This window comes from Plectropomus leopardus, chromosome 8 (assembly GCF_008729295.1).
Source record: "Plectropomus leopardus isolate mb chromosome 8, YSFRI_Pleo_2.0, whole genome shotgun sequence".
NCBI lineage: Eukaryota > Metazoa > Chordata > Actinopteri > Perciformes > Serranidae > Plectropomus > Plectropomus leopardus.
Window position 1 is genome coordinate 34,125,547 of NC_056470.1, and position 144,179 is coordinate 34,269,725.

Here is a 144,179-nt window from a genome sequence, read left to right on the forward strand (position 1 = left end):
GTGGGGGGGGGGGGGGGCGGGCTTTATGACCTATACTCCAGCCAGACACCAGGGGGCGATCCAGATTGAAAAATTAATATTTGGGGAAGCATGTTGTCCATCTTTATATACATGAGAGAGCAATTTGAAGAATTCAAATTTTGAACACTTTAAAACAGCCAATCAGGATGCAGCCATAAGCGACCAGCGGTGCAGTGTGCTCGTGGCTGCAGACCAGTTCACCTCAATTTACGTCCACCCGGCCACGTCGTTAGCTTGAATCTATCCTTTTTCTTTTTCTTTTCTTTTTTTTTTTCCAAAAAAGCACCAAATAATTTTCTGTCATATTTTACAGATTAAGCTGAATATGACTCATTCACATGAATAATATTATTTTTACTTAGAAATTCCCCTGAAAACATTTTTTTCATTAGTTTCACTTCAACATTTCCTGAATTTACACGTAAATTGTCACACCCTCCCGTCAAAGGTATCCCAGCATGCTTTGTATAGCGAATCAGTCGCTTCCAATACACAATAAATGGGAGCAAATGTCTTTCATAGTTGCGTATAGTGTGCATGCACCGTTTGTCTTTAATTAACTCCTCATCTGCAGTGATGCGTCAGTTTCCCAAACAGTGAATAAGTTTGTTGGGTTTGAAAAGCTCATTCCTCATCAGATTTTTGTCTGAACTCTAAACTCAGGCGTGCAGGCGCCGAACGGTTTGTTTCTGTCTGTGATGAGCAGCTGATGTGACGCTGGCCCCTCAGATCAAAGCCGGATCCAACAGTTTTTCAGTTTTCGATGGAGTCGATTTCAGGAAAAGTTTTAGTCCCAACAACCCGACTCAGATGGATTCAACCGAGCAGACGTTCATTTTACCTCCCTCCCAAACGGCTGACTGTCAAACTTTGTCGCCGCAGCTGCTGCCATTCTGAAAACCTTGAACCTCCAAAATGTGTTTTTAAGAAATGAAGGAAATCCATCAGATCAACAGCCATACAGTCTCTACGTTTCTCAGAGTTAGTGTAAAATGGGTTTAAAATGGTTAAATGTGGGTTTTTATCTGTACTTGAAGGATGATAACGAGCGACACAACTTTATTGATAGACTTTATTATCACTGGACTGTGTTTCTTAAACTGCAGCTTGGAGCCCAAAAATAAGTTTAAAAAGCTGTTTTTTGTTTTGTTTTTTGCTCACAGTCGTTCTCAGGAGGTTTGATTTGTGTAAAAAAAAAAGTTCTTTTATTGTTTAGTTTCCTTTGCTTGAAAAATAAGAGCACTTTGAGATTTTCTGCAAACAGTGAAGATGCTCTTATCGCTCCTCCTCCTCAGTTTGATCCTCGATACCGTCGAGCTGAAAACTCTCCGCGGGACAAACTGCATCTTTGAAACAGCATCTAGGGATAATTCATTTTACCAAACACAACTGAGCAACTGAGATCGTCCCAAAAGGAAACAAAACAAAAAGTGCCCGAGGTGAATTCCTGATCAGGCTGTAGCAAAGCACTGCTTCACTGATTTTAGAGTTTTTGAAGTGATAATCAAGCAGAGGAGCCGGGTGGGTGGGCGCGCGGGTCAGCCGTCAACCTCAAAGACAAAAACATGCTCAAGGTTTTCTGCGAGTATTTCTGAGCCCAGGTCAGTTTACGTCAAAGCCAGACAGCTGCAGAACAGCACCACAAAAAAACTGTACAAAAACAAAAAAAAAAGGCAAATGACAATCTTTAGAAAGGTGTAATTTGCTCACTGTTTGAATTCATTCCTTCTGTCCGTCTGTATCCAGTGAGACAAACCGGGAGACAAATCTGAGTGTTTTAGGCGTAATCAGAGCGTCCGTTCTCCAAAAACTCCTCCTCCTGTCGTCGTTGACGTCTCCACGACACATTTCTATTTTTTAGTATTACACGATTATTATTATTATTATTATTATTCTCAATGTTCAAATCCTTCTTAATATTATTATTTTATAGATATATTTTGTAGTGCAAGTAAAGTGGTCTTTTTTGGAGAAGATATTTTGTACAATATTTCAACAGCTTCACTCTGTTTGCCTAAACTGCACATTCCAAACGCGGATGTCACCCGACACGGGACGCGGCCGGCATCACGACTCACATTTCTCACGCCGTCTGCTTCTTCAGCTGTAAAAAGTCCACCGCGAATCCAAACAGCTTCAATGAAGATAAAACGATTCAAGCTGCGTTTTGACCTTTGCTGTCCAGCAGCTGAGCGTAAATTCCTTCAGAGGTTACGTTTACGCAGACGTGGTTTCAAAACTGCGGCATCGTTCGACTAAAACAAAAAAAAGGATTCAGTCCTTGAAAGCTTGAAAAAGTTCAGAGAAACTCACAGACGTGGAGCCGAGAACAGAGCACGTCGCCTTTCATTAAATTAAAGTGATTTACAGCGTTCAGTTTGGAGACAAAATAAAGTCCTTAAATTAGTCCTCTTTTTTAAAAATGGAAAACCTTGAAATTAAGTTAATGTTGCTCAGAATTACCTCAACTTTTTGTAGATCTTTGACCCCAAAAAAAGGAAATTATTTACATTTCAGCCATTTTTAAGAGGCCGATTTGTTTGTTTAAAGAGAATAAAATCAATCTTGAACTACTGTAACTGATTTCCCCCAACAAAAGAAATGTCTGATTAGACTCTAAAAAATGTCACTTTTTAAATTTTCCCCCTTTATATGTATTCATTTAACTGTTTAATTGTTTTTAGTTTCTTTAGCCCCCGGGTCACACTGTCTGCATGAGCAGCGTGTGACGGCTACCTCGCAGAACTGCTGCGGCTCACCTGTGCGCCGCCGCCGCCGCTGCTGCGTTTGTAACTTATCTATATATATATAACTTATCTATATTGTCCATAATCAAAAGTCAATCCTCTGTTCATTCATGGAGGCCTGCAGCCACCGCGCTGTCAACAACACGGTCAGGTTATTATTTCAAAATAAAGAGCCTTTTGTTATAACTACCAACGGGAGTCTGTTGATAGTAACTTCGTCAGAGGGATTTTATTTTGAAAAAAAAACCAGAAAATTTATATTTTCATGTAAGATAAAGACACGGGAGCCAAAAAATCCCAAAAAAGTTTGGTAATGCGCATGCGCTGAGACCCAGGCATACGTTTCTTCTTCCTCGTAATGTGATTTATTTATTTATTTTTTTTAAGTACCTAATCCCTCAATTTTATGTTCGTTTAACGTAGGTTTTTGACACATTAAAAGATGCTGGCTGTGAGGAAAGAAATCAGACCTTGAAAAAAAACCAGATGTACGTTTTTTCCGTTCCTCAGGTCATTACAGGAATTAACATTTTGGTAAATTTCCACTTTTTTTTTTTTTTTGGATCTTCTCACATTATATCTTTACAAGTTAATAAATTTACCAGAATGTCAAATTATTCCTTTAAAACCTCTTAAATTTCATCAGATGTAACCCGTGACACGACCTCAGCGTCCTCTGTGGTGGCTTCGTGTTTTTAAAGTTTCAGATCACATATCGCCGAGTTTCAGACTGATTCTCATCCTGCGGTTTATGAAATCCATCCGGAGGAACCAAAAACTGCTTCAGGGAAGCTTCGGATGAGCTGTGATGCCGGTCGGGTCCCTAAAATGATCACACACACACACTCCTTTAGCCGGATGCTCAGATGTAAAGCTCAACACACACATTATTTAAAACAAAGGTGAAAAAGTAATGGACCTTTTTTATTTTTCTATCGGGGTGTACAGCTACTGTCAGAATCAAAAAAATGGCTTTTTTAATTCATTATTTTATTTCTGTTCTTTTTGGTGCTTTAGATTTTCTTTTCCGTCTCCGTCCTTCGCCTGACTTTGTACCGGACTCTTGATTGTCTTGATTTCCTCCGCCGGGCTTTGTACCTGAACAGTAATACCAATGTGAAACCTGTATTCTCCTCATGATTTGACTCAGTGGAAGTGTGATGTTTACATGTACAGATTTTTGCGATTCTTTCTGGTTTTGTTTTGGGTTTTTTTCCATCTCTCTATCCTCCCTCCCTCTCTCTTCTTCTCTCTCTTTTCCCTCCTCATCCCCTGTTTTCGGTTCACCTGACTCCTTCCTTACACACTGAAGGGAAATGGGACTGCATCTAAACACAATTATCACCATTTCACACGTATGCCTATCGCGCGAGGGGACACGTTGATATTTTGGATTTCAGCCGTCACTTTTCTTCACCAGATTCCCTCTTTTTGTTTTTTGTCTTTTTTTAGGAAATGCCTTGTTAGCATCTGTGCTAAAGGTGCACCTGTGTTTTACTGAAGGATGCTCGCGGCTAGTTTGTGATGATCAGGATTCGATTTTGTGCTTTTGGTGAAGAAACGTCACAGCTGGAATTAAAAAAAAAAGCGTCCCCGGACGAAACCGATTGTTTGGGAAAGGGGGGGAGTCGAGCTGTGTGTTTGATTGGCTCAAAGGGGCTGACCTTTGACCTCTCGGCTAACTCCGCAGCACACAAAATCACAGTGGGGCCACAACGACCTCCGCTGGTGTGACCACGACCCGGCGGAGATGATTCCTCAGTGAATGATAAGCCATGACGACCCTGCGTGTCGGGTCTCTTAGTCTATTAGTATATTTAGCAAAACTTTAAACTGCAGAAGACAAAACTCAACCTCAGGAAGAAAAAAAGGACATCACTTTTGTAAAAACACGTCTAACTGAAGGCCCATTTCCCTCTCTCTTTGATACCATATAAATTATATCAAAAATTCTTTTTATATTTATTGTGTTTATTATTATATATAACAGTGGATACCTTTTTTTCCAGTACCTGTGGCTAAATATTTTGATTCTTTAGAAAAGTGTTGATAATATATGTGAAGCAACTAAAACGATCGAGGAAAAAAAAAAAAGAAGAAATCTAGGTTGTTTTTTGTTTGTTTTTTTTTGTTTGTTGACTTCGTTGGAGCGGTACGGGCGCGTTTGTTTTAGCCCAACGACGAGAACATATCACTCTGGTCCATGACAAAGAAACCAATGATCGAAAAACTGAGCTTTCTTTTGTGTGATGTCACTGCTAAGGCTGAAATGTTTCTGGACTTAAAAAAAAAGAGTTGTGACCATTTAGTTTTGTTTTTTTGTTTTCTCCCGAGCTGTACGTCACAAAGCTAAATATACTAATAAAACGGTGTGCTATCTATCAAACAGAGCAGCGCTTTCTCTTTTAGACTCCACGATCACGGTGCACTGATCCCATCTGACACCATAATGAGTGAAAAGTACTCATTTTAAAGTACCACTGTAAATAATTTCACTGTAAAATGACAGTAAAGAGCTGCCAGCACAGATGTCAGCAACATACTGTAATTTTACGGTATTCATACTGTGAAATGACTCTCCCAGCTAGCATTTTTTGGCTGTAGAAAGGAAATGTCCCGCAAAATTAAAAAAAAAAAAAAAAAAGTAAAAGTTGAGGTGAATATGACCTGAAAATTACCTGGGGGGTCAGTAGGTAAAAAAGAAGGAGAAAAAAATGTCCAGAAAATATAAATGTTACAATTATATACTTGAAATTTTGGTACACTATTTTTTTCTGTTCTTTTTTTTTTGTATTTTTGTATTTTTTAAGGTGTTTTTTTTGGGGGGGGGGGCTTATTTTCATGGAATTTTCCTGTAACTTTTAAATTTATTTCCTCCTCAATTTTTGGCCATTTCCTGACATGTAAAATTTCAAAATTATTTTGTTTTAATTTCCAGAAATTATTTGTGCAATTAATAGCAAAATTCAAACAGAATGGAAAAAATTATGCATCCCATTGCTTCCCATTGGCGACATAGCTAGTAAACGGTCTAATTATCAGGAGGTTCATACAAAACTTTAAAGCTTTCTAATTCCCTTTTTTAAAACCATTTTATTGCAGTATCTTATGAAATTTAGCCAGTAAATCTTCTTCTTTGATACAGTCTTTGTCCATTCGACTCCTCTGATGTAACTGTAGTTTATAGAGACAACGTGTATGCTGAGAGCCAAACTTAAAGCTGCTGTTCACACTGAGAGATTAAGATTAGAGCTCAAACTGAAAAGTTTTCATGTTGGATTTGAACCAGTTTTAGTCTTTAAACTTCGCTGCTGCCTGAAGACGGTAAAGAGACGACTGTTCGGCTGCCTGGTTACTGTAGAAAAAGGGACATTTTAAACTAAAGTTAAGGCTGTATTCTTTTTTATTATTAAAATCAACAAAGTCCATAAAGAAAAGACCAAAACCAACAATGTGTTAGTCCGTCTCTCGATACTTTCTGACCTCCAGTCCCTAAAATCTCAGCTCATTCTGACGATCAGCTCGCAGAGCGTTTCAGTGCCCACACTGCTGTACTCTTCAGGACACGTTTAGACAAGAAAGAAAATCTGTGTTTCTATGATAACACTGTTAGTGATCATCATGCACACGGATCCACGAAAACAACCGTAAATGTTGCAGTGTGCGCGCCAGGCCAGTATAATTGGCGGTGTAACTTTGTACTGATGCGCCGTAGAAGAAGACCACGCTGATGTGCAAAGATTCGCACAATGACACTTTATCGGCGACAGAAAAGGTGGCGTTTTCAAAAGATTACATGGTTTTAAAAGTTTGCGTTTTCAGGCCCCCAAAACACTGTTGTTGTGTGAATGAAAGAAACGAAAGTTTAACGTTTCATGCAAGAAGCGTTGCCGTGTAAACGGCCCCTTAGTGCGACAGAAAAAGGTCCGGTATGTTAAATGCAGAATGCAGAAATACCAAGTTGTCCTAATGCATCAGGTCACTTTTTACAGTGTGTAAAGCAGCACGCTTACCGGCTGTTCTGACCCCAAAAAATCACATAAACTGCCTTTTGTTTCTGCCTCTAAGTGATTTTGCTTTTTGATAAATAGAAAATGAAAATCAAACCAATTTTTAAATTTCGCTTAACCCTTTTGACCATCAGAAAAAAAAACGCCTTGTATTTCAATTTTAATTTTTGCATTTTAAAACAAGAATCGTGTAATAAAGTCGTTGTTTGTTTTTTTTATCTTTAAAACGGAAAATCCAATGTACAAAAAAGATACACAGACCCTGACCCACAATCCTCTGCACAAAAAAAGTCACATAAACCGCTCATTGGCTGCATTTATAATTTTAATAAAATCACTTAACTTCAAATTTTGAGCTACAGACTGCAACATTTATTTATCATCACATTCTCATCCCGACTGGTCAAATGCTGCCTCTTTGTCTGTGGACTTTCCCGTCTTCATGTGACGAGCGAGGTGGCCGCCTGCGTTCTTTGACGTCCTCGGATGGCGATTAGATTAGATCAGATTACGGTTGTTAAATGCATGTTTTCATACTTCAGTTTCCACAGAATATGTACAGTTTCTGCTCGTTAGACGCAAACAGGCTTTTTCGGTAAAACGCTTTGTATTTAAGGTTATTTTCTTGTGCAACAAAAGGGGTGCAGGGCGTTTGCAGTCTCTCTATGGACCTCATTACCAAACCGCATCAGAAATGCCTCCGCTCTGTCTGCATTAAAACGCCCTCAAAACCCAAATCTTCAGACTCCATTTTCCCCGCAGTCTTTAAAGGGCTCATAGAGCTCCTCACTGTGGTTTTTTTAATCAAACAAACAGGAGGAAATATTGTTGGGACTATTTTCAGCTGCAGATTAATCCACATTTAATGCTCTAATAAGTATTTGTGGCGGCAGGATTGTGTATGTAGGAGTGAAAATAAACTACAGTGTGAAGGATCATGTGACGCTGTGGCTCACTGATGTGTTTTTAACATCAGAGGGAGAAGAAACATCAAGCTCTGATTCAAACACAATGTTAGGAGATTTATTCATTGTTGGTTTTGGTCTTTTTATCCAGTTTTCACTGTAAGAAGTCGTTATCTTTCTTAAACAGCTCCCACTTCGTCTTTGTTTGTTTTTCTCTGATGAACATTTTATTTCTTTGTTCAGTTCAGAGCGACACAAATTCTTAACAATATTTTACTGAAATTTCAAGTGTTGTCAAACATGTTCATAATGTACAGATATAGTATATCTCTCACACATCCCTACAGAAAAAAGGAAATAAATGAGCAATGGCAGTAACAATTATGACTATAATAATAATATTATATATTAACTGAAAATCATAAATAATTAATTAGATTCAAAAATAATAATGATAAACAAATAAATTTTAAAAATTTTAAAAAATAATGAGATATAAAATAAAAGACTGAATAGCATAGTAATATAACAAATATCAAAATAATAAAAAAATAAGATTAAACAAAATAAAATAAAATGAAGTAATAATAATGCAACAGATATAAAATAAAATAAAATGAACAATTGCAGTAATAATAATAATAACAGATTATTTATTAACTAAAATACATAAGTAATTAGATTAAAAATGATAAACAAACAAATAAATAACAAAATAAAAAAATAAATACAAATTATCAAAGTAACAAAATAAAATTAAACAAAATAAATCAAATGAAGTCAAATAAAATGCAACAAATATAAAATGAACTGCAGTAACAAGAATAAGAAGAATAATAACAGATTGTATATATTAACTAAAATACATAAATAATTAGATTAAAAAATAATTGATGAAAAATACAATAAATAACAAAATAAAATTAGATTAAATAAAATGAAGTAAAATAAAATGCAACAAATATAAAATAAAGTAAAAACAAAAGGATCAATACTTTTATGTAATCCATATAACATTTCTTTGTCAGTCAGTGATATGTGTTTAATTGGCCATGAAGGACATAAATAAGTCTCAAAAACAAGCAAGCTCTCACTGTTTACCTTTAACAGTTTAGAATAACACATATTAAACAGACCCTCGACTCCCTCCTCAGAGTCAGTAACACCTTCACTGGGTTTTCGGACCGTTAACGTCACAGAGAGCCGATCAAACCAAAGCCTCCAAACGATGATGACTCGTTTAAAGAGGGAGGAACTTATCAGTGAAATGACCTGCTGAGCTCATCAGTTGGGCTGAAAACCTGCTGACAGCACGCGTCTGCAAAATTATCTGTGATTGTCTGAAACTAGTCACTTCATGTTAAATGATGCAGCTTATAATTAAATCTCAGGTTTGTTGAATCAGATTATTTGGAGCTGCAGCATCACCTAAAATTCATTATTCAGGTCTGATGATGCTTTTTGCAGAAACTTTTCGTGATTCAGATCTTATTTGTGGCTTCATCCGCAGGCTTTGCTACTTTGTGTTGAAGTGCTGTAAATTATTTGTATCCTGTGCACTTTTCTGCGGTAATGATGCAGAACTGATGCAGGATGAAAAGCACAAAGAGAGCAGCGCTACAAAGGCTGCAGTCATTAGACTCCACCGTCTATAAATAAAAAGCCAGAGGAGGACGAGATTAAAATATTTCATCAGTGTGGAGACTCTACAGCACCTCACTCTCTCTGTGAGAGACTTTATTGATTCTGATCATACAGATTTATTAACAGATGTCACATTTATTAGTTTAGACTATAAAATGTAAAAATAAATAAATACATTTAAAAAAAAAAAAAAAACTCCAAAAGTACTGCACTAAACTTCTCCCAGGGCCTGAGCTGTTGATTTCAGATACCTTTTTTTTGTTTGACCAACAGTACAGAACCCAGAAATGCTCAAATTACAGTTACAAAAAAGTTTTGAAAGACAAAACACACAAAAAAATCTCTGAAAAAGAATTAAAAGAAAAGAAAAATTCTCCAATTTTTTTTAAGAAAGCATGCCTCCAAACCCATCAGCCCACAGGTTTTAAAGGCGGGTTTCTTCAAAAATCTGCAGTAAAACAATATAAACCACTTTAAATTGGATGCCCCTTCTCTAAACCAAAAAAACATAAGCCCCCTCCCCCTGCTTTAAGAATTTTATTTGACATGCGTCCCCCTTTTTGCCCCCTCAGGCGAAGCCCTGATGTCCTCAACTCCTACAAACTGTATTCATTAGGACATTTTAGTCTGTGAGGTAGTTAATATTTTTTATTTTTTGACAAAACAAACGTATACAAAACATCAGATAAAACATACAGAAATGGTTGAAAAAACGTTAAAAAAAAGTATATCTGAAAAATTCAAGTACAAAATCAGTATACGAATGATAAAAATGAAGCAGACAAATAAACAGACAAGAAAATACATTGTTAAATAAATAAATAAAAAGCAAGAACCATGGACATAAAAATACACAGTGCATTTAATTCAAAAGCTTGACATTTTTATTATTATTAATTTATCTGACTGAAGGAGAGCTTTCAGTTTCAGGAGAAAATATTCAAATTTAGGAGCTTCTGTTTGTGAATGAAAAAATGCAGCATTGAAAATAAACTAAAATAAAAATTCATTAATTATGGTAGTTGATAATAAATCAATGTGGAGACTAAAGCATGACGTGTTTTCATGAATAAATAATAAAAAACAGAATAAATTACAGGAGGCTGATGGAGATTATTGTTTCGCAAACATACATTGTTTACTCAAACATAACGACCTTCAGGAAAACTGTCGGGGAGCCAAAACACACACACACACACACACACACACACACACACACAACACACACACACACACACACACACACACACACACACACACACACACACACACACAGTAGTCCCTTTCTCCCCCTCAGTACGCAGGTGTATGAGCAGCAGGACGCGTGCGGAGCGCCAAACCCAAACTTTTTCACGCGCCGTGCACCGCCTCACCTTCACCTGCCCGCTTCCTTCTCGCGGATTAACACCTGAGCATCAACCCGCTGCTGCAGTTTCCCCGTTTTTCACCAGATTACGATGGATTAACATTTTCTCCGGAGCTATGCTCGCATTCTCGGTTCATCCTGGGTCGAGCCACCGAGTCCTCGCAGGGAACCGACCCGACTTGGACGTCCTCCATTCCCGTTTCCGCATTCCCGCAGCCGCCGTGCGCACTGCAGCCGCGGAGCTCAGATCCATGATCTCAACAGAAAAAACCGGTTCCTCCGGCTAATCTACCCAACTATTGCTGGCGTTGCATTATGTTTGGAGCCGGGGGAAGAGAGGGAACCCGGAGGACTGAACGGCTGCTCACTGCGGGCTGCGAGAGGACGATCTCAGCGGACTGAGAGACCCCGATCCGCGTCTTATTGATCGGTGTAACGATCAAACCTGGAATAACCCCGCCGCCGCTCCTTCATGTCCCGGGATGGAGAGTTGCTGTCGCTCCTGTATGCCGTGTTTAAGCCGGCTCTGGGACTGCATTTGGCCGGACTTCCGCTACCCAAACGTCCCCAACAACAACCATGTCATCGCCAACCCTGGCGCGCAGGCGGCGGAGAGATCCGCACCGTGTCCGGAGACATCCGCGTCCCGTCGCCCAAGAAGCGGCCGGTGCAGCTTTACGCGGCGCTCTTCGACTTCGAGGCCCGCAGCGACGACGAGCTGACGGTGAAGGAGGGGGACAAGCTGTCGGTGATCGAGAAGCGGGGCGAGTACGTGCTGGCCAAGAAGCTGACCGGGTCTCTGGAGTCCGGACTGATCCCTGCAAACTACGTGGCTCTGCTGCAGGACGAGTTCGCCAAACATAAGTGAGTCCCCCCAAAAAACATCCTCTGCTGTTTGTCCTTTTTCTTTATTCCCAAAAGTGTCAGCTGATCTCATGCTGTTTAATCTGCTGTCTCACCTGCTGAGAGTCACTGAGCCAAAAACAATCTACTAAAACCCCAAAATGTTAACTAAAGACAGGGACAGGGGGACATTTAAGGGGACGCAAGGTTTAACAATAAGTGAAAATCATCAGAAATCCTGACAAATCATCAACCAACTATAAAAATGCAATTAAATCCGTCAAAACTCAGAATAAAAAGCTCATAAAGTAATAATTAAGATGTAGATTAAAGATGCAAATAGGTGTGAGTCAGAGCACACACAAAAATAATATTAAACACAATGATTATAATACTAAAAGTAGACTTTTAAAAGAGGATAAGTATGTATTGAAATAGATAAATGACCTTACAACACAATAAAAAAAAGATAAATAGACCAATAAAACATGATAATGTGTAAAACCTGATACCTGAAGATAAAATAACCAGTGAAAGTGATGATGGATGGATGGATGGATGGATGGATGGATGGATGCAGTCAGCCGGACAAAGGGACAGAAGGTTTACCTGTAAATGAACATAAATCTTGTTTTTTTTAAACTGAGAAATGGCAAGCCGGCCGAGATTTGACCTCTCGGCTGTTTCTGGTGTTGACACCAAAACATCATAATGAGCTGCTTCAAAACCTCCAAACAGGCCACACGAACCTCGCCGTCTGATGTCAACAAATATTTTAACAAAAAAGACAAGACAGCATTGAACACAAAAGCATGTTTTATTATAACACCAGCCTGGTGAAAATAAATGCAGGGAATTTTTCAGTCGTATGTGATGAGAGATTCTTTAAGTAGTTGATAAAAGTTTGCCATATTTTATGGAAAAAATGTATCTTTTTCCTTCGTAAGTAGGTTAACGACTCCAGAGGTACGCAACTATTCGCTTCTGAGAGCCACAATCCAACAGACAATAGGAGATATCGCTGGATTCATTTTTATTCATTTCTCTCAAAATGAATAAAAATACCTATGACAATCTCCAAAAGACCAAGCTGACACATTCAAATAGCTTGTTTTTGTCCGACCAAGAGTCCCAAACCCAAAAAATAGAAAGAAAACCAAAACTGACTTAAATTCTTAATTAATTATCGAAACTCAATTCGGGGCCCACTGGCATCCTCGCAGCATCCAAAGCAAAGCTGAACCCAGATTTTTTTTTTAGATAAAACAACCTCCGCTGCTGCCATTGAACCCGACTGGAGCTAAAAGTAGTCGAGAGGCTGCAGCTGCAGGTCCTCCATTATTCATCCAGCCTGCGGGGAATCATCATGTTTCAGCTCGGCTCGGCCTCTAAGGTCGACTTCTCTGTCTGCGTCCGTGCTGCTGATCCACCACCGACTCCTCGTGTCCCGCCGTCCTCAAACGCAACCGCAGACAAAAACAGACTGTATAATAACAAGCTTCATCCTTTGTTTCAGTGAGCAACATCAGAGAAACAGTTTGAGGTCAAAAGCCTAAAAATTAAGACAAACGTGCTTTTTTTATCAACCTAAAAAAAGTCAAAGCGCCCACTTCACGCTGAGTTATTTCTGCTGTTTATTATCTCAAACATCACTATAAAACTCCTGCGAAGGGAAACGCTTCAGTTCACAGGCACAGCTATACACTGAGAGCTTTTTCTTATATTTTATTCTCTGCTTGTTTATTAATAAAGGAAAACTAAATAATAGAAACTCCTGTCTGTAGAATGCAATACAGTGCAACAGCAGCACAAACCGCAATCAACACTTCTCCAAAACTGAATAATACATTTTATTTTAATGACTGTCAGATACCGTAAATTCTGACTTCTTTCTAAAAGAAAAGTGAAAGTAAATTTTTTTTCTTGATGGGAGGAGCAGATTTAGTGTCCCACAAAATAAAGAAACAATAAACAAGCGCATCCTTATTTATATAACACATTTCATTTTACATGGAAACACATCTTTTCAAAGTGATTCAAGATTTTGTACTTTAACCCTTTGATGCCTGAGCAAATTGGCTTGATTTATTTCAAAAACATGGAAAGAGGCCGACCAGGAACTTGACAAAAAATTTACAAAAAAAAAGCAAAAAAATAAATAAATAAATAAAAAACCAAACCAAAACAAAACAAAAAACTAGAAAATGACCTTTAGAAAGTGCTAAAAACTTGTAATATAATTAAATATATAATTAATTCTGAAGTCTGGCGTTAAAAGGTTAAAGGAAATATACTCAAGAATGATTTTCGTGGTCTCGGAGGCTCTCACTGTGTTTTTGTTACAGATTTTAACAGTTTAAAAGAAGGTTTAAGTACTCACTTTAAGGTCAAGGTCTTTTCTGCTGTGATGCAGCTCTATGAAATTACACAAATATTAATGTGATGCTCAATAATAAGTTTAATATGACCTACACTAATGGATCCTTAGTAACTTAAATTTTTTTAATTGATTGATTGATTGATTTATTATATTTTTTAAGGCTACAAAAATGGTTGTTTTCATTATCAGACAATGTGGTGAAAAACTCCCAATTAGACAGATAAATATTTATCTTCAAACATTTAAAATAAACAAATAAGCAAGCAAACAAACAAACAAAGATTAAAACATAATAAATAGCATGTTTTGTCAGAACAAAAGTCCAAAAGTCAAAAATATAAAAAAAAATCAGTGATGTAAAACAGAAAAAAAGGCATCAAATGTTTGTTATTTTTTGAATAAAAATTTCTACAGTAAAATTATGTTTCCTAAAACATCCCCGCAGAAACGTCTGGAGCAGGTACTTGTTGAGTTCTTCGTTGTTTTATCGGCTGTTTTCGTTTTTTTATCTAAAACGTTTCACTTCAGTTCAGTATTTCCAGTGTCTGTGAGATCTGAGCTGTTTCTTGAGCAGCAGCGTGTCGTTACTGTGAGTGAAACTTGAGCGTCACGCTGAGCGGCCACGCCCTCCCTGATAAGTGAAAGTAAACAAAGGTCAGTTTCTGTATCTGAGCAAACAGGCAGCTCTCAGCAGCACTGTGACTCCTTCACACCTCATCTCTTCAGGAGTTCAACAAGTCCACTTTTATATTTAAACTTTGGACTTATGAGTGTGTATCAGTGGAGGAAGAATTCAGATTCTTTACATAAGTAAAAGTACTGTAAAGAAATACTCTGGTTCAAGTTTAATACCTGCATTTACAGTTTTACTTGAGTAAAAGTATTATCAGGGAAGTAAAACTATTGAGTGCATAAGAAATCCCCCCCGTGAGTGTAAATACTGTGTCATATCTATTGATATATATGAAGGAATTATCAGCTTATTGGCCCGGCCGATTATTGGGGCCAATATTTGTTATATTGCAGATTATCTGTATCGGCACTGTATCTTAATGATCGCTGATTAAATTAATCAATTAAAAAGTGTGAAAAAAACATGTCAGAAAAATATCTTTAGGAAGATTTTTTTTTAATTAATTAATTAATTTATTTTATTAAAAATTTCACTTGACTGTATAAAACTTGCTGTATATTATGGTGATTGTTTTAGTTTTTATTAAATTTTTGCTAAAGGCATTTAAACAAAGTTTCGTGTTGGAGTTTGTTATATTATAAATATTGGCAGAAATATTTTTATTCTAAATGCATATCGGTTCCCAATATTGGATTTTGTTTCCTGAACAACTAATAATCGGTATCGGCCCTGAAAAAACAATACAGACGACCCCTAATATACAGTCATACAGTTTAGCATTAAATTAGTCTTACTTATGCATAAATGTTAAAGTAGCCCTTTATTCTTGTAGCCAATAAATTATTGAATTATTTCATATTTTTGCTGCAACTGATAATTATTTTTTTTGTGATAGTTTAATCTGATGATTATTTTCTTGATCAATTCATTTGTTTGATTTGTAATGTAGGAAAAAAGTGATCATAATTAGGGACATCTTTAAATGTCTTGGGTCCAATCAGAGTGAAAAATCAGTTTTGGTCCCTAAAGCTAAGTTCCCTTCTTCAGGTAAACTGTACAGGGGATAGATTTTTATATATCTGTCTATTGTTATTAAGGCTCAAAGTTTCTCATAATTTAGGGTGTGGTCACTAAATGACGTGCTTTTTGCTAGGCGTCACCACAGCCGAAAGCCTCATTCCCACTGCACAAAAAACTAATGCTAATGCTAACACCTGGCTTTTTAATGCAATGACAATACATACGATCGTCATCCACACACCAAATGACTCTCACCTCTGGCTCCGATCGGCATTAATGAGAACACCACAGCTCCTTACCCAAAGAGATGCAAAGACGCATCGTCACTAACAACCGTCTGTCTCCTCCGAAGCAGCATGAAAACATCTTATGAAGAGACATATGGGAGAAAGTTTTAATGCTGCCGTCTACTGTTTGCCTGTTCTCCGGCCTGTCCTTGGTGTCACATAGACACACAAAACAACCCACATCACACAGAAAGCTTGTCTGCTGCAGAGTCATGTACACAGCTCTGCTTTACTGGCAAAACCGAAATAAACAGTAGATAAAAGGCAAATTAAAGGATAACAGCACAAAATATATATGAGATAAATATGTTAAAAATATGTAAAAATAATAAAATGATATATCTAGTAAAATGGTAAAATAGATTAAATGTATTGATAGATAGTCAAATAGATAAATAAATAGGTAAAGTTCAGTTAGATTTCACTGTCTGTTGCTGCCCAGTGATATGGTGCGATATTTCTCAGCCTTCACGTCTTGTACAATAATCGAGGCTTCAACACTGGAGTCTACAAAACAATTTAAAAAGTCACCATGACTACGTCCATTATTTTACACACTCAGACACGCTATATAAACATCGGGAAAAGTTGTGTGGGTTTTGGACTGAATGCAGCAGACCACGAGAGGATCCCCACCAGTGGCATGTGCCAAGCGGCAAATCAGATCAGAGGGGAGAAATGAAACCGAAAGTGCTGGACAAAGACAGAGGAGGAGAGCCGGCATCAGGGCGAGGCTGACCCGACTTGGACCGAAAGCTTCTCCTCTACCAAGCCTTCTTCTGGCTAATGTCCGGTCTCAGGAGAATAAAGTGGATGAGTTGTGATTGAGGCTCACTCAGCAACGGGAGATCAGAGACTGCTCTGCGCACATCTTCACAGAGACATGGTTAACCCCTAACATCACAGATCAAGCTGCTGAACTGGATGGACGGACCTTGTTCAGAGCCGACAGGACACAACACTCCAATTCAAAAATGCACTGCAGGAATTGAATGATGCTGCAGCAGCAACATGCCGAAGGAACTGGATGGAATCCTCATAGTAGCTTCTGATTTTAATCAAGTCAACCTTAAACTCCAAAGATGTCGCGGGATCAAGGACAAAAACAAATTTATTTTTTAAACTTGGTTTAAAAAATGACCAATAAATCTACCTTCTGTCTTCTTCTTCCAAATGTCAAAATTGTTCAGTTTATTGTCATTGAAATGCAGAAAAGCAGCAAATTTGAGAAACTGAAATCAGGAAATGCTGTAACACCCACAAACGTAATACAAATCTGCAGCTTTTAATTTCATAGCCCCACAAACTTATTAGCAGTTAACTACTATAAATGTAATACAAAATATGCTGCAAATGTCCAAAAAAAACATCTGTGGACATAGTATAGAAGTCTCTCCAGGACGTCATATAAATATCCTTTCTGGATATAGTATAGGACTTCATATACATGTCTTTTATAGACATAGTATAGATGATTTTTCTATACGACATATACATGTCTTTTCTAGACATTTACAGGTAATTTCGGATTATGTTTGTAGTAGGCAACTGCTTTTATGTTTTTGGGAAATTTTTTACGTTTGTGGAAAATTGATTACATTTGTTGGATTATTACATTAAAAGCTGCAGATTTGAATTACCTTTGTGGGCTCTTATTATGTTTGCGGGTTCAGTTTTTGCATGAAAAATGACTTGTACAATTATTCAATTATCAAAACAGTTGATGTAGTTTTGTTTATAACTAGCTAAAACTACTTGACCAATAGATAAATAAATAAATTTTATATACTGTTGGGTAGTTTCATATTTTACTGTGCATCATATTTTCAAAATTCTGTTTGTAAAATATAAATTTGTTGAGTGACTACAGCTGTCAGATTTAAAAATTGATAACTCAAATTTTGTTTACATAGCACCTTTCAAACAAATCAGATACATACAACACAGGAGATATGCAAAAATTTATATTTTACAATAAAATTATGATAGTAAGACACTACATAAAAAACAGACTAAAAAGATGGATTTTTACTTTACATTTAAAAGTATTTCCAGTATTTCCAGCTCCTAAATGACATTAAATTAAAGTATGAAGTAGCATGAATTGGAGATACTCAAGTAGATACAAATACTATAAACGAGTACTTTTGTGTATTTTGGTTAAAAGCTCGTATCGAGTCCACGGTGGACTCCAGGTTTTGGTTGAACTTGTTGCTGCTGCTGATCTAACTGACCGAACCAGAAACTGTGTTTCTGTAAACTTTTTCACTCTGTCAGGCTGCAGTGTGCAGAATGTGATCTGTGTGTGTGTGTGTGTGTGTGTGTGTGTGTGTGTGTGTGTGTGTGTGTGTGTGTGTGTTTATCTACACACATGATTGGCTTTTGTGTGTGCGGGCTTCTGCATGTCATGTTAACACATTCTTCTTCTCTTTGTTCTCACGTCCGTCACTCACTCATTCATTCATTCATTCATTCATTTGCTTCCTCTCTTGTTACTCTGTTTTCATTCATCATGATTGTGTTTGTCTGAAATTGTCTGCTCATCCCTCAATTGTCTTCCTCCTCTGTGCCGTCTGTCTGTGTGTCTCCTCTGTCCTCTGTCCTCTGTCCTCTGTGTCAGGTGGTACTACGGGAACATAAACCGTGTGAAAGCTGAGAAGCTGCTGCTGGCTCCCCAAAACAAAGATGGCTCCTTCCTGGTTCGCATCAGTGAAAGCCACAGTGACGAGTACACAATCTCCGGTAAGTGGCTGCATCTATTTAGGGATGACAAGTTTCATCTCAATTTTGATTTTTTGTTGACCACTGTAGGAACCATGAATTAATTCAGAAAGGGGAGAATTTTGTAATATTGATATTGATCTGAGATGGTTTATATTTTGGTATTGTCACTTTTTTGTTAGTTTTTGGGATATTATTATTTATTAGTTTCATGATTACGGTTATTGGGGTGTTTGGGTCTTTTGGATATAAGTGGTGACATTAATAATCTGTATGAGTACCTGCTGTTGACCTGTGTCAGTTGGATAAAAGAGAGGGGGAAGAGGGTTGCCAAATTTTTGTCAACCACACTTTCCTTGAGATTTCTGTGATGAATTTGGACTTTTTTGGATCAGCAAATCATTTGTTGGTGTGTCAGACAATAGACCGGGCCCAGTCTCTTCCTCTCAGTGGCTTTTAGTTTGTTTCCTGTAGTTGCTACAACAATGATATGTTATTTGCTGAAATTTTCTCGTACTTTTTACAAATTTCTCGCTAAAATCTTGGGTCATTTCTTCTTAAGCTGCTCATTGCCTTATTCCCATGTTCGTAAAAGGTTTCAAAAGGTTTCAAACAGTTAAAAAGAACTGTGTTTTCACTTTGGAGGCATAGATCATTTTTTTCAATGGCTAAACAGATGGAAATATTTTAAAATTTATGGTGAGGCAGGTGCAGAACGGTGTTTACCCTGAAGAGAGGATAAAAATCTTTTTATGTGCAACTGTCTCAGTTCAGTTGGCAGGACAAGGATAAACGCCTGAGGGCAAAATTCAATTCGGATTCGAGGCTGATTTGCATGTGTTTCCTTAAGTCGCAGCTTTGAGCTCTCGGTCACCGTATCATGTTTCAGTGGATCCGGATGTCACTTGCCGCATTTCCTCTTCACCTCCTCTCTATTTCTCTCCATCCATCCTGTCCTCCATCCATCACCTCCTCCTGCCTCCACCGCCCTTCTGTCTCGAGGTCTCCAGCCGCTGTCAGCCTTAATCTCACTGCCTTCGATCTTCTCTCTCTGCTCCGCTATGGAGGGCAGGAGGTGACACAACGAGCCCTCGAGTGTTGGAGGATGGCGATGGCAAAAACAGCTGATTGCAGTTTTAAACTCGTACTACTTGGTATAATTAGAAATAATTCATCTCTGTTTGATTTTTGGATTTGTAGCTGGTTATCTGTGTCACAGATTGTGACCCCACAGTAAACTAACTTGCTGTCGTAGTCGAGTATTGCACACATAGGTAAGGATTTGAATGCATATGTTAACGAGAAACTGCAGATAAATAAACTGCTGCCACTGGGGGGATTTCCATTAACCCTCGAAGTGCGCTAATTGAAATTGTGAACACAAAATACGACATTAGGGAAATGCACAATGCCAACATTTTTTTCTTGCATATGGAGTTCCTTTGTTACATCGATGAGATTGATTTTCTCTTCAAACTCACAAAAAAGCATATAAGAGTATTGAAAAAATGTGGAACTATTCATTTCGTAAATTGGGAAGTTTTGGCTTGAACACAGCTGCAGAATAAGCTATCGGCTGTTCTGCATTTCTCTGTTGCTTTCTGAAATTAAAGTAGAGCTTGAAAACAGAAGAACTCAATTATTAAAGTGTTAGCTGGAGCGTTTTGTACACAGGAGAGTTTCCTCTTCCGTCGTAGTAACCTACATTTGGAAGCTCGTTGTCGTCATCAAACTACACTTTTATGAATGAGCCCACAGCCAGTTCACTAATGGACCCCGTGAGAGTTGTGACATTAAAGCTGCTGTTATTGCTCTCTCTCGCTCTCTGCATCGCCTCCAGCTCATTTCTCTCTCTGCTACTATGCAAGTCACTTTGTCCCTTCTCTCTCTTTTCATCCTCTGGTTTCACTATCTTCTACGTCGGCATCTTTTCGTCTCCATCCCGCTGTCCACTTCCTTCCTCTAGATCGTCCTCCATCTCTCTCCCTCCCCCTACTTCAAGGTCCTTTAGGTCCCAGGGGGGAAAATGCTGCAGCTAGATGTTCAATTTTCACTGTGCTGGTGCTCCTGAAATATGCATCATCAGTACTCTGCGTGCATACGTGCCTGAGAGTGAAGGCAGCACAGACCACATCATTAATTACTCTGTTTCATGGCACAATTACACACAATCCCCTCTGATTAACTGTCTTTCATATAAACAGGCTCATCTTCATGTTCTTTGAGCTTTTAGTTTATATTTTTTGTGAGGAACACACTGACATTGTCCCTGTTTGTGTTCAGTGTTTCTGCATGTTAGTGCATTTGCATTTTTGCAGTCTGCACCTGTTTTTTAACTTCCAAATTTGGCCACATTTCTGTGATATTCAGAGGAATACTTTACACCCCAAATTACCATTTGTTTATCAATTACTCACCCAGTGTTACATTAAATTCATGAATTTTAATGATTTTGAAGTCATAGGGGTTTGTGTTTAACAAGAGCAAAACTGTCAAAACATCACTTTACAAACTTTTACACAACTTGTGCAGAATAATCCAAGTATCATTATCCAGTTCAAGCGGCAACCTCCAAGGTTCACAAATCAGGCCAATGCAACATCTTTCTGCAATAATGCATTTCAAATTAATGTATGTAAGACAAAAACGTCAAAAAGACAAGATTAAGAAACTGAATGCAAAGGTATACCGTTTATCTGCACAACTTTTCATTAACAATTAGCCTGCAGGGATTTTATGCCATTTTTAAAAGCCACCGTGTTTGAAATTTGAACAATTTATAACTTTTGCACGCCCACTAGTCACAGCTAAACAGGCCCAACTCGACCACGCCACAAACCTGACCTGATGACGCAGAGATAAATACTCTGAATGCAACACATAGGCTGCACCAAGACTGGTATTTAATATCATTAACGCGTGTCTGAGTATGTTGCTCTCTTTCAAAATGCGGGGATGTGGTGGTGTTTATTTTATTTATTTTGACTGTCCTGTTTTTAATGAGAGAATGATGCAAATTTGAATTTCAACATTTACGTTTTGGTCTAATTTTACTTTGGTAGTTTATTTTACTTTTAAAGTGAACACACTAATAAGCAAAGACAGCAAATGTAATAATGAAGAAAAGAAAACATCAGCAAGAAACCCACCCAACCCATCCTGGACATCTGAGGGAGCTAAAACATTGTCATGTACTTGATGTAGGAGTTAATATGTTAAATTAAGACGTGCACCTCCTTACACAAGTCATTGTAATTTCAATGCAAACGCGAGATCCATTTTTGGATAATGACAAAGACTGAAATTAAATGTTACGGATTTAATGTTGAAATGATCAAATTTGAACATAGAAGGACTCTATTAATGAGTCTGCTTATTCAGCGTGATGATGCCAATCTCTTTCTCTGACAGCCCGGAGTGAGGGGAAGGTGTACCACTTCAGGATCCAGCGCTCATCCATCGGGGCCTACTTTGTCTCAGATAAGATCTCCTTCGCTACGCTGGGAGAGCTGATCTCCTACTACCAGAAGAACCCTCGCAGCCTGGGAGTGCCACTGGAGGAGCCCTGCGCTCAGCAGGTAGGACTCGAAGAGATACACACACGAAAAAGTTAAATTGCAGACTACTATGTGACATGTTAAACTACAATACAGTATACTGTGAGCTACTGTACTATCACTGCTGTACCATGTTATGCTGTACTATAATGAGCTATGATACGACTTAGTTAATGATCATAGTTTACTGTATCACAGTGCACTGTGTAATAAATGAAATCATAGTACATTATATAATATGATGAAAACATCATAATATAGTACGTCATCAAAAATTAAGAAAAAATGTCACAATATGTTGCCAAAAATGACAAAATAAGTAATCATATAGTATTTTGTCATAAATGACAAAAAACAGCATAGTCTAGTATCTTGTTAATAAAAAAGAGGGGTCAAATTTCGACTTTTTTCGACATACTATACTATTGCCTTTCTCGCCATTTTTTGGGACATGCTAAATTCTGAGGTTTTTGGCCTTTCTTGGACTTTATTTCCACTTTGTATACTATAACACGGGTCTATAAGCTATTCTAAGTGGTTTTCAGCCATTTTTAGGAGGGGTCAAATTTTGACTTTTTTCGACTATTGCTTTTCTCGCCATTTTTTGGGACATGCTAAATTCTGAGGTTTTTGGCCTTTTCTCGCCATTTTTTGGGACATGCTAAATTCTGAGGTTTTTGGCCTTTCTTGGACTTTATTTCCACTTTGTATACTATAACACGTCTCTATAAGGTATTCTAAGTGGTTTTCAGCCATTTTTAGGAGGGGTCAAATTTTGACTTTTTTCGACATACTATACTATTGCCTTTCTCGACATTTTTTTTCGACATGCTAAATTATGGGGGTTTTGGCCTTTTTTCACCTTTATTCCCACTTTGTATACTATAACACATTTCTATAAGTCGTTCTAAGTCGTTTTCAGCAATTTCTAGGAGGGGTCAAATTTTGACTTTTTTCGACATACTATACTATTGCCTTTCTCGCCATTTTTTGGGACATGCTAAATTATGAGGTTTTTGGCCTTTCTTGGACTTTATTTCCACTTTGTATACTATAACACGTCTCTATAAGCTATTCTAAGTGGTTTTCAGCCATTTTTAGGAGGGGTCAAATTTTGACTTTTTTCGACATACTATACTATTGCCTTTCTCGCCATTTTTTTCGACATGCTAAATTATGAGGTTTTTGGCCTTTCTTGGACTTTATTTCCACTTTGTATACTATAACACGTGTCTATAAGGTATTCTAAGTGGTTTTCAGCCATTTTTAGGAGGGGTCAAATTTTGACTTTTTTCCACATACTATACTATTGCCTTTCTCGCCATTTTTTTCGACATGCTAAATTACGAGGTTTTTGGCCTTTCTTGGACTTTATTTCCACTTTGTATAATATAACACGTCTCTATAAGTTATTCCAAGTCGTTTTTAGCCATTTTAGGAGGGGTCAAATTTTGACTTTTTTCGACATACTATACTATTGCCTTTCTCGCCATTTTTTTCCACATGCTAAATTATGAGGTTTTTTTTCCTTTCTTGGACTTTATTTCCACTTTGTATATTATAACACGTGTCTATAAGGTATTCTAAGTGGTTTTCAGCCATTTTTAGGAGGGGTCAAATTTCGACTTTTTTCGACATACTATACTATTGCCTTTCTTGCCATTTTTTTCAACATGCTAAATTATGAGGTGTTTTTCCTTTCTTGGACTTTATTTCCACTTTGTATACTATAACACGTGTCTATAAGGTATTCTAAGTCGTTTTCAGCCATTTTTAGGAGGGGTCAAATTTTGACTTTTTTCGACATACTATACTATTGCCTTTCTCGCCATTTTTTTCGACATGCTAAATTATGAGGTTTTTGGTATTTCTTGTACTTTATTTCCACTTTGTATACTATAACACGTGTCTATAAGGTATTCTAAGTCGTTTTCAGCCATTTTTAGGAGGGGTCAAATTTTGACTTTTTTCGACATACTATACTATTGCCTTTCTCGCCATTTTTTTCGACATGCTAAATTATGAGGTTTTTGGCCTTTCTTGGACTTTATTTCCACTTTGTATACTATAACACGTCTCTATAAGCTATTCTAAGTGGTTTTCAGCCATTTTTAGGAGGGGTCAAATTTTGACTTTTTTCGACATACTATACTATTGCCTTTCTCGCCATTTTTTTCGACATGCTAAATTATGAGGTTTTTGGCCTTTCTTGGACTTTATTTCCACTTTGTATACTATAACACGTCTCTATAAGCTATTCTAAGTGGTTTTCAGCCATTTTTAGGAGGGGTCAAATTTTGACTTTTTTCGACATACTATACTATTGCCTTTCTCGCCATTTTTTTCGACATGCTAAATTATGAGGTTTTTGGCCTTTCTTGGACTTTATTTCCACTTTGTATACTATAACACGTCTCTATAAGCTATTCTAAGTGGTTTTCAGCCATTTTTAGGAGGGGTCAAATTTTGACTTTTTTCGACATACTATACTATTGCCTTTCTCGCCATTTTTTTCGACATGCTAAATTATGAGGTTTTTGGCCTTTCTTGGACTTTATTTCCACTTTGTATACTATAACACGTCTCTATAAGCTATTCTAAGTGGTTTTCAGCCATTTTTAGGAGGGGTCAAATTTTGACTTTTTTCGACATACTATACTATTGCCTTTCTCGCCATTTTTTTCGACATGCTAAATTATGAGGTTTTTGGCCTTTCTTGGACTTTATTTCCACTTTGTATACTATAACACGTGTCTATAAGGTATTCTAAGTGGTTTTCAGCCATTTTTAGGAGGGGTCAAATTTTGACTTTTTTCGACATACTATACTATTGCCTTTCTCGCCATTTTTTTCGACATGCTAAATTATGAGGTTTTTGGCCTTTCTTGGACTTTATTTCCACTTTGTATACTATAACACGTCTCTATAAGGTATTCTAAGTCGTTTTTAGCCATTTTTAGGAGGGGTCAAATTTTGACTTTTTTCGACATACTATACTATTGCCTTTCTCGCCATTTTTTTCGACATGCTAAATTATGAGGTTTTTGGCCTTTCTTGGACTTTATTTCCACTTTGTATACTATAACACGTCTCTATAAGCTATTCTAAGTGGTTTTCAGCCATTTTTAGGAGGGGTCAAATTTTGACTTTTTTCGACATACTATACTATTGCCTTTCTCGCCATTTTTTTCGACATGCTAAATTATGAGGTTTTTGGCCTTTCTTGGACTTTATTTCCACTTTGTATACTATAACACGTCTCTATAAGCTATTCTAAGTGGTTTTCAGCCATTTTTAGGAGGGGTCAAATTTTGACTTTTTTCGACATACTATACTATTGCCTTTCTCGCCATTTTTTTCGACATGCTAAATTATGAGGTTTTTGGCCTTTCTTGGACTTTATTTCCACTTTGTATACTATAACACGTCTCTATAAGCTATTCTAAGTGGTTTTCAGCCATTTTTAGGAGGGGTCAAATTTTGACTTTTTTCGACATACTATACTATTGCCTTTCTCGCCATTTTTTTCGACATGCTAAATTATGAGGTTTTTGGCCTTTCTTGGACTTTATTTCCACTTTGTATACTATAACACGTCTCTATAAGGTATTCTAAGTCGTTTTTAGCCATTTTTAGGAGGGGTCAAATTTTGACTTTTTTCGACATACTATACTATTGCCTTTCTCGCCATTTTTTTCGACATGCTAAATTATGAGGTTTTTGGCCTTTCTTGGACTTTATTTCCACTTTGTATACTATAACACGTCTCTATAAGCTATTCTAAGTGGTTTTCAGCCATTTTTAGGAGGGGTCAAATTTTGACTTTTTTCGACATACTATACTATTGCCTTTCTCGCCATTTTTTTCGACATGCTAAATTATGAGGTTTTTGGCCTTTCTTGGACTTTATTTCCACTTTGTATACTATAACACGTCTCTATAAGCTATTCTAAGTGGTTTTCAGCCATTTTTAGGAGGGGTCAAATTTTGACTTTTTTCGACATACTATACTATTGCCTTTCTCGCCATTTTTTTCGACATGCTAAATTATGAGGTTTTTGGCCTTTCTTGGACTTTATTTCCACTTTGTATACTATAACACGTCTCTATAAGCTATTCTAAGTGGTTTTCAGCCATTTTTAGGAGGGGTCAAATTTTGACTTTTTTCGACATACTATACTATTGCCTTTCTCGCCATTTTTTTCGACATGCTAAATTATGAGGTTTTTGGCCTTTCTTGGACTTTATTTCCACTTTGTATACTATAACACGTCTCTATAAGCTATTCTAAGTGGTTTTCAGCCATTTTTAGGAGGGGTCAAATTTTGACTTTTTTCGACATACTATACTATTGCCTTTCTCGCCATTTTTTTCGACATGCTAAATTATGAGGTTTTTGGCCTTTCTTGGACTTTATTTCCACTTTGTATACTATAACACGTCTCTATAAGCTATTCTAAGTGGTTTTCAGCCATTTTTAGGAGGGGTCAAATTTTGACTTTTTTCGACATACTATACTATTGCCTTTCTCGCCATTTTTTTCGACATGCTAAATTATGAGGTTTTTGGCCTTTCTTGGACTTTATTTCCACTTTGTATACTATAACACGTCTCTATAAGCTATTCTAAGTGGTTTTCAGCCATTTTTAGGAGGGGTCAAATTTTGACTTTTTTCGACATACTATACTATTGCCTTTCTCGCCATTTTTTTCGACATGCTAAATTATGAGGTTTTTGGCCTTTCTTGGACTTTATTTCCACTTTGTATACTATAACACGTCTCTATAAGCTATTCTAAGTGGTTTTCAGCCATTTTTAGGAGGGGTCAAATTTTGACTTTTTTCGACATACTATACTATTGCCTTTCTCGCCATTTTTTTCGACATGCTAAATTATGAGGTTTTTGGCCTTTCTTGGACTTTATTTCCACTTTGTATACTATAACACGTCTCTATAAGCTATTCTAAGTGGTTTTCAGCCATTTTTAGGAGGGGTCAAATTTTGACTTTTTTCGACATACTATACTATTGCCTTTCTCGCCATTTTTTTCGACATGCTAAATTATGAGGTTTTTGGCCTTTCTTGGACTTTATTTCCACTTTGTATACTATAACACGTCTCTATAAGCTATTCTAAGTGGTTTTCAGCCATTTTTAGGAGGGGTCAAATTTTGACTTTTTTCGACATACTATACTATTGCCTTTCTCGCCATTTTTTTCGACATGCTAAATTATGAGGTTTTTGGCCTTTCTTGGACTTTATTTCCACTTTGTATACTATAACACGTCTCTATAAGGTATTCTAAGTCGTTTTTAGCCATTTTTAGGAGGGGTCAAATTTTGACTTTTTTCGACATACTATACTATTGCCTTTCTCGCCATTTTTTTCGACATGCTAAATTATGAGGTTTTTGGCCTTTCTTGGACTTTATTTCCACTTTGTATACTATAACACGTCTCTATAAGGTATTCTAAGTCGTTTTTAGCCATTTTTAGGAGGGGTCAAATTTTGACTTTTTTCGACATACTATACTATTGCCTTTCTCGCCATTTTTTTCGACATGCTAAATTATGAGGTTTTTGGCCTTTCTTGGACTTTATTTCCACTTTGTATACTATAACACGTCTCTATAAGGTATTCTAAGTCGTTTTTAGCCATTTTTAGGAGGGGTCAAATTTTGACTTTTTTCGACATACTATACTATTGCCTTTCTCGCCATTTTTTTCGACATGCTAAATTATGAGGTTTTTGGCCTTTCTTGGACTTTATTTCCACTTTGTATACTATAACACGTCTCTATAAGGTATTCTAAGTCGTTTTTAGCCATTTTTAGGAGGGGTCAAATTTTGACTTTTTTCGACATACTATACTATTGCCTTTCTCGCCATTTTTTTCGACATGCTAAATTATGAGGTTTTTGGCCTTTCTTGGACTTTATTTCCACTTTGTATACTATAACACGTCTCTATAAGGTATTCTAAGTCGTTTTTAGCCATTTTTAGGAGGGGTCAAATTTTGACTTTTTTCGACATACTATACTATTGCCTTTCTCGCCATTTTTTTCGACATGCTAAATTATGAGGTTTTTGGCCTTTCTTGGACTTTATTTCCACTTTGTATACTATAACACGTCTCTATAAGGTATTCTAAGTCGTTTTTAGCCATTTTTAGGAGGGGTCAAATTTTGACTTTTTTCGACATACTATACTATTGCCTTTCTCGCCATTTTTTTCGACATGCTAAATTATGAGGTTTTTGGCCTTTCTTGGACTTTATTTCCACTTTGTATACTATAACACGTCTCTATAAGGTATTCTAAGTCGTTTTTAGCCATTTTTAGGAGGGGTCAAATTTTGACTTTTTTCGACATACTATACTATTGCCTTTCTCGCCATTTTTTTCGACATGCTAAATTATGAGGTTTTTGGCCTTTCTTGGACTTTATTTCCACTTTGTATACTATAACACGTCTCTATAAGGTATTCTAAGTCGTTTTTAGCCATTTTTAGGAGGGGTCAAATTTTGACTTTTTTCGACATACTATACTATTGCCTTTCTCGCCATTTTTTTCGACATGCTAAATTATGAGGTTTTTGGCCTTTCTTGGACTTTATTTCCACTTTGTATACTATAACACGTCTCTATAAGGTATTCTAAGTCGTTTTTAGCCATTTTTAGGAGGGGTCAAATTTTGACTTTTTTCGACATACTATACTATTGCCTTTCTCGCCATTTTTTTCGACATGCTAAATTATGAGGTTTTTGGCCTTTCTTGGACTTTATTTCCACTTTGTATACTATAACACGTCTCTATAAGGTATTCTAAGTCGTTTTTAGCCATTTTTAGGAGGGGTCAAATTTTGACTTTTTTCGACATACTATACTATTGCCTTTCTCGCCATTTTTTTCGACATGCTAAATTATGAGGTTTTTGGCCTTTCTTGGACTTTATTTCCACTTTGTATACTATAACACGTCTCTATAAGGTATTCTAAGTCGTTTTTAGCCATTTTTAGGAGGGGTCAAATTTTGACTTTTTTCGACATACTATACTATTGCCTTTCTCGCCATTTTTTTCGACATGCTAAATTATGAGGTTTTTGGCCTTTCTTGGACTTTATTTCCACTTTGTATACTATAACACGTCTCTATAAGGTATTCTAAGTCGTTTTTAGCCATTTTTAGGAGGGGTCAAATTTTGACTTTTTTCGACATACTATACTATTGCCTTTCTCGCCATTTTTTTCGACATGCTAAATTATGAGGTTTTTGGCCTTTCTTGGACTTTATTTCCACTTTGTATACTATAACACGTCTCTATAAGGTATTCTAAGTCGTTTTTAGCCATTTTTAGGAGGGGTCAAATTTTGACTTTTTTCGACATACTATACTATTGCCTTTCTCGCCATTTTTTTCGACATGCTAAATTATGAGGTTTTTGGCCTTTCTTGGACTTTATTTCCACTTTGTATACTATAACACGTCTCTATAAGGTATTCTAAGTCGTTTTTAGCCATTTTTAGGAGGGGTCAAATTTTGACTTTTTTCGACATACTATACTATTGCCTTTCTCGCCATTTTTTTCGACATGCTAAATTATGAGGTTTTTGGCCTTTCTTGGACTTTATTTCCACTTTGTATACTATAACACGTCTCTATAAGGTATTCTAAGTCGTTTTTAGCCATTTTTAGGAGGGGTCAAATTTTGACTTTTTTCGACATACTATACTATTGCCTTTCTCGCCATTTTTTTCGACATGCTAAATTATGAGGTTTTTGGCCTTTCTTGGACTTTATTTCCACTTTGTATACTATAACACGTCTCTATAAGGTATTCTAAGTCGTTTTTAGCCATTTTTAGGAGGGGTCAAATTTTGACTTTTTTCGACATACTATACTATTGCCTTTCTCGCCATTTTTTTCGACATGCTAAATTATGAGGTTTTTGGCCTTTCTTGGACTTTATTTCCACTTTGTATACTATAACACGTCTCTATAAGGTATTCTAAGTCGTTTTTAGCCATTTTTAGGAGGGGTCAAATTTTGACTTTTTTCGACATACTATACTATTGCCTTTCTCGCCATTTTTTTCGACATGCTAAATTATGAGGTTTTTGGCCTTTCTTGGACTTTATTTCCACTTTGTATACTATAACACGTCTCTATAAGGTATTCTAAGTCGTTTTTAGCCATTTTTAGGAGGGGTCAAATTTTGACTTTTTTCGACATACTATACTATTGCCTTTCTCGCCATTTTTTTCGACATGCTAAATTATGAGGTTTTTGGCCTTTCTTGGACTTTATTTCCACTTTGTATACTATAACACGTCTCTATAAGGTATTCTAAGTCGTTTTTAGCCATTTTTAGGAGGGGTCAAATTTTGACTTTTTTCGACATACTATACTATTGCCTTTCTCGCCATTTTTTTCGACATGCTAAATTATGAGGTTTTTGGCCTTTCTTGGACTTTATTTCCACTTTGTATACTATAACACGTCTCTATAAGGTATTCTAAGTCGTTTTTAGCCATTTTTAGGAGGGGTCAAATTTTGACTTTTTTCGACATACTATACTATTGCCTTTCTCGCCATTTTTTTCGACATGCTAAATTATGAGGTTTTTGGCCTTTCTTGGACTTTATTTCCACTTTGTATACTATAACACGTCTCTATAAGGTATTCTAAGTCGTTTTTAGCCATTTTTAGGAGGGGTCAAATTTTGACTTTTTTCGACATACTATACTATTGCCTTTCTCGCCATTTTTTTCGACATGCTAAATTATGAGGTTTTTGGCCTTTCTTGGACTTTATTTCCACTTTGTATACTATAACACGTCTCTATAAGGTATTCTAAGTCGTTTTTAGCCATTTTTAGGAGGGGTCAAATTTTGACTTTTTTCGACATACTATACTATTGCCTTTCTCGCCATTTTTTTCGACATGCTAAATTATGAGGTTTTTGGCCTTTCTTGGACTTTATTTCCACTTTGTATACTATAACACGTCTCTATAAGGTATTCTAAGTCGTTTTTAGCCATTTTTAGGAGGGGTCAAATTTTGACTTTTTTCGACATACTATACTATTGCCTTTCTCGCCATTTTTTTCGACATGCTAAATTATGAGGTTTTTGGCCTTTCTTGGACTTTATTTCCACTTTGTATACTATAACACGTCTCTATAAGGTATTCTAAGTCGTTTTTAGCCATTTTTAGGAGGGGTCAAATTTTGACTTTTTTCGACATACTATACTATTGCCTTTCTCGCCATTTTTTTCGACATGCTAAATTATGAGGTTTTTGGCCTTTCTTGGACTTTATTTCCACTTTGTATACTATAACACGTCTCTATAAGGTATTCTAAGTCGTTTTTAGCCATTTTTAGGAGGGGTCAAATTTTGACTTTTTTCGACATACTATACTATTGCCTTTCTCGCCATTTTTTTCGACATGCTAAATTATGAGGTTTTTGGCCTTTCTTGGACTTTATTTCCACTTTGTATACTATAACACGTCTCTATAAGGTATTCTAAGTCGTTTTTAGCCATTTTTAGGAGGGGTCAAATTTTGACTTTTTTCGACATACTATACTATTGCCTTTCTCGCCATTTTTTTCGACATGCTAAATTATGAGGTTTTTGGCCTTTCTTGGACTTTATTTCCACTTTGTATACTATAACACGTCTCTATAAGGTATTCTAAGTCGTTTTTAGCCATTTTTAGGAGGGGTCAAATTTTGACTTTTTTCGACATACTATACTATTGCCTTTCTCGCCATTTTTTTCGACATGCTAAATTATGAGGTTTTTGGCCTTTCTTGGACTTTATTTCCACTTTGTATACTATAACACGTCTCTATAAGGTATTCTAAGTCGTTTTTAGCCATTTTTAGGAGGGGTCAAATTTTGACTTTTTTCGACATACTATACTATTGCCTTTCTCGCCATTTTTTTCGACATGCTAAATTATGAGGTTTTTGGCCTTTCTTGGACTTTATTTCCACTTTGTATACTATAACACGTCTCTATAAGGTATTCTAAGTCGTTTTTAGCCATTTTTAGGAGGGGTCAAATTTTGACTTTTTTCGACATACTATACTATTGCCTTTCTCGCCATTTTTTTCGACATGCTAAATTATGAGGTTTTTGGCCTTTCTTGGACTTTATTTCCACTTTGTATACTATAACACGTCTCTATAAGGTATTCTAAGTCGTTTTTAGCCATTTTTAGGAGGGGTCAAATTTTGACTTTTTTCGACATACTATACTATTGCCTTTCTCGCCATTTTTTTCGACATGCTAAATTATGAGGTTTTTGGCCTTTCTTGGACTTTATTTCCACTTTGTATACTATAACACGTCTCTATAAGGTATTCTAAGTCGTTTTTAGCCATTTTTAGGAGGGGTCAAATTTTGACTTTTTTCGACATACTATACTATTGCCTTTCTCGCCATTTTTTTCGACATGCTAAATTATGAGGTTTTTGGCCTTTCTTGGACTTTATTTCCACTTTGTATACTATAACACGTCTCTATAAGGTATTCTAAGTCGTTTTTAGCCATTTTTAGGAGGGGTCAAATTTTGACTTTTTTCGACATACTATACTATTGCCTTTCTCGCCATTTTTTTCGACATGCTAAATTATGAGGTTTTTGGCCTTTCTTGGACTTTATTTCCACTTTGTATACTATAACACGTCTCTATAAGGTATTCTAAGTCGTTTTTAGCCATTTTTAGGAGGGGTCAAATTTTGACTTTTTTCGACATACTATACTATTGCCTTTCTCGCCATTTTTTTCGACATGCTAAATTATGAGGTTTTTGGCCTTTCTTGGACTTTATTTCCACTTTGTATACTATAACACGTCTCTATAAGGTATTCTAAGTCGTTTTTAGCCATTTTTAGGAGGGGTCAAATTTTGACTTTTTTCGACATACTATACTATTGCCTTTCTCGCCATTTTTTTCGACATGCTAAATTATGAGGTTTTTGGCCTTTCTTGGACTTTATTTCCACTTTGTATACTATAACACGTCTCTATAAGGTATTCTAAGTCGTTTTTAGCCATTTTTAGGAGGGGTCAAATTTTGACTTTTTTCGACATACTATACTATTGCCTTTCTCGCCATTTTTTTCGACATGCTAAATTATGAGGTTTTTGGCCTTTCTTGGACTTTATTTCCACTTTGTATACTATAACACGTCTCTATAAGGTATTCTAAGTCGTTTTTAGCCATTTTTAGGAGGGGTCAAATTTTGACTTTTTTCGACATACTATACTATTGCCTTTCTCGCCATTTTTTTCGACATGCTAAATTATGAGGTTTTTGGCCTTTCTTGGACTTTATTTCCACTTTGTATACTATAACACGTCTCTATAAGGTATTCTAAGTCGTTTTTAGCCATTTTTAGGAGGGGTCAAATTTTGACTTTTTTCGACATACTATACTATTGCCTTTCTCGCCATTTTTTTCGACATGCTAAATTATGAGGTTTTTGGCCTTTCTTGGACTTTATTTCCACTTTGTATACTATAACACGTCTCTATAAGGTATTCTAAGTCGTTTTTAGCCATTTTTAGGAGGGGTCAAATTTTGACTTTTTTCGACATACTATACTATTGCCTTTCTCGCCATTTTTTTCGACATGCTAAATTATGAGGTTTTTGGCCTTTCTTGGACTTTATTTCCACTTTGTATACTATAACACGTCTCTATAAGGTATTCTAAGTCGTTTTTAGCCATTTTTAGGAGGGGTCAAATTTTGACTTTTTTCGACATACTATACTATTGCCTTTCTCGCCATTTTTTTCGACATGCTAAATTATGAGGTTTTTGGCCTTTCTTGGACTTTATTTCCACTTTGTATACTATAACACGTCTCTATAAGGTATTCTAAGTCGTTTTTAGCCATTTTTAGGAGGGGTCAAATTTTGACTTTTTTCGACATACTATACTATTGCCTTTCTCGCCATTTTTTTCGACATGCTAAATTATGAGGTTTTTGGCCTTTCTTGGACTTTATTTCCACTTTGTATACTATAACACGTCTCTATAAGGTATTCTAAGTCGTTTTTAGCCATTTTTAGGAGGGGTCAAATTTTGACTTTTTTCGACATACTATACTATTGCCTTTCTCGCCATTTTTTTCGACATGCTAAATTATGAGGTTTTTGGCCTTTCTTGGACTTTATTTCCACTTTGTATACTATAACACGTCTCTATAAGGTATTCTAAGTCGTTTTTAGCCATTTTTAGGAGGGGTCAAATTTTGACTTTTTTCGACATACTATACTATTGCCTTTCTCGCCATTTTTTTCGACATGCTAAATTATGAGGTTTTTGGCCTTTCTTGGACTTTATTTCCACTTTGTATACTATAACACGTCTCTATAAGGTATTCTAAGTCGTTTTTAGCCATTTTTAGGAGGGGTCAAATTTTGACTTTTTTCGACATACTATACTATTGCCTTTCTCGCCATTTTTTTCGACATGCTAAATTATGAGGTTTTTGGCCTTTCTTGGACTTTATTTCCACTTTGTATACTATAACACGTCTCTATAAGGTATTCTAAGTCGTTTTTAGCCATTTTTAGGAGGGGTCAAATTTTGACTTTTTTCGACATACTATACTATTGCCTTTCTCGCCATTTTTTTCGACATGCTAAATTATGAGGTTTTTGGCCTTTCTTGGACTTTATTTCCACTTTGTATACTATAACACGTCTCTATAAGGTATTCTAAGTCGTTTTTAGCCATTTTTAGGAGGGGTCAAATTTTGACTTTTTTCGACATACTATACTATTGCCTTTCTCGCCATTTTTTTCGACATGCTAAATTATGAGGTTTTTGGCCTTTCTTGGACTTTATTTCCACTTTGTATACTATAACACGTCTCTATAAGGTATTCTAAGTCGTTTTTAGCCATTTTTAGGAGGGGTCAAATTTTGACTTTTTTCGACATACTATACTATTGCCTTTCTCGCCATTTTTTTCGACATGCTAAATTATGAGGTTTTTGGCCTTTCTTGGACTTTATTTCCACTTTGTATACTATAACACGTCTCTATAAGGTATTCTAAGTCGTTTTTAGCCATTTTTAGGAGGGGTCAAATTTTGACTTTTTTCGACATACTATACTATTGCCTTTCTCGCCATTTTTTTCGACATGCTAAATTATGAGGTTTTTGGCCTTTCTTGGACTTTATTTCCACTTTGTATACTATAACACGTCTCTATAAGGTATTCTAAGTCGTTTTTAGCCATTTTTAGGAGGGGTCAAATTTTGACTTTTTTCGACATACTATACTATTGCCTTTCTCGCCATTTTTTTCGACATGCTAAATTATGAGGTTTTTGGCCTTTCTTGGACTTTATTTCCACTTTGTATACTATAACACGTCTCTATAAGGTATTCTAAGTCGTTTTTAGCCATTTTTAGGAGGGGTCAAATTTTGACTTTTTTCGACATACTATACTATTGCCTTTCTCGCCATTTTTTTCGACATGCTAAATTATGAGGTTTTTGGCCTTTCTTGGACTTTATTTCCACTTTGTATACTATAACACGTCTCTATAAGGTATTCTAAGTCGTTTTTAGCCATTTTTAGGAGGGGTCAAATTTTGACTTTTTTCGACATACTATACTATTGCCTTTCTCGCCATTTTTTTCGACATGCTAAATTATGAGGTTTTTGGCCTTTCTTGGACTTTATTTCCACTTTGTATACTATAACACGTCTCTATAAGGTATTCTAAGTCGTTTTTAGCCATTTTTAGGAGGGGTCAAATTTTGACTTTTTTCGACATACTATACTATTGCCTTTCTCGCCATTTTTTTCGACATGCTAAATTATGAGGTTTTTGGCCTTTCTTGGACTTTATTTCCACTTTGTATACTATAACACGTCTCTATAAGGTATTCTAAGTCGTTTTTAGCCATTTTTAGGAGGGGTCAAATTTTGACTTTTTTCGACATACTATACTATTGCCTTTCTCGCCATTTTTTTCGACATGCTAAATTATGAGGTTTTTGGCCTTTCTTGGACTTTATTTCCACTTTGTATACTATAACACGTCTCTATAAGGTATTCTAAGTCGTTTTTAGCCATTTTTAGGAGGGGTCAAATTTTGACTTTTTTCGACATACTATACTATTGCCTTTCTCGCCATTTTTTTCGACATGCTAAATTATGAGGTTTTTGGCCTTTCTTGGACTTTATTTCCACTTTGTATACTATAACACGTCTCTATAAGGTATTCTAAGTCGTTTTTAGCCATTTTTAGGAGGGGTCAAATTTTGACTTTTTTCGACATACTATACTATTGCCTTTCTCGCCATTTTTTTCGACATGCTAAATTATGAGGTTTTTGGCCTTTCTTGGACTTTATTTCCACTTTGTATACTATAACACGTCTCTATAAGGTATTCTAAGTCGTTTTTAGCCATTTTTAGGAGGGGTCAAATTTTGACTTTTTTCGACATACTATACTATTGCCTTTCTCGCCATTTTTTTCGACATGCTAAATTATGAGGTTTTTGGCCTTTCTTGGACTTTATTTCCACTTTGTATACTATAACACGTCTCTATAAGGTATTCTAAGTCGTTTTTAGCCATTTTTAGGAGGGGTCAAATTTTGACTTTTTTCGACATACTATACTATTGCCTTTCTCGCCATTTTTTTCGACATGCTAAATTATGAGGTTTTTGGCCTTTCTTGGACTTTATTTCCACTTTGTATACTATAACACGTCTCTATAAGGTATTCTAAGTCGTTTTTAGCCATTTTTAGGAGGGGTCAAATTTTGACTTTTTTCGACATACTATACTATTGCCTTTCTCGCCATTTTTTTCGACATGCTAAATTATGAGGTTTTTGGCCTTTCTTGGACTTTATTTCCACTTTGTATACTATAACACGTCTCTATAAGGTATTCTAAGTCGTTTTTAGCCATTTTTAGGAGGGGTCAAATTTTGACTTTTTTCGACATACTATACTATTGCCTTTCTCGCCATTTTTTTCGACATGCTAAATTATGAGGTTTTTGGCCTTTCTTGGACTTTATTTCCACTTTGTATACTATAACACGTCTCTATAAGGTATTCTAAGTCGTTTTTAGCCATTTTTAGGAGGGGTCAAATTTTGACTTTTTTCGACATACTATACTATTGCCTTTCTCGCCATTTTTTTCGACATGCTAAATTATGAGGTTTTTGGCCTTTCTTGGACTTTATTTCCACTTTGTATACTATAACACGTCTCTATAAGGTATTCTAAGTCGTTTTTAGCCATTTTTAGGAGGGGTCAAATTTTGACTTTTTTCGACATACTATACTATTGCCTTTCTCGCCATTTTTTTCGACATGCTAAATTATGAGGTTTTTGGCCTTTCTTGGACTTTATTTCCACTTTGTATACTATAACACGTCTCTATAAGGTATTCTAAGTCGTTTTTAGCCATTTTTAGGAGGGGTCAAATTTTGACTTTTTTCGACATACTATACTATTGCCTTTCTCGCCATTTTTTTCGACATGCTAAATTATGAGGTTTTTGGCCTTTCTTGGACTTTATTTCCACTTTGTATACTATAACACGTCTCTATAAGGTATTCTAAGTCGTTTTTAGCCATTTTTAGGAGGGGTCAAATTTTGACTTTTTTCGACATACTATACTATTGCCTTTCTCGCCATTTTTTTCGACATGCTAAATTATGAGGTTTTTGGCCTTTCTTGGACTTTATTTCCACTTTGTATACTATAACACGTCTCTATAAGGTATTCTAAGTCGTTTTTAGCCATTTTTAGGAGGGGTCAAATTTTGACTTTTTTCGACATACTATACTATTGCCTTTCTCGCCATTTTTTTCGACATGCTAAATTATGAGGTTTTTGGCCTTTCTTGGACTTTATTTCCACTTTGTATACTATAACACGTCTCTATAAGGTATTCTAAGTCGTTTTTAGCCATTTTTAGGAGGGGTCAAATTTTGACTTTTTTCGACATACTATACTATTGCCTTTCTCGCCATTTTTTTCGACATGCTAAATTATGAGGTTTTTGGCCTTTCTTGGACTTTATTTCCACTTTGTATACTATAACACGTCTCTATAAGGTATTCTAAGTCGTTTTTAGCCATTTTTAGGAGGGGTCAAATTTTGACTTTTTTCGACATACTATACTATTGCCTTTCTCGCCATTTTTTTCGACATGCTAAATTATGAGGTTTTTGGCCTTTCTTGGACTTTATTTCCACTTTGTATACTATAACACGTCTCTATAAGGTATTCTAAGTCGTTTTTAGCCATTTTTAGGAGGGGTCAAATTTTGACTTTTTTCGACATACTATACTATTGCCTTTCTCGCCATTTTTTTCGACATGCTAAATTATGAGGTTTTTGGCCTTTCTTGGACTTTATTTCCACTTTGTATACTATAACACGTCTCTATAAGGTATTCTAAGTCGTTTTTAGCCATTTTTAGGAGGGGTCAAATTTTGACTTTTTTCGACATACTATACTATTGCCTTTCTCGCCATTTTTTTCGACATGCTAAATTATGAGGTTTTTGGCCTTTCTTGGACTTTATTTCCACTTTGTATACTATAACACGTCTCTATAAGGTATTCTAAGTCGTTTTTAGCCATTTTTAGGAGGGGTCAAATTTTGACTTTTTTCGACATACTATACTATTGCCTTTCTCGCCATTTTTTTCGACATGCTAAATTATGAGGTTTTTGGCCTTTCTTGGACTTTATTTCCACTTTGTATACTATAACACGTCTCTATAAGGTATTCTAAGTCGTTTTTAGCCATTTTTAGGAGGGGTCAAATTTTGACTTTTTTCGACATACTATACTATTGCCTTTCTCGCCATTTTTTTCGACATGCTAAATTATGAGGTTTTTGGCCTTTCTTGGACTTTATTTCCACTTTGTATACTATAACACGTCTGTTTAAGCTATTCTAAGTGGTTTTCAGCCATTTTTAGGAGGGGTCAAATTTTGACTTTTTTCGACATACTATACTATTGCCTTACTCACATGTCGAAGGTGTTCAGCCTAAAACCGAAACAAAATACTTTGAGCATTTGAATTTTGAACGACAATGATTCAAAAGCTAAATCTTCCAACATCCTTCATGCAGGTGACACACAGTGATCAACGGCTGCAAAAATTGCCGATTCCAATATTCCTGGACTACTATTGCCTTTCTCGCCATTTTTTTTCACATGCTAAATTATGAGGTTTTTGGTTTTCTTGGACCTTTATTTCCACTTTGTATACTATAACACGTCGTGTCTATAAGGTATTCTAAGTCGTTTTCAGCCATTTTTAGGAGGGGTCAAATTTTGACTTTTTTCGACATACTATACTATTGCCTTTCTCGCCATTTTTTTCCCACATGCTAAATTATGAGGTTTTTTTTCCTTTCTTGGACTTTATTTCCACTTTGTATACTATAACACGTCTGTTTAAGCTATTCTAAGTGGTTTTCAGCCATTTTTAGGAGGGGTCAAATTTTGACTTTTTTCGACATACTATACTATTGCCTTTCTCGCCATTTTTTTCGACATGCTAAATTATGAGGTTTTTGGTTTTCTTGACCTTTATTTCCACTTTGTATACTATAACACGTGTCTATAAGGTATTCTAAGTCGTTTTTAGCCATTTTTAGGAGGGGTCAAATTTTGACTTTTTTCGACATACTATACTATTGCCTTTCTCGTCATTTTTTTCGACATGCTAAATTATGAGTTTTTTTTCCTTTCTTGGACTTTATTTCCACTTTGTATACTATAACACGTGTCTATAAGGTATTCTAAGTCGTTTTTAGCCATTTTTAGGAGGGGTCAAATTTTGACTTTTTTCGACATACTATACTATTGCCTTTCTCGCCATTTTTTTTCACATGCTAAATTATGAGGTTTTTGGCCTTTCTTGGACTTTATTTCCACTTTGTATACTATAACACGTCTGTTTATAAGCTATTCTAAGTGGTTTTCAGCCATTTTTAGGAGGGGTCAAATTTGACTTTTTTCGACATACTATACTATTGCCTTTCTCGCCTTTTTTTGGACATGCTAAATTATGAGGTTTTTGGACTTTCTTGGACTTTATTTCCACTTTGTATACTATAACACGTCTGTTATAAGCTATTCTAAGTGGTTTTCAGCCATTTTTAGGAGGGGTCAAATTTTGACTTTTTTCGACATACTATACTATTGCCTTTCTCGCCTTTTTTTGGGACATGCTAAATTATGAGGTTTTTGGACTTTCTTGGACTTTATTTCCACTTTGTATATTATAACACGTCTGTATAAGCTTATTCTAAGTCGTTTTTTTAGCCATTTTTAAGAGGGGTCAAATTTCGACTTTTTTCGACATACTATACTATTGCCTTTCTCGCCATTTTTTTCAACATGCTAAATTATGAGTTTTTTTTCCTTTCTTGGACTTTATTTCCACTTTGTATACTATAACTCATCTCTATAAGCTATTCTAAGTGGTTTTCAGCCATTTTTAGGAGGGGTCAAATTTGACTTTTTTCGACATACTATACTATTGCCTTTCTCGCCATTTTTTTCCACATGCTAAATTATGAGGTTTTTGGTATTTCTTGGACTTTATTTCCACTTTGTATACTATAACACGTCTGTTTCAGCTATTCTAAGTCGTTTTCAGCCATTTTTAGGAGGGGTCAAATTTTGACTTTTTTCGACATACTATACTATTGCCTTTCTCGCCATTTTTTTCCACATGCTAAATTATGAGGTTTTTTTTTTTCTTGGACTTTATTTCCACTTTGTATACTATAACACGTCTCTATAAGGTATTCTAAGTCGTTTTTAGCCATTTTTAGGAGGGTCAAATTTGACTTTTTTCGACATACTATACTATTGCCTTTCTCGCCATTTTTTTCCACATGCTAAATTATGAGGTTTTTTTTCCTTTCTTGGACTTTATTTCCACTTTGTATACTATAACACGTCTGTTTAAGCTATTCTAAGTGGTTTTCAGCCATTTTTAGGAGGGGTCAAATTTCGACTTTTTTCGACATACTATACTATTGCCTTTCTCGCCATTTTTTTCGACATGCTAAATTATGAGGTTTTTGGCCTTTTTTTGGACTTTATTTCCACTTTGTATACTATAACACGTGTCTATAAGGTATTCTAAGTCGTTTTTAGCCATTTTTAGGAGGGGTCAAATTTTGACTTTTTTCGACATACTATACTATTGCCTTTCTCGCCATTTTTTTCGACATGCTAAATTATGAGTTTTTTTTTCCTTTCTTGGACTTTATTTCCACTTTGTATACTATAACACGTGTCTATAAGGTTTTCTAAGTCGTTTTTAGCCATTTTTAGGAGGGGTCAAATTTTGACTTTTTTCGACATACTATACTATTGCCTTTTCTCGCCATTTTTTTCCACATGCTAAATTATGAGGTTTTTGGCCTTTCTTGGACTTTATTTCCACTTTGTATACTATAAACACGTCTCTATAAGCTATTCTAAGTGTTTTCAGCCATTTTTAGGAGGGGTCAAATTTTGACTTTTTTCGACATACTATACTATTGCCTTTCTCGCCTTTTTTTTGGACATGCTAAATTATGAGGTTTTTGGCCTTTCTTGGACTTTATTTCCACTTTGTATACTATAACACGTCTGTTTAAGCTATTCTAAGTGGTTTTCAGCCATTTTTAGGAGGGGTCAAATTTTGACTTTTTTCGACATACTATACTATTGCCTTTCTCGCCTTTTTTTTTTTTTTTGGCCTTCTTTGGACATGCTAAATTATGAGGTTTTTGGACTTTCTTGGACTTTATTTCCACTTTGTATATTTTAACACGTCTGTATAAGTTATTCTAAGTCGTTTTTAGATTTTTAAGAGGGGTCAAATTTTGACTTTTTTCGACATACTATACTATTGCCTTTCTCGCCATTTTTTTCACATGCTAAATTATGAGTTTTTTTTCCTTTCTTGGACTTTATTTCCACTTTGTATTCTATAACACGTCATCTCTATAAGCTATTCTAAGTGGTTTCAGCCATTTTTAGGAGGGGTCAAATTTTGACTTTTTTCGACATACTATACTATTGCCTTTCTCGCCATTTTTTTTCACATGCTAAATTATGAGGTTTTTGGTATTTCTTGGACTTTATTTCCACTTTGTATACTATAACACGTCTGTTTCAGCTATTCTAAGTCGTTTTCAGCCATTTTTAGGAGGGGTCAAATTTGGACTTTTTTCGACATACTATACTATTGCCTTTCTCGCCATTTTTTTCCACATGCTAAATTATGAGGTTTTTTTTCCTTTCTTGGACTTTATTTCCACTTTGTATACTATAACACGTCTCTATAAGGTATTCTAAGTCGTTTTTAGCCATTTTTAGGAGGGGTCAAATTTTGACTTTTTTCGACATACTATACTATTGCCTTTCTCGCCATTTTTTTTGACATGCTAAATTATGAGGTTTTTTTCCTTTCTTGGACTTTATTTCCACTTTGTATACTATAACACGTCTCTATAAGGTATTCTAAGTCATTTTCAGCCATTTTTTAGGAGGGGGCAAATTTTGACTTTTTTCGACATACTATACTATTGCCTTTCTTGCCTTTTTTTGGGACATGCTAAATTATGAGTTTTTTTTCCTTTCTTGGACTTAATTTCCACTTTGTATACTATAACACGTCTCTATAAGGTATTCTAAGTCGTTTTTAGCCATTTTTAGGAGGGGTCAAATTTTGACTTTTTTCGACATACTATACTATTGCCTTTCTCGCCATTTTTTTTCCACATGCTAAATTATGAGGTTTTTTGCCTTTCTTTGACTTTATTTCCACTTTGTATACTATAACACGTCTGTTTCAGCTATTCTAAGTCGTTTTCAGCCATTTTTAGGAGGGGTCAAATTTTGGACTTTTTTCGACATACTATACTATTGCCTTTCTCGCCATTTTTTTCCACATGCTAAATTATGAGGTTTTTTTTCCTTTCTTGGACTTTATTTCCACTTTGTATACTATAACACGTGTCTCTATAAGCTATTCTAAGTGGTTTTCAGCCATTTTTAGGAGGGGTCAAATTTTGACTTTTTTCGACATACTATACTATTGCCTTTCTCGCCATTTTTTTCGACATGCTAAATTATGAGGTTTTTGGTATTTCTTGTACTTTATTTCCACTTTGTATACTATAACACGTCTGTTTAAGCTATTCTAAGTGGTTTTCAGCCATTTTTAGGAGGGGTCAAATTTTGACTTTTTTTTGACATACTATACTATTGCCTTTCTCGCCATTTTTTTCGACATGTTAAATTATGAGGTTTTTGGCCTTTCTTGGACTTTATTTCCACTTTGTATACTATAACACGTCTGTTTAAGCTATTCTAAGTGGTTTTCAGCCATTTTTTAGGAGGGGTCAAATTTTGACTTTTTTCGACATACTATACTATTGCCTTACTCACATGTCGAAGGTGTTCAGCCTAAAACCGAAACAAAATACTTTGAGCATTTGAAATTTTGAACGACAATGATTCAAAAGCTAAATCTTCCAACATCCTTCATGCAGGTGACACACAGTGATCAACGGCTGCAAAAATTGCCGATTCAAATATTCATGAACACGACAACGGGAAAAGCATTTTCACAGAATGGCTCCACAGACAGTCAACAAGGATATTTGTATATTTAGTTTTTCCTCAGCATTATGTGGGTCACTTGTATTAATATTAGTATGCTGCCTTTTAATTTCTCTTCACCCCACCAATACATGTTAGTGACTTTGCGCCAAACACTAAACTTGACTTTGACAAAATATTGCTCAGCTAAACAGGATCTGCACTTCAGCAAACACACATTAGCTTTTGTAGAATTTCTCAATGAAAAACCAGCAGCCAGTATTGACTCATAACAGTTCCCACTGATGCTGATAATTGAAGTAAAATCTCAGGCAGCCATCCCGAATGTTTCCGTATCTGTTTTAATTTGAGCAGCTTTTGTCTCTGCGGTTGGAATCTGACACAAAGTGGAACAAAGACCTTGAAATCTTCTTTCTATTGTTGCTCTGCAGCAGGAATTTAATGAGTGCCGTCTGATGCTCTGCATGAATAAATTATCACCAAGAGCCAAACATATTTGGAGTGCAATTAGCAGGAGAATTAAATATTTGGAACAGTTTTTGAATAAAATCACGTGGCAGTGCTGTGATTACACACGCTATCTCTGCAGTGCAGCTTATATTAAACCCCCGGCGAGATGTATTCTTTATTCATGGCTCATCAGTTTGAGCCCGGCGGGAGACGACAGAGCTCACCGAGGTCTCTCAGTATCAGGGCTTTTCACCACAAACTGAGAAACCACCTACACTCTTCACATTTTCTGGAGCAAGTCACAATACAAATACAGGAAAAAGGGAATATTACGTACCATTTACAGATATTAAAGATGAGCGTCAAGTTTTTTTTCCCCCAGCGTGGATGTGAAAGTGTTTAAAAATCAGTATTTCTTCTGGAACAGAGGCCACTCAGTGATTCCTCCCTCTTCTCTCTTCCCTTCCAGAGGGAGCTGTGAGTCTGAGGCCACGGACACACTGAGGCAGAAACACACACACACACACACACACAATACACAAATTCAGCACACACTGTATGTTTTTATATTCAACACACAGAAAAAACGTTAAAATAACTGCACGTATTATCTCTTGAGAAGCAGACAGATGAAACGAAACATTTTTCACATTTTTTTTCTCTTAATTTTTTGAATGATTTTTTTAACTTATATATTTATGAGCTTTTCTATGTTTTAATAAGATAATCAATGTATCACTCATATCTGAGTATTGATTTGTGTGCGTGCCTTTTGCATTTCATGACTGAAGCTTTTTGAGCTTTGAGAAAAAACATTTTTTTAACATTTTAAAGGTCCTCTCAGTGACTTCGTTGTAGCACCTCCAGAAACACCATCATAGCTCACTGATGGTTGTTTAAGTTAAACACAGTTCATATTTGGGTTTCGAACTCTGAACTGTGAGTTGCGATTGCATTTTGGGGCTCGGACCTGCCTTTTAGCGCTAAACAACATGAAGTTATGAGGAGTTGTACCCCTCACAGATGCCAAAATGTTTGTTTTCAGTTTATACCCTAAATATTATATTAATGAAAGCTCTAAAAATCTAGAAAATGTTATAAACAGACATTATTTAAAGGTTCAGTGTGTAACATTTAGTGGGATTTGGTGGCATCTAGTGGTAAGAATTGCACATTGCAACCGGCTGAAACTTCGCCCGGTTAGAATTCCTTCGGTTCAGGTTTTAACCAGTAGCTGAAATATCCGCGGAGGTCTTTTCCTCCCACAAAACAAGCGGATCAGGTGATTTAAAACAGTAGAAACACTAAATAAAGTTGTTTAATGTTATAAATCAGTGTTTCTTCAGCTCTATTTTGGTTGCCAGCCTGCACCCAGTAATGTATATCACCTTTTTGACTGATAACTAAAGATCCGGATGTTCAGGAGGTTTTTACCAGGATCCTCTGCAAAATAAACAGACCTGCCAATTTAAACGGTAAAAATACTGAATAAAGAAGTTTCATAATAAAACTCAGTGTTTTCCTGGCGTTTGTAGGGCTTCTAACTATGGTGGCCAAAACAAAAACGCAAACGTCCCTAACTAGAGCCAGTGTTTTGTTTGTTCTGGGCTTCTGTAGAAACATGGGGCTGCAACATCTACGAATAAACGGCTCATTCGAAGTCAACGAAAACACAACAATTTGAATTTTCAGGTGATTATACACTCAAGAAAACTTACTTATATATATGCCTATATATCCCCCTAAATCCTACACAGTGGACCTTTAAGTGTGTTCTCTTTTTACACCGCTCTGCTGTTGATTTACTGAGCTTACGCGCGATCTAATGGTCGATCATTTAAGCCTTCAAACACAACAATAAATCTGCATTTAGAAAATAAAAAATCACATTTAGATTTAAATGCTCTATCAGTTAAATGTTCTACCAGTAAAAAGAGTCACTAACGACGCTCTCAATCACTTTTTATTGGCTTGGCACAATGTCTTGTTTTCTGTAAAAACATAGCCAAGAGACACGGTCGATAAAACCTGATTAAGCTTGTTTTGTATAACAACGACACGACTGATCCTTCTGTTAGATTTCAGCTTCTAAAAGCAGATTTATCCTGCTGTTTAAATGCCTAATAAACTGCCCAATAGACTGTGTGAAAGCCCAAGTGGTGACATTTGTCAAACTTAAAGCCATTAGTGAGATTATGTAACGCATAATTAGAAATGAAGGGTGACAATATTTTAATTAAGTGGGACCGGCTAAACAATCTGCCTGACCTTTTGTTGCTATAATTAACGATGATGGGGAAATGTGATAAAAATAGAAAATGGAATCATTTTAATGGTGTTTTCTGTGTGGAGTAGACTGAGATACAACAAACTGAATTTCAATTTAAACATCCTTTGTTATTTCAATTTATTTGGGCACTTTTTTTTCTACGCAATGCACAATGTGTGCCTCAAAGCAACGACGCTGAGGCAACACAGGCTTGCTTTATGTATTACCTGATTAACACAAATTTTTTCATTATTTATTTCTAATATGAAATTGAGTTGATTTGTTTGTTATTGTCTTATTTATATATAAATATGTTTTTTTTGACAAATCATTTCATTGATCTGTTCATTTCATTTTCTGTTTATCAAAGCACCTGATCATTAGAACAAAATGTTTTGTGGCACTTGACTGTTTATGACCATAAATAAATATAAATTTATGTTCCATTTATTTAAGCCTAAGTGTTGTTTATTCATTCGTTCATTTACTCATTCATTCTGCACTTACCTTACATGATGCCGATCATTAAATGCATCATCCAGAGTGATATCTGTCTGCATCTACATCCAAACTGGAAAAAATAGAATAAAAATGTGGGTTAGTAAATATTATATTTTGGGTAGTTTGTCTCATTCTCGTGAATACTTATCTCAGGAAGGCCCTGACGGATTTTTTTCAAACACAAACGTCCACTTGGACTCAAGGGTGAATTGATTGAATTTTGGTGGTCCTACATCAAAGTCCACTGTGACCTCCTCTGTCTCAGTCTTATAAAGTTATATTTCTTAAACACCATAAGGGAATTTCTTCAACTTTGGCACAAACATCCACTTGGACTCAACAATTAACTGATAAGATTTTGGTGGTTGGACGTCAAAGTTCAAAGTCACTGTGACCTTGTCTGCCTCACTCTTGGAGCGTTAAATTTCAAGAACAACTTGAGGAAGTTTCTTAAAATTTGGCGCAAACATCCGCTTGGTCTCAACGATGAACTGATCATATTTTGGTGACCAAAGTCACTGGGACTGAGCTTCCCTCTCATTCTCATGAACTCAGTATTTCAAGAATGCCTCAAAGCTGTTTCTGTAAATTTGGCACAAACATCCACTTGGACTCAAGAATAAACTGATTATAATTTGGTGGTTGAAGGTCAAAGGTCAAGGTCACTGTGGCCTCACAAAACTTGTTTTTGCCCTAACTTATTAATTCATACGGTAATAATGACACAATTCCACACAAATGTCTAATAGGACACAAAGTGGTGACATTTATACCCAAAAAGTTAACTTAACTGTGTGACATCATATCATAAACTGTAGACCATAAACTGGTTTGCAGAGGCATACAACTGCTAGGTGGTAATTCCAGTTTCCCATTGTCATTAAAAACAAAAGTTACGAGAAATGGAAATTCTGACTCACATTAGAACCTTTTTGTTGTTTCTTTCCACATCGTCGTGTTTGGTCGCGTTTTCTCTCATTTTGATCTCAGCTGTAAGACATCTATGAAAAAAATAGACAACCACAAGAAGACAAAATATTCAGAGTGACAGAAAACCAACAATCAGTATAAAGGAAAAGTGCTCAGAGTACGTAGTTTAATAAGTGACTTTGTTGTGTTTCCAGCTTTGAGCAGGAGCACAATCCGTCCACGTTACAAATCATACATGTCATGTGAATTCTGCAACTAAGCAGTTTTGTATTCCCACAGTCCAACATGGATCAGTGTCTCAGCATCTCGTATTGTGCAGAGTAGGGGAGTTATTTTAAAACTGATGAATCTAACAATACACAATCCAATGCAATCCAATGCACAGTCTTGCTGAGCTGGAAGCTGTGTAAATACCACTGGGTTGAATCTTTGGTTCACCATTGTTTGTAAACCAAATATTGCAGCATTGTCTGGCCACTTGTTTTAAACAGTTTTGACTTTAAGTCGTGTGGACTCACCCTGTCGTCTCTGTGCAGCGGGAGCTGTTTGACATGGAGCCGTGGGAGAGACCTCGAGAGGAATTCAGGCTCCACAAGAAGCTGGGAGAGGGACACTTTGGAGAGGTGTGGGAGGCTCTGTGGACCACAGAGAACAAGAAAGTGGCCATAAAGACACTGAAACAAGGTACGAAGTCAGAAAGATGTTGTGAAATGAGTCGAAAATCAAAGTATGTGTTTAAAGATCACATTAAAACTTGAAGGATTTAGGTTATGCATTTCCTTCCTCATAAGAAAGTTTTTTTATTTTATTTTAAAGCCAGTTTTTATTAATATAGATGTTTGCCAGCTTGCAGTCTTCCTCTATACATAAAAAAATAATCTAATTTTTAAAAAATCTGCATATTTAATTTGACAACTAAGTCAATAAATACAGCCAAATATTTCAAGGTTTTATGGTCATGATCCAGGTTTGTTCATGGTTTAATTACAAGAGTTACCTGAACACAAATGCAAAGCAGACTGTTTTGAACACTTTAAAATCAGCATTTCTTACATCTGTATTTAAGCTGGTCTGCAGTCGTCTTCTGCCCAATTTGTTGGTATAACGCTCCATTTCTTGACACAATACGCCACCTGTAGATCAGTGGAAAAGTGTGAAGCGATTAACGTGAGTGTGTACTGTGTTACTGACTAACAGAGTCTCACTAATCAGACACATCACTCCATAATTAGACGTCAAAAACTCCACAGGGTTCTTTTAATTGAAGCCATAAAATCAGATGGTGGCCATCAAAAAGTAATTCAACGCTCCTTGACATTTATTTTTTTCTCAGTTCTGACCACACCAACAGTGACTCTGCAAAAAGCTTGAAACTTTCCAACAGAGAACAGATACTGAAGGACACGATGGGTTTCTGTCCCCTTTTCACTTCTCAGTACCTCTTCTAGCTTTTTTTTTTTTTTCAAAATAAATACCCTCTATTGTACCAGAGATGGCAGTAAAACACCTGATTTTTAAGCCTGGTGTTAGATTACTCCTTAAACTGTGTGCAGATCTGTTTGTGTTTTTTATCTTTATCTTCTGGCCTTTTTGGTGAACATGTCCTGTTTATTTTTTGGTGTTATTTATGCTATATTTTATCTGTTTATTAATGTACAGCATTTTAATCAACTCTGTTGCTTTTAAATGTTCTTTATTAATACATTCGACTGAATTAAAAACCAGATCAACCAGATGCAAACTAGGAAGTCCAGTTTAAAGTTCATTACGTGTAGACACACTGGTTTACACTTGCAAGGAAACAAAAAATAAATAAAAATATCCCAATGCAATACAATACATGTTATAAAATATCCTAACTGGAATGTGTGCTTGCATATTTTTGATTGGCCAACGCAGGAAACAACCTCAGTGGAGTACAGCTGTTCATTCAGGCAGATAAAGCTAAATATGGACAAAAGGAGGGACACAGAGGATGGACAAAAACATGACGAGCGTGATAAAGAGCGGCGATGATATCAAATGCAGTGATGGAGATGGAGAAATGGAGGTTATTAAAAGAGTAAGGGTGGGGGAAAAAAGCTGCTTAAAGTGTTTTTCAGGAGTTAATGAAGTGTTAGACGAAGAACGGGAACTGTAGGGTGGCGGCAGAGAGGTGAATGAAAAGAGTGTGGAGGTGGTGGGTAAAAATGTAAATTATGGAAATGAGGAGCAGTTTGGAGAAATGTGGGAAGCTGCGTGGAGAAAAGAAGACATGGTTGGAAAGATGATCATGAATGTAAACCCAAATTAAAGCTGGGATAGGCAGTTTTCTGGAGGAGGCACAAAAATACAGCCGGACTTAAAAACAGACTTTTCTCCATCGATGTATTAAGAAGATCTGGATATGTGACGACTTGGGAACGTGTGGGATTTTTGCAGAATGATGTCAAAATAAAGCTACCTGTCCAGCATTAAACTAGGGGGTCGACAGATTATCAGCCTGGTTTATTATTGGGGCCAGTAGCTGACATTTTGCCAATTATCTGTATTAGTTTTTTATTCTAATGATCGCCGATAAAAATAAATAAATACATAAAAAGTAAAAACAAAGTGTCAGCATGGGAGGAACTTTTATTCTGTAAAACCTAAGAGAGCTGTTTTTATGCATTTCCAATTTAAATTATCAATTGATTTTATTTTTTTTTTAAATGCCAGGAACTTAATGATGTTGACAGTCTCAGTTTTGATTAAACATTTGCAAAAGGCATTTAAACAAAGTTTTGTGTTGGAGGTTGTTATATTCCCAGTTCTAAATTTTGACAGAAATATTTTCATTTTTATTGTAAATGCATATCTGTTACAAACATCGGTTATCGCTCTCATTAACTACTAATAGTTAGTATCTGTATTGTCCCTAACCCTACTTTGAATACATGAAAGCAGCATAAATAACAGTGAAAAGAAGGACAACCAAAATAAATAAGGTATAAACTCACCAATAACTCTTTTTTCTCCACTACTTTCTCCTCCAGAGGACACGAAGCAGGACGAGTTTGTGAAGGAGGTTCAGGCGTTGAAGAGTCTCCATCACCCGAAGCTGATCCAGCTGTTGGCCATGTGCTCCAGAGGAGAGCCGGTCTACATCGTGACCGAACTCATGAGCAAAGGAAGCCTCAAGTCCTACCTCGCCTGTGAGTCCTGAAACACACAGATACAATTACATGGGTTAAAGATACCTGAGGAAAGGTCAGACAGGGTCATAAAATGCCTGTAATATGTAAGAGTACATGCATCTCCTCTACAGAAATCTGATGGTAAACCAGTTCCTCAATACGTGCTTAGACTGGTTTATTTCCTGTTTCTAAACTTGCCCGCTTCCTGAAAGAGAGGACTCCACTTTTGCTTTAATATGCAAAGAGGTTTAGAACAGGAACTTAATTTTTCCTTTTCTTGGGTTTGAGAATTTCAGCCCTTGCCTCAGACATTTTTTGGAAAGCCTTGTGAAGCAGTATTTAGGCCAAGTGACGGTTAACCCCCCCTTAAATCCAAAGCAAATGGAATTATAATCTGTGTTCTGGCAGCTCCGCTCGGCACAGAAATATTGTTCTGACGTTTTACAAAAGGCTTTAATCGCAGGGAGTCTTAGTGAGCAAAGTGTGAGAGGTTTGACTCAGATACGTCTCATTCCAGGGGAAGGTTTATATGCTTCATGCTGCGTGTGCGTCTGCATGTCATGACTGTACTTATAACCTTCATGGGAGCAGTAATACTTTCACTGAAACACCTCAAACAACGAGGGAGGAAAAATTACTTCATTCAAATCTGATTGGGTTATTGGACAATATGTTTTACATGCTGCAACAGTGATACTCAACATACGGACTGCGGGCCAAATCTGGCCCATGATAGGGTGCCGGGTGGCCCCCAATCCATTCTCTAATTTACAATAAAAATAAAGTGATTCACAACATTGTTTTTGTACTTTTAGTATACATGAGGTGCCAGAGTGCACACAACAAAATAGTTTCTCTATCAACAAAAGTGTCAGTGAGGATCTCACTAAAATCCTAGAAATGTCTTAAAATCCTCGACATGTCCTCCAAAATCTAGAAATGTCTTAGTATCCTAGAAATGTCCTAAAATTTAAGAAATGTCCTAAAATCCTAAAAATGTCCTTTAAATTCCTACAGAGGTCCCCAAACCCTAGCAATGTCCTTCTTTTTTTTTTTTTTTTTAAAAAAGTCCTTAGTTCCTAGCAACATCCTATTAATCCTAGAGATGCCCTAAATTATAGAAATGTCCTGAAATCCGAAAAATGTCTTAAATCCAAGAAACGTCTTCAAATCCAAGAAATCTCCTAAAATCCTAGAATTGTCCTGAAAAAAGTCTAGAAATGTCTTATGATTGTAGAAATGTCCTAAAATCCGGGAAACATTCTAAAATTCGTGAAATGTCCTAAAATCCTAAAAATGTCCTTAAAAATCCAAGAGATGTCTTGAAATCATAGAAATGTCCTAAAAATTCTTAAAATGTCCTTAAATCCTATAAAGATCCCAAAGTCCAAGAAATGTCCTGAAATGCTAAAAAACGTCCTATTATCTGAGAAATGTCCTAAAATCCGATAAAAACGTCCTAAAATCCTAGAAGCATGTATGGGGCTGCTGCGATGGGCCCCTGGCCTCTTGTCATTTTGCAAAAGTGGCCCCCAAGCAAAGCCAGTTGAGTATCCCTGCAGTACAGTAAAACTTCTGTTTACATGCAGGTTGTCAGTGATCGTATTTCCTCCCTATTCCTGCAAAGAGGATCTGCCATCATTACACCACGTTATCATCATTATGTGTGTAAACAACAACCAACAGTTATAATCACACCCTGAGCAAACACCTTAGAACTGCAGCTTGTTATTGCAAGTCTGCGTAGAACAATGTCACATGTTCCTCATGTTGCTTTTCTAACGTGACATCTATTTTCTTTGCTCCGCAGTAAACAGTCAGCTTTACGAGTCATTTAGAGTCACTCCTGAAGTACGACCTGTGTTAAAACAGGAGGAAAACACGTGCTGCTCATTTGCAGCACAGTTTCCGGGCATGAGGAGCTCTAACGCTGTATATTTCTATATCTATCAATATACGCATGAGACTCCTATCATCACCCTCAATATCATCATAGAGTGCAATTAATTATTTTCACACCTGTTGTTATTGTAATTTGACATGTATCTGTTTCTATTATTGCTGTGCCTCTCTCCCCCTCTCTCCCCCGCTCCTCCCCTCTCTCTGTCTCTTTCCTTTTTGCCATGATTGTATTTCATTTGTTATTTACGACATCTATTGCTCGTCTGTCCGTCCTGGAAGAGGGATCCCTCACCATCCTTTTCCTTTTTTTTCCCCCGTTACAGGGTTTCTTTTTCGGGAGTTTTTCCTTGCGTGATGTGAGGGTCTAAGGGCAGAGGGATGTCGTACACTGCAAAGCCCTCTGAGGCAAACCATGTTTTGTGATAATGGGCTCTATAAATAAAATTGACTCGACTTGAAAAAAACAAAACACTGCAGAACTGAACACACCTTTAGCTGTTTGTTTGAGAGGAACAAACTCCCAATATTACATTTATCTCTGAGTCGATGAGTTTGTAAGCTCTTGTAAAAAGAATTACTTCAATGCTGGAAGATGGTCTTTTTGTAAAACTGGGCCGTCTCTGCAGTAAAAAGACAAATATATTTTTGAAAATGGTGCTAAATGACCAGAGAAAAATAGCTGTTGGATTCGCTTTTGCTCAAGAGGTAGAAAACCTACAAGTACCAGAATGCACTGCATGGCACCAGACCAATAAACCCTCCCACTGGCTGGTAATGGGTGATGAAATGCAAGCTTGTGCGTTTTTGTTGTTTGTTGTTTTTGGTCATTTTGGCCTTTTGGCCCGAGCTTGTCCATTTTTAAAGCGTAGGAAAAAATATGGCAGCAGTCTGGTAACAATCTTGAATTAGAGTTAAACAGTAAGTTAAAATGTGTTACTAAAAACATTTTAGGTGAGAAATAAGCAACACAGCAATAAAAAAAAGGTTAATATTTTGATCAGCGCTGCCTAGTTTTACTGTTTTATAGAGTTTGGTCTGAGTTAGAGAGAGATCTCTCTTGATCCACTTTTTTTTAATATACTGTATTTTTTCCCATACCATTTTCATACAGCTTTTCAGTTTGCTATACATTACAAAGACATTTTTCAATCAAAATCAAAATACATATTAAAAGAAACAATACATCTGCTATAAAAAACGAAAATGAGAGAAAGAAAAAACAAAATTAAGAGAAAATTGAAATGTAGACAATTTCATAGAAGTAATGACTACTGGATTCAAGTTGTTCATACACTGTACACATTTTTATACATTAAATTAATCCACTTCTGTTCCTGTCGCCTTGTAGTTACGTCATTGATTTTTCGCAGATTTTTTTTTAGTTAGAGGACAGAACAGCCTCCGTAAAATGTCAACTACTGTTTCAATGAATGCTATAGACTGCTTTATGTGATAGACTATAGATAATAAAGAGACTGTACATATTATTCTCGAACTCAGGAAGGTGTGTTTAATGTCATAACTGACATAAAGGCTGTTTTGTAGAAAAATATATGTAATGTTTTGGTGCTTGTATCAGAGTTTGGGTTATAAAAGATCCATGCTGTTCACCAGTTTAGCTGACTGTGTGTGTTTGTGTGTGTGTTTTTGTAGCTGCTGAAGGCCAGGTGCTGACATCAGCTCATCTGATCTACATGGGCAGTCAGATCGCAGAGGGCATGGCCTACCTGGAGGACAGAAACATCGTCCACAGAGACCTGGCTGCCAGAAACATCCTGGTGGGAGAAGATCTGGTCTGCAAGGTGGCCGACTTCGGACTGGCTCGGATCATTAAGGTAAGCAGGTTGTTTGTGTCTGAAAGAAAACATGTAAACACAGCATCAAAGAAGGGGGTTATTTTTATTGTCTCATTAGTCAAAACCCACTTTCTTATTTTAGATAACCCTAATTCTTGATCTGTGCTCTTTTTAAATATGTATAGCGCGCTTTGTTGTTTCTTTGTAAACTCATGAAATGTTAAACACCATCCTTCTTCCATCTGTGCCGTGAAACGGAGCAGCACTCAAATCTGCATATTTTATTTTGTGTGTAGTAATAACTCGTGCAGTAGCCAGAAGAAAATGTTGGCATGTTTATGAAAATCATAAATATGTTACATTTGCATGTTTCCTACATATCATAACGTTTATAAAGTGACGTAGTCTATGAGCTGACTTTGTCGTCAGGAGGAGGGAATGGTGAATCCGTGTATCATTCATTCATTAAAATAAAAAAATTATATAAAAACATGACTTAGTTTTTCAATATTTGTTTCCAAAACCAAACAGTTAATGACTTATTTTGCCAATGTCTTGTTGGAAGTAGATAACAGGGTGGTCCGATTTTTCCCTTTTTTATATTTGAGCACAAATTTGGAAAAATGGTAATTATCTTCTTTTTTTTTCATTTTGGTTTTGGAAACAAATATTAAAAAAACAAGTCTTTTTTTTGTTTTTATTTTGAAAAACGAATGTTTCAAAAAATTACGGTGGATGGCGTGACACCAAGGCGAGATGGCTGACAAGCTGCAGACCACTAGTCAAGATCTACCAATCAGTTATCAGCTGCTTTTTTAACCACCAAACGTGGGCATTATTAGCACTGTCACTGTTTGTGGTGCCACGAAAAGTGTTTTTTCTGAGACTTTCCTGCATTCCCTGCTTCTATAGTGCCATGAAAAGCTGGCATTTTGAACCAAAACATGATATTTTCCCAACTATAACCAAGAGGTTTTTTTCTGCCACAACCACAAATTAACTACAGTGTAAAACCAAACAAAAGTTTCAACAAATCTGCGACATAATAACCAACATTTTCCCATAAAGAGCGTCTAAATGTGGTAATATCAGTTAAGAAAGAGACAGCTTAAAGGTTCTGTGTGTAATACCTAAACATTAGCACGTAACTTGAGAGACAACAATATTTACCGTAAATAAATCTGATTGTGCATGAAGACTGTGTCTGCTGGTCTGTGCTGCATTTTAAACCTTCTACACAAATCTCATACTTGAAAAGCAGAAACAAGGTTTTGCAAGAATTAAACTGATTTAATTTAGTTTTCTTCTTCAGACTTTTCAACCTTAATGGTCCTGTCAACATGTTTCTTTAACTTCTTTTTTGGGGGAAAATATAGTAATTTTCTGTCACCTGCACGATGTAACAGCACATTTAGCTTCTCATGGAAATGTCTGAGCGGGTAAAGATTATAATGTGCTAAAAAGGGAGGTATAGACAGGTAGATAGGGTAGCGTCGCGGACATTGATAGTGTTTTCCACCTGTCTGTCTCGGGTTTGAGTCCCCGTCCGGACCATATTTGTCTCTCTAGCTTTTAACTTCCATTAAACACTCATTAAACTTTAACTTCAGCTGCACTGACACGTTTTTAATTTCCACGCAAAGAGATGCTTATTTTTTACAAAACAATTGGACACTTTGACTTAAAAGTTAGCAGTGGAAATGAATAATTAATGAAATATAGGCTACTATGAAGACTAATTACTAACACAAAGGTAAGGAGTATTTAGCAGATGCTTTTATCCAAAACGCCACACATTAGCCATTTCTAATCATATGAAATGTAATAATAACCTCCCAGTATATATATTTGATATTCACTGAAGGTCTCAGAGTAACATGATCAGGAGCACAGGTGGTTTTGTGGGCAGGAGTGCTGAGTTTTAACAGTTTGGCCCTAAATCTCCCTCAGTGGTCACATTACCTTTAACTTTACACTGAAAATGATCACAGCAGGCCTACTTTAATGAATTATAGAGTGGAAGTCTATTTTAATGCAGGCTAATGAAAATAAAGAGGTCAAGATTGATTTTTTAAGTTTTGTATTTGGGAATGATTCTAAAAAGCATATGTACAGAGTAATGATAGTAGCCAGTAAAAAGCAATAACAAAAAAGTGGTTATGTCAAAGACCACCTGGGTTAACAGACTGGTACAACGTGATGCACAACATATTTGTCATGGAAAAATTAACATTTACTTTGAGACTCAAAAGTGATGGATTTGAGTTTATCAATTCACATAGATCAGATTAAGGTAATGAGCCGAAACTGTATTGTAACCCCCCTGGTTCTCTGCTACACACAAATATCACTTTTATGTTTGTTATATGTCTGTTTTTGTTTTGTTTTTTGTTTTCTGTTACTTAAAAAAAAAGTATATTGTTAAATGCTATACACAATTTAATCTCTGACTTGAATTAAAAATAGATAAATAAAGAGGCCAAGAAGACCATGGAACAATTATAAAACATATTTATTTTTATTATTTCATTATTTTCACTTAAAACAGTAATTGAACATGGGAGCTGCTGGTCTGCTGCTGCATGGATCAGTTAGTTGGTTTGTAACTTTGCTGAAGCTGAACTAACCCTTGGAAACCCCATAATCAAAAACTAAAAAAACAAAGCTTTCTTAACAAATTCAACATGATACAGGGGTGAGTACAAATAGCGATCTGTATTCGTCAAGAAAAAACACGGTCCATTGTGGGCTTCATGGTAAATGTTGTCTTAACCCTTTGAAACCTGAGCAAAGTGGTTTTATTCCTTTCAAAAAGGGGGAAGGCAACAAGCAGCAACAAGACATGAACCAAAACAAGCAAAAAAAAATGTTAAAAAAAGAAATTTGCCTGAAAATAGGCATAAAAGGAGTAAAAAAAAAAAAAGAAAAGAAAAATAAACAAGAAAATGACCTAGAAAGGTGCTGAAAATAAAATTATATATGCATTTTTTTCTTTTGTATAATTTAAATATAAAATCATTGCAATTATAAATAGTTTTCTTCACATTTTTCCCCATTTTTTGGATTATTTTCTATTAATCCTCCCCTCTTTTTCAAAACTAATTTTTAGGTAAAATTTCTGATAATTTGTGGAAAATTTCTTGCCAAGTTGGTCATTGCCTCCCCCCCTCTGTTTTCAAATTAAATCAAACCAGTTTCCATAGATTTCAAGGGTCAAATAGCTTGTGAAGAGCACCTGAACGCAACACGAGAAAAGTGATTTGGATCCAGGTTTCAAAGGGTTAAATTTGAGGAAAACAAAAGGCTGCGCAGTGCACTGTTAATGTAAAAATGTATCCTGTTAACCCTTTACCATCACTTTTCTCTACAGGACAGTGTGTACACAGCCAGTCGAAACACAAAGATCCCGGTCAGGTGGACGGCTCCTGAAGCAGCAATTTACCAGAAGTTTTCCGTAAAATCCGACGTCTGGTCTTTCGGGGTCCTGCTCTATGAGATGATGTCACGCGGCAAGATGCCTTATGAAGGTACAATGTTGACTTCTTTTTATTTTTTTACTGCATAAACTACTGAGCTTTCCAGCAGATTCATTACAGTGTTGACCTGTTTATTAATCAGTGGGAAAGTATTGGAAGTATGCACAACTCTGAGTTACACAATGGACTAACTGTATGAGTGTAAATATGGAGCTACTGGGTGTGCAGATGATTCATGTGTGGTTACACCCTCCTCGGTTTCTCGTGCATTTTGAAAGGAAAAATATTGCAGTGTTATTCTGTTAGTCAGCACAGTGGAGTAATGTCACCGGAGAATGCAGTTTTATTTACTTTATTTGTAATAATCCACAAAAACTAGTCTTATGAAAGCTGTTGTTTAGCTTTTTTTGCTTGCTGTCAACGTATCCCATGAAAATGAAATAAGAAAGAATGTGCCACAGGCAAGCTGGAGCTAATTTGGACAATTTGGAAAGTATCGAGAGAAAGAATAACACAATACTGTTTGTTTTTGGGGGTTTTTTAAACTGTAAAAATGGGTCACAGATATGTAATTAACTGTGGATTAATCCACTGCCAAAACAGTCCGCAACAAAGCACTATTTACTCCTGTTTCTTTGATTAAAAACCACACTGCTCAACTGTTTTTAGGAAATTATTTCAACCTTTTAACCCTTTAATGTCGTCACTATTAACCATGGATTTTTTTTTTTTTTTTTTTGCTTTTTAAAATTTCCTTTGGTCAATAATTTCAAAACAATGCTGTGTGATTTTTTTGTAAGATACCTCATACTTTTTTTTTGAGTTAATATTCAAGAGTCGTGTTGACTTTACCTTTTAAAGTTGAGCTGTTGCAGCAGTTCCTGGTGTTGTCATAGTTGTGGTTGTTGGCTTTCTGCACGGTGGAATACCCCTGCCTGCAAAACAAAACGTTTGGAAATTAGTGAACTCCAACTTTCATGTTTTTCCCTTTTAGGAAAAAGCAACAAAGAAGTGTTGGATCTGCTGTCATCGGGGTTTCGGCTGCCCTGTCCAACACGCTGCCCTCAGAATATTTACCGCATCATGATGGACTGCTGGGCCGCCGAGCCCTTTAAGAGACCCTCCTTCCACGCCCTGCACAGCCAGCTGGATACGATATATGCCAGGATATATTTCAAGACTATAGAAGTATAAACATGCATGGTGAAAGTATCTGCAACTGCAAGCAGGACGGACTGCAAATATGAAGAAAAGGGGGAATGAGAAACAGCGAAGAATATTCTCCTTCCTCATGCACAAACAGGGTAAAAGTACTTTAAAAACACCACGGTTTGGAAGGACGGAGGGAGAAGAGCATTAAAGCGGACAAACAGGAGTAAAATGTTCAAGATGCTCGCCAAATCAAAGAACAATACTTAATTTCTGAGGCTAAAACAAAGCAAGAAAGACTAAAAGTAGCCTGAGAAAGGTGTGTAAATACACTCCTACTTAAAAAACTGAACACTAAACCCCTGGGCACATTCACAACTGTTTTTAATTTTATACCCTTTTGTGTTTTATAAATAATATTTTATTACGTCTGTATGTGCCATGTCTGTGTATGCACACTTGCAGATGTTGTGAAATCACAGGTCAGGGCTCAACCTGTCTTCTGACTGTAAAGCCAGTGCTTCAATCTAAGTTATGTGCAATAATTCAGAGCTTGCTGGGTTTTTAGCCACGCTAAGGGGTCCCCGTGCCGGATGACAGACCAGCACTTCAATCTATTGTGAAATATGGACAAAGTTTCATGTTTTTCCCTTTTAGGAAAAAGCAACATGACACATTGCCATGATACTTGGTAACAGAACATCACTTTACACAAAGGATGAACCAAACAACTTTAATAAACTGATGATTTTTAATCTGGTGCCACCATTCAAGTCAAAATCCCCTCATCCATCACTTCTGAGGTATAATCTCTTATTCAAGATCAAATTTATTTTTTTTAAGATAAAAGGGTAGGATAGAATAAAAGTATCTTAATAACATTACAGTGACCAATAACTCTTTTGGTGCACATATGGCATGCAAGGAGTATCATAAACTTTTAAAAATCCAAACTTATGCTTTTAGTTCAACATTTGGGATGTATGTTTCTTTGATCAGCGTTTTTTTTTTAGAGAAATCTGTAATGAAAACCCGTTTTGAGTTGTCCTAAAATGGCCATTTCTTCAAGGATAACCCATTTGATATATGTGACAAAATGTCTTTTCCTGTGGGACAAACAAAACATTTTATACCCCATCATCCATGAGGATCAAAGTCAAACTTTCCTCTGAATTTTTCAGCCATTCTTTGTTTTTTTCTGGCCTCGTGGGGCCTCTAGCGTGGCTACACATTGTTAGTTTTGTTATTAACCACAAGCATAAAGTATTTCATTCAGCCTTCCTTCTGTTGCAGGAATTTGAGAAGGTTTTGAGAAAATGTTACACATGTAAGTTTCTCTAGAATAGTGTGGGAATTGTTTTTATCCTTTGATACATATTTGGGGGTTGACCCAGCGCTTGAAAAGCCAGCGGGCCAAAGAGCCATGTGTACAGGCTTTAAGTTATTAAACCTCTTTCAGAGGCCCGCTGTAATGGCCAGCTACAACTAGAGTGCCTATGTTTACACCACAGACTACACTTCAAACTGTAAAGAGCTACAAAGATGAAGAACCTAAAGCAAAAAGACCTGCACAGTGAATCAGCCATGTCCAGAAGGCTCTTTCGGGGAGGGGCGGTTTGTGGGATTTCTGCACCACAAAATTGTACAACAATGTTGCAATGCAATGCAATTTGAGAACAATGCAACTTTTGTCTTTTATGCATGATGATAAACGGCAGACGGAGCCAAGTTCAGGAAACTCTAGCCATAATCACCAAATCACAAGATTGAGTTGTATGTTTGAGGCTGCGTGCCATCAGGTACCAAACACCAGTAGTGCACAGAATAAAAAATATTTTAAGTATTGTTTTGAAATGTGTCTGTGTGCATTTTGTCATTACATCTGTCTTTGTCATGTCCAGAGATATTCCAGGAAGAAGTACAAATGAAGAACAAATGAAAAGAATTTGGGATGAAATAGATTTGTTACCCCACCGATATATCAGTCAGATGATATTGGCCCATCACAAATATATCGGTATTTGGCTTGTATGTTGTCCGATTTGCACCATATGCAAAGTTTATTTTTAAGAGAACATAAGGCAGAAGAAGATGAATTTAGCATGATCAAAGTTCAAACAAAGTTTTCAGTTTCAGTGCACTGATTTCTTTGTTGACAGTAAAATTGACGGAAAGGCCGACTCGCTCTCCAGTGGTAAGTTCAGCGGCACTGGGAACGCAGCCATTTAGCGGGTTTACTCGTGTTTAAAAAACCTGCTCATCTAATAAAGCTGCTGATAAATGTTGGGTAAAATGAGCATTCCTGTCCCTGTGTGTGTGACAGGGGCAGCAGCAGGACTACAAACACTGAAATGCCATTCATCCTCTGCAAAAAACAAAAAAGCATATCCAAATGCCTAAAATGAAAACTGAATATCTACCCAATTAGCAAATACTTGAATAACTCAGTATTTGAGTCCAGCACTGTAATTTTGTAGGGTTGACTAGTGGTGCTATACAATATTTACATAATGAGATTTTTTATTTAAAAAACTCGTCAGTGATAAGGACATACTGATTCAGTGGGTTAAGGCAAATATAGCAGATGGAAAAGCCTTTACAACCAGGAAAAGACACTTACAATATTACAATAACAAAAATCTAAGACAAAACCTCGTCTCATACCACGATATTGATATAATATCAATATGCTGCCCAGGCCTATAATGCATCATATATTAGGCATGCTTTGTATTTCAAGAATGTCTTCTTGGTTGTTAGTTACACCCAGGTTTCATGCTGTCACTCAGCCAAGCGAGACAAATTAAAAGAGTCAGGTGTTTACCTAAGCCGCTTCAGATACTGCGCGAATTTACGTTGAATTCAGATCAGTATTATACAACAAGTGACTCATAAAAGTTTAAGTTTGTAAAAACAAATAACGGGGTGTGATATCACCCAAATGCAGCACAACAGAGCGGGTGAGCAGTTGTAAGCAGTTGACCTTTATTAATCTTTCGGCAGGTTTAATGGAGCACAGGCGAGTACAGTCAGGCTGCAGGTGAGCAGAGTTCATAGAAGGACTGGGGTCAGCTCACATTCACAGGTGGTAGTTCAGAGTTCGAGTGGGGACATGGTGAATGTGGAGCGGACTGGCAGGTGAATGTATCAGGTAAGTTACAGAAACACCTACAGCTGGGATCTTTTTGGAAAAGCGGGGACTCCGTAGAGGGACAGGCAGGGCTCGTGGTCGAGGAGGAGGCAGCGTTAGCGTCATGCAGGAAGCAGAGCAGACGAATCCAGTAGGAGCAGGAAGCAGGATCAACTAGGGCAGGCAGGGAAAGCCATATTTATATTTATATATATTTAAATACATATTTAAAATTATGTTACAGAATTAGTATACATTTTAAGCATTTTTTTAAACTATTTTGTCAGGTAATTTTTTGTGCTCTTTACTAATTTCTTTCTATTTTGGGGAGTCATTTTTCTTTCGTTGGTAACTGCCTTCTTCCCATGCCTTTTAGAGACGCCAATCTGCTCAAGTTTCAAAGGGTTAATAACACAGAAACAAAGCGTTATGAGTACAAAGTGCAAAATTTGCCCCAGAATAACTAAACTGAAGTACTATAACAAATTGCTGTAAAAATACCGCAAAATTCTTACAGTAACATACATTTTTTGGGGGGGAAAATGCTGTAAAAACATTGTATGTAATATTTTTTGTCATTGTAAATCTCGCAATCTACTGTATAATTCTGTAATTTTATGGGGAAAGTTGTTTTTGTGAAATTGCTGTAAAAATACTGCCAAATTCTGACAGTCATGTACAGCTTTTCCAATAAATAAAAAAAATCACCATAAATCTTGGTGCTTTTTGGAGCTTCTACACCAACTTCTACACCATAAACCCGTAGACTGTCAGTAGTTAACTGTAATTGTTTAACTAAACAGGTTATCCATCTATCCATCAGTTACTGTGAGATTTATGACGCGTGTCTGATCATAGGCGGGGTTCCCGCGCGCTTCATTACTGCCTGGCATAAGGAAGTTGTCAGGTCTTTCAGTCACACTCTCAACAACAGTTTCTCTGTAAAGGCATTCCGAGGATTCCTCGCGCTTCACCCTCTCTACCTGTCCGACAGGTGTAGCCGGCTGTCGGCTGACGCGCTCCGAGGCTGTGGAGGGGACGGCGGCTCTAACAGGGGGGCAAATCAATGGTCATCTATGGGTGAGTGTCTGCGCAGAGCTTGCCCATGTCTGGACTCACTATGGGACAGGATTTTCACCAACAAGAAGCCTCCTCCTGGAGCAGGAGCAGGAGCAGGAGGAGGAGGTGTTGATAGTGGAGGAGGAAGGGAAAAAAGCAGCAGTGACGGCGGCGATGAGGAGAGATCACCGACTCCGGTAACTCCGGAGAGGGTGCCGGAGAGCGGCTCCATCTACACGGCGCTGTGGCCGTTTGACGCGCGGCACGCGGACGAGCTGTCCTTCCAGGAGGGAGACCTGTTCAGCGTGATCAGCCGCACCGGGGACTGGTGGACCGCGCGCAGGATCGACAAGAACGGGCGCGTGCTGGACACCGGGATCGTGCCCAAAAACTACCTGGACCGGGCCGAGTCCCTACAAATGCAACCGTGAGTGGTGTTTTCAGAAACCGTAACTGTTAAACCCTTCAGGGGCAGAAGGCAATAAGCAACAGAAGAAGAAATGAATAAAACATTAGCAAGAAATTAGTATTAAAAAAAAAAAAAAAAAAGTACACAAAAAATTACCTGGAAATTCTTTTTTTTTTTAAAGAAAAAATGCTTAAAATGAAAACATTTCTGTCACATGATTTTAACTTTTTAACCCTTTGAAACTTGAGCAAGCGTGATTTCTTTAAAAAAAAAAAAAACATGGGAAGAAGGCAGAAGAAATGACCAAATGCTTAGTTTAAATTAGTAAAAAGTAAATTAGAAATTAGTTTTAAAGAAAGAAAATAAATAATAAAAAAAGTGCTTCAAATTAGAAAAATTCTGTAAGATGATTTTAACTCTTTAACACTTTGAAAACTTAAACAAATTGGCTTGATTTCTTTAAAAAAACACGGAAAGAAAGCAATAAGCAATGAAAGAAGAAATCACCTTAAAATTGGCAAGAAATTAGTAAAAACTAAGTTAATAAAAATAACTGGGAAATTAATTAAAAAATACAATAAAAGAAGGAAATGCAAGGAAATTACCTAAAAGTGCTTAAAATGAGAAAAAAAATCTGTAATGTGATTTGAAATGTCTAATAATGATGATTATATAGTTTTTCCTGTATTTTTTCTTTTTCCCTGGACATTTTTCCCTTTTTAAAATAATTTTATAAACCTACTATTTTTTTGCAGTTTGTGGAACATTTTTTACCAAGTTGCTTTCCCCCCATGTTTTTGTAAGATATTACATCAGGTTTAAAGTTTGAAATATGTGTGAAAGGTGTCCGAAAGCAGCAAAAGATAAGTGATGTCGCTCCAGGTTTCAAAGGGTTAACTGTCAGTGTAAACATAGCCTATTTCTCTTGGTTACTTTGAACCATAACTTAAAAACATTTCTGATTCAGTAGACCTAACCCCGTCCCTCCTTTTACACATTTGACCTGAATTTTGTCTCCTACAAAAAGCACAGTTTCCAGGTGGGCGCCTGAAACATGTTTCATGAGGTCAGCGTGACCTTGACCTTTGACCTTCAACTCCCAGATGATAATCAGTTCTTTCTCGAGTCCAAGTGGACGTTTTTGCAAAGTTGAGGAAACTCCCTTGAGGCCATCTTTAGCTTTTGCTTTCACAAAAATGAGATGGATGCAAGGCCAGCGTGACCTTGACCTTTGACCAACAAATTCTAATCAGCTTATACATAAATCTGCTCAAAAGTTTGTGCCAAATGTAAAAATTTAGCAAATTTAGCGAAAATGTATTTGGCTGTTATTTATTCAACAATAAGAGACCTCATACATTAAAAAAGCTCGGAAACTAATATGTCAGCCATTACTCACCCTCACAAATTTGATATTTTCCTGTTGTGTTTTTGGAGCTTTGGATTAAAAGCACAGACCTCTCCATAACCCTCCACCTTCTGTTGCCACATACTAATTCCCCTTTTTCTGTAATGACACAGGAACGTTCATGCAGCCGTAACTTTACATTATGAAAAGCACCAAGTTGTCTTGATCTGCATCACATGCATCCCCCTCAACCCTTTTGTTGTAAGCAACAGTGAGAAATGTCAACAACACCTTTCTTAATGTCAGTCTCATGTGTTTGTGTCTTCGCGGTGATGCAAACTGTGACGCGAGCGCTCTGACAGTCGGCCTCACCACTTCTTGTTTTGTCTCTCTCTCTCTGTTTATTGCTTCAACAGAATGGGAAGTGTGTAATGTGAGGTTATTTCTGCATGTCAACAGCTGCTGGAAGGATGAAATTAATTACAGAGCTGCTGATTCTGAATACTTATATCATTATTTTATTACAATATATTTTAAATATTATATGACCTATTCATGTTGTTTAATTTCCACTTTGGAGCACTTAAGCCAAATTGACACATTACCAAATTAACAGTTTGCTCAAGTAATAATCTGTATGGTTGCTGATTATACTTATTTTCTTAAAATTTGGTACTAATGTTCACTTGGATTCAAGGATGAACTGATAAGATTTCAGTGGTCAAAGGTCAAGGTTAATGTGAACTCACAAAACATGTTTTAACTCAAAGAATTAAACACAAATGTCTCATAGGAAAAAATAATGAAGTTCTGACATTTTAAATCCAACAGGTCAAAGGTCAACTTCACTGCGACATCATAATGTCATAATCTTTGCAGAAACATCTATATTTGAGGTGTAGTCATTCTCTATGCTGCTAACAAACCACAGTCTACCGCCCGGGGATCAATAAAGTATTTCTGATTCTGATTGACAAGATCACAAAATAAACTGCCAGATTATCACAAAGTTAATTTTCAAACTATATAATTAAGCATTTGCATAATATCTCAGAGTTTAAGTTTGAAACCGTGCGACCATTTCCTAATATCTACTTTCATTAATTGCTTTCTGTCTTGATCCAGGTGGTTTTTTGGGACAATGAACCGCTTTGAGGCCCAAAGCCACCTGCTGGGACCAGGAAATGACAACGGAGCTTTTCTCATCCGACACAGCGAGAAAGACAGCGTCGGATACGTTCTTTCAGGTGAGACGAGACAGAGAGGGGTCACTGAAGAAGCCCAAAAACAAAATGAGAGGCGTGTGGTGTTAGTGGGTTAAAAGAGAGTGAGGAAGGAGGGAGTTTCACTTCAGGTCAAAAAATAGTGTAAGGGGGTGAGAAGAAACGCGTAAATCATAAGAACAGTCAGCCTTCAGGTGTAACAGTGCAAAAACAAATCTCAAACAGACATAAAAGTTTATATTTAATATGCCCTTTTAACCCTTTGAAACCTGAGCAAATTGGCTTAAGTCCCAAAAACCTGGGAAGTGGATGACCCCAAAACAACAAGACATTGGTAAAAAAAAAAAAAAATGTATAAGAAAACTATCTGAAAATAAGCACAAAAAGGAAAATAAAAAAATTACAAAAGAAAAAAACTGCCAATATTCTTTGAATTGTATTTACTGTAATTGGTTGGGGTTGTTGTCTCTTGTTTAATTCTATTTTAAATTTTAAAATTTAGTTCAGCATCATCGTTTGGCTCCAGCACAGACATGTCAGTCCCCCAGATTTGATGTATATCGTGATATATATCAATATCACCTGATTTGACAAAAAATTATCACGAAGACTTTTTTCCATATGACCCCGCCATATTCGACATATAAAAAAATTTAAAAATTGTCCTCCTTTCCTTCTCAGTGCCGTCTGTGTTTTACAGTCACAAGGCATTTAACTGATGTCCTTTCAAAGAGCAACAGCACGAGCGTAACCACAGAAATGTCACTATTTATGTTTTCCATTATTTCATGCTGCGTATAATCCGCACCTTTCAACATAACCTACGACGTGGCTTTCAAAGGGACGATTGCCAAACCTGCAATAAATAACATCTAGATTTTAATAAACCAAAATAAACCTTTTAACTCTTTAAAATCTGGGCAAATTGGCTGGCATTCTTTCAAAAACATGGGAAGAAATCAGTGAGCAACTGAAGAAGAAATTACTCAGAAATTAGTAAAAAGTACAAGAAAATTACTTGAAAATTCGTTAAATATAACAAAACAAAATAAAATAAAACAAATGAAATGAAATAAAATAAAGACAGCAAACAAACAAACAAGGCAATAAAGACTTGTGAAAATTGCTCTAAACTATATCATAATTCTGTAACATTATTTTAAATATGTTATTATGATAATTATAAATATATTTTTTCCCTAAATTTTTCCTTTTTTTCTCTAGACATTTTCCATAGCTTTTTAAAAATAATTTTCAAAATCTTCTAATTTCTTGCCAAGTTGCTTAATGTCTTTTTTGAAAGAAATCGCACTGTTTCGCTCAGCGTTCAAAGGCTTCGAATACTTCTGAGAGGCGTCTGAACGCAGCACAAGAAAAGTGAGGTTCATCTAGGCTTCAGCGGTTAAGACAAACATTTGTAAAAAAGAAAAAAAAAAGACAAATATAAGAGGAATTTAAATGTAGCTGTATTACAAAAATGTTTTTGAAACTAACGATCTGGGGTTTTTTTAGCAGCTTAAATAACACTTTGGAAACAAATATTAACAGAAGTCAAATGTATAAAAACGCAACTGAGAGCAGGATCTTTGACCCCCTTTTTTAACTACTTCTGCATGTGTCTGACTTTGTGCGTGCATCTCTTTGCAGTGAGGTCAGGAAGTCGAGTGAAGCATTTCAAGGTCCATCAAGCAGATGAGAGCGAGTTTCACGTGGAGCACAACCACCACTTCACCTCTCTGATCGACCTGGTGGAGCACTACTGCACCAACAGCCTGAGCAACACCGGCAAACTGGGAACCGCCTGCAAGAGGGTAGGAGAGCCTCTGCCCGCTGCGTGACTGTGTTTTTGCTGGTTTGTTCCTCAAATTTCTAGTTAAGTGAAAACAAGAAGTGTGAACAAAGAATTTACTCAGATGCCGTTTTTGCCAGTGTTGTGCATTACTGTGCTTCCCTTTGTTTGTTGCAAAATTCACCAAAGCAAATCATGCGGCAAAGATGCAGATGCTGTCAGGGAGCAAATGGATCAAAACTGCAGTGACTGAAAGAAAAATTCAACATTAAGTTCCAGACGACAGTAAAAACATCTACACCAGCTTTTAGCAGTGGTGGAAAAAGATCTTTTACTGGTATAAAAGTAGCAATGCCACAGTATTTTACTCAAGTAGAAGTACAAAAGGCATCAAAATATACTTCAATTATGACCCTACATTATACATTATTTCTATCTGAAATGTAGCGGATTGGAAGTACAAAGTTCAAAGTTTAAAAAAAAAACATATATATATATATATACATATTCAAGTACAGCACAAGTAGGATAGTAAGGAAGGAAGTCCATGCACTCCAATAATGTGAAAAAAAATGATGAGGAATTGCATTAAAAAGCTTTTATTATAGTTTCTTAATCAACTGATTTGGCCACTATAAATCCATCCATCCACCCATATATATAGTGTGTGTGCACTTTTTATGGATGTCCGAAATTATATTTGTGTCAGTTTCTAACCTACACGTGTGTGTCTGTGTTTCCTCCATCAGAAAAAGCCCAGCACCCAAGATTTGAATCACTTTACGGTGGACGAGTGGGAGCTCCCGAAAGAGGAGTTCACTCTGGAGGAGGAGCTGCTGGGCAGCGGCTACTTCGCAGACGTCTACCGCGGACGCTGGAAAAACCACATTAACGTCGCCATCAAGATCATCAAGAGTGGTAATTTATCATCTCTGATGATATAAAGCTGATTTAAAGTGGGAACAGTTTTTGTTTTGCTGAGGATGTTATCTTGGCTTCTGGGACATTTTAATGGGTAAATGTCTTAATTTTGATATCTATAGATTTATAGATGAATCAGTGATGGAAATAATTACCGGCTGCAGGCCTGATTACAAGCTTCTAATGTTACGACGTTTTGCATGAGGCATCTGCGTTGTCTGCAACTTGTTCGACCACATTTAAGTTAAACTGGATGAGACACAGAAAAAGAATGCAGACAGTCTTTCTATCCATCCGTCATGTTGATCCCTATTGATACACGTCTTCACTGTCAAACATAATTGGCAGTGTTGCTATTTGTAGAATTGCAGTGACACAGGTGTATTGTTCATTAACCCTTAGGGCCCACCAAAATATTACACACACTCGCATCGCTCTCCACGCAAAATGCGCTTTTCAAAATCAGGCTTTAAAAAATATTATACATGAATATTATTTTCGACTGTCATTGAGTTAATCTTTTTAACCAACATCATTCCTAATCATAAATATCAAATTTTTATTTATTTTAAGAATTTGCAAAAAAAATTTTTTAAAAAAAAACAGGGAATGCTTATCTCAATTATGTTTTTAAAATTGTGTTATGGAAAAAAAGAGAAAAAAATCAAATTTTTTAGCACTTTGGTTTTTTTGTTTGTTTTACTTATCATTTTTCTTTTATTTTCAAGTTATTTTTTATGTAACTTTTTACTAATTTCTTGATACTTTTGGGCGATTTCTTGTGAAGTTGCTCTTCACCCGTCTACAGGCCAATTTTCTCAGGAATCAAAGGGTTAAATATTCACAACAAGTTGTTTTAATCCACAAAAACTGAGTTAATTGTGTGTAACAAAAACCTGTAGAAAGCACAATGAGTAATCAGTTGAGAAATTTAAGACGCATGAAGCAACGCCAGTAAAAACAAAAATTTCATGTTGCTCGTTTATCTGATTAACCCCCTGATGACTCACTGTGCAGGAACAACTACAAACACTTTCGAAAGAGAAATGACTGGTTTGTGCATCGACTCATTTCTGGCATCACCGTTCAAGGCACTCCGAAATAATAAAACACAGGAGTTAAAGAAATCAGTTTCCTTGTATTAGTGTAAAACCTGGGTCTTCAACAGGCGTCCTGAGTGTAACTGATGATTGTTTTTTGGGTTGTTGTTTTTGTCTCAGATACAGATAAACAGAAAAACCGCCCTGTTCACAAGTGTTCAGTTCAGTTCAGTTATTTACACATTAGAACGGTTATTTTTTGTGTTTCCATTATAAAAGGTTGCTGATGGTTACAAGATACCCATCCCTGTTTTTGGTAGATTAATTTAGATTAGATTAACTTTATTGTTCAGACAACAAAAAACAACAGATATAAAAAAACAGAAAAACGGATAAAAAACACAAGCCTAGAAAACACTAAGGGGCTAAAACCTAAAAATAAATAAAAATCAGAGGGCAGAGGGTCAATAATAGAAAAACTCAACAATAAAAAAGACTCCTGTGCGAATTATCGGCACTGATCCGGGAGCCAGGCATGAAATTAGCACCAGCCGCAGGCCAAACGCTGTTAGAAAATGTTGCGCCAAAATTGCTCCCATAAAAAAAATGTTCTCATGAGTCGTCTCAGTTCGACCCTCGTAATGTCCTCCAGATTGCCGCACACCTTTTGTCCTCTGGGGTCATTAAACTGTGATTTAAAGCATATTGTATCAATTGTCAATCAATTCTGTGTTACACCTTCAGTCTTACTTCAGTCCAGCTCAGTACCACACGTTTTTACCTTTGTTTTGGAATTTAGGGCCAATAGACCTGGTTTACATAAGTATAAAAAACATAAAAAACATATTTTGATGGCAAAGGATTTCATTTGGGGTCAGATTGACCCCAAGGACAACACGAGGGTCAAACAGTGTGATCATCCACATTTTGGCTGCTCACATTATTTATATTATGATCACAATATTTTCCCTCTTGTGCATGAAGGCTGGTTAATACTTAGTGCGAGTATCCACATAGTACAAGATAAAGAATATCTGTTCAGCTCTGGACCACAAACCGCAGTGAACTCACAAGCAGCATGCAAAGATGTTTCCCACTTTGCAAAATACACTGTGTAATCACGACAGCGAGCATGATTAAACCAAAAACATAAATACTAAAACCGCCAATGTTAAAATATTGCGCTATCTAAAGATTTCTGATCTAAAATCCTCTAAAATGAGGTGACAACTTCTGTTTACCAAACACAGAAAGTCCCATCTTTGCTGCCAGTACGTCGTATTTGTTAAATGATCAAGATTTCACTTTGGTTTCCTTCTGTTTGTTTCTTCCTCTTTTATCTCTGTTCCTCTTTTTCATCTCTCGGTTTTTATCTCTTCCTCTCCAGACTCGGAGTTGAACCACCGTGAATTTCAGCGGGAAGTTCAGATCCTAAAGAGTCTCCGCCATCGTCACCTCATCTCTCTGTTTGCCGTCTGCACGGCGTCGGCGCCGTATTACATCATCACCGAGCTGATGGAGAAAGGCAGCCTGCTCAGCTTCCTCAGAGGTGAACCTCAGTTATTCTTCCATTTTATGTCAGAACCAGAGTTTAATGGCCCAAGGTTAACCCTTTAAAACCTGAGCAAATAGATGTTTTTCTTCTTTTTTCTAAACATGGGGAGAAGGCAACAAGCAACTTAACAAACATCGACAAAAATTTGTAGATTTGTTTAAAAAAAAAAAAAAAAAAAAAAAGGAAATTTGCAAAAAAATAAGTTAAAAGACCACAAATACAATCTGCCTCATTGAGAACAAACAGGTTCAAAAGGTCATTTATTAATGTTTTTTTGGTCTTAGTTGTTGTATTTGTTTGTTTTTTGTTTGATGTCTGTTGTCTATCAGAGCAGCTTCTTTCCTCAGGCTGTGAGACTCCTCTGATTTAGGATCACCTTAAATTTCATTTCTTTTTAAACCATGTTAAGAAAAATAACAATAAAGTTACTTTGTACCTATTTATTACTGCTGGCTGCGAATCAATTTGCTCCACGGGGGATAATAAAGATTAAAGATAATAAAGAAAGATAGTAAATAAGAAGAATAAAGAATAACACACACAAAATAAAAAAATAATAAAAAAAGAAAAGAAATTAAACAAAACAAAACAAAAACTGAAAGGACCTACAAAAGATAAAAGTAAGTTAAAAAAAAGTATTTATATAAGATATTTTACTATATTATATTTTTCTGTAAAAACAATTAAAATATAAAAATATTATAACTATGAATAGATTTTTTTTGTTTTTTTGGGATATATTTTTTAAAATCCTTCCCTTCTTTTTTTAAAGTAATTTTTTTTGATTAATTTTCGGGTCAACTTTATCTGATTTCTTTCAATGTGTGGGACATTTCTCGCCCAGTCGGTCACTGCCTCTTTTCCCCAAAGTTTAGAGAAAAATCAAACCAATTTGTTACGGTTTCAAAGGGTCACATGGCCTGTGAAGTGTGTCTGAACGCTGCACAAGAAAACTGATATCGATCCAGGATTTTAAGAGTTACAGTTATTGGTTACTGGCCGGCGGTGTTTTGATCAGTCTGTCAGTTTATTGTAGGTTTTTATTGTTTTTTCTGTCATTATTTTTCGTGTTTCAGGTCCAGAGGGACAGCATCAAGACGTTGCGTCACTCATTGACATGGGGGCCCAGGTGGCTGATGGGATGTCCTATCTGGAGGAGAAGAACAGCATCCACAGAGATCTGGCGGCTCGAAACGTCCTGGTGGGCGAGGACTACATCTGCAAAGTGGCTGACTTTGGACTGGCCAGAGTGATCAAGGTAAGGGAGGGGGGCGGAGACATGATTTGTCCTCTACGATGTCAAATCAGCCTTTTTAAGACAAAGATTTGTCCTCCAGGAGCCGTTCTACATCACAGAGGATAAAAAGATTCCCTACAAGTGGAGCGCTCCCGAGGCCATCAGCCACGGGAAGTTCTCCAACAAGTCGGACGTCTGGTCTTTTGGTGTCTTGCTCTACGAGATCATCACATACGGAGGCGTTCCTTATCCAGGTCGGTGGAATCACGGGATTTTCAGTGTTTGACGTTCAAAAGAAGGTCTTTTACAGCACTTTTAATTAATGTTTAATGTTGTTTATGAAATGAAATATCAAGTAAAAGTCGGGAAGTTGATCGCCTGAGAGTTGCTCTTCTTCTCCGGACTTTAAATGACGCTGAAAGAAAAACTATTTTTCTTTTTCAAGTGAGATTTTTGAATGGAAATTCAAAAAGATAAATTCAGAGTAAGACATGCACATCCTGTAGTGGGTGCTGGACCCAAAATGAACAAAATGTGAAGAGATGGAGATCCGCACACCAGGAAGCTCCCATTAAAGGGTTTTATTCTGCAAACAAAAGTGACGTTTCGAGCCAAAACACATCAATAATCACATGACTGAAAAACAGCTGAGGCCATTTAACCTCGAGTAAGTAAATATACAAAACATCAAAGTGAAAATACACAATAACATATGGTGTATAAAAAAGGCAGTATGTGTGTAGATAAATATCAGTGTGCCTAAACATCAGGACATAGTTACAATATAACTACTGAATCTTCAGGTAAATTGTTGTATATATATTGTTGCATGTATTGTGTGTATGTGCACACTGCTCTTTATCTACACACACACACACGTGTTGTACATATTATACGTCTTATACTTTTGAACGGCACAAAAGTGACAACACGCCGTATCCTAATTCAACCGTGGAAAAAGAGTGTTACCGCTCAGCTGAGTTGCCCAGTTACGTTAAACAGAAGTTGATACCATTTTTTAGCTCAACATAAATATTTATCTTCATTGAAAAGAATTCGTTTTAAATTACTAATGGATACCTGAATATAGCTTGAAAAACTGTGATCATTTTAAAACCAAAGCCCTGATGACGTTAGAAAAACAGCATAATCTCTGTCACACTGAAAGGCCTGAACTGATGGAGACTGTGATCTTAAAGGGTTAATCCCGCAGCCATGAAGACTTTTGCTCATTTCGAGGTCCAGAGTGTTTGAATATGAATTACAGAATGTGTGTTTGCACAAGAAGATGAAAAAAAGAAACACTTCACTGTAAAGTTACACCATTTGGGCAGACGGATTTTGGGAACTGAGAGTAAGCAACTGTGCTTCGTGAATGTATTTATACTCGGTGTGGTATACCTTTGTGGTGTAGCAGAAAGGCGTGGAGTTACTGTGTGAAAAAAAAGAATTTAACCCTTTGAAACCTGAGCAAATCGATTTGACTTCTTTCGAAATCATGGGGAGAGGGCAATGAGCAACTTACCAAAACATAGCCCAAAAATTACCAGTACATTAGTAAAAAAATACACGAAAATTACCTTAAAAAAAGTTTTTACAAAAGTTTTAAAAAAGTCCTGCAAAAGTACAAAAGTACTCAAAAATGATAATTTTTAAGTACTTTTTAAACATTTCATAATCACATATTTCACATTATGTTGCAGAATTATCTTTTTTTCTTCTTTCAGGTCTTATTTGGGTTTGTTTTTTTTTAAATGTAAAATTATTGTAACTATAAATTCCTAATTAATTTTCTAATCTCTGAAACCTAATTTTCTAACTCCTCTACCTTTTTTCATTTTCATGTCACCTTTTCCTAATTTCTTGAACTTCCTGGCAGAGTTGGTCCTTTCCATTTTCCCAATATTTTTTTCAAAGAAATCAAATCAATTTGCTCAAGTTTCAAAAAAAGTGTCTGAACGCAGCAGAAGAAAACTGACGTTGATCCACATTTAAAGGGTTAACGTCGTTTTAAAGCGTGTTCTTTATCCGGCGTCAAACACAAGAGTTTGTTTGTGAAAGCAGATCAATTTTCCAAGTCAGAATCACAGTTATATATAGAAAGCCGACATATCTCTACAAATATTTTAGTGGAAAAAAGTTGAGCCCGTCTTCATTTCTGCTCTCCCTCAGCTTTTAGCACCCAGGAGGTGTACCAGCAGGTGATCAAAGGCTACAGGATGCCGGCGCCGTCCAAATGTCCCGACTTCCTCTACAGAACCATGCTGAAATGTTGGAGCTTGGAGCCCGAAGACCGGCCCGACTTTAAGTCCCTCAGGGTCAAACTGGACAGCGGCTCGTACGAGTGGGACACCGATGACGGTGGCGTGACGTCGGGGTTGTGATCGTTTTTACGGAGGACTCTTTTTTTTGTAAAAAAACAAAAAAAAAACAAAAAACAAAACTGATTTTACCGACTTTGTGCGTACACAAAGACTTTGATTGTGTGTTTGCAGTCTGCAAACCTGCGAAGCTTAATGTATTTAATTCAGTCCACTAAGGCTGCAACTATCACCTGTTTTCATTATTGATTACTATGATGATTTTTTTTTCAAAGCTGAAACCATTTGAAAAATGAATTGACAGCAATATCTATAATTGATTGGCCAGCTGGTTCCAGCTTGTACAATATGAGAATTTGAAGGTTTAATTAGTTTTCTATGATAATAAACTGAAACATCTTTTGTCTATATTCTTTCGGTCTATTGGTAAAAGAAAAAAAGAAATTAAGATATTTAATTTGAGCTGTAATAAGTTGTGGCAAACAAAAGACAAAACAATTAATGAAATGTACAGAATGTAATTTCTGTCACTACGGATCTCTCAATTAAAACAATAACAAAAGACGGACTATGAGGACGCCGTTATTACAGCAACAGCTATTCTATAATAACGACCACCACTGCCGCTGAAAATGTCAGCTGTGACTTAATTAGAAAAAATGTTCATAGATAAAAGTTTTATTTATGTTATGTTAGTCATGTTCAGTTAACAATAATAGTAATAACAGATTTTATTTATAATGCACTTTACATTTGAAACAAATCTCAAAGTGCTACAAGATAAAAGCATTAAAACAACCAAAATAAAAGCATATTTAAAAATCATAAATAAGAGCATGAAAGCAAGTGGAGCAAACAGCGAGAAGTCACTTAAAAGTCAAATGTTCTGCTAAAAAGAATTTTTTTTAGTCCTTTTTTAAAAACTTTTAAAATACCCGATCCGCCAGAAAACTTATCATAAGTATAATAATAATATAATATAGAAGCGAGAAGTTTCTGCTCTTTTTGACTGTGGAAAAGGAGGAGAAACTGGAGGAGCGAACACCAAACACAACTTATTTTTATGATAAATCTTAATTTTTGAAATGGTTCGATTCTCATTTCCACTCCTACGACTACAATAATACAGCAAACCAACAGACGCTGGTAGTGAGCTCAACATTATCCAAAATGTGAAGTTTGCACATAGATGCCATTTATCTTTATTGATTGTATTGATGCCGAATTGAATACAGTCATCATGTTGTGCCTTTGATCTTGTGTTTCTAGAGTTATGTGTTTTTGCAGACACATAAGAAATTGTTAAAATGTTATATTTCCTAAAGGGAGTTAGGCATAATATTTTCCACCGTGTGCAGGATGGTAAATAATCCCAAAAGGAATCTAGTTGTAGTCTTGAACATAGAGATCCTGCAACATCCTCAGTCGTTTTAAAATCTTTCAGTGTGCGGCTAAAAACTCACATTGTCTTGGATGTGAGAGGGTGTCAGAGTTCAGTCTTTATTTTGGATTTCCAGTCTTTAAAAAGTCTTGCAGTGCATTACTTTGTAATCCGCAATATTAACGTTTGTCCAGCAGGTGGCAGCATTTTCACAATAACTGAGGATCCTCCTTTCTTTTTTAATTTATGTTCCTTAATTGCACAAATTATCACCAATCCGTTGCTTTCCTACAGCTCATAACCCTGAAGTATTTCATCAGTTTCTCTCATATCTAGTCTGATCTTCTCTTAAACTGCTGTTATCTGGAAATGCTCCATTAACCAGAAAAACTGATGAGTCACCACATGAATCATCTGCTGATGTTTCTCAGGTACTTTTTGCATCAGTGCTCACCAATGTGAAATTAACACGATTAGTTGTTCTTCAAAAAAACGTGATAGTTTTCTTTGTTTTATAGGATTGTTTTATAGAATAGAATCGTAAACCTATCCAGTTTAGAAGTAGGTTTAAAAAACGTTTTGTAACATAGATGTTTTTCCTGTTTTCTTTATCTGTAAATCATCTGAAACGTCTGGTAAAACCTGACATTAGCATCATACTTGGAAATGATTCACTGCAGCAGCACAAGTGAAACAACATGTAATACTGGTGTCATCTGGTTATGAAAGCACCTGCCTCACCGATTTAAAAAAAACAAAAAAACAGGACTTGCTGCACATCATGTACAGTCTCCTGTATTTGTTTCTTTTTGTATCCTGCCTGTTTTTTTGTAATGGATCTATAAATAATGTCACAATAATGATGATCAGTGTTTGTTTCTTATTGCTTTTAACCCTCTGAATCCTGGAGCAACATCACTTTTCTGGAGCTGCTTTCTGACGCCTGTCACAAGCATTTAACCCTTTGAAACCAGAGAAAATTGGTGCAATTTCCTTCAAAAACATGGGGGATAGCAATGAGGCAATGGGCAACTTGATAAAAAACGTTCCACAAATTGCATGATAGTAGATTTTGATTTTTTTTTTTTTTTTAAAGTGAGGGGAGAACTCAGTTTAAACATTTGATATTTACATATTTTACATTATGTTGCAGAATAATTATAAAAAATATATATATTCTCCCAAGTCTTGCTTGGGTTTTTTTCTTTTTTTTTCATGTTTTGACATTTTATTATTGATTTTATTATATATTTTTATTTCCATTTTTTCTTTTTTTTCATCACTTATTGCCTTCTTTCCATGTTTTGAAAGAAATCAAGATGATTTGCTCAGGTTTTAAAGGGTTAAAGGAATGTTCAATAAACATATATGTTATAGTATGTAACAGAAAGTGCGTCCTAACCATAAATACACACGTATCTGTGCGTGTGTGTGTGTGTGCGTGTGTGCGTCAGTCAGTTAAGTGGGTCAGTAATGCCTAAAATTTGACCCCGATATTCTCCGTCTCTCTGCTGTTCAAGTTCAAAGTCAAAAAGCTGTTAGCCCTTTTGATCACTTGTAATAAGTCATTAGTCATACTTTCTGTGCTATTTAGGAAGTAAAACTGAAAAAAGTAAAAAGGGAAAGGGTGAAGTAAAGAGTTGTAGTTTAATACTAATTTCTTAATCTATTGATATTTAATTATTAACAGAAGATCAACAGAAAGGCAGCAAATCTGCACATAACAAGCTGGAAAATGAGAATATTTTCCTAAAATGCTACTGCTTCATAAATTATTCTGGACCTAAAAAACAAAAAAAACAAAAAAACACCAGACATGACGAATTCATTAAATCATTTCAGTGTTGGAAACATTTTGGGAATTTGACCTTGTAAATAAGAGTCTCTTCTTTTCCTCATTTTTGTCTTAACTGATCACATTGAACACACACACACACACACACACGTGCACACACACACACACACACACACACACACACACACACACACACACCATTTATGCTTCACAATGACTCCTCTGTGTGTCGATCCAGTGATGACGCTGCATTTTTTAGAAATTACACACATGCTCAAAACAACCTGCACACAAACACACACACACACACACACACACACACACACACGCACACACACACGCACACACACGCCTACAGTAGGTCACTGAGGTCTCAGTGCGGTCTCAGTGAGGGTCAGTGCCAGGACTTGCCGGTGCACAGAAACTCTATCTGTGTGTGAATGTGTGTGTTTGTGCTATATGCGACTCCTGCAGAGTCACGTCGCCCCGGTAACCCAGTTCAGCCATATGAATGGAGGTCGGTCATAAATAGAATCAGACCCTCAGTTTACTCTCTGGTGGACCCAGAGACCTCAGCGGGAAAACTCTGACACTCATCTGACCTCCTAAACTGTGACCACGAAGACCTCAAATCCTTCTGATGTCAGAGGGATAAAACTGCGGAGACGCCTTCAGTTTAATTCAGTTCAACAAATGCGAGAACGCCAAAATGTTAAAGAGAGATAATGAACAGTATGCTCAACTTAAAGCAATCTAAGTCAAGTTAAGGTGTCCGACTGATGTTTCAAATCGCAGATCAGCCCTAAAAAAACAAAACAAAAAAAAGAGTCGATGAGAGACAACAGTGCAGGACACATCGCAGCAAATAGTGCGACAGACGCTCAGCCCAACGAGGACCAACGCAGACCGTCGCCTTGGTATGTCAGGGCCATAAAGCTCACATTGCATTTGTTTATTCCATAAATAACTAAATTTAAAAAAAAAAAAAAAAGACAGGTACAGTATGTCATTATGTACTGGAACCATTTCTTGATAAAATTCTTTATGTTTTTCAAAACAATTTGGCACGTCAGGGCTTCAGGACAAGCAGTTTAGAGACATTCTGGGGTTTTATTATGCATTTTTTAACGTTTGAATCCTGAATCACCAAAATTCAGTGTACAGAGCTTCCACGAAGACGCTTCTGTGGTAGGGGAAGAACAATTTTGGTTTTTCAGGGCTAATATCAATTATTAGTAGTTAATGAGAGTGATAAATGATATTCTGAACCGCTATGCATTTATGATAAAAATGAATTTATTTTTTTTTTATTTAGAATTTGAAATTTAACAAACACTAATACAAAACTTGGTTTAAATGTCGTAAATAAATAAAAATAGCTCCCTGAGGTTTTACAAAGTAAAAGTTCGACCCATTCTAATACTTCCTTTGCACTTTTTAATTCATTTATTTTATTGTCGATCATTAAAATAAAATACAGATAACTGGCAAAATGCCAAACATCAGCCCCAATAATCAGCCAGGTCAATAATCTGTCGACACCTAATCTGTATAAATCTCACTGGAATCACGTTTCAAACTATCTCCAAATGTGGCGAGGATCTGATTAGAAATTTCATGTAGTTTTTTGCCTTAAAGACTTTGACTTTGACCAGACCAGTCAACAGCAAATACAATTACAACAGCTGGGTTTCGACCAGTAGAGGGCAGTCACTCTGCACACAGCATTTCCAAACAACAAACCAGCCAAATATAGAGCTACAGGAGCTCATTTGTCATCTACATGTACAACACTTAAATGTAGCACACGAAGTCTCTAACTTCTTTAAACATAATAAATTATCACGTCAGTTTCTCTTGTTTTGTTTGCAAATCAATCGTGTCAGAAAGTTGGCACAACAGTTTCGATAAACTCACAAAGTCGGACATTAAGTTTATGATCATGAGCTCTGGGTGCGCCTGGCCTTCGAATGGGCAAACAGCCAAAACTTTGTTTTGATATCACCCAGTCGATCCGGGTTTAGGCTGCTCTGAACCCGCTCACCCCGAGACGGCTGTCAGGCAACACAGCATAAGTGCTATATGAAGCAAAAACACACACACACACACACGGCTGATCATACAGTATGAAAGTCAGTCTAATACCAACTTTTGTACTTAAAACTTTTCGTTAAACTAATAACTTAATACTAATTCTACATCCAACACGCTTATATTTCTACACGGATTTATTGACATTTTGCAGCGAATGGTGAGTATCACACTGACGTGTATGCAGAATGTCACAGCAACTGCACATGCACTTTTGCACCTGAACCACTTGACCTGTTTTTACTTTATTTTATTCTCTTTTACTGTGAAAATTCAAGTCTACAGGCAGGTTTCCATTACAGATTTGCGCAAAACTTAAGTGATATTTTTAGATGTCGATAAAACACAATTGCGAGATGGCTGTGTTTCCACTGAGTGAAATTATGTGACTTCTCTTTTTTTGTTTTTTTTTTGTTGTTGTTTGTTTTGTTTGTTTATTTGTTTTTACCCTTATATAATACACACACTCGTATCACTCTGTGTGTTACACACACTCGGAAAATTCCCATATCAAAAATCAAGCTTTAAAAAATAGTATACTTTAACAATATTTTCGACTTTCATTGAGATATATTTTAACCATCCTCAGTCCCAATCAAAAATATAAAATATTCATTAATTTGCAGAATTTTAACCCTTTAAATGCCAGGTTTTGTCATGATGCCAGTGTGTTTCAAGATGAAAAAAAGCTTTTTTATTGTCACAGCTTGGGATATGTCAATGTTTAGCAGCAACATTTTTTGAGACAGTGCATCTAGTGGAAAAAGCATGTATTTTCTCAATATGTTTAACATCAGCTGGAAAATAGCAAAAATGACAAATTGCACTTTTAAAATGAATGGAGCATTTACAAAACACTATATGATGTAAAATAGGACTGTCACTTTTGTTAGTTTGATAGGAAAACCGTACATTTCCACTGGGACACGTAGCTTTGTTATTCAGTGAAAGTAACCAGTACTTTGCTAAGGCTAGACGTTGACCGATGCTGGATTTTACGGGGCCGATTTCACAATAGTTTGAAGCAGGAAAAACCCGATGATTTGGCAGATATCACCCGAAAGTGTGTCTTACTTGTTGGCACACCGACCGTGGAAAAGAATTTCCTCCTTGAGGATCAATGATGAACTTAACATTTATCTCTGTAACTCAGACAGACTCATCAAATTACGTCATGCTTGTGTTTGTATTTAAAGATATCCTGAAATGACTCCGACAGGAGTGAATTAAGTAGATATCTTTTTATAGCCTCTCTCTCTTGCTCCTGTCGGCTGTTTTTCTGCTGCTCCAGCTCCCCGTCACCTTTATACAGAGTGCCCTTTATGCACACTAAACTTCATACCAGATGATGGAGATGAAAAAAACAAAACACAGCACGGCACTCATGTGCATCATTAAATCGCTTTACTGTCACAAACTTTACTGGCTCTGGAATCACATTAACAACATTAGAGTTTTGCAGCAGAACAAAGCACGAACCAAAAATCTCGTGCAAATTTCAGCTTAAAAAGTTATAGAAAAAAACTAAACACTGAAAATAATAACAGCTAAATAGTGTCATAAAAGCGAGTGTAGCCATGTCAATATATGTGGCTGACAGTTTCGGCATATTGTGCAAAGCGAAATGCTTGTGCGGGAAGTATGTTACATAACAGGGATTGCTAGCAGTATAAAGGGGACCTATTATGATCAGGATCAGGTTCATACTTGTTTCTCTGAGAACACATTTACATTCTTTAAAAAGAAAAAAAAACGTATTGTTTTCATACTGTCTGTGCTGAAACACCTGCATTAACCCTATATTGTAGTGCATGTTTCTTTCGCCCGTCTGCTCTGACTGGTGGTCAGTGTGTCCAGGTCTTCCCTATCTCTGCGTCTCTGCACTGTCAGTGCACACAGGGAATGACTATAATGGAGAATAGCAGCACTTTTTTAGAGTAAAAATCACCAACAAAAGCTTCTAAACACACCCGGACATGTCCCAGCAGGAAAAAGCACCAAAATATCAGAGAAATCCACGAGATCGGCGACAAAATGTCCATGTTTCCCAGACATTAGCATGTAGCATGTAGCTACATGTAACAGTGTATGTAACGTAAACACTTAATCCTGTTCTGATCGACTGAGACAGCCCGAAATCGTACAGCGTACACCAGGATTAAGGCGTCATGTAAAACTGTTGGAAATGAAGTGTTTAAAAATATCTTAATCTATATAAGACACAAAATATGGAAAATATAATAGGTCCCCTTTAAATTCTCAATATGGATCTCAAGCAAAACGCCTCTCTGGGCTGATAATCGATTACATCAAAAGGCCATGAATAACATGTAAACTATAGATTGACAAACCCATAACACTGTTTTTCTTCGAGAAAAAAATATGTTGGAGAATAGTCAACAAATACGAGTCATGACGTCATAAATCTCCGATAAACTGTGTATATATTTTTTTGCTGTTAATTAATGTGAACCGTGTGAGTCACATTTGTTGATGTATATTTGCAAACTCAGTTTGTGGTAAAGGTAAAAAATCTCAAAGGCCGATACCTCGAAAGCGGGGCAAATAAAAACAGAACTATCCGTATGAATATGTGCTACTAGTTGTAAGTGAAAAAAGCATATTTTTTTCTACTTTGGATGACCAGAAAAGGTAATTTCCAACTTGGACATCCATCAAGTGTGTAGGAATTAAAGACAAAGACAGAGACAGGAAAGGACATGTCTCTGCCCTGAAGGTAAAAATAGAAAGAGACACTTTCCAGGATGTAAAATGATCTAACTCTTTTTCTCTGAAAGTCAAACACGTGAGGAAAAAACAAACTCAGAAACCTGCTCTTCCTGTTTTCCGGCTGGTCACGTTTATGTCCCGCTGTGTCCTTAACAGAGACACAACATGTATGATCTTTTCTTGACTGTACATGTCAAGTGAACTGACCTCACTTTTAAAATCTGAAATGCCACCGTGTGCCCTTTAACATACTATGAAAAAGTGAAGTGAAATATCCAAAAACATCCAAATGCAACAAATCTACATCCTCATAAACCTTTATAAAGCTCAACAAAGACCTGATCTGAAATGTTTTCTCCCATCATTCCTCCCTCAACACCCTCCGTCACTGTCTCCGTGTGATGTACGCCTAATATTTCTCGTAAAAGGTTAAACCGTGTGAAAGTGACTGACGATTTCATCCCATGGGTTCAGCACAAAAAACTTTGTTACAGTTAGAAAAAGATTATGTTTTGGTTTAAAATACCCAGTTTGGGGGCGCTGAAAACACAGCAATGTCTCACTAGAAATTACCTGCTTTTCATTTCATTATCTCGCTGGCAATGCACTGATGTCTGATGAATCAACTGCTATGTGTGTTACAATTTTGCTGGAAACAGAGCAATATCTACCTAAAAATCAGCCACTTTTTGTGGCACTGTCTTGCAGAAAATGCAGCATTACCTCACAAAAAATCACCTGCTTTCATGTCACTATCGTGCTGGAAACACACTGATGTCTCACTAAAAATCAACTATGTGAGTCACATTTTCACTGGAAACGCAGAAATGTCTCAAAAAAACAACTGCTTTTTGAATCACTATTTCGACTAGAAATGCAGCAATATCTCACCAAAAATCAGCCACTTTCTGTAGCACTATCTCACTGGCAAAGGCAGCCATGTCTCACAAAAAACACCAAACACTTTTCGACTCACTATATCAGTGGGAGCGCAGCGACGTCTCACTAAAATCAACAGCTTTCTGTGTCACTATCTAGACTGGAAATGCAGCAAAGTCTCACTAAAAATCAGCCACTTTCTGTTTCAGAATCTCACAGGAAATACTGTGATGTCTCTCTAAAAGTAAATTGCTTTTGTGTCACTAACAAAAAAATCAATCGCTTTTCGATTAACTATGTCACTGGAAACGCAGTGATGCCTCGCCAAGATCAACAGCTTTCTGTGTCACTACCTAGACTGAAACACAACGACGTCTCACTAAAAATTAACCACTTTTTTGTGTCACAACACCTCACACTCGGTGCCTCAAAAGCCTCTGAAAACAAACAGTTGATCTAAAACACGACCAGTTTGGGGGGTTTTGTTGTTAAAACTGATGCAGTCTTTTCATTTTATTTTTGTGGATACATCTCTGCTCCTCCTGAAAAGCGCCGGTTAAAGACCAAGACAAGAGGCTGAGACTGAGGAACACTTGAGAGAGTGACGGGAGGAAGCTCATGAGGGAGGATAAGGGAGGGGGTGAGGGAGGGAAGAGAGAGGAGCGGTCTGCCTCCTCAGCAAATAAAGCTTCAGGGACGCGAGTCGCATAGAGAAAAGGAGAAACACTTTTCAGCTTAGAGGAAGTGAAGCAACAAGAAACTGATCGGCCTGCTGATGCGCCATCATCCCTCCATCCATCAACCCGTCACCCCGGCTTTTGTCGCCGTTTTTACTTCTGATCACAACATTTCTCTGGATTTATCTCATCTTGTTCTGCGTCTTTACTGCCCTGAGATTGGATCTAAAAAGCCCGATTACAACAAAACGGAGAGCAAAGGTAAGACTTTTAAACTTCTCAAGCTTGTTTACGTGAATTTTTTTTAAACACCGTCAGCAGGAATATGAAAATGTCCCCGTGATAATCTTGACCTTTGCTATTTGAGTCTTGCAGGAACGTCGTGTTAGCGGTAAACACTTGACCAGAGCTGCTGTCTGAGTTGTTCCTGAGAGCAAACGTCATGTTTCAGTGCTTCTTTCTCTGTATGTTTTGATCAAGTGCAGACTGTAAAGATAAATGGTGCCAAGGATAGCTCCATTTCCTTTTCTGGAAACTGAAATGATCTATTTTAGTCAACTAAATATGAAGATGAGGCTATTTTTAAGGGACTTTGGCTTGCACAAAAATCTATAATTTCATTATTATTATTAATTATCTAATTCAAAATTCTTTGTTTAATTATTTTATTTTATTTCAAAGCATTATGTTTTGAGGCAAAGCGTAACTTTTTTATTTGTGTGTCATGTTCTTGCTTCTAAAATTAGACTCCTGACGAAAAACCTGATCTGAACAGCGATCACGTTTTGCAGCTTTAAACTTCTGGTTGGGAAAATGTCTGAAAGTGCGGCAGATTTAATTCTTTTAACGAGTCTTGTCAAAGCGTATTTATCTATTTTTGACACTTGGCTTTCATTTGAGCGTGTCACCATTTGCCCTTTGGCTTTTTGGCATGTAAGTTGAAGGGGGAACTCTTGGCCCTCAAACAGCTCCAGTTACATTTGTACTCCATTATATTCCAACACAGACCGGGTCTGAACTTATCCTGCTCTGGTGTGTTTCACAGCTGTTAAACTTTAATTTTCAATAACCTGTTAGTGATTTTTTTTAAAAATATTCTAATTAAAATTTCAAGTGTATATCGAAGAATCTACATCAATGTACAATGATATGTCCCCTTATACAGTCACACATTCCTACAAAGAAAATAAAATGAATGACTATAAGAATAAAATATTATAATAACAATAACAGATTATAAATTAACAAAAGTACATAAATAATTAATGAGTTTTTGGTAGAATTGAACCTACTTTTTATTTATTTTAATAATTATTTAAGTTAAGTACTCAAGTACTCAAATAAAACAAAAATAAAAAAAAATAAAAGGCAGGATCAATACTTCCATGTAATCCATATAACATTTCCCTTTCAGTCAGTGATACATGTTTTGTTGTCCAAGGATGACATAAATAAGTCCCAAATACAAAAAAAAAACATTTTCTGTTATCTTTTACAATATATGTCAACCTCTCCATCCAAAGACACCTGTTAGTGAATTTTAACAAATTCATTCAGTCATGACATTATAATAATATTCTCCTATAAGGGCATAAAAAACAGTCAGAGGATCAGACAACTTGTGAATGAAGACATAAACAACGTTACTGTCAGCAGATATCAGAAATTAACTTGGCTTTAGATTTCTAGGTATTTTGTTTACAACCTGTTCTTATCAGTTGTGATAATATTTTACTCGCCATCTTAACTGCTCATTGTGAGGACAGAGTCCAGTAGAAGGGCAACATGACAATCATGTTCATGGATTTACTGAGCTCATAAATGAGCGTGCCCTGTAAGACATTAAAGGCGTGTATAGATATCACAAAAGCCTTAATAATCAATAGACAGAAATGCTTTGACTCCAGCTGCCGCACCAGCAAAAGTTCGCGGTATCTGTATGCCAGTGTGTACATGCAGCCTGGAAGCCTCCGCCACGAGCTCTAGCTGGTCTTGCGTGAGCGTGCATATGCGAACACGGTTTCCACACTACGCTACAGCAAGACTTTCAAAAATGGCGCAAAAACAACTTGGCATGTCGATCCAAAAGCACAAATGCCCACCCTCTACCAGTGATCTCCCCGACTAATACCACCCCCAGAAGGCCCCCTTTTCCCCCAAAACAAGCACATTTGTGTTTCTGCGAGACTGTGCAGGAGAGCAAAGAGAAAGACATTTTTAAAGTGTGTGTGTTCCTCTGACTGAATCTCTGTGGTTTAGAGTTTAATTTACTTCTGCCTCATGCTTGTACTTTAAATCTCTGCTTTATTTTATTGTTTCACATTCAGAAGTGTGTTAAGTTGCAGCCCCTAAACCCAGCATTTCCTTATTTTGCAACTTCATAACAAAAGTTTTTATGTAACAAAGTAACAGTAATTCTTATTGTGAAGTATCTATAGGAAATGAAAAGTGTTTATCACAGAATTAGCTGCAATTTGTTAACAAATTACTCAAACTGCAGGGAGGAGAGTAAAAGCAGAAACAGCCTTGTTTATTCGTTTATTTATTTTATTTGTCATACGCAAGTTAACACACAGTCAGCAATGCAATGAAATGTTTGCACTGTCTGCAGACAGCAGGCTCTTACTGCACCTCTGCAAACAGCTCACCTCCAGCAGGTAAACGTGTTTCACCTGCCTGCTGTGTGATGGAAAAACATACTTAGTAAAAAAACTAACAAACAAACACATAAACACACAAACAACTGGGAACTTTAGCTGCTGCTTTACACATCATCACTCGACACAAGTCATTCTCCGTTAAAGGTCGTGTTTAGACAAGAACGACTCAGCTACAAATGGATAAGTCTTCCCTTTGTGTTTTTGAAAAAATACGCGTTCATATAATAACATTGTGAACAATCCTCGTGTACACGGATCCACAAAAACAACCGAAAACGCTGCATGCCAGGCCAGTAACTGGCGGTTTAACTTTGTAACGGCGCACCACAGAAGAACACCATGCACATGTGCATGAAGGCGTTCTTCTACAGAGTGATGAGTATAAACAAACAATGGCGAACACACGCACGAGAACCAACAGATGATTACAGTAGTGGTGCTGTTTCAAAAGCTGTTTTCAAACGTTTGCACTTTTAGACCCCCAAAACGCCATTTGTGTGTGGACAAAAGGCCAAACCACAACAAAAATGTAACGTTTCATGCAAGAGCCGTTGCCGTGTAAAAAGCCAAAAAGGCACACCTTGAAACGGGTAGCCCTGTTGTAATAGGAATACAAATCTCTGCAGCACTCGCAGTCTCAGACTGAGTAATGTCAAACTAGGCCACTGATGGAAAACCCCCATGTAGCTACCATGAAACCAAGCTGTCTGCAGCTGTCGTCCTCAGTGAAAGACTGCAGACGTCTCAGAGATGCCTCTCACGCCACTCAGGCAGCGAGAGTTTGATTCTCAAAACAAGTGGAGTTTTCCTTTAATTATTGACTATGAGCACTGTTATCGCCCCCCATGACAGTGTATATTAAAACCTAATCAGAGACTATTGAGATTTTTAAACAACAACTTTACTTAATGCCCAATATTTTTTTAAAAAGACGAAATAAGAAGCACCTCTGAAATTGCAGTGTCAGATACTCTGCAGGGAGAGGCTGCATGAGTGCAGCATGTTAAAGTGTTTATGAGTTTATGAGCACAGAGATACTGTTTGATATAATCCTGCAGAAGGTAAAGTGCACTCTGAGGTTGTAGGATTTAAAGCTCGGTTTTGTAAACTCCCTGCTGTCTAAGACTTTATCGCCCAGCTGTCTGCAGACGAGGCAAATCTCCGTGGCATTCATGTCATTATTCAGTATTAATAGAGACTTGTTGTTTCACAGGCGTCAGAGAAAAATCTGCTCTTATATAACCAACGTTTACAGCTGCAGGAGGTGACAAGCACAAAACTGCCCTCACTAAACACACTGTAGCCCGTACACTCCACTATTCTCTGTCATCGAGTTTGTGTTTTTAGTAAAATATTGTGTGAGTTTACGTAGAAAACCAGCAGGATGGAAATCTCATCAAAAGAATTTAGTGAGATTATGTGTGAACCGCTGCAACGTTCTCAAACCAGGTCAGACTGAGAAGAAGTGAAAGTGGATTAGAGACTGAAAGAGCTTTTTGTTCAACGGCCACAAACATGAGACTAAGTTATATAGGCTGAGAGAAAACTATTATACATGTTTGGTCTGTGTTAGGTTGCTTTCAATACTTGTTTTGGTTGTTTCCAGCTGAAAATGTTTTGTTTTGTTCTTTTCTTTTTTCAGGTAATTTTTTGTAGCTTTTTACTGATTTCTTTCTATTTTTGGGCCATTTCTTGTTAAGGCGTTTGTCGCCCTCACAGGTTCATTACACATTTGCTCCGCTTGGTGTTTTGCTGCTCCTTTTCCGCAGACAGAGTGCTCAGAGCACGATGTGACGCTCCCAGAGCGCGGCGCTCTGGACAACCGAATGTCCAACAGCACAACGAATTTATCAGAAGTCCAGTTTGTGCCGTGGTGCGCTCCGTCACTCAGAGTGAGTGTTTCTGAACGCACCCTATTGAAAGGAGTGTTGAGGGATTTCAGTTTGGCGTGTTAAATTAGTATCAACTGACTGCTGACTTGAATTTTTGATTTGCTTTATCCATATTTTGTGATATAGATCGGGGATAACCATGCCCAAATTAACCCAGCTTCAGGAAACTGTGAAAAAAATTAAATGAAAATATTTCAAATTTGGGCTGATATTTGGCTTTTTGCTAATTATCTGCATCAGAGTTTTATTCTAATGATCGCCAATAAAATTAATTAATAAAAAAAGTGTGTGTATTACATTCAGCCAACAGCAGGGAAGGCAGTCTGCAATTCATGCAAAGAAAGCGTCAGCACAGAAGGAACTTTTACTTTATAAAACCTCAGGGAGCTGTTTTTATTCATTCATTTTTTATTTAAATTTTCCCCATAAAAGTTGCAGGGACATTGCTGTTTTTGATGTTGTTTTGATTAAACATTTGCTAAAGGCATTTAAACAGTTTTGTGGTGGAGTTTTGTTATATTCCCAATTCTAAATTTGGACAGAAATATTTTTTCATTTTTATTGTTAATGTATGTCAGTTCCAAATATGCGTTATCGGTCTCATTATGAGTACTAATAATTGGTATCAGTATTGGCCCTGGAAAACCATTATCAGCTGACCCCTACTACATGTAATAAAGGTAAAAGCCAAAAAAAAATCTTTAAAAAAAGCATTAAAAAAAAAATTCTTGATAGCTGTCACAGGAGTTCAGTGTGGGTCTGCACGTGCAGCTGGACTGAACTTACTCTGCACTGTGACTGAAAATATGAATAATATAACTGATAATCTCAGTAAAGTCTGCACCGTCATGCCGGAGGAAGGAGACCCTCCTGTTTACCTCACAGTGACCTCTGACCTACATCTGCCTCAAATGTAGGTCACGGCGGAGCTAAAAGAAGCTGCTGTGTGTCTTTGTGGTAAAAACGGATGCTGACCTTTTGACTTGGAAGCTACTTGACTCTGTGGCAAAAACACAGAAGCCCTCCTGCGCTGCACGAAACCCCAAAACTGCACCGTCATTCCCCCTCAGAGGGGAACCTGCAGAACCTGAGCTGCCTGAGCTCATTTCCTGCACGCCGCTGCAGCCGCTTTATTAAACTGAAGGAGATTTAGACTGAGGGAGAGGAGCTTATGTACAGGTGGGTCTCTGCGTGAGAATGAAACGCTTTATTTTGAATAAACCATTCAGGGGGAATAAATCTGATCAGATTAGCCGTTTTTGTCTCCTTTAGGAAAAATAGTTTTCGGACATTCGGGTTAGAGTGCATGCAAAAGTGCTGACAGTATTCTGTTTTTGATATCTCATCTTTCATGTTTCCCTCTTCTTTTCTGTCCACATCATCTTTTTCCTCCTTTGCTTCTCCCTTTCCCCGTTTATTTTTTCCTTAATCCTCTTACTTTCTGTTTCTCTTTCATGTCCTATTTTGTCATTTCCTTTTCACCCCTCACTTCTTCCTGACTTTGTTTTTCCTCTTTGATTCTCTTTTTTCTCTTTCCTGTCCTTCATTTTATTCCTTCTTTCTTTCCTCCTTTCCCTCTTTCTGTCTTTCCTTCCTTTCTCACTTATTTCTTAACACTTCTCCAATTCAGTCTTTTCTCGATCCCCTCTTTCTTCCTTCACTTCCCTCTCTCTCATTTCCTCTTTCCTCATTTCTGTTTCTCACTTCTTTCTTTCTTTGTTTTTCCTTCTTCTTTTCTTTTGTTCTTCATTTGTTCTTTCCTTCAGTGTTTCCTCAGTTCTTATTTCCTTTCCTTCTTCCCTTCTCTCTTTCTTTCTTCATTTCCTTTTTTCCTTACTTCTCCTGTCCATTTTTCATCTCGGTTTCCTTTTCCTCCCTCCTTTCTGTCTTTCTTTCATCCTTCCTTTCTCATTTCCTCCTTTTCTTCTTTCCTTCCTCTTTTCTTTCTTTCTTTCATCATCCTTTCTTTCTTTCTTTCTTTCATCCTTACTTCCTCCTTTCCTTATTCCCTTCATCTTTTCTTTCTTTCATCCATTCTTTCTTTCTTTCTGTCTGTCTTTCTTCCTTTCATTCTTTTTCCCTTACTCCTGCCAGTTTTCCATCTCTCTTTCCTTTGTTCTTGCTTCTGTCTTTCCTTTTTCAGCTGATGCTCTCATTCAGATCTACCGATAGATGCAACAGTCATAAAAGGAGAGATTACTTTTTCTCCTTTTTCATTCTCTAATCTTAATCTTATAATCTTAGAGCTCTGTATGTCATCATGTGTGAGATACGCACAGATGAACAGGACGGAGAGACAGAGAGAGAAAGAGAGAGACGGCGAGAGTTTAAGGTTTCAGTAAAGAAAAGGAGAACAGTGGGCAGCTGAGACCTTTCCCCTACATCCTCCTGGCAGACCACACTTATATAAGCTGTGTTTAGGTTCCCCTTATATAAGGCAGGGCTCGCAACTGTGTGATTTAGAAATATTCCTTTTTCATGCAAATCTGGAATGGAAAACTGTCTATAGTGGGACTCATTTTCATTAATTTGGCGAAATACTTCCCCAATTTATGTATTGTCAAATAGAGTAAGTATTACACCGTCTGCTCCACCTCCTGATGAGAAAGTCTGCTTTTATAGGTCACTTTAGAAATGCTGATATGATACTTAGGAAACATACAGCATATCCCTGGTTTACAGAACTGTACTATGATAACATTTTCTCGAGGTGATTTGGCTGGTATCGTACACACCACAGATATGAAGAAGCACAGCAGTGCAGCGCGTGAAGACGTCGCCTACATATGAAATATCACACACACTCTGTGAAATACTTCCAACACATACATGCTGTTTTCATACCAGCATGACCAAACATACTAATCTAACCAAGACTGTGACTGTGTCTCTAAACCATTTTAACCCTTAAGGTTCGCTTTAATAACACACACTCGTATGGCTCTGTGCACAAAATGCTCTATTCATAATCAAGCTTTAAAAAATAATATACATTAATATGATTTTCTACTTTCTCCGAGTTCATTGTTTGACCACCATCAGTCCTAATCCTAAATATCAATTAGTCATTCATTTTTAACCCTTTAAATACCAGGTTTATGTCATGATGCCACTATGGGAAAAAACCCCACAAAAAATTAGTTATTTTAATATACTCATGCTCAGTTTGGGGTTTTTTTGATGATCACAGCCTGGGATAACACTGATTGTGACAGTGCACCTAGTGGAAATAGCATGTATTTTCTCCATATGTTAAATATGGTGTAAAATTACATTATCGGGTGGTAAATCTTATAAATTACAAATTCCATGGCAAAAGCCCAGAATGACACCCAAAAATAATACAGTTTGTGTTTTTATGCTTTGATGGCTGTGGGATCAAAATGTCAGTTTGAATGGGTTTCAATGGAGCATTTTTGCACTCAACAGTATGAATGTAACAAATTAGTTTCCACAGTGTATTTTAGATTAGCTGAGCTGGAAATTCCAAGATTAAACAAAAATACACAACCTTGCTAAAATGTATGCCATATGCATGAACACAGCCAAAATTATCAAAAAATGAGGAATGAAATGTGCATAAAATGCACTAAATAGTTCCTAAGGGTTAAGTGTGTCATAGAAACATCCACTTTGGAAACAAATCACCCTAAACACACTGCCCATATTTAATCAATAGCCTACTGAATTGACGAACATCCACGCAGCGGCATGGTTTTCAGGTATGTCCATTTCTGTCTTATCTTTAGATATTTGCACATAAGAGAAGTTTTTGGGCATACATCATCCAGCAACAACAACTGAATAAGCGTCAAATGAAATTCATTTTGTAATGTTCCTTTAAGGACACAGCTTATGCAGGAGGTCAGTGAAATGTGAAAAAAAAACAAAAATAACTGGAACAGCAACGTTTCCCAACAGATCCATGATCCCTGGACCCTTCGAGCTTATCTTATCTGTTCAAATAAATGACCAGCTGCTTCCATGAAAGCTGTCGCTGCACACTCGGTCACCGATTTCATCACCAAAATACATATTTTGAGAGTTTCTGTTACCAGAAAAAGAAACTCTTATCTAAAGCTAACAGGGCTGCTCTGACTGAGCCAGGGCAGGAGAGACGCTAAATAAACAGCAACATCCAAACTGCCAGAAACCCACATTTCAGGATTATCTGGTCCAAAGACTCAGACCTGATTTCTGACCCACCTAACTGACCATAAACACAAATAAAACACCTTGTTCATGTATCAAAGCCAAACAAGATGTTATGACTGACAACACTGGTAGTTTTTACTCAGTATTCATTAACTTTCTCTGGACTGTGATCATATTTGTAAGTCCCAACAAATAGAAAGTCGGGTTGTTAGAGAGACAACAGGCAGGTTTCCATTAACCCTCAAACTGCGCAAATTGAGATTGGGAATATAAAATATGCCTAATGAAAAGACGTCAATTTCAGAAAAAACCTCCTATTTATTGCAAGAAAGTTTTTGTGCTCGCATGAGGTAGTATTTCAGGCGATTCCAAAAAGCCATATTTTGCAAAACTACAATAGAAATATTTGTTTTCCCGCTTTTATAGGTCACCTGATGCTATGCCTATGTGCTTGTCAGCATTTTTTCAATTAATTGCCCAAAACTACTCCTTAAAAAATATTGTTCTCATTCTTACATTTTATTACAACTTGGCCACGGGTTCGGATAGGACAAAGTTTTCGGATCGTGGTCCACCAGTTGGTGATGCCTGGCTTACATGTAGGTACAGGTACATGTGATGAATCAGTAGTATGGGTGTTATTAATAGCCACCTCGGTGCATATTGGTCACGCACAATGTCAGGTGTTTTGTTGGAAAACCTCGCCGGAGAGAGACAATTTGTAAAACTGCTCCAGTTGGAGCGGGCTGTCGGACATGTCCACGCTGGAGCGGGCTGTTAGACATGTCCACGTACTAGAGCGGGCTGTTGCTATGTTTCTAAAGGCTTTAACCCCTTAACAGGTATTGTAACAGCACAGTAGACATCTTTTGCTATCAAATTCCTTCACTAAAAACTTGGCAAAACCCAATGTAATTTTTTACTTTTTTTATAAAATGAATTTTAGTATTTGGATTATACTGTAATTCTGTTCAATTCTATTTTTAAAAAATTAGGGGGTTTTGACCATGCATTTTCAACAGATTTTTTTTTTATATGTTTATTTTTTTCTAGTTATTTTGTTTATTTATTTTGTTAAGTTTATTTTGTTTTCAATTCTTTTTTTATATAACATTGAGATTTTTTTAACCATAAATTCTATGCAGATTTTTTTCACCAGATTAATTTTTATTTGCATCTTTTCATTTGTTGTTTAAAATGTTTATTGTATGACTGTATTTTTTTCAGATTTCTATAATATTTTTTGCCCGACCGACTTTTGCCCTCTTTTTTTACAATGCATTATTCTAGGAAAATGTTGTTTTCTTAATAAAATGACGCATTTTGTTAACATATTCTATGGTCTATAATGTATCATTTTTTGCAAAAGTATTTGTTACTGCGACTGTTAAAGGGTTAAAACAAGAGATATATAATGTATATGGACAGGAAGACCATGTTTGGTATTTCCCTTGTTGTTCCTCTGTGTAAAGATCAGAAAACACACACACACACACATGCAGAAAGTATCTAATAATAGCAGCACCAGGTCTCCAGGTGAAGGGTTGAACAAACTGTCACTGCGTTCACTGGAATAACTCGATTCCTCTGTTTGCTCATCTGGACGTTCAGCTGAGTTCAGTATTTACCATCTTTTCTTTCCTCCACGTCACCCTCCGATGTTATTCTTTGGACCCTGAGTTAGAGTTTCTGTAGGTGGCGCTCTCCTCTCTGTCTGCTCTGCCCAACACTGCTCATCATAACTGTCCTACTGCCAACGGTTTATTTCTAGTAAAGATATAGTCAAATACAGCACAGGACTGCACACTGAAGTACTGCTGTAGCTCTCTCCGTACTACACACACAAAATGTATGTTGCAAAATATTTAATGTATATATATATATTTAAATTAGAATAAGATAAAACAGGTGCTATTTCAGAGATATATAATTTATTACTATCCAATTCAAATGAGAATTCTAATTATAAACGGAATGCATGGATAGAAGACCTTGAAAGAGATATATCACAAGACGATTGGGAATTGGTATGTAAGAAAGCCCATTCTCAAACAATCAATACTCGATTAAGACTGTTACAATATTGGTGGCTGATGAGAACATATATCACTCCTGTTAAGCTAAACAAATATAATAGTAATATTCCAGATTTATGCACAAAATGCACTGAGGCTAAAGGGACACTGTTTCATTGTGTTTGGCAGTGTAGTAAAATAAAAAATTTTTGGGAGGAGGTTAAAAAAGCACTGGAAAAGATTCTCGCAAAAGATGTTCCATTAGACCCTGGTTTTTTTATCCTAGGGTTGTACCCAGAACACCATAAGTATGTCAAAAGTGAACGAATAATAATCGATTTATGTCTCCTGCATGCTAAAAGATCGATTGCAATGTTTTGGAAGAAGACTAGCAGACCAAGTATCACATATTGGGTCAGCCAAATGTTAACAACTTTTCCATTAGAAAGAGTGACGTATATAAGACAAAGGAAGCAGGATATGTTTGAAAAAGTGTGGGGACCATTCACTGTTTTTGTTAAAAGTATAGATTTACCAAATGATGAAGAGGAGAACTGAATACTACCTGAAGTAAACCTCGCAATGAGATTACCTTGTGTTTAATTATAGGAAGACTATGATGGATTTTGAATTTAAATAGAACTAGAGGACTGTATATGTACTTAAGATGTATACATAAACATGTGTGTATATATATACTTTTCCCTTTATCTGTCTCTCGTCTTTCTATATTTGTCTGAGAAGGTTTTTGTTCATGTGTCTCCATGTGTATTTTGGTTGAGGATGCACAGATGTTTTTGTTTTGTTTTTTATTTTTATGCTACTATAAACATATGGGGATTAGCATGTGTATGTATATGTTCAAAAACAATAAATATATTGTTTGAAAAAAAAAGAACAGGATGGTCACGCTGTTTATAGTGTAATCTGTTGAAAAAATGGTCAAAAAAGTCAATATTTTGAGCGTTTTAGGCCAAAGTTTAGTATGGAGAAAAACGCCATACTATAGTTTGGCATAAAACGCTCAAAATATTGACTTTTTTGACCATTTTTTCAACAGATTACACTATAAACAGCGTGAATTTCTTGCCTGCTGATGCACATTGACTCTTTTCCACATTTTCAAAATAAATCAAACCAATTTGCTCAAGTTTTAAAGGTTTGAATGCTTGTGAAAGGTGTGAATGCTGCAAAACAAAACTGATGAAGATCCGGGTTTCAAAGGGTTAATCACACTGTCACTTTTCTTGCAATTTTATCGTCATCATGTTTATCTTTTTTCATTTAAGCTGTATACAAATCATGTTTTTTTTTTTTCATTTACATTCTTTATCCATGCTTATTTCTGTCCTTGTGCTGCTTAAAAACAGAATTTCCTCTCTGGCGATCAACACAAGTTTATACTATCTTCTATTTTGCAGAGACGGAGCTTTTATTTTTGTAATGAGATGTGTCTTTCTTATTTTACAGAGTGAACCACTTTTCTTTTTTTTCACTCTAAAAGCAACAACAATAAAAACAAAGAAATAAAAACTTTGAACATGGGGTGTTCAGAATTTAGGGTAAATGAATAGAAATAAAAATACAGATTTGAGTGATAGTCTCCTGAAGCCTAATTAAAAAGGTCATCCCAGTTCTCTACAGATGGGGCATCTGGCTGGAGCTTTTCTTGCAGCTAAACTCAGTATTCCTAATAAGTATTTTGTTTTTGTAGATGTTGAGAATAAAATGCCAACAGGAGCTCATCCCTCTTAAATGTGATTGTTATCCTAAATATAGTTTTGTTTTGTTTTTGTTTTTAATTTGACATTTGTTTACATACTGATATCCAGCTGATAAAAACATATAAACTCCTGCCTGAATCGTCTGCTGAGCATCATTTTAGACTCAGGAGTGATGATATCAGATAGCTTTGAGGTTTGACCTGAGTCCTGACGCTCTCTCTGTCTGTCCCTCTGTCTCTGTCTCACCCTCCGTCTCTCTCTAGGATGTTGACCCTGTAGGTCAGCGACCCCGTACATCCCACACACCATGACCAGCGTCAACTCTCCAGCCTGTCTGCTCGCCCGCAATCACTTCTATAGAAGTATGTCCACACACACACACACACACACACACACACACACACAGGAGTAAAGGTAGCAGGAAATTGTAGGAGCACGTGTGTTTTTCTAGGAAAACTGAACCTCCGACCTCGCTGGCTGAACTCTGCCTTCCTCCATAGATAGCACTCAGTTATCTGGTTGATACTTTCAACACTAATGTACAGCCGATAAGTTTGATCTGGCACAGAAAGTAAGATTAATGTATATCTGTATGGAGCTGAACATGATATGTACAGCTAACATGGACTTTGTCAACACAACAAGGCAGGTTTTTGTCCGAAACGAAGTAAAAACCATTACCAAAACTAGGGTTGAGATAAGTATCTGTTATTAGGGATAGGAACTTTTCATTTTTATTGGTACTGATACCACTATCAAGATACCTTACCGATCCCAATTTTTATCGATACTACTATTTGGTAAAAAGTAGTTTTAAATATGTATTATAAGATCTCTACTATCCATTTTATATTGGTGGGAAAACAAATTTCTCAGCCAAACAACTATATTATTCAAGTTTCTCGCCAAAAACAACATTTTCTTTTTCTTTTTGATTTCTCATTTGAACACATTATGATGATGAAAATAAATTATTTTTGCAACAAAAATTGCATTTCCCTTCATCCTTATGTTTATCTTTATTTTTTTGGTCCTTGGTTGGAAAAAAATAAGCAAATTGAAAAATGTCTGCTTGGACTTTTAACAGACCAAACAATTATCAAGAAAATTATCATAAAATGAACAAAGAAAATAATCCATTGCTTTCCAACCATAATTTTAATTTTAGATAAAAATGACACAATTAACTTGTTCTACCCATTTAAATGGGAATCTTTTCGTTTGTCGTTTTTGTTGGTAAAAATAATTTAAAAATCTTATCATCAGAATCTCTTTTTTAGTTCATAAACAAAACAATTAAGCAAATAATGGATAAATAATTGGCTAATTAATTTTTATTGTCATATAGTTTTTTGTATTAGTTATACTAAAATTTCAAAAAATTATTTATCAACTAAGCCCTATAAACATGCAGGGAGCCAAAACAAGTGATTTGAAGATGGCATCATACTGTTGGCCCGGATGTACATTTTAATGCGCATATTTTGACTAATTTATCACATTTTAGAGATCAAATAATTTATTAAAATATTAAGTAACTCACTGGCATATCAATCAATGGCACAAATTCACTCCAGCACCAACATAAATACATAATAAATAATTTGCCTTTGCCTGGAACTAAAAGAGGTTAACTGAGAAAACCCAAGTGAAATCTAAAAAAGATCCTTCTCACATGAACAACCATGAGCACGCATGCTTTAAAACATGCAAACATCCCCACATGAACACGAAACACACATGCCAAAAACACACACTGTACAGGCAAACACTGAATCAGCACATACGCAGACTTCAGGTCTGGCTTTGTGTCGAGCTGCACGTGACTTTTATTACTTTCTGCTCACTTTGTGGGAAAAAGAGCATGTTTTTGAACGAGTGCCAAGAACACTGAAGCAGGTAGAAACTCACCTTAAGAGAAAAACAACAGAAAAACGTCAAAACATCACGCTTTGATGAAGTCTTCTGCCGATGTTCACCTATGTTAAGATTAGTTTCTAACAGGGACATTTTGTCACTAGCAGCGTGGATATAAATAAATAAAGCCACACTAAAAAATAATAAATTAATGAATGTTGTTTTTTTTTTTATAATAATGATTACTAAGTTAAAATAAACCTTTACTGATCCCCAGTGGAAATTCAAATGTTGTAAGAGATTACCCACAAATTACATTAAAATTTATAATAAAATAATTTTAAAAAAATTATAATAAAAATAAATTAGATGGCTAGAGAGAGGGGGTTATAAGTCCAGAAAATGTAATTTCTTATAATTTTCTGTTTACCTTTTTCATCACATCATTTTCTTTTTTCCTCTTTTTACCTTATTTTTAGGTAATTTTCAACATTTTTTGCTAATTTCTGGGCCATTTCTTGATGCCTTCTTCCCGTGTTTCTGACAGTAATCCATCTGACATCTTTTGGTTTCAAAGAGTTAAAGAGGAGCAGAGCAGAATCTAAATAGCAAAAATAAAGTCGCTTTTAAAGTTTTTCAAATATTTAGTGGTCTGTAGTGACCCGACTACATATTATGCTTCCTTTTTCTTTCTTTCCCATATTGTCGTCTAGTGTCTGTGTCACAGTGAATTTAGCTTTAAGTCAGTTAACAGTCTACCACCTCTGAAGAGTGCATGTCTCTGTCGCTCTCTTAGATTTGCCCCCCAGTCCGGAGCAGATGAAACCAGCGTTCAGCTGTCAGAACGACTCCGTCAGACACAAACAGAGACACATCACCCTCTGGGTCACCATGACCACGCCTCCTGGTAAACCCACATACATACACTGTAAATATAGTACAGTGCTGAATGCAGGGATTTACTGCCATTCAGATACAAAAGCTTTACTGCGGTCGCCCGCTGCTGTTGGCTGATAAGACCTGAATTACAGCCGGCGATCCAGTTCAGCCTGAAGGTATTGAGGTCACGGCTCTGAGCAGACCAGTCAACCGCTTCCATACCTTAACTGGGAACAACATTTCTATAAAACTGCTGGCACAAAGTTTGACATTGTTGCCTAAAATATTGTTGTGGTATTAAGATTTCTCTTGAGCGCAAGGGGCCTAAAGCATAAAAAAGGAAAAAACACTTAAATCTAAATTACATGAATGTGATGTTAAAGACTGCAATCATAAAAACTTTGTTCATTTTGTTTTTTCCTTAGTCAAAGCAATATATATACTCCTACAGCATTGCATTGCCTATCCATTGATCCATTAAATTTCACGTTCATCTCTTATCAACCGATTTATCAACAGTTGATTAATTGTTGTCATCCCCCGTGTAAACCAATCCACGCAGTGGTCAAATGTGAAAACGAAAATCTGTGTATTTCAAACATAACAATACATAATTCTGTACAGTCTCTGTTATGTAATGTTTTTGTTATATATTAAACTTATATTAAACATGATCATTTTTCGTAAACCTAACCAAGTTATTTTGTTGCAAACATCAAAACGCATGTTAGGTGGGCAGCTGTGCTGAAATAAGATGATTGAAACTCACATTAATTTACTTTTTTTTGTAAATTCTCCTAAAACTAGTCCAATGATCATTAAAATAAAATGCTGATAAGGATAACTGGTAAAATGCCAAATATGGGCCTTAATAACTGGCCAGGCCGATAATCTGTCAACCTCTAGTTTTACTTTAATAATCGCAGATTTGACTAATTAATGAAAAAGTGTGCATATTACACTCAACCAGCAGCAGGAAAGCCAGTCTGCAATACATGCAAACAAAATGTCTGCATGGAAGGAACTTTAACTTTGTAAAACCTGCGGGAGCTATTTTCATTTATTCATTATTTATTTAAATTTTTACTTGACTTTATAAAAAAGTTGCTGAGAACTTGCTTTATATGGTGATGAAAGTCTCAGTTTTGATTAAACATTTACTAACGACATTTAAAGAAAGTTTTGTGTTGGACTTTTTTATGTTTTAAATTCTAAATTCTGACACAAACATTTTCATTTTTATTGTAAATGCATATCGGTTCCAAATATTGGTTATCGGTCTCATTAAGTACTAATAATCAGTATCAGCCCTTAAAAAACAATATCAGTCAACCCATACTTTTGTGTCTCTGGTGTGGAAGTAGGTCTACAAGCAAGTCTATATACACATGCACTCATGCTATATATACAAAGACACGACCGTCCACTCTGAAAGTAGGTCAGTATTCAGTCAATCACACATGTTCACACATGCACTCTTAATGCAAGCGCCAGAGGAAAGTGGTCTTTTTAAACCAGGTCAAATGTTTTTCCAGACACGGTGCAGAACAGTTTGGACTTGAACTCTTAACACTGGAAGACTTTACCAACACGTCTGTGTCTGTAAGCTCATTCTTTCCAAATTAAGATGTAAATCTTTCAAGAAAAGAGGCCACAAATAGAAAGTTTCCTTTCTAAAAAAAGACAAAGCTGGGGTGGGGGTGGATATATATTTTGTGCTCTCTTTGGTGTTCATTTATAGCAGCAGGATTTTGTAACGGTAACCTCTGAGGCTGATTTTTTCTATTTTCTATAACTCCCCCATATTTTGTTACCTAAATCTAAACTCGACCGTTAACAACATCAGATGTTACAATGTGTTTCAAACAATAGTTAAGTTCATGTATCACTCTGCTTTACAGCTGCTCTAAACTGTTATTTAGGCATGCATTAACTGTTGGTATAATCTAACATTTAGATTGTATTCATGTTTAAAGAGGAAAGAGGAAATCCAGTCTGACCGGTATCATCATGAAAAAACTACCCGAGCAAAATTTTCCATAATGCAAAATCCGTCATCCTGCAGCTCAGGAGGGAAGCAGCTGCAGCCGGACGGGTTTCGGTAAACCACAGACACTGTCATACACAAACCGTCTCATGCAGAAGTCGAGATGACAGAGATCACGGCAGTGAGCGGACACACGCCGGAGCAACATACAGTCTGATCACACAGGCCTCCAAGGCGACTGTTAACACTCTCTTATTTCACTGGAAATACACACATAAACGTTCATGATACTAAGCAGCTGGTCTGTGTATAACACGAAGACCGAACTTACACAGATCAGCAGGCAGCGTGCAGGAAATGTGTTTTTGTGCTGCGAGGCACAATAAACTAACAAATCATAATATGTTGTCACCTGAGGTCGTACCTTTGTACTGTATATCAGCACAACTGTGATTATCAAATCACAGTGAGTGACTTAAGATAAAATAGAAAGAAGGTGATATGATACTTCCCTCCCAGTTTGCAATGACCAGTGCTCCCAGTGAGCAAGGGAGAACTGCAGTGTAAGGTGAGCTGCGCAGCCTTCGAAAAAAAACTTAATATCGAATTTAATGCTTTTTCACATTCGCACATTAAGCAAATACTTTTAAAAAACTTTGGACAAAAAGCTCATGCATCTTATACAGCCGGCCTCTCTAACTATACGATATTCAAAATATGGCTTTAGACTAAAAAAATTAACACTTTGTGTTTCCCTCTCTTCCCAGGATTCCCCGGTGGCATCAACACCAAAGGATTATGGGTCAATATTGTCCTGGGCTCCTCTTCCTCTCCTCACTTATCCCCCTCCAAACCAACCAGCTCTGCTGACCGGGGCGTCAAGTAGAAGGAAACAAGCGCACCTCATCGGTTCAAAGACTGAAAGGAAGTTAAGAAATCAGGATCCCTTAACTTCCCCCTTTTCTAAGCATTCTTGGAAGCTCAGGATTTGACAGCCTGAGTCAAATGGACAAACACAGACGAAGTGGACAACTTTTTAACTAGAAAGACACTTAATTATCGCTGTTGATATCGAATCCTGTTGATACAGTGAAACATGTTCTTTGTATATTTGCAATTTATTGAAATCAGAGGCCTCATGTGGAGTCAAAAGTTGCCAAATATCAACAAAAAGAAGGATTTTGGCAATGACATGGCACAGTTTAAACCACTCGCCGCTTTTTCATGAAGCAAAGTGGCTAAAATAGAAAAAAAATGTAAATGAAATGTGGAAGCTGGTCCTACAACTGTGCGTAAGTTTTGTTTTGTACGATTTTTTTGGCAGCCAGTCATTTAAACTCCTTTCTCCAGTTAAATGTACAGTTACTAAGGATAATAAAATATACTGTACGTTATAATTCGCAGTAGGACCAAATGTCTTTTTTGTTTTACATTCGAAACTTCTTTTGAGCTTTTTTGTTCTTTTCATCGAAGTTTGGTGTCTGTTGTCAGAATTTGGGATAACATCATCACCCTAAAATAAATCTATTAAATAATTCTCTATTTAAATAAACTGATTCATCAAATCAAATAAGTTAGTCTTTATTACCATCAACTTTCTTAATTTAATTTTTGGTGCTTTTGTTTTTGGAATGCCGAAAATCAGTTGTAGAATAACACATTAGCATGTCGTGAATTTTGGAAATGATTACATTTATATTTTTAAAATCAATTTTGAAGAAAAAAAGAAGCTGTGCAGCCTTCAAATGTTGATTTGAATGACAATGTAATGAGTCAGGCTTCAAAGCTTTGAGCCATTCAGTAATTCACAGAAATGTATTTAAATTTGGCTTTTATAGCTGGTGTTGTTGTTTTTAACTCTTTGAAACCTGAGAAAAGAGGCTTTATTTAAAACATGGGAAGAAGGCAATGAGGAACCTAGGAAGAAATTACCCAAATATTTGCACGAAAAAAAGGTGAAAAGTACAAGAAATATACCTAAAAATGAACAGAAAAAAAATACAAAGAATAAAAAATAAAAACAAAACCCAAAAACAAAAAGGAGAATTACCCAGGGAAAAGTGCTTAAAAATAATAATAAAATATTTTAAGTATAACTTAGATATTTTTTGATGTTTTTCCCTACTTATTTAAAATTTTAACTACTGATTTCTTACAATTTGCCAAGTTTTCAAAAGAGAGCAAACCAATTTGCTCTGGGTTTAAAGGGATCTGAACGCAGCACAAAAAAGTCACGTCGATCCAGGCTTCAAAGGGTTAATACGGAAGAATAAAGTTAGCTGCTCAGCTCTGACGTCCTGAATAAACCTGCAGAATTATGTCAAATTCACTCATTTATTCACTGATGGCCGAGGCCACCGTACAAGGTGCCTCCTGCTACTCAGCAAACATTTAAACGTTATTATTATTATTATTATTACGTAACATTATACTGCTGATTTCAACTTTATTGGCCGACACTACAACAAGGGAAACAAAACACGAAAAGATGTTGGGACACAGAGGGAGGAGAGTCACGTAACAAGTGACTGAGACCCAGACGGAGAGGAGAAAAATCGACTCCTTCACTCCCACTTTTCGATGACCCTCTGAGCACCCGGTGACCTGGAAAAACTGCAGCGTAGGAGGACGAGCGGCCGCAGAACAAATCCTCTTTTGAACCTTTCAACATGGTCATGTAGAGAGGCCACTTTGCAGCATTGTTTGTCTTTCCTCTGTTTCATAGAGACACACAGAGACTGAGGGGGTGAATGGGGACAGTGGCGCTTATACAAACCCATTTTACAGTCAAATAGGAAAATCCGTGCGTCAGGATTTGCGCTGCACTACAGTCAGCAGAGAGATTTTTCCCTGCATGTCAGGAGAACTGAGCCAGAAGATAAAAGGGGGTTTGTGGAAATGTAGTTTTTGGGGGCGGCAGAAGTTAATTTATGTTTGCTTTCTGCATCGTCATCACCACGTCAGTGTGCACGGAGGCGCAACCTACTCCTAGCACCGAGTGTAAAACAGCAGACGGCTGACAGCTTGCTCCCAGTTTGGAGAAGAAGTTAGGAGCACTGATGCAGAAGATAACTGCTGAGGACAGAGACAGCAGCAAAATGCCTTTTAGACAACAACAACATTAATACACTTTTAGTGTACACCTATATTTGGGTATATGCACCACAGACAGCTCTTGCCAACGCCGTACATTGCTTTCTTCAACGCCACCAGACTCCATTAATGAAAACAGTCATTTTATCTCACTGAACACAGGAGCTGAAAGAGCTGAATGAAACAATAAAGCACATATGCTTAAGAAATTACAAGTAGAATTGTTAATAAAACTTCATTTTTTACAGCATTGCAGCAAGAGTATGTATAATTAAAAACAAGATCAGACTTATACAGTTTAATCACAGTCAGCTCTGCCAAAGAGGTGAGTCATGTTAGTCTGAATGCTGTTAAGCAGCATATTCGGCTAAAAAAAGAGCAGCAGTCAGCTATTTGATATATGATATATGACAAACTAGCGTGACAAGAATGACCTAAAAATTAAGCGAGAGGCCATGCATCATTAAAAAAAAGCTGCATATGTATTTCAGTAAGCTAGATCACACAGGGTGGAATTAGTACTGGACAATAAATCGTTATTATATTAAAATCATGATTATCTGGCCAGATTGGATTTTGGATAAATAATATTGTGTGTCGTGTTTTCCTGGTTTGAGAGGCTGCATTACAGTTTCTGACCTTACCAGACTGTTTGTGCTGCTCTATTTGCCTTTACTGACTTACTCATTATATTCACAGGACTGATCATTAATTATCAAAAATCCTGTTGTATTAACATTATGGGAAATCACCAATAGTCAACCTTATAATATTGTCACACTATTGATATCAAGGTATTTGTCATTTGACATTTAGGCCCTACTGTATCTATGAAGTAGTAGTAGACGTAGTAAGAAGTAGTAGTAGTAGAAGTAGTAAGTCTAGAAGTATGTTGAAAAACGATAAGATAAGATACAAGAGGGGCTGACACAAGTTCCTAAACAATGGGAGTAATTATAAGGTAAGATAAATGTCGTAAAATAAGAGCAGAAAGAACATCAGCATATCAAAAAGCCCATAAAAAAGCCATATTACATATGATATTGAGAGTATCTGCACAACGTAGAACAAGTGGTATTGCACATATATTCAAAAGCAATATTGCACATGATGTTGATATTATTGACCTCAGTGTCCCACATTTCAGCTGTCTAACAAAAGTATCCTGGTTTACTATTGAGTTTGCCACAAAGCCGAAAATTATATTAAATTCAATTTTACTATTTGCCCGATAGAGCAACTTGTTTCGCAGCAAATGTAAAAATATAATACAAACACATAAACTTCCAACAATATGACTCAGAAACGTACAGCAGTTTACATTAACCTACAGACAGGGTGGGCTACACCTGTGGCAACACAGAAAAAGCGAGTACAACCAAAAAGCAACACGGCAGCCACCAGATGGAAAATATCCCATAAATTAACATCGAGCTTAACAATCCTGATACTCAAACATAAATATTCACATTTCTCCACTAAATCAACAGCCTGAAACAATGAAAGCTGAAGCCAAATGCCAAAATGGAAATGATTCAATTGGTGCCAAAGCATTAATGCAGGTAGTCCTTATTTAACCCTGCAGAGGCCACAAGACAAACCAACCACAAACTGAAGGCAGCCATTAGCTCAGCAGCACAGAAGCTAGCACACACAAAAACATCAACAAAACATCAACAAACAGCAGCACAAACAGCTCCTACCTTAGTGACGTATCTTCAGGTAATCTGGACCTCTGGAAACATCCGGTGATCTCCAACGGCAGCACCGGAAACTCCGACTTCCAGCTCCCGCAGCCGCCGGTTAACGGATTAGCATTAGCATTAGCATTAGCCCGTTAGCTAACTTTAAGTAGTAGCAGCTAAAAAAGACACTAATATAAATATCTCTCCGTGAAATAAAATAAAACCTACATAAAGCAATGTAGCCCAACTGTGTGAAGGTTTATTAGTTTGCTTGTGACACGAAATGTGCGGTAATTGTGGTTAAAATGTGTTTAGAGCTTCTGAGCGCGATAACCGATAACTGAGCAAACAAACAAATGACGAGGGGCGGAGATCCGAAGCGTTTAAATATCCCGCCTCATTTCAAGAGGTGTGTTTGATTTATGCACCGGGGCGGGCGGAGCAGGGCGGGAAGTAACCCCGCTACAAGCAGCCCACTGTACTTAAGTACTTATTTTGAGTACTTGAACTAAACTTAAGTATTTACTTTAAGTACTTGAGCTTAGCTTAAGTATTTTCACTTTCTGCTACAAATACTTATACACCACCACGCATCAATGGCAAATACTGTACTTTTTACTTTACTACATTTTTTTTAATGCTTTAAAGCCTAAGCAAATGGCTGTTTTTTGGAGGGGGTTTTGAGAACGATTGCAAGCAGGCAACGAGCAACTTTATGATTAATTACTCAAAATTAGCACAAAATTGTAAAAAAAAAAAAAAAAATTTTTAAAAATTAAAAAAAGAAAAAGGAAAATTACCTGACAATAGGCACAAAAATAATAAAATAAGATAAAATACAAAATAATGTGGCATGATTTTAAATATGTAAATAATATTATATTTTCTGAAAATCTCCCCTCATTTTTTTCTAATAATATTTTTTTCCTAATTTCTTGCAGTTTGATAGGCACCTCATGTCAAGTTTTTACTTTGCCTTTTTTTAAAGAAATGTTTTTAAAAAGAAACCAATAATTTTTCAGGTTTCAGAGGTTTTAACACTTCTAAAAGGTCTCTGAACACAGGACAAGAAAACTGATGACAGTCCAGGAGTTAAAGGGTTAATAACTTAAATTATTTCATTTTTTATTTTTATTTATTTGCACAACTGTGTGTATCATAAAGACGGAAAGAATTTAGTGCACAGTGGAGTCAGTGCTCACTTTTCCAATGTAGGTCAAACGTAATTTAACAGTTTCAAACACAAGCCTGCGTGATTTCAGGTTTTTACTTTTAGACGGTCCACTCTTCAGAGTTAGCCAAACCTTTAACATCAAAAGCTGGCAATTATTTATTTAATGATTTTGAAAGCACATTTAGTGCCAATGTTTACTCTTCAAAGAGTGATAAATGTACAAAAAGTGTTTATTTTGGAAGAAAAAGTTAAAAGTTGAATCCGTTTAAATCTGGTTAAAAGTTAAATTCAGGGGAAAAAGTCTGAGGTCGCAGCTGAGCCACGTTTTTCTGAGGAATGGTTTTATTGTTCGTATAGGCTGCTGCACTGGTTCCAGATGTAGTGGGTGTTTGGCTGCTGAGCAAACAGTTACATAACCTCAGACTCTGGGTCCAGCAGCAGCAGTTAGAGGATGTGAAGTGCTGCTTTTCCACTGTTTACTTTGCTCCCAGAATAGCCCTGTACAAAACCAGTCAACCACTCCCTGGCAAACACTGACCGTCCTTATATTTCAACCAACAACTACTGACACACCACTTATTTTCATAAATTATTAACAGAAAATGTTCTTAAAAGCACTAATTTAAGCAGCATGTGTTCTGGGACTAAACTTCTGTCGTGTTACTTCAAAAAAATATTTTTTACTTTTTGTTAATCGTATTCTGAGGGCACGTTTCTGCCTTAAATGTGAGACTAACAAAAGACCCAAAACCAAACATTAGGCTGCAAGAGTCTACTTTATTGCATTTGCAATCACAAGGTGACAAAAGTGAAAAAATGTTTAACAAAGGCATGTGGATGTGTATGCACCACAGTGTCTATGAAACACAGTATTACAAACACAGTACAAATGTTAAAAAAAAACACAAAGGAGCTTATCAGTTGCATCTTCTTATTTTTTTTGTTTTTAAATTCTTTTCTTTTTCTTACATGGTAGTCAATAAAAAAACACAAGGTTACAGAAACAAGTAAGGCAGCCTTTAACTACGATGAATAAAAAAAAAAACTAAAGGTTGTAAACGGGACACCCTCCCGTCACCTAGCGTTGGTCGTTGGTTTGTGATTTCCCCCCCAGAGGTGCGGCGTGGATCAGAGTGAGGCTGCGGGATCAGGAGGAGGTGGGGCTTCCTGCTTCGCTGCTCTCGCTCACCTGGCGTTGCATCACCATCTCCCTGGCAACGCAGGTGATCTGACCGTTCGTCACTGCACCTGGGACCCCCGCCCTGAGAGACAAATTGTATATTGTGTATCGTGATATAGCCTTAGAAATATTGCTTAAGTTGGAGAGCAGCAACTGAGCATTTAAGACACTGAAAGGATTATGGCCAGGATTAAAAACACAGGGGCAGGTCACAGCCTGTCGACACATCAAACAGGAAAACCAGGACAGATCTTTGTGTCTGCACCATGAATCAGTGCCGTAAAAACCCTTTGAAACCTGGAGCAACACTTTATAGAGCTGTTTTAGACACCTTTTTCACAAATATTTTAAACCTCTGAACCCTGAGCAAATTGGGATTTTTTTTTTTTTCCAAACTATGGGCTTTTGCAGAGCACCCAAACCGTGACTGTTTACGGTACATTTTGCATAATGCAAATGCATCCTATTAACATATAAACTGGAGAGCGATGTTTAGTTTGTTTCCAGCTTACGGAGAATAAATGTGTGTGTTTGTATCTGCAGAGCTCAGATTGCAGCTATTTAACGATAGTTTAAAGGATTTAAAAATACCATGATCTATATCGTGTATCGTGATATAGCCTTAGAAATATTGCTTAAGTTGAGAGCAGCAACTGAGCATTTAAACACACTGAAAGGATTATGGCCAGGACTTAAAATATTTAAGATACACTGTCAGTTATTAGGGGTGAGTCCAGCTGTGTGTGTGTGTTTTGTGTGTGTGTGTGTGTGTGGTGTGTGTGTGTTGTGTGTGTGTGTGGTGTGTGTACATGTACTTACTTTTGCTGTGCCTCCTCAGTCAGAGGGGTCATCCCTGGCTGCTATCCCAAAGAAGAAACTGGACCACCAATGCCAGATCCTGTTTTGGGGAGTCCTGTGGAGGCAGAGAGTAAAGACACATGTTTATACAGCAGCCCAACAATAACCACTATACTCTATTTACTACTGACTATTTACTTAAAAACATTGTGTATTAATTAAGCATTAAAAAACTCCAGGAGAGCGTGTTTCAGTTAAAGCTCCTTTTGCTCTTCATAATGGCTAAAAAAACCACCAGAGAGTCACTGAAGTCGAGACGCAGGCCGAACACGACAGTGACAGCAGTTTAAGTGTGTGTGTTCAAGAGGTTTAAGAGTGGAGTGTGTGTTTCGTCAGCTACACCTGACGGAGAACATGACTCAGGTTTCCCCCCCCTCAGGACTCGTGTTTGGATGCTTGTCAAACTGAGTTTGACACCGGCGGGCACCATCTGTTAACATGTTAACAGCTGCATTTACATACAGTACAACTGCTGTGTGCCAAAATTAGCTTCTAGGTCAAAACCAGCCTCAAAGTGGTGCCAGTTCAGGATGTATGTACAGTGTGTATATATATATATAATATTTTATATAAAATATATATAAACTGGCAGCACTTTTTGAGACTGGTCCGTGACCTAGAAGCTAATATATATTGTATCTATACGCATATATCTCAGCATCACTGATCATCTCCTCACGAGTTTTTGATAGTCTGCAATGTGAACTACTTTCCAACATTTTTTAATTGAATTAAAAATCTAATTCAAAATATAAAAACCAAGTAATCTATTGGTTATAACACAAACATTTAGAACCCTCTGATCAACTGAATACTGTTAACAACCTAATAAAAAATGTTTCACTAGAGTGTAACAAGATTACGACGTCAGCGTGGATAACTGGCAGTTAGTTTCACAACACGCAGTTTTGTTAAATTACAATCAGAGAAATCTCATGATTCCAAACGTACAACGTATTTTCACGACATTTCCACGATCGGAAATAATTTTCATGATTGTAACGGGGGGTTTTTTTTTTTTATTTCATTTTTTTTTTTTATGACTTTGGGGTTTTTTTTTTTTTTTTTAGTTTTTTTTTTTTGTTTTTTTTTTTTTTTTTTTTTTTTTTTTTTTTTTTTTTTTTTTTTTTTTTTTTTTTTTTTTTTTTTTTTTTTTTTTTTTTTTTTTTTTTTTTTTTTTTTTTTTTTTTTTTTTTTTTTTTATTTTTTTTTTTTTTTTTTTTATTTTTTTTTTTTTTTTTTTAGTCGAGGGAACCCTAAATAAACATTGTGGTTCAGGCTGGATGCTATAAGTTTTGTTTTGGTTTTTTTTGTAATATTTTTTTTATTAAATTTTAACTTAAAAAAGTGATAAATATAACCAGTATTAAATGCCGTTGTTGTGCTGCACTGTCTACACACACACTAACACACACACACACACACACACACACACACACACACACACACACACAGCCATATTTACCCTTTCACCTACTTTCATATTTAGTGTGGTGTTGGTGTGAAAATTTGAGCTGACCAGGCGGTACAGCGGGCCGGCCGACACAAACCCTGAGCCAGCACTTATCTGCTGTCACCAGATGGTTTTCGCATAAAGCCGCGCCGCGACGCTGATCTGGGATTACTGGTGAAGTCAGCGGATATTAACTGGTGCTGAGGGTCGTGTTGCTGTTCACGACACACGTGTGCCAAAGCCGAGGTGGTTTTTCGTGTTAATACCGACATCTGAATCCTAGCTGCACGACTGAACAACAGCTGCTAATCCTGACAGGAGAGTGAAAATACCCAAAAAAACTTCGACCGAAACGAGATCAGACATGGACGAGGGTGATTTTCAGATGACTCAACCGTAGTGACTGAGGCAACAACTGAGTCAACCACAGCAACCACGAGGTTACTGAAAGTGAAGCTCTGCCCTCGATTTCACCAGATCAGAGCGCAGCAGCGTGATGTCGACTGAACAATGTCACAATATTCTCGTGTTGTTACATAATCTGCACACAGGCTGTGGCAGAGATCCTCTGACAGACAGAAACATCTGGATCTGGTAAAGACACACACGCTTGTGGTCGTTGTTTTTTTCTCTCCAGCGGAGCAGACTGTTCTCTTCGAAATCACAGCCAGTTCTTAGATGAGTCACTCGTTTTTCTTTCTCCAAGGAGAACCCGTGAGCGTCGTTTCTAAACTGATCAGCAGTCAGTTAATTTGGGGACACAATGTTTAGCCAATAATAACCCAGGATGATACGACCTTGTATCTAAATCTTTTAACGCTGGGCAAACTGGTTTGATTTATTTCAACGTATGGGGAAAGGCAATGAGCAACTGTGCAAGAAATGTCCCGCAAATTAAAAAGAAATTGAATGTTTCTTTTAAAAAGATCTGGAAAATGTCCAAAGAAAAACATTTATAACATCAGAATTATATATTTTCAATTATTTTTACAGAATTGTAATTTTAAGCAGATTTTTCCGGGTCAATTCCTTGTTTTTTGGGGGGGTTTAATAAAAACTTACTGCCTACTCCATCCAGTAATGACCACAAACATAATTGACACACACAATTTCAAAGGATTGAGACGAGTTTCTACGATGGTCGAAGGTCTTTTTAGAGGCTTTTCCATGCTGACAAACATTTAAGTGAGACAAAAAAAGATCTCAAGAAATGTTTTTTTGTTTTGTGGACGTGAAAACACACCTGGATGGTGAGGGATGACCTCTCCGCTGTACTCCGAACTGCCACAAGAGCTGCTACTGGACGTAGAGCCGATGCGCCCTGCAGGAGAGAAAGAGCAGAAAATCAGCCGAAGAGGACGGGGTCGGTTTAATCCATAAATCTGAAAAGATTAAATGTGACAGGTGGAGGGATCCCAGTTTATGTGGCAAGATTACACCTGAAGTATTAATGCCTTCATCAAGCAGGAGATCGACCCGTTTCATTTTCTTTCTTCCTTCTATTTATTTTTATCGCATATTATGGTTGTTATTTCTACGTGTTTTACACTTGCACTTCCACTTTTTTGACTTTTGTTGTTTAATGTCTTTACTGCCTCTGGCCTGTTTGCAACTTCAAAGTTATGGTATTCATGTTCTTAATAATGGATTTATTTTTTAACTTATAAATATGTTTAATGTATCTTTTTTTCGGTTTATTGTTAGGTTTTAATTTTTAGCACTTTTTTCATTTAAAGCACTTTGACTTAAATTGTATGTATGAAAGGGGCTGTACAAATAAAGATTACAATTATTATTTATTATTATCCTTTTAAAATGAGAGGGGGGGGGGGTGTTCAGAGGGATACAGGAAATTAAAATCCATTTTTAGCCTCTTACATAACGACAGCCTGACGGGTACCTCTGGAGCTTTAATGCACACTTCTGATTTGATTCACTGAGACGGGTTACACGTCTATTTTGGCACTCTGGGAAACCCACGGAGAACGAATCCATGACATATTCATGAAGTCGAAGAACTCTTATGACTTTAGATTTTAGACTCTAGCGTGAAGTTTTTCCGGTTACAGAAGCAAAATAAGAGCAGAAGAAGAGTGTTGTTTGGATAAAACCAATTGTTATTTCCCCCTCAGGCGGCTCCACTAAAAACAAGTCTGGCTGGAATCTGGCCTGTCCTGACGCAGGACTGCTCAAAACCTCTAAACGGTGAGAAACTCCTGTAGTTTCAGGGAAAATCTATCACTTGTGGGCTCAAATTCTTTCACTCTGAAAAGCATAAACCACACATGCAAATCATTTTTCATTCAAAGAAACACATGGTGACTCATTTAAGCACTTCAGGGGGTTTTATCTAGTGACAATATCAAGGAAATTCAAAGGCAGAGTAATACAAAGTCACCAGACAGGACGGAGGAGTCGGTCTGGCGAGATAAAGGAACACAGAAGGAGACGGACTCACTTCGGTAGTAGTCAGTGGTCGCCACGAGAGATCCGCCTGCTGGAATAGCTGCCATCCTACTGTAGTTGGTCACTGTACGCTGTGCTTGATGGAAACCTACAGACAGAAAAAAACAGCATGAGTAAGCACAGGCAGGAACATATTACTCAGCATAAGACCGGAGACTTTTTTAAATATTTTGTTCCACATAAGTGACACAAACCGGTCCAGGCCAGAAACTGTGATGAGAGAATCATCACAGTTTCTGGCATGGACCGATGAGGGCTTCAACTAGGTATTATGTTATACTGCGAATTCTACATCTGACATGATAAAATATCATCATTTTAAACATATTAAGGTTACAGCATAAAAATAAAGACATTAGCAGATCTTGGCTAATAGCTGAATTGCAACATGACTGTAATTAAGTTTAACAATAAGAGAGAGCAAAAAAAACGAGTGCCAGTGCATCGACACTGTGGAAAATGATCATTATATTAAAACTGATGTGATTATATAGGATTGAAATGTATTAATATACTGATTTTTGAAAACACCTTTGTGTAATGATATGTATAATTAACCATTTATTGAAATCAAGCCTACAACTTAATGTTGTACTATTATTGATTCATGTTTTAATTAGTTCTTCAAATTGATTAAATAATTATGAAAAATGTCCACCGACAGTTCAAATGGGGTTTTTTTGTCCAACCAATAGTCAAAAAAATCTAAAGATACAGTTTACTTGAAAACACAGAAATTTTGGCTTTTTAAATGAAAAACAAAAAACAGTTAATCAATAATCACCTAGTTGATTCACGTCTAATAAAATATAATGTACTATGAATCAGATAGCTGACTAATCTAATCCTCTCTACCTTTGCATAAGCATTTACATATAAATAACTGTATATGTTTTATTTAAGTGCTCTGTTCTTATTTTAATATTTGTATACATCTTCTGCTTGTAGCCTAATGGGACTACAATTAATCATTCATGTAAAATATAAACCTTGTTATAAACATTGTTATATCTGTAAACTATGATTGTTTTCATAATCAGTGTATCATCGCTTTTAACGGTTTCCTTTGTTTATGTTTCTTGATGAACAAATTAACACTATTGATTTTTAATCAGGATTATGGTGATTAGTTAAAAGATCAATTTATCCTTTCAACGCAGATTAAATGTCAGAAAATGTTACCGAAAATTTAAGAAAAACATGGTGGACTCCAGCTGTTAGGCGCTGCAAAGAAAAACAGCCTCAGGGATTTAAACAGAAAAACAAATGTATGAATGAATATAGTCTCGCTGCCAAAATATGAATAATCTATGAAACCACAGAGAGTCATGGTGGTTTTTGTTGCTGTTTTTTTGGTAATATTACAATACTTTGACGTCCTCCCTGTAATGACGTCATGCGGGGTCTTGTTTACATTAGACACACTGCACCAAACCGACATTTTTATCTGCTATATGACAAACACTGCGACAAAATCTAAATTTAAAAACAGCTTTTTGGTGGTAATTAAAGGTTGTTTAAATGGGAACAGGGATGAGGATTTGTTTTTTTAACTTCCTCTTGTAACGGACATTTAGTCTTTTTCTAACAAAGACAAAAACCCGTTTGTTGACATTAAATATGTCAGTTATCGTGTGTGTATGGACACCGTGATATCAGTTAACACTCGTGAATATAACGAGAAAACACGACATACATGCGTTTAATGCGCTTTTTAACAAACCAAAACAAAGACTCTACAGCAGCTGCCGTTAAGCTAACTAGCTTAGCATCGTTAGCCCCCCACCCTCCGTTAAAAAACAGTTACCACCATCTTAACACACGGCACGCGGGGGAAACCCTCACCTTTTTGGGGAGCCAGACGTGCTCGATGTTCAGTAGCACCCAATTCAACTCAGTCGGCGAGGCTGGGGGAGTAAACGCTAGGCAACGGGGCCCATTTGAAAATAATTTTTGGGTAAATGTAACCCTCCAACGTCCGAGAGGAGATCAGCGCCGCTTCTTCTGAGGTCTGCCGGGGCTGCGCGAGCTTATATACGCAGAGAGGTGGTGACGTATGCAGCGAGGGGGCGGGGCGTGAGATCCGCGCCGGTGTCACGGTGAACTTTATTATTAAAGTCAGCGCTGCAGCAAGTTTTATCAAGACACGAGCCTAAAGAGGGAGAAACAAAATCAAATAAATAAAAATGTCACTGTTTCACATTCATATGTAGTGTTTTTTAATTAATATTGCTGCTGTTTTCGTGTTTATGTTGCATTTTACTGATGCAAATGTTTAAGGGACTGTTTTTTAGTTTAGAGGAGGGAGGGTAGCTGCTGGTGACTTCCTCTTCTTTTTCTATCTCTACCCTCCCCGAAGCTACAGTTATTTTTAATTAAGTGACTGGCGGAAAATGCATGACCCTTAGAAGTGAAAATTTGAGACAAAATCATGGATTTGTAAAAATAATAATAATAATAATTATAAAATTAATTAATAAAAAAACAAGATTGTTTTTTGTGCTTGCTGAGATGAGAAAATTAAGTGATTTTGATGAAATATCAGTAGTTTAAAATCAGATTAGGTTATTGTTTTGTTTTTTCCTGATGTGTCCAAGGGCCATACAAAAGCATGTGCGCGCACACACACACACACACGCACATACTTCGATAGTATGAGACAGGTTTCTTGATCTGATTCAGACCTCCGTTTTATTAACCATATTTTAAAACTTTAAAACTCATCTCTTTTCTTTTAACATTATGATGACATGCCTGCCCACGCTGCTTTTTAAGTTTTTTGTTGTATTTGGTGTTTGTGCAATGGTGTTTTGATTTTATCAAGATATTCTATGTTATATTAATCTTTTATTCTCCTACTTTTTGATGTGTTTTTATTCAACATGCCTCTGTTCTTATTCATCTAATGTGAAGCTGTGCTCTTTACATTAAACAGACTTGTCTCTACATGTTTTACCAAAACCTCCCAACCTGAACACTGAGCGCTGAACAAAGAGCCCCCTCCTGTGGTTTTATAGGCGAATTGCAACAGTGTCATCGTCCAACAGTTAAACGCAGAAACACATTTAAATAAAACTGTAATAGATTTAAAAAACGGTGCAAACACGTATACAGATGTTTTCTATAAATATCTGTGTGCAGATAGAAAGGCGTTTATGTTAAAACTTTTCTTCATTGTTATGCATGTTCTGTTGTTACGCATCATTATTCCTCGACAGGAGATTTTAAAACTTAAAGTGAAGCTATTTTAACCATTGAGGTCGTGAAATTGTCTTTTTTATTGCAGATATCTTGAGCAGTCTATACAATAATCCCTAATCTTTCTGATTTTACATTAACTGAATAAGATAAAGTCAAAACGTAACTTCGTTGTCGGCAGGATTCGAACCTGCGCGGGGAGACCCCAATGGATTTCTAGTCCATCGCCTTAACCACTCGGCCACGACAACATGAAAACTTTATTTAAAAAATGATCTAATCGAATCTCGCGATATCTTGTGCAGGAAGCAAATTTTGTGTTATGTTTGTTTATTTAGTTTTAGGGGCGATTATGTTATTTTTTGTGGTCGATTGCATCGCTGTGACAGAATTAATCATTTGTACTAATTTGTGTCATTATTTTAGGTTTTATCAGTTTTGGTCATCACTTGCTACCTTATACACAAACTGAATTTACCGTTTGAAAAAGTGAAAATTGTCAATAAAAAGTAAAAAAGAAAAAAAAAATAGCAAAACATGACCCGCCCCTCTCTGCTTCACTCTGCCTCTGATTGGCTCGCACTTATATTAAAATAGCTGTTTATTGATTTGTATTTGTCGTCTTTAACGCTTAGTTTTGATATTACACACATTTGTATTGTTCTACGCACAAAATGCATTTTTCAAAATTAAGCTTGTAAAATTTATTTTACATTATCATTTTCTACTTTCATTGAGTGTATTCTTTTTAAGATGTTTTTGTTGTGATGACACTTGTTTTTGGATGAAAAGGGAAAGAAAAACAAAAAAATTGGTTTAATCAATATACTATATTGATTTCTGACCCACCTTACAGACCATAACCACAAATAAAACACCTCGTTCATGTATCAAAGCCAAACAAGATGTTATGACTGACGATATTTATTTTTTGTTTTACTCAGTATTCATTAACTTTCTCTGGACCGTGATCATATTTCTAAGTCATGTTGTTAATGGTAGACTAATAGAATAGGCAGATTTCAATTTACCCTCAAAACCTCGTTTATAGCAAAAAGGTTTTTGTGCTTGTGTGTTTCAGGCGATTCCAAAAACACCAAAAATTATTATTATCACTATATTACATACCAAGTAGGCTTTCATTATTTGATTTTTTTTTTATTTAAATTGTTATCACAGGGTGGGACATGTCCATGTAAAATGGGCCAAACCGTCCCTGAGGTTTTACGAGCATTTTAAAGGGCAGAAGATGCTCAAAAAATTCACTAAATTTACGCGCATGTCAACATCTTAATATTTAATGAGTCTCCTGATCAATCAAACCAAAGAAGGCAGCAGCGCGAGCCAATCAGAGAGAGAGTAGGGCGGGTCTTACCCTGAAACACATTTCAGCAGCAAATCAAACAAAAAAAAAAAAAATTTTTTTTTCTCTCTTGCACACAATCATTTTCATATCTGAAAATCTGCTCTTCAGCATCCCTGGTGGTCTAGTGGTTAGGATTCGGCGCTCTCACCGCCGCGGCCCGGGTTCGATTCCCGGTCAGGGAACTCCTGTTTTCGCGAAGTTCACAGGGTCAACAGTCATATGTTGCTGGGAATAATGTGACGCCGCCTCCGTCCGTGAACGCCGCGTTACACCCAATAGAGTGGCGAAGGGATGACGTATTTTTGTAGGCCAACCAGGAAAATAAAATAAACAAAAAACAAAATAAAATGCCAACCATTATGACCAACTCATGTGATCCTGTCCACAGAAACATTGTCAGCTTTAAACTTTTTTTTTTTTTTTACATTAATATGAATTTCTACTTTCTTTGAGTTAATTTTTTTAACCAACATCAGTCCTAATCATAAAAATCAAATATTTATAATTTTTCCAAATTTTATCCCTTTAAATTCCAGGTTTTTGTAATGATGCCACTATGTTTTTAGATTAACAACAAAAAAAAAAAACAACACAAAAGATTAATTATTTTCAGTATGCTACATGCAATTTTTTTTTTTGATGATCACAGCCTAGGATATGTCAATGATTTGCAGCATCACTGATTTTGACAGTGCACCTAGTAGAAATAGGATGGTTTTTGTACTGTCATCACGTGGAAAATAGTAAAACATTACAAATTGTAAGGCAAAAGCTCAGAATAACACCACGAAATACTACAATGCATGTTTTTAAGCTTTTAATGGCTGTAGGATCAAAGGCTGCAGTTTGAATGGGTTTCAATGGAGCATTTTGCACTTAACCATATAAATGTAACAATTTTGTTTCCACAGTGTATTTTAGATTTATTGTGGAAGCTGAGCTGGAAATTCCAAAATTAAACTGAAATACACTATCTTGCAAAAAATGTATCCCATATGCATGAACACAGCCAAAATTATCGAATAATGAAATGAAAAGCGGCTAAAATGCACCAAATAGTCCCTGCAGGTTAAAGAAATTATATTATATTGAGTTCAAGAGAATGGGACAGACGAAAAACCTGAACACGTAATAACTCGGCTTTCTCTGAGACAGTAGTATCGGATAATAAACATTTAGTCATCGACCAATTTGAGTTTTAGGCTGTAGCTTTAAGGACAGATTTCAACCAAACACGTCTTCATTTAAAGGAATGCTTTATTGATATCCAAACATATACAACAAAACCAAAACAAAAAAAAGTTTTTTAATTAATTCACCGTGATCTTCCAAATCTGATCCCTTTTGATAATCTACATCAGCTAGGCCCCGGACCTAAATAAAGCTATAAGTACTCTACTGTCCTCCAGCCTCTGCAGAGCGGCTCGCTCTGAGCACGCTCGCCATGCGCTGCGCTTCCCATTGGCACCCAAAAAACAAAAGTACATCAAGCTTTTTCTATCTGATTGCAGCTTTAAACAGGCGACCGCTTCACTCCAAAAAAGTTCCATCTTAAGAAATCATTTAAATCAGCATCTAAAACTGTATTTTTCTTGTGCAAAGTGACCATCGTCTGCAAAAAGCATCAAGTATGAGATGATTTCTCCACTTTGAGTAAGAAAACGACGATTTTAGGCGTCAACGCTGAAATAAATGAGTTTAGATTAATATCTCTTGTAGTGTGCATTTTTAATTTTGGCGAAGCAGAAATCAGAGTCCATGAGATTCAGAGGCAGAAGGAGAGATTTTTTTGTAACAGATATTTAAACATTGGCAACTTGTTTTTAAACCGATGGCAAATTATTTGTACAAATATCTTAAAGTCCACCTCTCCGAAAACAGAAGCAAAGCCAAAAGAAAACACAACAAATCACCTAACAGGAATATATTAACTACCAAAATGATCCAACGCAAAAAAAACAACAAAAAAGGACATACAGGTACGATACACTGGCAGCAGGTCTGAAGCCGGGAAGTTTTGATTTTTAGCTGTTTTGATTTTAAGTTTAATTTTAAGTTTGTTCATTGAAGCCGGCTCAGTCACCGAGAGATATTCCTGTTTTATCTGGTCTTTATTTATTTAATTTTTGCTATTTTTTTGTGCAAGTTTAAACCTTCCTGGAAGTTTTGGCATAAATCCTTTAATGATTCCAAAATATTAAAGTGGTGTAACAACTCATATTTATAATTTTCTACTGCTTCAATAACACACCGACGTTGCATTTGAAGGATACAAGAGCAGCGTTTTGTTGCAACGGCTGAAAAAAAATGGCAACGCAAGAGGCAACTTTTAAACACCTTTAACCCTTTAAAACCTGAGCGAATGTGCTGGTTTTCTTTTTTTTTAAAAATGGAAAGAAGACAAAGCGCAACTTCACACCCAAAAATTAGCAAGATAATTTAGAAAAAGCACAAGAAAATTTCCTGAAAATTAGGGAGAAAAAAAACAATGCAATGACCTGGAAAAAAAGCCTAAAATTCTCATAATTCTGTAACATAAAGTTAAATATGTTACCATGATAACGGTTAATATAGTTTTATGGACATATGTTTTCCTAGCTTTTTTAAAAGTCTTTTTTTCTTTTTTTGGGAGGGGCGGGGTGTACTGTTGCTATTTGTATTTTTTTCAGAAGTTTGAACTTGTGAAAGGCGTCTGAACACAGCACAAAAAAAGGTGTCAATCCAGGTTTCAAAGAGTTAAATTACGATGATCAGCCTCAAAGGCAACTGGAGATTCATTTTTTCAGACATATTTTGGCAATTTTTCCAAGAGTTGGCCTCTATGTTTGTTGAAAATAGTGTAACATGTTGTTAAATTACCAAAAGCAACGTTGCCCTCGAACCAGCAACTTTAGCAAAAAAAAAAAAAAATCACAACCTTCTCGTTTTTCGTGTTGGGGAAAAGTGACGGTGCTGCACAACTCAGATGAACTCGCTGCTTCTGAGACGTGTAGTTTGTAAGAGCAACAGTGATTTGGTACAGTGTAGCGTGTGTGTGTGTGTGTGTTCAGGGCGTTTAGTGTGTGTTTACAGGAGTGCATGTATCTGTGCATTAAGGGGTCGTTGGCTAAGTTGACTCTATGGCAGCGAGATGTTTTCGTGACACATTTTGCAGCGTGTCAGACTCGAAATATTTTAACGCTAATCCTTCAATCAAACCAGTCTGTACAATTTAACAAAATTTTAAAAAAAAACACACACAAAGGGAAAAATCTTTTCTACCAGCTAAATCAAAACAACGGTAAAGTGAGTAAGGCCGATAGAGAAGCGTTGACATTCACCAGGTAGCGTACACAGCAAAGCGTCGGCTCACGTGTGTTGACAGGAAGGGAGCAGCAGCCCAAAGAAACACAGTCAAAATGGTTTCAGGACGTTTCAAAGCGTCAGTTTGGGTGTTTTGAGGTCAGATTATTGAGGCACGTGTCCACAGTGTATTACATACAGCAGACGTCAGTCAGCACGCCCCCAGTTTGGAGAAACAGGAAAAATAACGATTTTGAAGCAAATATTTTTAGCGACCAGAAAAAAACAACACTAAGTTAATCATTTGAAACATCAGTTTTCTTGTTCTGCATTCAGACGCATTACAAGAGTTCAAATATTGTAAATCTTAGCAAATTAGTTTGGATTTATTTTGCAAACAGGAAAAAAGGCAATGAGCAACTTGGCAAGAAATGAGCAAACAATAAGACTAAAAAAAGTCCTGAAAATTTGCTAAAAGAAAAAGAAATGGAGCGACAAACAGAGAAAATGAGAAGAAGATTACATTTAAAAAAAGTCTAGACAACTATATTTATAATTATGATACTTTAAAATGAGAATTGTGTTACATAATCTTTTTTTCTTTTTATTATTTAGCACTTTACCATCCTTTTCTTCTTATTTTTTGCTGACTTTCAGGTAATTTTCTTATAATGTTTTACTAATTTCTCTCTCATTTTTCGTTAATTTCTCGTTGTGTTGCTCATTGCTGTTTTTATTTGGAAGACATCAATGCAATTTGCACAGGTTTCAAAGGGTTAGAGTGTACGCTATATTGGGAGTATTTTCACAGAAAGTAATTTTTCCCGGGAAAATAAAGCGGTTAAATTCCCCTCCTCAAAGCCAGCCTCCACAGAGAAAAACAGAGATTTAACATGAGATGTAACATGAGTGAACACAGGAGCTGCAGGTCTCCCGCTGCCTCCATCAGTTAGTTACTCTGTGTTTCTGTGTGATTCAGTGTTTAAAAGTGTTCGTTTGGATTCACCAAAGTCAAACAATAAGACAAACTTACAAACAGGTTGAAGCAGCAGCAGGCGAGCAGCTCGTGTTCAGCGAGCTAAAATGAGTGTTTTTGTCAGTGGAGTCTGGTGGCTTTGGAGAGAGCAGAGATGGAGAAATGAAGCTGTTTCAGCTTTTCCATCAGAACAGGCTGTCTGACGAAAAGGTAAAACGGGGAAAATAACCCTAAATACAGCGTACCCTTAAACTGATTTTGATCGTTTAAAGTGGAATTTTTTTCTGGTGGTTAAATGACATTTAACAGGGTTCATAAAATGTCAAATTTAAAGACTTTTTAGTACTTTATCAATCACAAATTTTCATTTGAAGTATAATATTTTTTTCCACCACAACCATCTGTTGCAGGAAAATTGTGCAAATCTGTAAATGGCATGAACACGTTACCGGGACCCAAATTCAACTTGTCATTAATTAAACTGCTTCTGAATTTCAACTTTTGTTTTGCAGACGAGCAAAACATCCTGGCGCCAAATGTTTCCTGTTTACCCGCTGACTGATGCTCAGGCATCCTCAGTCAACTGCAACCACAGCCGTTTGTTGCTTCCTCGTTTATAACATTTAACACATTTTATTGAATAATCCCTTTTTCTGTTCTCCTCTCAGTAATATTTAAGTAGGTTTTTAGGGACCAAGTTCAAAAACGTCTGATTTTCAAGGTATTCCAGGATTTACATTTCACAGAGTTGAATTTAAGCACTTGAAGCACCTTGTATGAACCCTGATTTTATCGTTGACGCCTCCACAGCAGCAGGTCGCTCAGCTTTGGTGTCGGACTCAGACCTGCTTCTCAAACTGAGGACGAGACGACTGACATGTACTGTATATAATATTCTGTTTTTGGATAAGTACCTCCAACAACCAGACACAAAAAAGTCCGAACTATCCCTTTAAACTCTTGAGCGCTTTTAGTGTGACTCGTAACTGGCAGCATGCTGAAACCAAACGCACCAGTTTGATTATGTTCCTTCTCGTGTGATTCAAACGGGAACAAAACGCCTGCAGCTCATTAATGAGTCCGTTTCACAAACATGTTTGTAGACCACAAACGAAAAAAAAAACACGTACGGACGATAATTCACGTCTGTGAAACTGACCCATCGAGTTTGTTTCGCCTCCCCGTGCTTTTTTTAATCTTTCAACCTCCCAACCTGACCGCCACCGATCGGCAGCATCAGTGACAATAGATTTATTCATATATATTTATACATATTGATAAAAGTTATGTAAAAACATTATGCAAAGCAGTGTAAAATAGTTTGTAATACAAAATGGTTTTGTCTGTTTTTACATCCTGGGGGTGTTTTTAGGGTGTTACACGAGACCTCGGCCGTCTTTTCATGGTTTTTATGGTACAACTGAGATGAGATATGCACATGCATGTAGCAGTAAGAGGGACCCCCCCCCCCCCGCGTTGACGGCAGAGCTGTGACGAGTTTCGGTGGGGACGTGTGGTGTGGTGCTCACAGTGTGATGATTTAAGAACATGAACGAAAGAAAAAAAGGACAGAAAAAGAAGCAGAATAAACCACCATCGTGCCGGTAAGAGCTCCTCCACCTTCAGTCTGCAGGGTTCCTAAACTCTGAGTTGGGCCCCGAAAATCCGCCTGCAGAGTTACTTTTGACGCATCACTGCAGCGCTATCTGAACGAACCCAAAACCCCCAAATCAAATGTGAAGTTTCTCATTTAGTTTAAGAGCCTGACGTGTTAATTTTGCATTTTCAACCCGTTTACAAAGTTGTCTGGAGAGTGCAATTATTTGGACTAACGGAGGGTCGAACTCGGTGACAAAGCAAGGTCTGTAAATTATTTAGACATCAACAAAACATTTGCGCTCGGCGGCGAGGCAGAGGAGCGGAGGCCGTGGGACCAGCAGCGATGAGCGCGCTCGTCCCACCTCAAACCCACGAGTCCTTCACCTCCGCCCGTCTGCGTTTACAGACCTCGGGGGGGCAAAGTGAGCGGCGGCGGCGAGTCGGTGAGGTGGAGGGTCAAAGGTTTGACTCTGCGGTGTGAGGTGATAACAGTACAGTCTCAGGTCGTGAGGAAGGTGGCAGCGAGGAGGAGGAGGAGTAGGAGGAGGAAGAGGGAGGCGTTCAGAAAGGCGGGTTCTCCTGAGTGGGGGTGGTGTCGGTGGGGGAGCTGACGGCTTCTCCGTTTCCTTTCGGGCCGACGACCTTATACTGAGGAGAGAGAGACAGGAAGCAGAGCGGAGTGTTATTGATCGTCAGCAGCACTTTACCGACTCATCACATCCTCCGTTTCACCAGAGGACGTCACGTGATCTAGAAATGACCCACAACATAAGATGTACAAGCCAGGATTTTTTTTACTTATTTATTTTTTTAATATGGTTACTGCATCTTGGTTTTATGGCAAGAAAAGCAGCTTTAGGTACTATTTTTTGATAATGTGTATTATAACGCATTTGTCGTGGCCGTGTATGTGGTTAGAGGTGATGTAATATAGCAATCTTTTTTTTATGTGAAAATGTCAATTATGTAAATCTTCAAAAACTGTTTTTCTTCAGTTTTTCATTATTATTATTTTTTAATGTGTTTATCTTGTCTCTTATACATGAATGCATAATTATTATTATTAGTAGTAGTAGTATTTATTTTCTTAAATTATTATGTCCTCTTAACTGTTATCTGTTTCTGTAAAATCAAACACCAAATTAAAATAAAAAAATAACCTTTTACATGCAGGTATTGTCAGGATGCCACTATGTTTTGAGATGGAAAATAAATAAATGAATAAATAAATACTACATGCTAAGTAGTTGTTTTTTGTCATCATAGCCTGGGATATGTCAATGATTAGCAGCAACTTTGATTTGTATACATTATTATTTTTTGCGTTGTGTCAACACTCAGTTTGCTGGTTTTAAATGCTACTTGTAGCTGTTTTAAAAGAACTAACATGGAATAAAATGCTCTTTAAATAAACATGAATAGCTCAGGCACAGAAAGAAGAAATCCATAAAAGAAAAAAAAGGCTTATAGGACAAAATACGTCTTTCGTTAGCTTTTTGTGACGTTAGTTCACAATCACAATACAAGTACGGATCACATGGATCACAAACACGAGGAGGTGTGAACACCAAAATTTACAAAAACATGAACAAAGAAACCATAAAACCATATTTAACGCATGTCAGTCACCTCATGGCCGACAGGTGCAGTCTGTCTGCTCACCTTCAGGTTCCCCATTTTATCCTCAAACGACTTGAAGGTTGCAGAGTTCCTGCAGAGCAGAGGCGTGATGTTACATTCACACAAAAAACACGTTAACGTTACATGCAATGACACCAGAGTAATTAAAAAGGCAGATTAGCTGCAAACTCCAGCTTATAAAGCTAAAAATACCATAAATATGTTTAAAAAGAGGATACATTATATCTTTTTAAACTGTTTATTCTTATGTATGTGTCAGGATATGGATAAAAATGTAGCTGCTCATTAAACAGGTAAACCCAGACAAATACAGCCTTTATGTTCCTCTAAAACCACATAAATAATGTCTAAAACTGTCTTAATACTGACACAACATATTTAGATGATATAATATAATATCATTATAAAAATTAAGTCAACTGAGGAACACATATGGACACTGAAAAACTTAAAATTATAAAATAAACAACAAATAAGATACGTAAAAGTTAATTCAGTAGTTCAACATGTTCAACACATCAAAATCAAAAAAATAAAAATAAATTTCATGCTGTCACAGGCTGGTAAATATTTGCCAAATTTGTGGTTTATCTTGTCAATTAATAGAGTTGTAACCTGATCAATAAGCAGAGAGGACAAAATGTGACGTCCTGCTAAATTCTCTTTAAACTCCTCACTCATTCAAGGTTGAATGAAAATGATTTAATAATTGATTTTAAAAAGGCAGATAAAATAAATCCCTTATTCCTTCACAGTGTGAGGGCAGAAGCTTTTTTTGGTGCATGTGATCCTGCATCAAATCTTTTTTTCAACTTAAAAGATCTCATAGTTAAGAAATTTGGCCAAGAAAGCAGAATCATAATAATATCAGACATAAACAGATAAAAAAACACACAGAAAAGCAGCAGCTGTGCAGAAACAATAAAAAGGAAACGGTTATGCGTTATTGAAATGAATCAGTACAGAGATAAAGATACAGTGAGCAGGTTTGTGTGTTACTTTACCTCATGGCCGGCATACTTATCGAGTGGCGAATGGAATAGTTGCTACTTTGTAAGCGTTAAAGAGAGGAGACAGAAGTGCAAGTGTTATAAAGCAAGCAAGCAGTGACACACACACACACACACACACACACACACACAATAATGCAATTAAAACATCAGTTAAAATGCTTTTAGTGGTTATGAATTTGCTCTAAACACGTAGCTTCATTTCTCATTCGCATGTACTTAAATCAATAAAAAGTTGATAAAAAAAGTGTCCTCGGAACATTCTCAAAATTTTAAGGGGAAAACATCGTTGGAAAGACTTTATTTTATGGGTCCAATAGTTTCCGATAAAGTACTAGAAATATATTAATTTAACAAAATTATGAATTGAAGTTTAGAGGCAGTGTTGAGTTGTTACATCTAAAACAACTTTTAGTTAGTTCAAAGAAATTCAAAAAGTATTTACAGGTAATTACATAATCATCATATAAAATAATTCAAAATGGTACAACATGATTCAACCATACACACATTATTATTATTATTTTTTTTAAATCTATGTCCAGTCTGGCTTTCTTTTTAAATTTATTTATTTATTTATTAATTTTTGTGTGTATATGTGGGTTGTGTGGTTTTGTTAGTTTGTTTTTTTTAATTGTTTGATGAAAACGAAATAAAATATTTAAATAAATAAATAAAATAATTTAACATACATAACATCTTCCAATAATAAACAAATAATGACTTTTTCCTTAAGTTTAAATAAGAAAAAATATTCTATTATAAAACTAACTGGACTATAATGGCCTCATTTCCAGGACACTTTTTAGAAAGTTAATTGAAAATAAAAAATAATTAGCATTACTCAAGTATTTTATTACAAAAAACAACAACAAAAAAACACCTTCCTGTTTTGAAGCATAACGTGAGCCAGCATATTTCAGTCAAACTTAAAATTAAAGTGTTAATCAGTTTAATCATGACAATTAATTTAAAATGCTACTTATAATATTAACAGGAAATCAACAATTTCTTTAAAGATCTGCAGTTTTGTTTAAAACAGCAAAGGTCGACATGCTACTGTAAGCAGGTAAAAAATATAATGGGCAATCTCAGCGAATAAAATAACTAAATTAAGCAGTTTGGAAAAGCAAAAGTCAAAGAATCAAAAAGCAAAGATGGCAGAGCTTGACCTCTTTTTTCCTGTGTAACACATTTAAATTGTGTGATTAAACTCTGGTTCGTTCCAAGCGGACGCGTCAGTCTTACCTAAAGGAATTAGAGAAAGGCAGAGCTCTGCAGGCCAAACCGAGGCAGCGATTAAACACAAGAAGGAGAGAGAGCGTGAGCCCAAAGCAGCATCAGGACACAAACACAAACCAGCGACAGTCAACAGGGACGCACACAGGAGAGAAACGGCGAGTTTATCAGCAGGGGATCAAAACGAAGAGGATCAGAGCACGGACGTGTTTGCTGTGTCACTAAAGACAAAAACACCGTGTTCGCACTGGATGCTGCGGCAACATTTTCATTTTACTTGTAAGAAAATTGTGAAGTCACTGAGGATCATCAGCAAACAACGGTGTTTTGTAAATGTTTCTTGTTTATTAACTTTATATTGTTTTGTAATTTATTCCTATTTGATTTATAGTGATATTGTTCTGGCAAATACATCCCCCTCCAATCTTCGTGTTTGATGAAAAACGATTTGTAAAATAAAATTGGTAACTCTCATCCTCTAATAAAGCCTCTATTACACTTTTCAGGAAACTGAACGTCCTCTCAGTATATGACAGAAATAATCATCTCATATGTGTGTGTGTATATATAAATATGCTTTTACCCTCTACTATACATCATCCTTAAGAAATTTGTGTGAATATATTTAATTCAAAGATTTATTCATACAATACAACACAGTTCAATCGGCTTCACTTTCTGTTCTCCAATAAATACTGCTAGTGTACAGATACTGAATGATAAAGTACACGATACTAAGGGCTCATCATTTTAAAAACTTTTAAAAGGAAATTATCATTACATTTAATCATGATGTTGAACTATTTACACCTATTGTTTTCCACGTACTTCTTGGTTTTGATTGGATTGATATTTACTTGACTGGTTACTTTGTCTGCTCTTTGTTGTCATTTATTTATTTATTGTAATTTTTCTATTCTACATTTCTGTTTTTGAGTGTTGAAGTACTTTGTTTATTGTATGTTTAATGTATGTAGCAAAAAAGGGAAAAAAATGAAATTCCTTGTAGGTGAAAACCTGCTTGCCAATAAATCCCTCTCTGATCTGGATTTGCAGATGGCTCCACGTCTCTTGCAGCACAGTGAACGTTGCAAATCTTTATCTGCCTCCTGTTGCTGAGTGTGTTTGGTGTGATGGAGGAGTTCTGCATCGCGAATTGTCAGCGCAACTGTTTTGTTTGTCGTCCAAAACCACGGACCGTTTCTCATGCATTCTGCAACTTGCTGACGTCAATCTAGGTTTCAAAGGGTTAACTGTCGGTGGTGAGAATCACTCCGAGTCCTCGATTTGTTGTCGAGTCTCGGTGCAGACCACCACCGCTCTCTCTCTGCCACCTTATGACGCAGCGGCAACACAACAGTTGGGCTGCAACGCCTCAAGGGGCATCAGCGTCCGCCTGCCTGCAGCCTGCGTAAATCGAAACCCTGATGGAGGCCCGGCGAGCAGACGTCATTTTTCTTAATCCGTCCGTGAAATTAAATTAAACGAATAAATCAAATTAAATTCTCATATAAAGTGTGGAATCTCCTGGAGCAAACAGCACATGATAAGTCATGTTAAGAGTCACCAGTGTGTCGCTTATGTTAAATCATGAATTACTTGTTTCTGTTTTTGCTGTCAACACATTTGAACCCATCCTCATATTTTTCACATTAACAGTCAGACTTTTCATGTGGCAGAAGCGTTGAGTTTAATTAATGGCAGTTTAATAACGCTGCAGGGAAAAATGAGAAAAATGGAATCTCAAAACTAGTCAAACATGGCAAATTTTTGTGTCTGACATTATAGTAACACCTCAGAGGTGGTGGAGAGCACTATGGGATGAGATGTTTATGTACGCGTGTAAACTGTATTATGTATGTACATGTATGAGGAAGAGGGATCGTGGTGCTGCGGTGGTTTCTGTGTAGCTGCTTGTTATGCTGGATGTTCTTGGTTTAATTTGTCTAATTTAGTTTTATTTTATTTTAAATTTTTCCTTTTTTGTGACTGTGGATCTTTTTTAATCTATTTAATTTGTATTTTTGCATAAAATCTATAAATCAGTATATTTTGATGCTGTTAAGTTGAATAAAAATTTCAATGACAAAAAAGAGTGAAACCTCTGATAGACTCCATTTTTGCATCGTTCTGAAATGGAAATTAATTATGCTGAATTCATCAAAACGACGCACACAAAGAGGAAGTTTCGAGTTTGCATTAACTGGAGAAATTAGGAATAAAGACCCGTGTTTGTCCCAAACAAAGACCTGGCTGTCTCTGACACCGAGGTAATAAAAACCACTATCTGAAAATTTACTGTAATTCAAAGCACGGACATCTCATCCTTAATATTTTGTTACAGTTTGAGCTGAATAAACCATATTCTCACTTTGTCACCTCAACAGAAATAGTTAGTGTAGTTAAGGCATTAGCAAAATGTTTTAGCAACACAGCCTGCACTGAAAACATATCAAGGAACGAAACAGGAGCATTAAAAACAAGAAAAATCAAATATGAGCGAGGAAAGAAATGTGGAGGAATGAATGAAAAACATGCAACATGCAGGACGAGCGGCACAAAGAGCTGAAATATGATGTTAGTGGGGGCATACTGTTTGAGAAGACGATGAACTAAACACACACACACACACACACACACACACACACACACACACACACACACACACACACACACACACACACACACACGCATATAGAGCAAATACGACTGTGGGTGGTGAAATGGAAACATTAATATAATTACAGACGGCTGTGTGAGTCAACGAGGCGCCGGCAGAGATGTTGGATGTGAAGGAGTCAGCGGTGATCTCCACTGTTTTTCCACAGCTAAATGTTCTCTTTCTCTCTCTCACCCGTCAATCACACTTGATAAAATGTTGCTTTGGTGCTAAACTGAAAGGTTAAATTGCTTTTTTTTCAACCTGGACCAGGTTTTTGTGCCTAAGTATCTAATGGGAACATCGATTTTTTTAAACTGATCCAGTATTGAGCAAAAGTGCTGCAGACTGCAGCTATGAAACAGGCTGCGAGGTAACCACTCTGGGCATGTTGGCACCAGATATAGTAACGTAGATATCTCTCTAAGCTCGTCGTAAGTACTGTACTTCAGCACAGTTTTCAGGTACTGACACTTTACTCGACCATTTACATTTTCTGCTGCTTTAAATTTGATGCAATTTCATTTAATTTACCTTCACACTTCCATTAGATTTCAGAAACGTGTAATAATCTGAAGAAGTTGGAGCCTGCACGTACCAGAGTTGTGGCTGTTTAAAAGATTGCCGTTTTGTCAAAGTGCTGATTAATTATTCACTATCATGTTCAATTTTTAATGTTAATGATAAAACAAATTTCATGAAAATCGTTCAAAATTAAGTAAGTTGCAGTCAATTTTGTAGTGAAATCTGCATCTCTCAATACACACCTATTTGTTTGCATTGCTATAGCTATGATGTCGGCACTGTCGCTAATGACTAGAAACTTATTTTACACGTAATTTTAAATCGTTTTAAATAATCTTTTTGTCTTTGTACCTCGTCTGTTCTTTTGCTATTTTTAATAGTGATTATTTTATTTTTTAAAATCACTTAGTAATTGATTTTACCTTTATAACTTATTTCTTTTCTTATAAATCTATCTTTTATTATGTTTTCTTGCCCTGTAAAGCACTTTTATTTGCCCTGTTGTATGAATGTGCTATACAAATAAAGCTGCCTTGCCTATTTATGTCCATAAAAGTGTTTGTTTTTGCCACTGACAGACTGACATTGTTACATGTCCGGTGGGTTTTCTACATTTCCTACATTTCGGGGCTGTTTCAGTTTAAAAAAAAATTTATAAAAGAATCTTACTCTTTAACAAATAGGTCCATCTCTTCAGGGATCCTTTCTATAATGTTTCAGACACTTAGAATAATAATCAGAGTCTAGCTGACAAAAACAAACACTTTAGTGGAAATAAATAGATGCTGTTACACTACAGCTTGTTTTATACTCTCACTCAATACTGGACCAATTTTAATAATCGTTGCTCCTGTTAGTCCAGTAGAACTCAAAACATGGAAAATAGGGTCCAGGTTGAAAAACACCAAACTTACCCTTTAACCATATTTTTCATATGTAATATATCATATTTTGCTACTAATGCTTTCTAATGTATGTTTAATTTTAAGGATATTTGCAAAGAAGTCGATGCAGTTTAAAGCAAAATAAAAATAACACAAGTTTGATTTGAGGGTGAGAAAGTTGTCTACATTAAAGGGATGGTCCAACAATCTAAAAACAAACCAGACTTATATTCAGGAGGCTAAAATCAACATTTAGCATCTGGGATTTTACCTCCAAGAGATACCAGCGGAGCTCACATTTAACAGATGCTAAAAGATGTGCGTCTCATTAAGACATATAAGAAAAAACAACTTAAAATGTGTTGAACCACCCCTTGAGTTAGTGAAATGAACATTTAGGCTAAAGCAGTGTAAGAAGCATGATGAGAAAAATTCAGAGCAACAAGAGGAAAAGAGCAGTGGACAGTGTCGCTGTAAAATATTCATGACTTTAAACTGATAATAAGTATGTTTATGATGAAAAAAAGTACCCCAGTCTGGAGCTTTATCCTGCTTTTGATCCTATTTAAGTGAGTTTAACAACAGAAATTCACTAAATCATTTAACAAAAAATAATGTTGCCAATTATTCTAAGATTTTACAATGCAACATGAAAAAAAAAAAAAAAAATGAAAAAATGAAAGTTTTTAAGAAGAGTTGAAAAAGATAAATCTACTAAATTACTTGACAAAAAATAGATGTTATCAATTATTTTATGATTTCAAATTGCAACGTCAAAAAAATAAATCCCATGTCTTATTTTTTTAGATTAATGAATGCCTTTTAAGACTTTTCGGGGATCTGCTGATCTGTCAAAAGTTCAAAGCTGCTTCACCCCGCTGTCCCAAAATAAATATGGAGCTGTTGTTTGATATCGTTGGTTTGGATCTTTCTTTCAACACTGTCCACTCTGCTCGTTTGTTCTTGTAGCTTTGCCAGGGCGGTGGCCATTTTGGCTCTGTTGCATCGTACCTCATGTCGCCCAGTTTCTCTCTGAGGGCCGTGCCCATTGTGGAGAGAGCTGCGGTGGTTTTCTGTCCCGCCTGGGAAAGAGTCTCCTGAGTCTTCTTGTATCTGCAGAGACGAGAGAGAAAGAGGAGGAGGAGGAGGGAGGGATGGAACAGGAGAGCAGAAAGAGAACAATGAAGAAAAGGGAGGAGGAATGAGGAGAGGGGGAGAAAAGGTTGGAGAGGAATGAAAAGACGATGTGGGATGGCGAAGAAGAAAGAAAAGGACAGGAGAAAGAGGATGGGAGGAGGATGGAGAGAGGAAAGAAAAGACGACAGACAGCAAGCAGAAAGGAAGAAAATGGAGAAAAACGGGGCAGACGGATGGGAGAGAGGAGGGTGAAAAATAAATTAGACCAAACCGCTTGACCACGACGAACACAAAAGCCGACAGTGATTTAAGTCACGGCTCCATCACACAAATAAAGGGGAGCAGTATTCACCCCCCGATGGTTAGTATTCACACAGAAATACAGTCACAGGAATTTAGGCCACAGCAAGCAAGTGCCAAAATGCTGGTGGGTAAAAAAATAAAAGTCTTGCATTTTCATGTTCTGTTTTCTTTTTGACACCTTACGGTAATTTACAAAACAAACAGAAGAGCGATTCCTTTTTTTCAGCATCTACTGTCTCCAAGAAGAGTTAGTTAGTTTCAGAGTTTTCTCCCCCCAAAACAGAAGCACACAGACAGAAAGCCGTCAGTATTAATGCAGATATGACTCAGCATGTCCCCCTGCAGCCGGAGGACTCGGGATGATGAGCGTGTGTTTGTTTCAGAGCAGTGAAAGAGAGCGCATGATGGCAAAATCAAAACACTCAAACAGACTCCTCTCTGAGGGTGTGGTCACGGAGCGGTGCAGGAACGAGCACTAAAGTGAGGAAATGAGTTGGCATTTTTGCACCTCCTGTTTTCCTTGTGTTGAAGTCAATAGGTTTTTCAAAATGTGGTTTTGGTTAGATGCCTGAAATAAAGTCTGTGATTAAGTAAACTTAAGATTTTTTAAGTTTTGTTTTGCGATAGAAATCTTTAACAATATGAAGTGGTGCACGGTTGTGCACACTTGGTTGGTTCAAATTGTTAAACAAATCTTTAAAAAAAAATCAGTTTGATATTGGAGAAAATTGGACAGGGGTTAAAAGGGTCTGCAGGTGTGGTCCAACACAACATGCACATACACATACACATACACACACACACACACACACACACACACACACACACACACACACACACACAGACACACACAGACACAGATTCAGACACAGACTGATGAGGACACCGGCGGAGACACCAGAGGAGAGTGAGAGCGGAGTGGACATTCGGAGACACCGGTGGAAACACCAATATAAACACCAGTGGAGACACCGGCGGAGAATGAGAGCAGAGTGGACGTTGAGAGACAACAACGGAGAACGTCTAGAGCATGTGGCGCTCTAGGCAACCTCCTATATCTCCTCTGCCAAGGGCCGCCCTGGACAGCATATTTCCTCCTTTTTCACTGAGGATCTAAATACGTCACTAAAAGTTTCTCCTGTTGCATTTTTTAAAGCGCCGCTGAGAGGGTCTGAAAAGCCGCTAAATAGCGATAAAGTCGGCACGTTAGCAGTCCTCTCCTCCTATCACCTTGAGACATTAGATCGTCTTGTTCGTTTGTTTTTGACGTGGAAATGTTGTTTTATTGTTATTATCGTGCATCTCTACGACAGACAACACACAGACGGCTCATTTTACTCCCTTAATGTATGAAAATAAAGGCGCTCATATCCAATGTTGTAAACATCAGCGACTTCATACCCCCAACATAAAGTTGGCATAAATAGAGCTAATAAACGGCATAAGAGGAAAAAGTCAAATGTTTCAAAACAACAATCCAGGCTATGGTGGAGGAGGTCGTAATAATGTACGTTATAACAGAGGCAGTGTTGTAGACAGCGGTGGTCTGTAGGCCGGTTTCCATTAACCGTCAAATTGTGCAAACTGAAACGGAGAATAGAAAATCTAATGTCTAACGTCTAATGGAAACATGTCAGTTTGTCAGCTTTCCATTGGAAATAATGATGGCTAGTGCGGTGGCTGCAATAGAAATAAACCTGATAATGTTTTCAACAGCCATCACCATGCTTCTCGCATAACATCGCTTAGTGGAAACAGTCATCATGCAATTGTGTTATATCGACATTTTATAAACACTGCCTAAGTTTTGAATAAATCTGTAATGGCAACCCGTCTCGCGAGGTCATTCAATATGTTGAAACATGTGGAGGGGGGAATTATTTTCACTATATTACTATTTTGCTCATATATGCTGCTTTTTAAATTTCCTAGTTGTCTCCTTCAGTCGTATCTTGTGGTTTGAACTGTGCTTTACTTCCCCATGATCTTGAGTGGATCTACTCCGTTTTGTCTGTATCTGTGCACAAAAACGGACTGATTGGCTCCTTATGTATCTGTATACGTATCTAACGTCGAGAATAAATGAGCTTAAAGACACAAACTTACACACAAACACAGACACAAATACCCACATACAGAAAAACGGTCAGAAATATGCACATAAGCACCCACTCAAATACATGTACACTTCAAAAGCTACAGTAAACACACACACACACACACACACACACACACACACACACATATCTTGGTTAAAAGCCAACATCGTGACCAGCTGATCTGCACAAACACACATCAAGTCTCAGCAGCAGATGGTTCACAGAGGCTGAGAAAATAGTATTTTGGAGATAATCTGGAGTGGCTGAGTACCAACGTGCGCACACACAGACACAGACACAGACACACAGATACACACACACCTGTGTCCATCCACACTGACAGAACACTTTCTGAAGTTTATACTGTAAAAATCCAGAAGATCTATTATTTATGACACGTAATTAATTATGCAATGTAAAACTATAAAAACATGTTTGCAGAAAAACTTCCTGAATCCAACAGCCACCGACACACAAACACCCTCACCATCACGACAGCAAGAGGGAAAAAACAGAAGAAGAAGGATGGATGGTCAAAATAAACAAGAAAAAAAATGCCCAAAAAACCAACCCAAACTTAAAGAAACCTTAGCTCATCTACAAAAACAAAAACACAAAAGAGAAAGGGGTCAACTCACACTTCAGAGCGGGTAATGTCATCCAAAGTGGCTGAGGCAGACAGATATCTGAAGACACAACAGCAGGATCATGACACAGGGCAAGAGACACACTCACAGTACAGCAGAGCACAACAGTGGAGTTTTACAGATCCAACACCAACTAAATGTTTATTTCACTGACTGGATTTAACCGTTTTGGTGGACGTCCAGTTGGATTTCAAGAGTTAATTTTCAAACGAAAGTTGAGGTTTTTCTTCACAAGGAGAAATAGCAGCATTAACAACACACACAATGTAAAAATCACAGTAACGCAAACATTTTTTTTCTCTCCCCAAATGTTAAAGATGGAAAAAACAACATGAAATCACCATTTTACATCTGATATTTTGTTACAAAATGAAAATTAATTAATTTAAAGTGCATGAGGTCATTTAACAAGATTTTGTACTGCAGAATACTGAATGTGACTGATGCAAATTGAGGTCAATTAGATTAGAAACCATTTGTTAATCGAAACTGCAAAAGAACACTGCTAATTTAAGGAGCCAGTGTGCATTTATATTTATTTCTAGTATTTGACATTGCTATAAAAATATCTAAAAATGTTTAGAGTGAGTTATTAGGCATCCATATGCTGTAACTTTCTGTGTTCGTGCTATAATATAATCCCTGTTGTCAGAGGAAACTCTGTATTGCCAGTTTAGGTGACCAACGAAAACGGTGACATTCTCAAAAGTTTGCACTCTGGAACCCGTTTTCAAATCTTGTAAATGAAAAGCCAAAACGTAACTAAAGTTGCCATTTTCTCCAGAAATAATTTCCATATAAACATGGTGTGAATACCTCATGTGATCACCTGATTGTGTGTCTACTTCAGTTTGATAAAAGAGCAAACAATCAACTCAGTTTCCTCTCTGCAGGAAACTGTGAGGGCAAAGGACACAGCTGTTAGTGCAAAATATAAAAAACATTATACCTAAATGTGGAAAACAGTCCCTTAGTAACTCTCAACAGGTTAACAGCACAGCCTATTCATGATTAGTAACAAAGAAAACATAATCACACACACACAGAGTCCTGCCTGTGCTGTATCGAGAAAAAGAGAGGAAGTGTGTCTGTGCTGACTGCTCTGCAAAACAATGGAGCAGATATGGAAGTAAAGCCAAAACAAGCATGAGAGATCTAAATTTACGTTCATCTGGTGAAAGCTTTGAACGCCGCTGATCATAAGACTCATGACCCAAACACTCAACACAGAAAAGAGTGTCCGCCGCCTAAATATTATTTGTATATTTAAGCAACTAGACACACAGTTAGTCATTACTAGAGGTCCACCAATGGATCGATATATCAGTCATCATCCCCTCTCTCTGCCCCAGGAACAATCACGAATCATTGATGTAAAGCGTAAACATTGATCATTATCATCATCTTCTGGATACACCTTTATTTTGAAATTCTGTGTCACCGTCACATAGCGTCAGGCACATGATGGCAAGTAGCCAAAATATTCTCGCTGAGCGGTTTACACGGTGACTGAAAATGAATATTCCACTAACACTCCCGTTTATATGCAGCTTTGCATGCTCTGATTTAAGTCTGCTCAAACATGTTAACTCGTCAAAATTATGGAAAGTGAAACTTCTGGAGCAACTCCTGCAATTTTGCTGCTTGGCATTTAAATAGTTTTTTTCTCAAAGTTTCCTATTGGTGGAGGACTTTAGTAACCATGCCAACACAGCCTCCCTCTTTCATTCCTTCAACCACCTCCTTTTAAAGGTTGGTGTTGCAATGTTTCCATACATCCAAAAATCTGCTGATATCAAAATCTCTTACAGATATTCCAAAATGTGCTGTACACATGCCTAAACAATACTTAATAAAACGAATATAAAATGATTTATATTGTACATACATGATTTCTTATTACATGTATATACATGATTTCTTATTCTGAAAAACAGTGTAATATTAGTGCACATGTAAACGCAGTAACTGTGGGGACATCGAATAAATGAAAGTTTGAATCATTTTATAATTCTTCTTTCTCAAACATAAATAATACATTTGGTGTCTCAATGATTTTTTTTTTAATCTCTGTTAAAACAGAGAAGTATTATTGAAGTAAAGAAGAAAAACACAAGTATAACAGCTGATTCCAAACCTCTGAACAGCAGCGTAGATAAGAAGTCATAATCAGGTAAAGTGGTTCTGCCACATTTCAGAGATGTGAAATAGCTGTTGAGCTCTTGTGCAATCAGAGAGCGCTGTAGGCCTTTTCTCATAATGCAACATGTTTGTGCCGACCATGTTATGTGAAAATAAGCTGTGACAGCTAATGTAAAAACAATAGAGAAGGATTTCTGAAAGAAGTCATTAACTCAGGTCCGATAGAAACAGGAAGTATCAATATTCCTCTTTGAACAGTGCGTCATATTTCATTATTAATTTCAGTGTGATCACAGATGTTAAGAGTTTGTTGTCATAAACTACGAGAAACGAGCTCATAAAAATGTTTCTATGTAATTAAGATAGTATGTATCTTACATGTATTTCTGCAATGTGTTTCTTCATTTAATAATCTGTTGTTTTTGCTTTGGCAACAATGTAATGCCAATAAAGCTGATTTGAATTTGGAAATAAAATTGAACAGTTTTTACTTTGGTATTAACACTGTTTTTCTACTGGCCTACAGGAGCGATGGCAAATTATTCTGATCAACAAAGTTGCGTGTATCAATCCTGCAAAAGGATGTGAGGCGGCAGCTCTGATGTGTGCAATAAAAAAATAAATATTGATCTTCAAACAGTGGCAATGTTTCAATAAGGAGGGAGCTCTACAAACACAACAAGACTGATTATTATTAATAAAATAAATAATATTAAGAAGCTGTATGTTTGATATTTGCCATTATAATGTACATGTAATTTTTATCATTAATATCTTAGTGAACTTTTTTCACTTTAACAGTGTCACCTCATACATGTAAATATAAAACAATAAATAGCTAAATAGAATGATAGTGGTAATAAATAAAAAAATAAAATACACAAGAATTTACAAAAACAAAATCAAGAAAAATAAATAAAAATAATTACATTTCAAAATAAATAATAATAATAATAATAATAATAATAATAATAATAATAATAATAATCTACATGTAATGTAAACAAAAAAAAAAAAAAATGCAGCAAGGGGTCCCTGCCAGAGGCTCACGCACTTGGGGGTCCTTGGCATGGCAAAGTTTGGGAATCCCTGAGCTAGAGGACGCCACAGTCTGTGTAATTAATCAAACTTTATTTGGCTTCCAACGATTATAAAAACAAGTTAACTGAGAAAAAAATCATTATTGTGACACGTTTTGTTTTTCGCCCAAACTCCCCCTAAAGCCACGCTGTTACATGTTTAGTTCACCTCTAAATAATCGATGCCATAATCGACGCGCCGCATTAACAGGAGACTGCTCTCCTTGTCAACGGCTCTGCTCCAAACAAGGCCAGTCTCTATTTCCTGTCTTACATCGGCACAATGCTGCGTACTGTACAGCACAGTGACTTCATACAGAGCAGCGTCGTCACATTACACCGTCTGTCCAAACACACATCAGTGTTTGACTGCTGCGTTTGTTTCACTGCAGAGAACGACACTTTGAATAGACATTGGGGTTCTGTCTCTTTTACATTTATATGTTTTTCTTTGTCTCTTCAGCCTTTGTCAACGGTTTATTTTCGAGAAACGGGCACTAAAATGTGTTTAACCATGAAGAAAGAGAAGTCAGTGTGCAATATTAGTGGAAAACACTGAGGAGACTACGTTGCTAGGTGAAATACAAACGTGGCTAAAAGGAAAGTGTTGATTTACTTTATCTCTATTCTTTGGCAAAAAAAACAGAGTGATTTTTATTGTCATGCTAATAGAGCACACAACTGATCTGAAAATAGATTACAAAAGCTGGCTGACTCTCTCCACCCACTACAGTTTTCATGGCAACCCACTCCGAGTCTTTGTGCATCAATAATTCATAATCCATTTGGATGTTTGTTTAGTTTGACTGTGTGTGTGTCCGTCTCTCTCTCTTTGGACATCATGTGACTAAGCAAAACACCCTCTCTGTCTCTTCCCTCCCTTTCTCACATTCCTTTCCTCTCCTCCCACTTGTTCCTGCAGCAGCGAGTCTGAGCCGCCCATCTGGTCGCCAGGCACGACCAGGGCGCGTGTGTTAGAGATACAGACACACTTTTCCTGTACTGTACTTGGCATTGTGCACGTGTGTGTGTGCATATTGGCTCAAACCAGGGATAAGGTGCTGCCTGCTCGTTTTACTGCTATTTTAGGCAAATATTTGTAATAATCCACAATTATTGTGGGTGTGGGAGTTACTGAAATATAAAGAGTGTGAGAAATGCGTCTGCAGACATGCAGGTCTATTTCCGAGTGCAGAAAAAGAACAAACGACAAACCCAAGACCAGAGCACCTGCTGCTGTTAATGAAGGGGTGTGTGTGAGTGTGTAAAAATCATGAACCGTGTCAGCAGCATAGTGATGTCAGGTTGCCTAACTAGCTGAGTGAGCTCGCCAATCCAGTCCATATCAGGAGCAGCCACATGGAAAATTCCTTTGGCCTCAGCCCTCACAGCAGCAGCAGAAAACTCACTGATATCATGTTTTTCTTGCCGACTGCAGAGTCTGGACAGAAACTCCACTTCAAACCAACTGCTGCTGCCACACTTTACCAAAAGGTCAGAAACACATGGGAAATTTTAACAAGTGGCAGACAGCTCTAAAACAGATTCATAACTCTTCAGTTTGAGCAAAAAAAAAAAGTCCTCCTGCAACTTAAAATCATATGTCACTGACACTGGTTGAAACAAAACATCAATATGATATTTCCAAAAGTAGATCCTTCATGTGGAGGAGGTTTAAAAAAGTTATTGGACATACTTTTCTATCATCAAAATATGAAAAATATTACGATGCAAAACAAAACAACCATATCACTTTCACATGTAGTACCCAGAGGCCTATAATCCATCCGTGATTATGTTTAACCACTAATGGGAATCAGCTGATCACTGGTTATTACATCATTACATCATGGCTGTTTTTCCATTCTCTGCCAATTGATTTTATTCAGCCAATCAGCCCTCAGGCTGAAATCATTATGCAATGGCCAAATGCTACAAGAGTGAGGCCTGATGGAGTTTGATTTTTGACACATTTAACGAAACTCCTTACTCTCTCTGTTTAAGAGACTCAAACACAGAATCAGACACAGCTGTGTCGGATATCATCCTGGCCACCGGTAGGCCTGTCACAATGATTACATTCTCGCCTTATCGCACGATGTATGGACATGAACTCTATCACCCTGCTGACCCCGATGGCTGCTGCCAACAAGATGCCGGAATAAACAGCAGAGGTTTCCCAACAGTTAGCTGGGCTCAGCAATTCTCCCGTTTTTAATCACTCCACTGCTGCCTACCCACATCCGCAGAAAAGTAAAACACTTCAAAGGAGACACAGTGTAGCTTGCCGGTAGCCTACAGCTCCACTTTTGGAGAGGAAGAGGAACAGTCCTTATTGTCTTTAGCCTACCAACCTCGGGCAAATGCACCAAAAGGTAACAGTTAAAATGACAGTTTAAACTGCAATTAATTTTTTTTTCCCACTTTCACTTACGAGCAAAAAATCAATAATTATTTGAATTTTTTGGTGGATAATTATCAATATCAACTGAACATTTTAGATTGTGATAACATATTTAGCCATATTGCCAAGGCCTTGTCTGTCGTTTAAAATTTTACTCTCAAATAACTTCATCCTCCATGCCCCGCTCCCGAGCCGTCCATCTCCGGGGGCCGACTGCGGCACACCAGCCAGATAACGGAGGGAACAGTGGTATTTCCAGGGCTTCGCTCGGTTTGTCTACTAGTCGCAAGAGGAATCACATGGTTTTATTTTGTCTCAAATCCAGTAATTTTGGGCTACTCCAACAAAAATGTACTATAGTTTTTATATGTACTTTTTAAGCGAGCATTACTTTTAAAAAAATGTATATATATATATTAAATATTTATTTTAATAATTTAAGAATTTTTTTTTTTTTTTTTTAAATTCCATTCCAATGTCCATTATTATGCTATTATATAATTATATTTGTGGCATGAAATGAAAATGATAATATCATTTAATGCTGTTATTTCTGGGAAAAAATATCTTCCAACAAAAGTAGTTACCATTAAAGCAACAAGTAAGCATCTGGGAAAGCCTAAAATATGAAAGAAATTGGAGAGGAAGTAGAGCGAGAGGAGGACATGTGTCATCACTTCTGCAGAGGAAGAGAGGACACCTGACCTCTGGGAGAGGAAGCAAGAACAGACGGATGATACTGATAGGAGGGAGGAAAAGAGAGAAAACTAAAGAGAATGAAAGAACAGATAATCTTACATATTCATACGATAACAACAGAAATTTAAATACATCAGCCCTGTGGTTCTACTTCTGTGAGCGCAGACTTCCATTAAAGAAATACTGCCATATCTCAGCCAACAGCACCGCCTTAAAATATCTGATTATCAAACACTACAAAGGTGAGTCACAGGCCTCAGTAGACAAACAGAGACTCAGGTGAGTCACTTATGTAGCTCATGTTGCAGCGGTTAGACACAGACACACATGAAATCCCACTTCAGTGCACAATGTCACTCCACACATGCAACAGGCTCCTAACAGCACCACGAGTGCCGACAGATCCTACCGTAAGATCCTAAATAAATCAGCAACTTTTTAATAAACTCCATGCAAATCTTTCAATCAAGGCATTATTAGTTCCCAGATATACTGCTTTTTTCCAGAACCTTAAAGCGATAGTTCACCCAAAAATGAAAATTCAGTCATTTTCTAGGATTCAAACGTTAAAAAAAATACATAATGAAATCACAAAATGTCTCTATACTGCTCGTCCAAAGTTGTTTTGAAACACGTCACTGCCATCATGTTTTTATCCCTGCTGTAACCTGTAGCTCTTAGTGTGGGAACCGTATTCACGTATGCGTGCTCACGTGAGACCAACAAGAGCTCGCCATATCTGCACACCAGTTTACATGTTACCTGGAAGCCTCCTGTACTCACAGAGAGAGACTTGTGGCGTTAGCAGCAAGTCCCTTTATAGGAATAATAACCTTGTACAATGTAAACCTCCTGCCTTTTGCACCCACCACATTGCACATGTGAATAAATAGCATATGTAGGTATGCATATTCATTATGTCTTACATGCAATAATGGGCATTATTCTTTATTTTCTCTCTTTGTACTTCTTTGGGAATGGAGAGAAACCTATTTTCAATCCCTGAAAAGCTGACTTTGACTAAAACTACTGTTCTTTGGGGCGGTTTCTGGTTAGCATTATGACTTATCATTATTATGACTGAATTTTCATTTTTGGGAGAACTATCCCTTAAAGCTCAATCACTTCTGAAATAGAAAACTCTCTCTCTGCTGAGCATATTAATACACACTCATGTGGAAACATTCCTTTACAGCATCTCATTCGACACGAGCGAAA

The 144,179-nt window shown here is 36.7% G+C and overlaps 3 protein-coding genes, 1 long non-coding RNA gene, 3 other non-coding genes and 1 pseudogene across 7 annotated transcripts in view; 3 read left to right on the top strand and 5 right to left on the bottom strand.

Moving 5' to 3' along the window:
- Positions 1 to 10,650: 10,650 nt before the first annotated feature.
- On the top strand, positions 10,651 to 61,263 carry srms (src-related kinase lacking C-terminal regulatory tyrosine and N-terminal myristylation sites). Its single transcript, XM_042491013.1, is given in 9 exon segments — positions 10,651 to 11,304; positions 11,307 to 11,557; positions 18,478 to 18,599; positions 21,990 to 22,156; positions 48,468 to 48,615; positions 50,946 to 51,104; positions 54,642 to 54,823; positions 58,155 to 58,311; positions 59,255 to 61,263. Coding segments are annotated over 9 exon segments (1,515 nt in total). The 5' UTR covers positions 10,651 to 11,175; the 3' UTR covers positions 59,455 to 61,263.
- On the bottom strand, positions 44,219 to 50,992 carry LOC121946451. Its single transcript, XR_006106021.1, has 6 exons — positions 50,910 to 50,992; positions 48,985 to 49,064; positions 48,450 to 48,566; positions 47,922 to 48,002; positions 47,008 to 47,071; positions 44,219 to 44,731 (listed from the first exon to the last, which is right to left on the bottom strand). It is a non-coding gene; the product is annotated as an uncharacterized LOC121946451 (long non-coding RNA).
- Positions 61,264 to 63,454: 2,191 nt separating the features above from the next.
- ptk6b (PTK6 protein tyrosine kinase 6b) lies at positions 63,455 to 75,849 on the top strand. Its single transcript, XM_042491012.1, has 8 exons — positions 63,455 to 64,025; positions 66,481 to 66,602; positions 68,226 to 68,389; positions 69,117 to 69,285; positions 71,716 to 71,877; positions 72,960 to 73,141; positions 73,221 to 73,374; positions 75,293 to 75,849. Exons 1-8 carry the CDS (start codon positions 63,616 to 63,618, stop codon positions 75,502 to 75,504), a joined length of 1,575 nt encoding a protein of 524 aa, XP_042346946.1. The 5' UTR covers positions 63,455 to 63,615; the 3' UTR covers positions 75,505 to 75,849.
- Positions 75,850 to 108,872: 33,023 nt separating this feature from the next.
- Positions 108,873 to 116,071, bottom strand: LOC121947583 (annotated as a pseudogene).
- Positions 116,072 to 117,439: 1,368 nt separating this feature from the next.
- On the bottom strand, positions 117,440 to 117,521 carry trnas-aga. Its single transcript has one exon. It is a non-coding gene; the product is annotated as a tRNA-Ser (tRNA).
- Positions 117,522 to 118,746: 1,225 nt separating this feature from the next.
- Positions 118,747 to 118,818, top strand: trnae-cuc. Its single transcript has one exon. It is a non-coding gene; the product is annotated as a tRNA-Glu (tRNA).
- A 4,398-nt stretch (positions 118,819 to 123,216) lies between these two features.
- tpd52l2b (tpd52 like 2b) overlaps positions 123,217 to 144,179 on the bottom strand; it is a 28,370-nt gene continuing 7,407 nt past the window's right edge. Inside the window, exons 4-7 of the mRNA XM_042491114.1 lie at positions 136,629 to 136,676; positions 133,463 to 133,564; positions 126,123 to 126,204; positions 123,217 to 125,141 (exon numbers count right to left, since the gene is read on the bottom strand). Coding sequence (XP_042347048.1) covers positions 125,055 to 125,141; positions 126,123 to 126,204; positions 133,463 to 133,564; positions 136,629 to 136,676 — 319 coding nt within the window. The 3' untranslated portion in view covers positions 123,217 to 125,054. The remainder of the gene's footprint in view (positions 125,142 to 126,122; positions 126,205 to 133,462; positions 133,565 to 136,628; positions 136,677 to 144,179) is intronic.
- On the bottom strand, positions 129,636 to 129,770 carry LOC121947602. Its single transcript, XR_006106092.1, has one exon. It is a non-coding gene; the product is annotated as a small nucleolar RNA SNORA17 (small nucleolar RNA).

Coding starts and splice junctions, on each gene's coding strand:
- ptk6b (XM_042491012.1), top strand. CDS start 63,616: ATGGGTGAGTGTCTGCGCAGAGCTTGCCCATGTCTGGACTCACTATGG. Junction 64,026..66,480: donor GAGTCCCTACAAATGCAACC/GTGAGTGGTGTT, acceptor GTCTTGATCCAG/GTGGTTTTTTGGGACAATGA. Junction 73,142..73,220: donor GACTGGCCAGAGTGATCAAG/GTAAGGGAGGGG, acceptor TTTGTCCTCCAG/GAGCCGTTCTACATCACAGA.